This window comes from Pelobates fuscus, chromosome 8, assembly GCF_036172605.1.
Source record: "Pelobates fuscus isolate aPelFus1 chromosome 8, aPelFus1.pri, whole genome shotgun sequence".
Taxonomy (NCBI): Eukaryota; Metazoa; Chordata; class Amphibia; order Anura; family Pelobatidae; genus Pelobates; species Pelobates fuscus.
Genome location: NC_086324.1, coordinates 168,289,641 through 168,408,678, shown reverse-complemented (window position 1 = coordinate 168,408,678; position 119,038 = coordinate 168,289,641). Strand labels below are relative to the sequence as shown.

Below are 119,038 nucleotides of genomic sequence, written 5' to 3'. Positions count from 1 at the left end.
CCTCGCTATTTCGTATGGAAAACCAAGGTTCCGGCCATAGGGTCTATTCTCGGCCCGTCTAGCTGCCCAATACACTAAAGAATGTCCGATTATCCATACAAACCGCGGGGAAGAACCTACAACGAAACAACAAAACCATAACTACGCTGCGCCGCTTTCCTAAAGCAAGTGAGGGCGCACATAGAGCTGGAACCGACCCGATTGCCATCGGCCCAACCGCTTGAGAGCCTCTGATGGAAGACCCAGCATACTAGCCTGAGTAGCCTCCCCAATCCTGAAGGAGTGCGTAGTGTAACATCCGGGAGACAATCCAATGTTTAGCACGCTCGTCCGAAGCACTCTGGCGAATTGAAATCGGCTGAGCGCAGACCCATCCTGATGCCTAAACAACGACCCTGCTGCCCTCCCACGTACCTCCAAGAACTCCCGCAGCAACCTGACTGGGCAAAACAGCTGACCAGTAGCCTGAATCCGAACCGAAGCGCCAACCCCCATCTGATCCGTCTTTGACCTCCGGATGCACAACGCGAAGTCCCCCGTAGAAACCTGAATATCCGCCATTTGCAAGGCGGCTGGCGCCCTGGTACTTGGGGCCACCAACTCACCGACCCGCAGGGCAGCAAAGAAACAAATTGCAAACGCGGCCCGAAACAGGAGCACCTCATAGTGCGCAGATCTGCGGTAGCCGCTCCAATAGTTTGCACAGGATCTCATAAGAGATGGGACGCCGAGCGTCCGGCCTGCGATCTCTCTTCCATCCCTTCATGACCCGCGCCACGCAGAACGCCTTAGTAGCATCCTGCCACCCACACCACTGGAACAAAAAGGACAAGGCCGACAACGTCTTCTCGGCCGCCGCAGCCGACTTACCCTCCTCACATAGCAACTCCAACAAAGCCAGAGTAGCCGACAACCTACCTTCCTCCGAGGACACTTCCCTACCCCTGCAAACATCCGTCCATCTCCGCCACACGGCAGAGTACGATCTCCAAATGGACGCAGCCAGCGACCCCCTCACCAACCGGCTCAGATTGTGGAAACCAGGTCCCAGACGCCCACCGGGCACGAGGTTCCAGTCCGGTCCGCCTTGGGAGCCGCCTCTCGAAACCGGTCCTACTGAAACCAAGAGAGAGAGTCGGCTATAATGTTCCGCTCCCCAGGCACGTGCCGCGCAACCAACCACAAATTCCACTCTAAGCTAAGCAAGACTAGGCGCCGAAGCAGCGACAAAACCGGAGGGGATGAAGATGACGATGACGACCGGTTGCTCACATGGACAACACTCATATTGTCTGTGTGCACCACCACCTTCCAATTTGCCAGTTCCGAACCCCATAGTTCCACTGCCACGACAATTGGAAAGAGCTCCAGGAACGTTAGGTTGCCTGCCAATTTGGTCTCCAACCAGTGGCGGGACCAGGCCTCCGCGCACCATCGTCCTTTAAAGTAGGCCCCAAAGCCTACTGCCCCGGACGCGTCGGTGTACAACTCCAAATCCATGTTGGACGCCGCCGGGCACAACCAGCAAGATTGACCGTTGTACATACCCAATAATGAGCTCCAAACTTGCAGATCCTCCCGATGTCTGTGGGTGATCCGAATGAAGTGAAACTGCTGTTTGAATCCGACCGTCGCTAATGAAAGGCGCCATGAAAGGCGCCGGCTAAAAGCTCTACCCATCGGCAGCACCCGACAGGCAAAGTTCAGATGCCCTAGCAATGCCTGTAACTGCCGGAGCTGTACCTTTTTTGCACCCTTAACCAAATCCACCAGACACAGCAGGTGATTCAGTTTCTCTTCCAGCAACCGGAAAACCATACACCGCGAGTCCACCTCAATCCCCAGGTAGGAGAGAACCCCCACCGGCCCAACCGTCTTTTCCCCCCGCTATGGGCACACCAAAATCCGACGCGACAGCTCTGAGTGAATCTAAGAGCCCCACGCAGTCATCCGACTTCCGTGGGCCCACAAACAAAAAATCGTCCAAATAGTGAGTCAGCGTCGCCAACCCGGAAACCTGAGCAACCACCCATTCCAAAAAGGACGCGAACATCTCAAAATAAGAACAGGAGATAGCGCAGCCCATTGGCAAACACATATCTACGAAAAAGGAACCCTGAAACCGGCAACCCAACAGGTGAAAGCAGTCCAGGTGGACCGGGAGCAGTCGAAAAGCGGACTCGATGTCCGACTTGGCCAACTGAGCTCCTCTCCTTGCCTCCCGGACCAACTCCAGAGCCCGATCAAAGGAGGCATAGCGAACGTGCGACACCTCCCTGTCAATGTCATCGTTCACCGATCCGCCTGACGGGTAGGACAGGTGGTGAATGAGACAAAATGATCCAGGCTCCTTCTTAGGGACCAATCCCAACGGGGAAACCCGCAAATTGGGAAATGGTGGCGTATCAAATAGGCCGGCCATCCTGCCCAAATGAACTTCTTTCATCAACTTCCCCTCTAATATCCCTTCTTTACCCACAACCGAACGCAGATTGTCCGCTAATGAAGGGGAATCCGAATGAACAAACGGAATCCAAAACCCTAACGAAAACCCCTCCAGTAGGACCTCTCCTCCAGTAGGACCTCTGCGTCCTTACGCTTGGGGTACTTGGCGAGCCAAGGGCTCATCCTTAGGACGCTCACCGGAGTCCTCCCCTCTAGGGAGATCCTCCCTAGAGGCCCTCCCTCCTTGCCTACCCTTCTTGAAGCAGCGCATGGCCGGGTGGGCCCCTCCACAATGCGAGCACTCGTGTCTGAATCGACACGATCCAAACCACTTGCAATGGCTCTCAGTGTAGAGCCAACAGACGTCCCTGCGCTGCCCAGCCGCGCCGGCTGCTCCAGGAAAGGGGGACGGACGACTGGGGGTCATCAACAAGAGCCAAAGGCTCCGGTCCTGTACCCCAAAGTCCATACCCGGACACACCGCCAACTTCTGGCGAAATTGTTGGTCATAGCGGAACCAACATTGACCCCCATAAACCTTGTATGCCCCCCATATCAAATCTAAGTACCCAAACAACGCAGGTGCCTTCTCAGGGAAGGCCCGCGTCAACACGCTCGCAAATATGGAGAACCCTTGAAGCCAGTTGCCAAAAGTACGCGGCAGCTGCTTACCCTTCTCGACGTCTGCCGCCTCCCCCCGTCGCGGTCTATCCACTGACTCCCGGTCCGGAGGTACCAGGGACAGTACATCTACGTACTCACCTTTTATGATCTTCTCCTTAACCTCTAACGCCACATGCATACCTAGGGGGGACAATTCACAACCCGGCAAGTACCCCCGCACTCCCCCAGAGCGCACCCACACTTGCCGACTCGTATCCCCTGACTGGGAAGGGAGCGCGCTAGCAGCTGGACCTGGGAGCCTCTCTAAAACTGCCCTTAGCAACCCCAGCACCTCTTCCCCCCCAAACCACCTATTCCTGTCTACCGCCAGCGCATCCCAAGCGCTGGCGCAACACTCACCTATTGCTGCCTGAGGATGCTGGGATGCCTCCTCCTCCGATCAAGAACTGGACCCTGCCGAGGATGGGGGGACCCACGGTCAGCCTCCTGGCCCGACCGCCCTCTTCGGATACTTCCACTGCTGCTAGCCGGCTCCAAAACCGGCGTAATCCCCGTGGAACGCACGGTGGAACGCAAGGCCTGTGACGGCCGCGCTCTCCTGCGCGACGCCGTCACGTACGCTCAGGCGCCCTTAACGGGTCCTGCCGACTGGTAAGTCCCCTCCCTCTCCCCTTCCTTAAGAAACCCCAAGTCTTAGCAACATTTTATCTTTCTTGATCCATCCCACAATCTTGGGCAGCAGTCATGTTCCCCCTTCCTTATTATTCCAGGGGGAATCTGTACCCTAAGCAGCTCCATACATACCAAACACACATTTTGACATATTACACAAGCAACCCCCAGACACAACCCACTTTCATAGGGATCATATACAATACCACAAACTACTCATGAACGTATACTTTACAATATATACAGCTCATATATGCACAAGTACAACACTACAAAACAACTGCTGCACCCATAAATAACACAAGCAAAGTACGGCAACATACACACGTCAATTTTAAAACAGAGGATCGGCACTCCAAGAGACTTCGAAATCTTATTTTGGCACAGTACTACTGAAAGGTTGCCTACCCCTTATATAGTCAGTCAAATAGTATACAGAAAACAGATATAATCAAGAGGTCTTTTAAATCCAAATACAATTTCTCCAGGATAGTACCCCAAACTCATAAATGACTAATATGTCACTTGTAAATGTTCCACTGTACAGTAGGTAATGTCGTTCCAAAAAAAATGTGCAGATAAAAATATCCCCAAAAAAGAGAAATAAAATTACATGAAATAATAAGACTGCTGCAATGGGAAATGAGATTTATTTGTTAGATAGTGGTGATATATTTGAATGTATTATTTTGCAAACATGTGACTTTTTAAATTAATTCAATACAAGTCAATTATTACACATTGCATTTCTATACCACTTTTTTTTGTCTGTTAGTTTCTTTTTCTTTTTTTTTATAAATCTTTATTGGATTTTAATTAGTATAAATATAAACATAAAGAAAACATGCTTATATAACATGCACATTCAAAAAGACAACATATACATTATTACAAAATTACAAACATCCTTCGACAAAGGTGGGAAAAGTACAGGATTGGAGCAGGGCTTTTATCTCTTTTCTTATATTTTTTTATATCAGTGATATCTCTAGAGTGCATGAATTACTCAGACTTGTTTACAAATCCCTAGCAAATCCAAACATTTTTGTCCCAGGAGGTATTTCTTTGAATTACCTTTCCTCCAATATGAACCCATTTCGCTGCTTATTTGCAAGGTCAGCTGGTTCTTCTATTGGCCATAGCCAATTTCAATTGACTGTTTCCAGTTTCTTGCAACCAGAATCTTTAAAGCCACGAAAGAATGAGTAGTCATAAAATACTGTGTAGATGACAAATCTGGCCAGTTCAAATGTAATAGTGCAGTAACTGGGGATTGTTGAATTCTAATCTTTCCACATACACATACCATTTTAAATATCTGATTTATTTTTTTTCTGCAATTCCACCATATGTGCAAGTAACTTCCTACTCCATTCCTACATCTCCAGCACATATCTGATTCACTATTGTTTATTCTCTTTAATCTAGTTGGCACCAAGTACCATCTATTGCACACTTTATATTTTTACTTTATCATTTTTTAATTTTATGGTGCAATTGTTTAACACATATTCTGGCAATGCCCCAACAGCAGTGACAGGGATTGTACTGTACATACTTCAACAAATAGAAGGCATTTGATATGACTGCACACATTTTTTAAATGAGTAGTAAGATTACAGGTTAGTCTAGCATGTTCGAAACATGTATTAAAACATATGGCGTGGTCATTGCGGACTAACCAGACATGTGAGTGGTCATATGAAAAACTAGTGCCTGGAGAGGACAATTACCAGCCTATTGCCGTATGACTATGGTCCATGTGAGATTTTGCCAGTTAGAAACACCATTTGGACTTATTGGTGTTTTAAAAGACTGTTCTGGCCCTTTAAACGGTACTGGCACAATTCTGCAACTTCCAATAACGGTCATATATTCAAAGCCAGTGGTCCTACCCTTAAACAAAGGTTGCCCATTAATATGCAGTTGTTTAAAGACCTGTCTGATTTGCTAGATTCAGCCCCTTTTGAACGCGTCACAAATAGTGATGTCCCGAACAGTTCGCCAGGAACCGTTCGCCGGCGAACATAGACCGCGAACACGCGCAATGTTCGGTCCGCCCCCTATTCGTCATCATTGAGTAAACTTTGACCCTGTACCTCACAGTCAGCAGACACATTCCAGCCAATCAGCAGCAGACCCTCCCTCCCAGACCCTCCCACCTCCATAACTGAATAGGGGGCGGACCGAACACGCTATGTTCGCCGGCGAACGATTCCTGGCGAACTGTTCGGGACATCACTAGTCACAAACACAGTAATTAAAACTGCTATTTATCTGGTATTGTATGGATTCCTTAGACCACGGGAATTCACAGTCAGTAGCCGGCATGACTCCCAGAATTAGCTCAAAAGCTCCTATCTAGTAAAGTGACGTCCTGTCACTACCCATTACTAAAACGAGTCAAATGGGTCAGCTAGTCCAGATCCCTTACTATCCCACTGTCACGGTTCACTCCTTAGTTGATATGTCTTCGTGCTATACCCATACTCACCACTCTCACTGTTTGGCACTGTTCCTCATTTCTTTTCACTTTAGCACTTCAGCTGGTCCTTGTTAAGCACCTTTATAGTTTGGTTTCACCCTTCCCTCCAGGTCAGATCATTGTTTCCTGTGATTCTGACTCTGCACTCTTCCATCCTGTACCCTGCATCCCTTGGTCCTGTATCCATCGTTCCTTGGTCTTCTGTTCCTGCGTCCGCTGTTACTGTGTTCCCGTGTCTGCTGGTCCTGTGTTCCCGTGTCCTCTGGTGCTGTGTTCCCGTGTGTTTTCCGGTCCTGTGTTCCTGTGTGCTTTGGTTCTGTGTTCCTGTCCTCTGATCTCATCCAGTGACTCTGACCCATCCTTTGTTCGTATATCCTGCTTCTGGCCTTGCTTCCTGGTGTCATTGTATCTGTCTTGTGGCTCTGGACCTGGGTCCCGCCGATTGCTCATGGTGGCTGCACGATCCTGCCCAAGCGTATTCCTAATACCAAAGGACTGTTCTGTATACTCTGCCTGCACTATTCGTGCTAATCCTAGTTTATTGTATATATATATTTTTTGGCATTGTATATTTGTATATTGTTTTTGTTATCCTTTGTTTTTTGGTTCTCATTATAATATATATCTATATTTACTCAATTCATTGTGTCTTGGCATTTGCTCTCTGCAAATTGGGTTCCCACACTTAAAGGGATAGTGCTGTTTCAGGGCAGCAACCCTTCCTGTCCTGACACCCACGCACAATAGATGGTGCCCAGTGAAGGTTTTTGATTCATATCTCCTCACACTACCTATCCCCTCATCACGACCATTGCTGTCACTTCATGGGGCTATCCTAACAACCTCTAAGTTCATGCTATATGTTTGTTTACTGTTACTAAGACTTGGAGTGAATCCTAGTAGGTATTCGGGACACTCTTTTAGGATAGGGGCAGCTTCTACTGCATCCAGCCAGGACATTCCAGTTCAAATCACTGGGTCGATGGAAGTCATCAGCCTATTCAGTGCACATACCTCAACCTGTACAGGAAATGCGCAAGGCTTTTGTTAAAATGTCATCATAATGTGTTTACTTTGTATTATGTTCATTTCTCAATAAATGTAGAACGTCATGGTACTTCTTCCTTTTTGCTCACTTTATTTACTGGCCTACCGCAAACGTCGGTTTCGGCACACCTCAACCGACTTTTCCTATTACAGGTTACGCTATTACACAATCTTGCATTAATCATATTCGATGTTGCCCCGAACACAAATATATTTATTTACATTGCTGTTTTATCCTGTGACTATGTTTGTTATTCATCTCAAATAAATGTAACTCAAAACGTTTCTATTTTTTAAAAACGCTCCTCCAAACAAGAAAGGAAGGGTGCTATGTTATATTGGGGAATGTATATATACAAGTAGCACTGGCATTTTAAATGTTAGATTATACAAAAGAATGTAAGAGTGAATTGGAAGATGATAACGTTTGTAAAAGTTGGAGCGGGCAAGACCCTTTGTCAGAAATAATAAGATCCCTGATAAAAAAAAGCAGTAGAAATTTCATTTTTTTTTTTAAATGTGATTTTCTTAAGTGTCCTCTATCACAGAACACCAATATTTTGTGATACCCTTAACCCCTTAAGGACACATGACGTGTCTGACACGTCATGATTCCCTTTTATTCCAGAAGTTTGGTCCTTAAGGGGTTAAAAGACATAAAAGACACACAGGAGCCCTATATTATCAAGGAGAGGGCCAAGTTCAGCACATTTAGGGACAACATATTATCTAAAAGAGTTGTTAGGAGACATAGAATGGAGAGATTACTACATAGCAATATCTGATGGGGTACGGTCAGCCTGTGTCCCTGCTTTATATAGGCTATTAGTATATTTATGCTGTATTTAGTTGACTTACTTAACTTTACCTAGCCATCTGTGTTACTTTTGCATACATGTGTTTTTAGAAAATTAAATAAATAAAGTGAAATTTTTATTTTAATTTGGTGTGCATCATTTACTAATTTTTTTTTTTTTTTTTTATGACTCACAGTTGAATGATAAATAAGTGGCTTTTTAGTGGAATGTATTGATTGGACTTTAGCTAATAATAATTTTTTGTATGACTCAACCTTTCATTTTCAATTTCAAGGAACATCTGTGGACAGCAAATATGCACCCAGCTATGTGAATCTTTTTTATGGCCTATTGGAAAAATTCTTTGTTTACAGAAAGCATTGGTGAAATGCGTACCTGTTATCTTATCGATTTTATATTGATGCAATGATTATGATTTGGAAGGGACCTATCACAAGGCCTATGTTGACGTTTCCATTGTTAGAGTTATGGCCTCAGTCTCTATTATTACTATGTGCCAAGATGGAGCTGCTGTACCAGCATCATCTATAGAGCCATGTGACTCTACACATCCAGGAGCAGGAAGGGTCCATTCTTGAAAACAGGAAACACTTATAAAAGCTTTGGATTGAGACAGTTGTCTGAAAGAGATGCATGTCCCTTTAAGTAATGTAAAAAAACAAAAACAAGTGGAGTGTGACCTCTTTTGCTAAATTCCACAATTGTTTGTCTTTATTCAGTCACCATAACTGACACAGCAATGGCTGTTTTGGCAGTATTTTTCAGAGCCCTTAGGAAGTAAGGGCTCTGCTGACATTAGAGAAGTTATGAAGACCGTGCATGAGCTATGTGTAGTTATTGTTCTGTTTACTGATTTTATCCACTTGTTCTTTTCCTAGAGGCTCGATGTCCAGCCTGGAGTCCTGCAGTGGTGAGTCATTTCAGCTGAGTGGTACCACCAACTCTTCCAACAAATCTCATAGTGATTCGCTGATATCCAGATAACGAAGAATGGGGGGTATCTGACCCCTCTACACACCACCATAATACCTACAGGTGGCCTTAGCTAATTGCTAGTGGACTATAAGATCCACTGCTTCCATGAAGTGCCATCACCTAACACAACTGTCTGAAGCAGCCCAACCTGCAATACCAACTGTGGGAAAACTTATGTAATGGAAGCTTAGTGTACGGTGCTAATTTATGATTAAAAATAAATACATACATTCTTGTATGAGCTATACCAATATAAGTTTTTTCCAACCAAGAAATTTATACAATTTCAGTTTGCAGATCTCCTTCTTTACATAAGGATATTGTAAGGCTCCCTAATAATTTAGTTAAGTTACCATATTTAAAATCCATCATAATCTTCCATCAAAAGATACCCTTCTGGTAAAATAAGTAGAGTTACTGGGATTGCTGCATGAACAAGTAAGGCTAATGCAAGTGGCAAAAGACAGGATATTGCACTTACAGTTAAACAATGAAACGGGAATTCTTCTCACTATTTATTTCTGTGCAAACCGACATCAATTTCTCACTATAAATAGAGATTGAGATACGCTGCTTTCATGGAATTATATATAATGTGCTTGCCTTTCTTTCCAGATGTTGAGAGCAATGAGCAGCTTAGCATGGAATTCAGCCAGCAGCTTTACAGATCTGATCTTTTCCCAAAGTCACGCCTATCCTTGGAATTTTATATTCTACTTTGGGAGCCACTGGATAGTGTCCTATTGCCATAGCCAGCAATGCATTTACTGAAGAGTGCAATCTGACCCATGTATTTAAGGGGGGGGGGGGGGGGGGGGGGGGGGGCGGGGGGAAACAAGGACACCAGGCTACTTTTTAAAAGGATGACTTTCAGTAAAGTTCTTTCAATATGAAATTAGATGACATCGGAGAGATACAGATACAACATGAGTGAGAGACATGTGATCAGGAAATTATAAAAGCATATATGAGACTATGGAATATTAATATGAATAAATGAGAAGGGGTGAATGAACCAGGCAAGGCAACGTGTCTGTGATAGCAGCTATGCCTACAGTTGTTTAAAAGCGCCCCCTTGCGCCTCTTAACTCCTGACCACTTACACTAAGAGCGCATGTGCTTACTGCCCTAATATTGGCTGTGCTCTTCCCTACTATCATTTTTTGCATCCTCAAAAACTTGGGAAACAGCATTTTCACATGACTGGATGTTCACTTGAGCTATGATTTCTGTATTTTTTTCATTAATAAAAAGCTACTTCTATTCATTCCTTTGGTGTTACAGATTTACTTTGGCACCCAAGGATGGAAGATATTATAGTACCGCATTTGCTATACAGTGCTAAGCCCACACTATATGATCAACGGCTATTTTCCTGTTAACCTGGAAGTAAAGTGGATAAAACCACAACCTCTTGGCTTGGAAAACTATCCTGTGGCTCCCATAGGGATGTATATATATATATATATATATATGTTTATTGTTGCTACTGCATGTAGATTTAAACACAAATTTCACTAAAGATTTTTTTTATGTAAACTGAACGAGCAGATCTCTTCACCTTGCAACATCTAACAGTGGATTAAGAGAGGGAGTCTGATCCATGTGATTCATGCAGAACAGGCTCCGGTGTCGGGATTCTATCTCCTGCTGTTTCACAATGATACTTGTTTGTGTCATTAATGGACTGATCTGAAACTGAGATGGATGGGAAAGTGGGAGAGGTGTTGGGAAGCTGAAGAAACTCCCGTATTTGGGAGGAATGCCCAACAATGCAATCTGACCAAAACTGTAAAAAGTTTATAAGTGTTTATTACATACTTTTCAAAGGTTTTCCTGACTTGTTTTGATTTGTATAGTTGTTAAAAAGTGTTTGCTTGCCGGTTTAAAAAAACTATTATCAAATGATGCATGTCCCTTTAATAAGTTGATTTCTGTTTATTCAAGTACCCTATGACTAATACAGCAACATCTTGGGAATCTCCTGACACCTGATGTGCCCAGACAGGTTTCAGAAAGTGGAAATTAATTAGCAGCTTGTTAATTCAAAATACAGAAAAAAATATTTGCAATACGCATAGTGGTAGCTGTGATACCAGGCAAGAAGAATACCTTGTTTTGCCTAGTTAACCTTACAATTCATCAAGCTTTGCAATCTCACCAATCCTCTGGGGGTATTGAGGATCCTATATCTATATAATCCACTGTGTCCTTAACGGCACTACACCATTTAGGCAATGTGCAACAATACCTCAACTTTATCAGTAGCCATTTGAGATATTTTTTGCAAATCCTATAGCGAACATGCTGCTTGTTAATTCCAAGATTTTACTATTACCATGACGTAAAGTCATGATTTTATTAATGACACGGAGGCGAGTATTATACTTCTCTTTCTTTAATTTTCCCTCAGCAGCGAAGAGAAAAAATGTATGTAAAAGAGAAAAACAACCTAACATTAGCATATTCAACAGTGCTACTAATCAGTATATTCAGTATATAAGGTGTAGCACTCTCTTCCTCTTTCTGTAGCGATCCAAAGACCAGTCATTAACCGAACGATAAACTTGAACCGGAACTTTAACATCGGATAGCAGTCATACATCCCTTCCGTATGGGAAAACGGTAGAGCCGCCCTTTAAATATTCTTTATCACTCCGAAATAAGTATTCAGGCTAAAAGAGAGGAGAAATATGGTAATATCTCGATTGACATCTGGTTGTAACATACCACAGTATATATATATGTCTACCTAGGTCTGGAGAAAAACCATAGTCATAACATTATCAGACATGAAAACATATTATAAAATTAGCGTGATAATCTAGTCTTTATTCAATATCCGATAAGAAAACAGGAAAGATCCAACATGTAAGGTATGTGAATCCCACAAACTCCACCCAGGGAGGGAGGGAGGGAATAATACTCGCCTCCGTGTCATTAATAAAATCATGACTTTACGTCATGTTAATAGTAAAATCTTGGAATTTTACTAAAGACACGGAGGCTCCTATTATGCACTTTTAAAGCTGAGCTATAATCTTATCTGAAAAATGTTGGATAGGTTTAAAATAAAAATTCCGGAATGTGGATTCCGTCGACCAATCTGCAGCCTTCAAGATGTCTTCCAACCGACATCCAATTGCCGATGCCTTCGAGGCCATAGCGCCCCTGACGGAGTGGGATGAGAACACTGAGACATCAATCCCGGCCGAAGCCAATAACCATGTGACTCAACGTGCGAGCGTAGGGGTAGATACAGGAAGATGTGGTTTCTTCAGTGAGATGAACAGAGGTCCGTCATTAGATGGGCGTAGAGCAGAAGTGCGAGATTCGTATTCCTTTAGGCACAACATTGGGCATAGATTGGGTAGATCTGTGATTCTTGGGTAGAAGACCTGTTTAGTTGCTGATTTCGTTCTCCGCGAGATATCGAATGACACTCCTTCCGGAGTGAACATGCAGGCCTGCCAATCCAAAGCTCTTACGTCGGACACTTGCTTACAGGATAGAAGACAAAACAGCATAAGCAATTTTGCCGACAATTGTTTTAATGACAATTCTGAGTTAGGGGGCCATCCGTCTAGGAGCTTGAATACCACGTTGACATCCCAAAAGGATCCATATCTAGATGTAGGAGGATGCGAGAAACGAACACCCTTAAGCAGACGACAGACTAAGGGGTTCTGTCCGAGTGGGAGTCCGTCCACGTTATCATGGCCTGCCGAGATTGCAGAACGGTACAGGTTGACGGTGCGAAAGGCTTTGCCTGATTCGAACAGATGTGTCAGGAAGTCCAACCCCGATTTCACAGAGGCTGATACAGGATCCAACGATCGTTCCAAGCACCAATTGGCCCACTGTCTCCAGGCCGCAGTATAGGCATGTCGTGTTCCCGGTGCCCATGCGTTTGCCAGGAGTTGTGTAGTTGTGCTCGAAACTTCTAATTTCCCAGGGTCCCCGGAAAGGAGCCACGCCATGAGACGGAGGAGCCCTTGTTCTATCAGAGTGTGACTCTCCCCGTCTGGATTGGTTAGGAGAGATGGGTGATCTGGTAACAACCGTGGGCGATCGATCGCCATTTCCAATAGGTGGGGAAACCAAGGTTCCCTCCAACATGGGGTTATCAGGACCATCGAGCTCTTGAAGCGTCGGAGGTACGCCAGGCAACGAGCAATCAGGTTGAATGGAGGGAAGGCATATGCCCGGCCTTTGGTCCAATCTTGGAGGAATGCATCGGTTGCCATGGCTTCCAGGTCCGGTCGCCAGCTGAAGAACTGAGGCAGTTGCGTGTTCAGTCTGGACGCAAACAGGTCCACATTCAAAGGTCCCCATAAGTGAGCGATCCTGCGAAACACACTCGGTTGAAGTCTCCAATCTCCCGAGTCCCTCAGGTAACGGGAGTTCCAATCCGCTGTGTAATTGTCCAGGCCTGGAATGTGTTCCGTGGCAACTGACATATTGTTCTGTAAACAGTAATGCCAAAAGGCTTGAGCCAAGATCGCTAAGATGCGTGACTTGGTGCCTCCTAGATGGTTTATATACCGTACTGCTGAGACATTGTCCAATTTGAGTAGAATCGAGCATGAGATGCCCCTGGGTGAGAGACTGCGAATGGCGAACGAGGCCGCTAGCAGTTCCAGAGAGTTTATGTGTAGAAAGGATTCGTCCGTGGACCATCTGCCTCCTGTGGATATGGAGCCGCAGCGCGCGCCCCAGCCATGTAAGCTGGCGTCCGACTCTATCACTAGGTCCGGGGTGGAACCGAAGATCGCTCTTCCGTTCCACGCTTCCATGTGGGTCAACCACCAGTTCAGTTCTTCCCTGGATTCCACGTCCAGAGTAACGTGGGATTCGTATGAGTGGCCACTTCGTAAGCAGGTAGCTTTCAGACGCTGTAGTGCCCGGTAGTGAAGAGGTCCCGGAAAGATCGCCTGGATGGAGGCCGCCAACAGTCCAATGACCCGTGCCAGTTGTCGCAGGGAGATGTCCGGCCGGTGCATGACTCGTCTTATCTCTTTTTTGATGTTAGACATCTTTTCTGCCGGGCAGCATAGAATCTGTCGAACGGAGTCGACTCGGAATTCCAGGAATTCCATTTGTTGTGAAGGTATTAGAACCGATTTCTTCAAGTTCACCAGGAAGCCGAGGTTCTGAATGAGATGCAGGGTCCATGTTAAATGAACTAACAGTAGGGACCGTGTCCTGGAGAGCAGGAGTAAGTCGTCCAGATAAATAATAAGTCGGACCCCGTGTAGTCTGAGAAAGGTAACCACTGGTTTCAGTACCTTTGTGAAGCACCAGGGGGCGGAGGACAGACCAAAGGGAAGGCATGTGAAACGCCATTTCTTTGTCCCCCACCGGAATTGAAGCAGATCTCTGTGCTCTGCCGCTATCGGGACTGTCAGATACGCGTCCTGCAAATCTAGTTTGACCATCCAGTCTTCGGGAAGGAGTAGGTCTCTGAGGCAATGTATGCCCTCCATCTTGAAGTGTCGATATTGGACGAAGGCATTCAAGGTCCGCAGGTTTATAACTGGGCGAACGCCTCCTCCCTTTTTCGGCACTAAGAACAGGTTGCTCACAAAACCTGGAGTATCTAGAGGGATTTCCTCTATAGCCTTCTTGGCCTGTAGTTCCCTGATCTCCAAAGAGATGAGATTGTGGTGCGATTCTGACACGGGGATCACCCGTGGAGGGGTGCCCTGAACGGAAAAGGCCATCAATTCTAGGTGGTAACCCTCTATAGTCTGTAACACCCAACTGTCGGACGTGATCATAGCCCAAGCCTGAGAGAACAGGGCCAATCTGCCCCCCACATTTATATGGGTAAAAAGCGTACTCACCATAAGGGTGTTTTCCCGTGGATGCTCCTCGACCGCCGTGGGCATTCCAAAGTCTTCTTCGTGAAGGGAAGAACGGAGTGTAGGAATGTTCTTGGTTCGGTTTCTGGGGGTTGAAGGAGCCTCTGCCCGGCCTGGAAAAACCCCGGGGGTTGTGGCCGGGTAGGCTCCTACCTCTACCGGCCCCACCAAAAACCTTTTGGTTGAAGACATGTTTTATGGAAGATTGGGCTTTGACCAAGGCCGTAAAGGTCCTTACGTAGGAGCCCAGGTCCTTTATGAAGGACTCCCCGAACAATAATTTTGCGGAGGCACCCGGTTCATTGGGAGCCATGCTCGCTAGCTTTGGCTCGATCTTGAGCAGGATGGCCTTCCTGCGTTCGGTAGACATAGCCGTGTTGGCATTACCGATCATACAAACCAAGCTTTGAAACCATCCAAACGCCACATCGAAATCTAGTTGTGCCTCGCCCGACTGAGCTGCTTCAAGCAGTTCATATTACTTAGTGACCAGACCCAGAGTGTCTAGGAACTTATCCTGACTGTTTCGTAGTGAGTAATCTAGTCCCTTCTTGGGCTTCCAACCGGTCTTAGCCAAAAATTGGACAATTTGTGGGTCGACTTCAGGGTTTTTTGCCACTGCATCTGGTATGATAGGTCGGTGGCATTCCGCTCTCAGCTTATTACGAACCTCCTGGGAGAGGGATTTACGTACTCTGAGAGCTAGATATTGAGCGATGTGCTCAGAGGGCTCCCATTCAGCGGAGCGAGGGTGCCTCAGATTGTCTCGGTCGAACGCAAGAAGTGTTTCCTTTGCATCGCGGGCTGTCTCTGCCGACTGTGCCTTGGCATGAGTCGGTCTAGAAGGGAATTGTATTCCCGGGAGGTCTCGTCCCCGTAGGGATGTGAGTAATGGTCATCCGACACCCCTCATCCCCATCATCGTCTGACTCAGACAGTAAGTCATGGGCCCGCGCCCGTTTCCAATCTCTGGCCGCCGTAACCCAGCCAGTAGCTATATTGAGCGGTTGTTGCGCGCCATCACAGACATCCTGAGGCATGTCAATCAAGACAGGCTTTACCTGGGTGTGGGGGAGGTCTTGAGCATGTTTGCGCTTTTCGTCCCGTAGGTGCCCCTTCAGGGGTGGTATGCGTCTGCACAGTATCAGCCTGAGCAGGGAGGGCCTGCCTAAGGACTTGGGAAATGGACTGTGAGATGCTGGAGGACATAACCCCCATGGCTGAGGAAATGGCCTTACTAATAGAATTAGACATAGTGGCGTCCAGGAGGCTCTGAAATTCTTCTGAGTCTATGAGGTTAGGGTCACCCTGGGGGTCAAGGCCTGGGGTACCCATAGAGGGATTGGGGTGGCCAGGTAGGTCCTCTCCAGCAGACTGCATGACTACAGTAAGTGAGTGCAAGAAAGAAAATAAATAACTAAATGGAGTACAAAGTTGCTGATTTCGTTCTCCGCGAGATATCGAATGACACTCCTTCCGGAGTGAACATGCAGGCCTGCCAATCCAAAGCTCTTACGTCGGACACATAACTAAATGGAGTACAAAGGTGCAGGATTGCTTAATCCAAGTACAGGGTAGGGTTAATAAGAAGGACCTGGGTGATTATAAGGGATCAATGTCGTGTGCCGCCTCACAGACCGATTAAATCTGCAACACGAGTGAGAAAATGGCCGCCGGCACAGGGCGGCGACAGAAAACCAAAAAGATGGCCGCCGCGAGCGTCGTGCACATGCGCGGCGCTCGCGTGCAGCGAAAACAAAAGTAAAACTAACCGCCGTGCGGTCGGGAGAGGGGTCAGGGAGCAGAGTACCCACCCAGAGGGGGAAAAGACCCTGACTTGCCAGATAAGGCCGACCTGAAGAACACCACAGGACCCCGGGGACACAAACACAGTAATGCAATAAAAAACACCAGTAACACAATAAACACATATAAATAAAAGATATACTGTCTATGACTCCTCATAACAGCAAAAGCAAACTAGTGGGATTAAAACATAAGCCTCTAAGTGAATAGGGATAACATATACAGTCCCACAGTAATAATATTACAAAGCAAGAGGAGAATAATGTACTTAGCTGGTCTGAGGGAGCAGCGAAGAAAGAGGGAGAGGAAGAGAGTGCTACACCTTATATACTGAAGGGGGTGGATACTGATTAGTAGCACTGTTGAATATGCTAATGCTATGTTGTTTTTCTCTTTTACATACATTTTTTTCTCTTCGCTGCTGAGGGAAAATTAAAGAAAGAGAAGCATAATAGGAGCCTCCGTGTCTTTAATAAAATCTACTGGCTTTTTCTATATAATTACTACCATATAGATATCTGTATATTTATGTTAAGGGCAGGCACAATGGTAAGCTCCCTGTAAGAGAAAGACATAGCTTATATGCCCAAACCATTCCCCTTCTAACTGTGGTCAAAAATGTTCTTTCCTTTCTATTAAGTTGTAATCCAACCTATTGTCTTAAAGGAACACTTACTTTGTAACTTTGGAGTGCATCTTAAGGCATCATTACTTACAGTGTCCACAAATAATATGTGCTTACCTCAGATCCAGCAGGAGACCAGCTCCTTGACACAGTTCAACTTCATCCCAGGAGATCAGCACTACTGAGTTTCTACGGGGCCAATCTATCATGGTGAAGTGCCCGGCTGCATACCACCACTGTCCACCAATATAATGGTTCTCAAAGAGAAACATTAAATCCATCATTTCCCTTTAAGAATCCCTCACTGCCGCTTTATGCACTCTCTCAAAGCAAGTGAGGAGGAGAACCATCCAGCTGTCTGTTTGACATCCAAAATGTTACTATGAAGATTTATAAAAGTGCCATCATCTTTTTAAGCATGACCTCAGTATGTAGCCCTGATCTTTAGCATTTATATACTAACATTTTTCAATAGTTGTAACTGTAAATAACGACAAGGCAGGGCTGTATGCAGCTATAATTTAAGGACTGCAGTTTCCCATTATGCAAACCTTGCACTTACGTTTAGAAATAATAATAACTACTCTGCTTGAGCTCAGTTATGCTCTTATATCACACCGAGAGCTGTGATTGTAAATATCATGGCTCTTTAAACCAAGCGTGACTAATAAATACAGTTTACAGCAGTTTTACCTCCAGCTAATAAATCAACTTCAAAGGCGTTAATCAAAGGCTACAACTGAACCACATAGGAAGGAAACGTACTACACATTCATTAAGTTATTGATTGATTGATTGATTAATTAATTAATTGCCTGCATAGTGACAATTCATTAAAGTGAGAATTGCCAAGAATTTACAGTAGATGTATAACTTGCTTGTTTAAATATATATATATATTTTTTTCTTTACATTTTTTATTTTGAATTACAGACGTGTATACATAGGTTACCAATGACATATGACACGATCTAGATCAACATGAAACAAACACTGTGGTGGAATCTCGGTAAAAATAAATTTAGTAGGCCGAGATTACCACGTGGCATGTGTACGTGCATATACTGGTGTATCGGTCGGTTGGTTGCACGTGGCAAAGATACGATCAGTAGTGTACGGAGCATGTGCGAGAATACCGGATGTAGTATTCCCCTCCTCCATTGTGCTGGGCAAGCCATGCGGTCAAACAGGAAGTTAGTTCTTGTTCGTTTGATTGGGTAAGATAATATGTGGGTGGAGCTACTTATGGGTGGAGTTACATGCTTATATAAGGAGCCTACACTATTGTCCGGGGCTCAGAACTTGTTGTATTTTGGTGACATTAGTCCCTCTGAGTCCCGATCGGTGAACCGAATAAAGAATCTCTTCCTTCCTGAAGAAACCTGTGTCCATCTCTCTGTGCTTGGCTTCCGTCAGTTTCTCCGGTATCAACACGACATGTCAAAATATGCTGCACATTTTGTAAATTACAGAAAACAAGAAATATAAACAGAATGGTCATACGTGTCCTCGCAAAAGGCATAATAGACTAAGTATTCATTTAAAACACGGAGATAGTGATCATTAATATGTTTAAACATGTGAGGCACACATGAGTGGTAAGAAATACCAGAGTCAAGCCAAGCACACCTGCAGGACAATCGTTAAACAAAAGGAGAGCAAATAATAATAGACGGATTGGGGGGATTGCTCACCAAAAATATAATAGTCCCCATGCAGGTTAGGATATCATAAGGCAGGAAATGGTTGGGCCGTCTAAGTATCCCAGCAGGACCTTAAAAGACGTCTGATACTGTGTGAATAATTGACATGTGTGCAGGTAGTGGTTAATGTGTGGTGCCCATTATGATCACCAAAACGCTCCACCCACCCCGCCTTTCCCCTTTCCCAATTAAAACAAGAAACATAAATGTGGCATAAAACAGGCCACAGCTTTATTTATACAGGGAGTGCAGAATTATTAGGCAAATGAGTATTTTGACCACATCATCCTCTTTATGCATGTTGTCTTACTCCAAGCTGTATAGGCTCGAAAGCCTACTACCAATTAAGCATATTAGGTGATGTGCATCTCTGTAATGAGAAGGGGTGTGGTCTAATGACATCAACACCCTATATCAGGTGTGCATAATTATTAGGCAACTTCCTTTCCTTTGGCAAAATGGGTCAAAAGAAGGACTTGACAGGCTCAGAAAAGTCAAAAATAGTGAGATATCTTGCAGAGGGATGCAGCACTCTTAAAATTGCAAAGCTTCTGAAGCGTGATCATCGAACAATCAAGCGTTTCATTCAAAATAGTCAACAGGGTCGCAAGAAGCGTGTGGAGAAACCAAGGCGCAAAATAACTGCCCATGAACTGAGAAAAGTCAAGCGTGCCACTTGCCACCAGTTTGGCCATATTTCAGAGCTGCAACATCACTGGTGTGCGCAAAAGCACAAGGTGTGCAATACTCAGAGACATGGCCAAGGTAAGAAAGGCTGAAAGACGACCACCACTGAACAAGACACACAAGCTGAAACGTCAAGACCGGCCAAGAAATATCTCGAGACTGATTTTTCGAAGGTTTTATGGACTGATGAAATGAGAGTGAGTCTTGATGGGCCAGATGGATGGGCCCGTGGCTGGATTGGTAAAGGGCAGAGAGCTCAAGTCCGACTCAGACGCCAGCAAGGTGGAGATGGAGTACTGGTTTGGGCTGGTATCATCAAAGATGAGCTTGTGGGGCCTTTTCGGGTTGAGGATGGAGTCAAGCTCAACTCCCAGTCCTACTGCCAGTTTCTGGAAGACACCTTCTTCAAGCAGTGGTACAGGAAGAAGTCTGCATCCTTCAAGAAAAACATGATTTTCATGCAGGACAATGCTCCATCACACGCGTCCAAGTACTCCACAGCGTGGCTGGCAAGAAAGGGTATAAAAGAAGAAAATCTAATGACATGGCCTCCTTGTTCACCTGATCTGAACCCCATTGAGAACCTGTGGTCCATCATCAAATGTGAGATTTACAAGGAGGGAAAACAGTACACCTCACTGAACAGTGTCTGGGAGGCTGTGGTTGCTGCTGCACGCAATGTTGATGGTGAACAGATCAAAACACTGACAGAATCCATGGATGGCAGGCTTATGAGTGTCCTTGCAAAGAAAGGTGGCTATATTGGTCACTGATTAGTTTTTTTTATGTTTTTGAATGTCAGAAATGTATATTTGTGAATGTTGAGATGTTATATTGGTTTCACTGGTAAAAATAAATAATTGAAATGGGTATATATTTGTTTTTTGTTAAGTTGCCTAATAATTATGCACAGTAATAGTCACCTGCACACACAGATATCCCCCTAAAATAGCTATAACTAAAAACAGACTAAAAACTACTTCCAAAAATATTCACCTTTGATATTAATCTTTTGGGTTCATTGAGAACATGGTTGTTGTTCAATAATAAAATTAATCCTCAAAAATACAACTTGCCTAATAATTCTGCACTCCCTGTATATATATAACAAGTAAAACCAATTCAAATTATCTTTAATATGAGCGTATGTATTTAACTCAAAACCGTCCTTGCCAACCGGACCATAATAACCTTTTGGAGTACCTCTTTCCAGGGCACCTGCCCTCCCCCCTCGTCCAAGCTAATTGGCCTTCACCTTGGCCCTCCAATTCCCCATGCCAACCCCTGGCCGCTTTTCCTGGCACGGAGGGCACGCCCAAATACCAAACCATTGCCCGAGGTTAGGGGAGGGACCAGACCCAGCATTCCTTCGTCCAGTGTACTCCTTTTCCAACTGGTTCAGCAAGGACCATACCCGCCACTAGCGCCAGCTGCATTTAAGCCTAAATCAGCAGGCGCGACCCCCCCACCAATGCCATGGCCTGCTCCAGTGCATCCTGCAGAGCTAGGTTAAAGAAATCCAACCCCACGTAGGTCAGGTGGACCCCGTCCGGGCAAAAATAGATCGCCACGTCACGTTCAAATATTCGGTGGCGCACCGAAATGGCACCGACGCCGAGCACAAATTTTTACACCCTTTTATTAATTTTAACCCTGCATCGTTCAATAGCCCCCTGATCGCGCGCGCCCCCAATAGTTCCTGGACACTATCCCCGACCAAACTAAACAAAGCTGCGGGAACAAAACTCGCAAGCGTGCTAAATCCCGTCTAATCAGTTCACCCAAACCCCACGCAGGCAGCGCCCCCAGATTATTGCCACCCAGATGAACCACCAATACATCTGGTGCCCCTAGGAAAGTGGCCAACTGTACAACCTCCGGCAAGAGCTGGCCCCATCTCATGCCCCGGAAACCAAACCATCGGACCTCCGCCAGCTCCCGAGGAATTCCAAGGCGTGTCCCACCCAGGCGCACCCCAGCCCGCAGAGGAGCCCAGTAGATGTACGAATGCCCGATCAGCCAGATCCTACGGCCGGGCCCTGTGGAGAAAACACAAGGGGGGAACCGATTAGCTGCGTAGGCCGTACATAGGACCTAAACCTCCCAGATTCCCATCTGCCAATCCTCTGAATAGCTTGACCAGAGAAACCCAGACGAGCGGCTTCGGTTGCAGCCCCAATACGGAAGGAATGACCCCCAAAATCCTTGCTCGGGATTCCCAGCCGATCAAGGGCCAGGCGAAATACCCTGAGAAATTGAAAGCGAGATAAGTAGGCACCATTTTCATGAATTAACAGCGGGCCCGAGAAACCTGGATGCCCGGAACTGTAAGATAGGTATGCCGAGACGGGGCAAACTGCCGAATGGCACGGAGGGTAACCCACGTACCCCTGCCAAAAATGTCGGTCTTGGACCGGCGCAACAAAAATTGCACCGTATCACCCGTGACAAACACATCCTGAAATAAAAGCCCCCCAGGGGTCCCCCTGCTAGGGCTCACTAGTTCACCGACCCGAAGGGCCCCAAAAAAGGTGAAAGTAAACGCCACCAAAAACAATCTAGCCTCCGGAGCCGAAAAACAGACCTGGGGTAGGACCGAGGCGATCCCTAACAGTAGCGCGCCCGAAACCAGCCTCCGAGCATCCCGCATCCGCGGGCCTTTACGCCAACCGCGCATCGCAAGCCTAACCATGCAGTGTTTCGTCACATCGGGTACCTGGGTTAAGTTGAACCAGAAACTAAGGCCTGATAGCTTCCCTGAAACCGTAGCTGGGGAACACCCGCTAGCCTCCCAGAACCAGAGCAAGCGCAACAGACCCTGGACCCTCTCGGCAGAGGAGCCGAACCCACCGCAATCCTGTTCAAGCGCGACCCAATCCCCCCAAGCCTTACCATACCGGACCCATGTTGCCTCTGACACCGACGACTGTATCCACTCCCTTATTCGTTCAGGTCAAGGGACCAGAGTTCTGTGGGACAGGAGACACCTTCCAGATCCGCTTCCGGAGCGGCCGATCGAAATACCTGCCATTGGAAACGAAAGAGAGCGTCAGCCGTGGTATTCACAACACCTGGAATGTGCACAGCGCGGCATGACACGTTCAATGACAAGCATCGTAAAACCAGACGCCGCAAGAGCCTGACCACCGGAGGGGAGGAGAACATTAGATTATTAATGGCCTGCACCACCCCCAAGTTATCGCAATGGAAAACGACGCGCCGGTCCTTGAACTCCATCCCCCACAAATGAACTGCCACCACGATGGGGAAGAGTTCCAGGAGGGCCATATTTTTGGTAAGGCCAGCAGCAACCCAAGCCTCAGGCCAAGATTCCGCGCACCATTGCGTCCCCAAGATAGCCCCAAATCCCGATGCTCCTGCAGCATCTGTGAACAGGTGTAGCACTGAATTTGACACCTCTGGTTGTTGCCAATAGGACCTGCCATTGTACCCATCTAAGAAAACCATCCATACTGCCAAGTCCTCCTTGAGCACCTTGGTTAAGGGGATAAAATGGAATGATTTTACGATTCCTGCCGTGGCGGCCGCAAGGGCGCCGGTTAAACACTCGTCCCATAGGCATAATCCGACAGGCAAAATTCAACTTGCCAAGGAGGGATTGAAGCCGTTGTAAAGTAATCTTCCGGAGGTAGCTCGCCTCCCGTACAGCCCCCCGCAGATCCTCCAACTTATCCGCCGGGAGCCGACATTCCCCGATAACCGAATCGATCTCAATTCCGAGAAAACACAAGCACGGGGAAGGGCCCACCGTTTTGTCGGGCGCCAGAGGCACACCGAACCCACAGGCCACGTCGGCTACTGATTGCAAAATGTGCGCGCATATCGGGGAGTTCGCGGGACCCACACAAAGAAAATCATCCAAATAGTGAAGCACTGAGTCATAACCAGACTCAGCTCTCACTACCCATTCCATGAAGGAGCTAAAACATTCAAAATAAAAACAGGATATTGCACAACCCATCGGGAGGCACATATCCACGTAAAATTGCCCTTCAAAGGAACAGCCTAGCAGATGATGACACTCCGGGTGAACCGGTAGGAGGCGAAAAGCCGACTCAATGTCGGTTTTCGCCATCAGTGCACCGGGGCCCGCGGCCCTAACCATACAAACCGCTGCATCAAACGAGGCGTATGAAACCCGGCATAGCTCCGCCGCAATGTCATCATTCACAGAACTCCCCTGGGGGTGCGAGAGATGATGAATTAGCCGAAATTTCCCAGGCTCTCTCTTGGGTACGACGCCTAGTGGCGATACCCGAAGGTTAGGAAGGGGGGGTTCACGAAAAGGGCCAGCCATGCGGCCCAAAGCCACTTCCTTAGCCAGCTTGTCTTTTACCACCCCCGGGTGTTCAGCAACGGAACGCAGGTTCCGACACGACCCTGAGGCCGAACGAGCCCGATGGGGAATCCAAAAACCATATTTAAACCCTTCCAGTAGCAAGGCAGCCGCCTTTTTGTTCCTATAACGTTTTAGCCACGGTTGCATCGCGACGACGTCCACCGGCGTCTTCGCCCTTAGCGCCCATGGCACCCCTTAGAAGCGGGGTGGGACCCGCCGCAACCAGAGCATTCGTGCTTGAAGCGACAACCTGCTCCGAATTTACACTGGCCGTCGTTAAATTGCCAACAGCAACCTGTTCTACGCTGACTGGCCGACGCGGAGGGTGAGAACCCCGCTCCGCCCACCCCCCCCCAAGAAAGGACGAAAGGCCCCCCTGATGTGAAGCCGGACGGGTCATGATGGCCAACCACAAGCCGATATCCATTTGATCCCAACTCAGGGAAGGGCGCACCGCTAAGCGCTGGCGGAACTGCTCATCATACCGCCACCAGCCTAACCCGCCATAAACCCGACACGCGTTCCAGATCATATCCTGGTAGCAAAAAAGAGAAGAGCATTTGTTGGGAGTCTTTTCTCCTATAACGCTAGCCAGGATAGAAAAAGCCCTGATCCAATTCCCAAAAGTTTTTGGTATCATCCGATACCGAAACTTCTCTTTCTCCTTTTCAGACTGCTTTGCATCAGGATCAGCCCGAGGCAGGTCCTCCATAGGGAGGAGGGGAAAAAAATCAACAAATTCCCCTTTCTCTATCTTGGCCCGCAATTCTGCTGTCAAGTGGAGGCCCAGGGGGCCTGACCAACACATGTAAGCCGCCCCGTGCGCGGCGGGTGCGACCCCCAAGTCCAGGACCGCAGTGGAGTTCACTGTTGACCCCACGGGGCTCTCGAGCTCCCCTGCAGCGGGCAAAGGTTCTAGGGGGCCAGCGGGCCCCCCTGAGACGGCCAAAGTAGAAGGCAGGACACCTGACCCACCGCTAGTCGCCCAACCCGTCCTAAGTTGGTTATCTAAAGTCGAGGGGAGGGGAGCCCCGGGGGGGGCCCTTTTCCAGAGAGTGTAAAACCTGTCATAGTTTTCAGCAACGAATCCCATTCTGGGATGACTGCGCTAATAACTCCCGACCCCAAACCCTGTAAACCAATATACTCACTTGCAGGAACCGAATGCGAAGCCATCTGTGGAGCCACACCCTGGCCGCTAGACTGTGATGGCCCTGCTGGAACTGCGACCGCAGGAGGAACTGCACCAGTCGCAACGTCAGAAAAACGAACCGTGAGCCTACCAGGGGTAATCTGTGAAGACAACACAGGTGAGATGGACCCCAGCCCACCCACCCCTGTAGAAAGGAAACCGGTAGGAGAGGGCCCAGTGGGGGCAAAATGGGCCCCATCTGTAAGAGTGGCAGGGTAAATGGGGGGCAACGTGGTATGTAGGGGGCCAGGGGGGGCAAGCTGGGCACCAGCCACGAGTGGGCCAGCAGGCGAGGCAGGGAAATTAAGAGGGGCAGCTGAGGAGGAAGGGAGAAGTGGAGGGGCAGACTCAGGGGGGGGTGAGTGTAACACAGCTGCCACAGGGACAGATCCAGCAGGCACAGGGACAGGAGCAGCTCCAGGGGAGACAGAGTGGGTAGGGAGAGCAGGGGGGGGGGCTGTGAAGTGAATTAGGGGAAGCATACTCCCTGCCCCGTGCCCCAGATCCCCCCACCCCCTCTGGAGACAGCCCTGCCGAACTGCGGCCTACTTACCCGACCTGGAGAGTGGGCCACCCGCCCTTGCACCGCTGTTGATCCCGCCAAGGGCGATCGGGTGATTGGTGCCCGCTGTGCAGTGAGGTGCTGTGTTCTCGCGGCCGACCTCCGCCGAGACCGCGAGACCGGGTGGGGTGGGGGGGGGGTGGGAGCCGCGATGCGGCATGACCGGCATTCATCCGGCGTGTGGACACGTGGGAGGAGGTATTGGGAGCAGCTTCCCGCGGCCGCAGGGTACCTGGCGCGCGGGCCGGCGACAGGGCTCCTACTCCTCTCCCTCACCCGACCCTCCCGTGAGGGGCTATACCGGGCAGGGGGACGTGCGCGACGGCGCTGGTTCCCATGGCTGCCATTAGAGGGAGCAGCCACAAGAGCAGCACCCTGGTTCCCATGGCTGCCATTAGAGGGAGCAGCCACACTAGCAGCACCCTGCAGGCGTACGAGCTGTGACTGCAGGTGCCGTCCACTATCTTGAAGGGCCTCAGCCCGGAGGGCAGCGAGGATTGCATCAATATCCATACCCTTGGCCGTTTGACAAGCAGTGGTAAGCACAGGAAGATGCAGAGATGTTACCACGCCGTTAAATCTAAGATGGCTGAGGTAAGGGAGACAAAATGACTGGTATATAAATGACCACACCCAACCCCTACCCTAATTGACACACCCACTTATGACACCTACACCCACCATACCCACACATGCCTCCTATCCGGCTAGCTTTCAGCCCGCCTCCTCTGGGCCTTGTCTAGGCTGCTGCTCAATGTATGCGTTTAAACCAGAAAGGGTTGCCAATAGTGCCTAAGTAGCATCTATGAGACACACCAATTAAGTTTAATACCAATTAGGCACAGATAGCGACCCTAATAGCTTCTTATACCGCTACAGAGACTTGTGGTCGGGATTAACTTTGCAAAATTTTATTTTGTGCGAAAGCAAATTAAAATAACATGAATTAAAATCTAAACTGAGAAGCAAGCAAGGCTAGTGAAACATAGAGGATATTGACGAAGTAAATTAGGAATAACTTCCATTCCAACCTCCCATTGCTCCGGTCACCCCTGGCACCATAAGCAGAGTCCCAAGAGGCTGCAACAACATAATAATGTTGACGGCATTCCCTCAGGGGATAGGGAACGTGCCTCAGTGTTTTCCCCCTCAGGGCCCTCAGCCCAGGATAGCAGTTGCGAGCATCTGACTGCCCAGGAGGTAGACAGGCAATAGCTGGATAGGATCTCCTAGCCTGTTCCCTGAGTAGGTGGTCCCCAGTGGTGGAGGTTGAGTATATTGAAGATAATTAACTCCTGACCTGATGGTTGTTTGCGTTTGGCAACTGGTAATTCACCAGTTGTTGAGGAGAGACATTGCGCTAGTTCCTGGTTGCTTGGTGCAGCAGCTGCCGGTAGCACATAGGGAATTTCAACCAATTCAACAGCAGGTAAGAGGTGTTGTGAAAGCATTGGGAAGCCCCGTTGTCTCTCTTCGCTATGCGCTAAAGCTGTGAAGATGTCCTTCAGCCGTTGGAGGGTGTGTTGTGTCTGCGCCACTGCAAGAGGCCTAGCAATGTTTGCTGCTATTTTATTGGCCGAAAGGATCCGTTAGTGTTGCTGCCTTTGGGCTTGAGGACTTACTTGAGGGATCTGGATAACACCCACCAGTCAATGGGGGGCGTGGGGGAGAGGGCCCAGGCTCATGATGAGTCTTGTAGGATCGTCTGCTTATTTCATGTAATTTGCTGCCACCTGTAGTCACTGCTCGCTGAGTAGCCAAATATGTAATGTATCAGCAGTTATTTTGATGAAATAGATTGTATATAACAGGAGCTACAGGGATCAGCGTCCGTTCTGCTGAGCGATCAGCCCTTCCTTCCCCGCCCCCCACCTATATATATATATTTGTGTGTGTGTGTAATTTCATTCTGAGTATTTCAATATTTATATATATATATATATAAATATAGATAGATAGCAAAATACACTTAGAACTAAATTTTATATATATTTATTTATAAATTCTACCTGTATATTTCTACGTGTTATTTCTACTTAATTATGTGATTTTATCAGTTATAATTTGAGGGACCTGCCTGACAACCCAGGCAAAAAGTCCAGAGAATTTAATTTGCTAGCACTATATTTAACCCTGTAACTTTCCAAAACGCTGAACACAAGTTTGAGTGTTTCAAAATTTAAAACGTATAATGACAAGGCTATAATCAGGGAAAATTTGTGACTAAGTGGCTATTGAAAAAGACTGGTCATACCCCATTTTGAATACCCTGGGTTGTCTACTTTTGCAAATGGTATGCCAAGATGGGGGTAATTCTCATTCCTTGGCTATCATATGGTCCCAAAGGCAACACAGGCCCAGCAAACCAATCTGGCAAATTACAATGTGTAAAAACTGGAATGGGCAAGCTCTTTATTTTACCCTGTAACTTTCTAAAACACCAAGATACCTTCAGATTGGATTCATAGTTGTACTTGTGGGACATCACAGCATACAGATGTGTATTTTAATGCAGTAAAAGCTGCCTGTATTATTACATTCATAGTTAAAATGCCATGCAGAATATGAAATATAACATTTTGTTAAACATCTCTCACATTTTTTTAGATTTAATTCATATTAAATTGTGTTCTATGTATAAATATTTGATTAAATGAAAGCCCTGTTTCTCCTGAACAAAATGATAAATAATAAGTGTGGGTGCACTTAATATGAAAGAGGTAAATTATGGTTGAACAGACTTATAGTGCAAAAAAATCTAGGAGTCTTCTGCCCATTGGAGTGGTCTGGGTGCCAACTCCCATCACCCTTAACCCTGCAAGTGTAATTAATGCAGTTTTTATAAACTGCAATAGTTATCTTGCAGGGTTATGTCCTCCCTTGGTGGCTGTCTATCAGACAGCCACTAGAGTGACTTCCGTGTTCTTAGAACACAAAAAGTGTTTTAAACAACGCTGGACGTCCTCACACTAAGCATGAGGACCTCCAGCGTTGGCAAAAAAACAGTAGGAAATCATTGAATAATGCTTTCCTATAGGGAGGTCTAATGCGCACGCGCGCGCCGCCGTTGACGGACCTGCGCTTTAGGTCCTCCCCTCCGGGTGACGTCGGCGGGGAAGGAGCGTGCATGGAGCCTGAACCAGCGCCGAGGGACATCGGTGCTGGATTCAGATAAGTCATTGAAGGGGTTTTAACCCTTTCAGCAACATGGGGTGGTGGACGGGTGGGAGGGGGGCCCTGCAGTGCCAGGAAAACTAGTTTGTTTTCCTGGCACTGGAGAGTCCCTTTAAGGGGTTAATAGCTTCCGGTATCTAGAGATGTTATTGTATCCCAACCCAAGCAGTAAAACCCTTTCACAGATAAGCGAGTAACCAGACCAGTTTTGAATTTCTTAATTAATATCCTGATTATCTTCTCCCTAAAACAACATATATGTCCTGCTTGATTTGCTCTTCCTGAATCTAAATAATAGTTTGTATAAATGCTTTTGTTTGATGTGCATTAGTTTGTTTGGAGGGGCCCACAGGAAGCTGGGATATGAATTTCGTGAATAGAATTCCACATTAAGCAAAGGAAAATCACTTTCACTTTTGATTTCAGGACGACAATAGCTGTTGGATTTACGAAGACGATGAAGCTGGGTCTCTGTGTGTTTCTTTATATTCTGCTATTGCAGCAGCTGAGTGAGTAAATACATTGTATTATTTACTTGGTGAGAGGGTGGGAGATCAATGGATTGTGATTATTTAGTAGAAAATATCTGGATCATGTCTCTTACTATGGTCAAACAAGCTGGGCGGGTGGCTGTAATGTACAATAAATAGGCAATATTCCTTTGGCAGCTGCTCCAGTTTTAGAGCCATGTCCATGAAAGGGTCTTTGTAAACCCTGACACGTAACCTCTCTCCTTCCGGCTGCTTCTGTTAAACAAATTACAGAATTATACATTCCTGACCCCTCTGGCACTGGAAGGGTTAAGAGCGAAATATGCATTGTTATCTGCTGACACTGCAAAGATCAGGAGTATAATGAACACTGCTTGGTTAATATTTTACCAATCCCTTTGCACTATAAAGGTGAAGTAAACCGTCTCTGCAGCTTCCCCGCAGAAAATGAACACTCCAAGCACCATAACCACTGCAGTGGGATTATTTATGCACAGGACAACCTCAGTGTAGTGCAATGTTTTCTACCAATCAGCTTTATTTACCTTCTCCCATACCAACATTAATTGTTGGCTGAGAGTGGGGGACTCCCTGGCTAGCTAAGGATGGGGGACTCCGTGGCTGGCTGAGGGTGGGGGCTCCCTGGCTGGCTGAGAGTGGGGGACTCCCTGGCTAGCTAAGGATGGGGGACTCCATGGCTGGCTGAGGGTGGGGGCTCCCTGGCTGGCTGAGAGTGGGGGACTCCCTGGCTGGCTGAGAGTGAGGGACTCCCTGTCTGACTGAGGGTGGGGGTCTCCTTGTCTGGCTAGCAGAGTAAGAAGTTATATCCTGTCCCGACAGAGCACCTCACACAGAAAGTTACTGCAGCACTCCCTGGCTGGCTGAGAGTGGGGGCTCCCTTGCTAACTCAGGGTGGGGGACTCCCTGGCTGGCTAACAGAGTAAGAGGTTATGCAGTCTGAGATGCCTATAAATGGCAATCAGCTGCTATTGTGAACTAGTTATGGAAATCTACTGATCTGCCTAACATGCCCAATACTGCTCAGCTGTCGGGCCCCTGCCTGCCTTGAAAGTGTGCTCAGTCTGCCCCTGAACAGTTTACTATATTGTCCTTCTCTCTGTATCACATTCCACCACACCCCCACATTTCTTTTCCACTTGTTTCCATTTCCTTTATCCCTAGAGACTGTTTTCCCCAGTTTTTGTTTTTTTACCTCCTCCTCTCTCAGAACATTTACATAGATATCTGGGGTGTATGTAGTGCATTAAGGCTCATGTAATATCAGTCTCCAATGTTTGAAAGCAGGGAATATGTGGGAAAAGCTTGGAAAGTCTTCTTCAGCCTACTTTGTGGAATATACTAATCTCTATAGTGCCCCCAAATGGTAAAATTCAGGGATAATCCCCACATCTGGCATAAGATTTGTGAAAATGATACCAATGTTAAAAGGATGAAGAAAAAAAATACAATTGTGTCTAAAATGTATATTAGGACAGGGTGCCAAGCAAACGGTCGCTGCTAACCGTCACCACAGTTCATGTCTTTAGTGTGTAGATCATATTATATACCCACTAGCAGAATTAAGGGGATTGTTTTTTATATCTACTGCCAGAAACCGAGCTCAGTAATTGGTTACTAGCTGTCCTGGAGTGATATCATGTTTGGGTACTGGTAAACATCATTTTGCTGGAACCGTTTACTTTGGAGGGGCAGAGGGAAGCATGTGTTGTGCAGGGCTAGAAAGGATAGGGAGCAGAGTGTGATTGTCATATGCAGGGAATCCGGTGCTGGGGAAACATAACTGATTAAATCTCACCTTGTAACCGCTGCTGGTTCTCCTATTTACCACTATAACGTCTTAAAGCAAAGAATTTAGCAGAGCTAATTGTACAGATATCTTAGCCATAATATTATATAGTTAGCTAGAGTTCCTCTATTTAAAATATGTAAATAATTAAGAATACAATAAAAATAGGGAATGTCTTGGAAGCAATAAAGTTTTGTCTTTTCAAATATTTTAAATAAATAAAAATTATATAGAGAAAAAACGGGTCGCAAGAGTATTCTGAGAACGGACAGCAGCTGAAATAGCCTGCCCTTCGGTGGGTCCCCGCTCAGAACTCAAGCTGGTTTTAGCTCATCTTGTGCCATTACAGAGAGAACATATCTGAAGCATATCAGACTGGTCCCACCCATACGGGCAGTCCAGATCCAAAATGCCAGCAAGTTCTCTCTGCACGAGAGACACAGCAACCCCAGACGATCGTTTCAGCCTTGTTAGGCATCATCAGTGAGGCATAGCTGATATCTCTCTAGGCACCGTGAGCAAGGGGTCCACGTCTGGATTACCCTTTAAACTTATGGAGAGAAAAAACGGGTCGCAAGAGTATTCTGAGAACGGACAGCAGCTGAAATAGCCTGCCCTTCGGTGGGTCCCCGCTCAGAACTCAAGCTGGTTTTAGCTCATCTTGTGCCATTACAGAGAGAACATATCTGAAGCATATCAGACTGGTCCCACCCATACGGGCAGTCCAGATCCAAAATGCCAGCAAGTTCTCTCTGCACGAGAGACACAGCAACCCCAGACGATCGTTTCAGCCTTGTTAGGCATCATCAGTGAGGCATAGCTGATATCTCTCTAGGCACCGTGAGCAAGGGGTCCACGTCTGGATTACCCTTTAAACTTATGGAGAGAAAAAACGGGTCGCAAGAGTATTCTGAGAACGGACAGCAGCTGAAATAGCCTGCCCTTCGGTGGGTCCCCGCTCAGAACTCAAGCTGGTTTTAGCTCATCTTGTGCCATTACAGAGAGAACATATCTGAAGCATATCAGACTGGTCCCACCCATACGGGCAGTCCAGATCCAAAATGCCAGCAAGTTCTCTCTGCACGAGAGACACAGCAACCCCAGACGATCGTTTCAGCCTTGTTAGGCATCATCAGTGAGGCATAGCTGATATCTCTCTAGGCACCGTGAGCAAGGGGTCCACGTCTGGATTACCCTTTAAACTTATGGAGAGAAAAAACGGGTCGCAAGAGTATTCTGAGAACGGACAGCAGCTGAAATAGCCTGCCCTTCGGTGGGTCCCCGCTCAGAACTCAAGCTGGTTTTAGCTCATCTTGTGCCATTACAGAGAGAACATATCTGAAGCATATCAGACTGGTCCCACCCATACGGGCAGTCCAGATCCAAAATGCCAGCAAGTTCTCTCTGCACGAGAGACACAGCAACCCCAGACGATCGTTTCAGCCTTGTTAGGCATCATCAGTGAGGCATAGCTGATATCTCTCTAGGCACCGTGAGCAAGGGGTCCACGTCTGGATTACCCTTTAAACTTATGGAGAGAAAAAACGGGTCGCAAGAGTATTCTGAGAACGGACAGCAGCTGAAATAGCCTGCCCTTCGGTGGGTCCCCGCTCAGAACTCAAGCTGGTTTTAGCTCATCTTGTGCCATTACAGAGAGAACATATCTGAAGCATATCAGACTGGTCCCACCCATACGGGCAGTCCAGATCCAAAATGCCAGCAAGTTCTCTCTGCACGAGAGACACAGCAACCCCAGACGATCGTTTCAGCCTTGTTAGGCATCATCAGTGAGGCATAGCTGATATCTCTCTAGGCACCGTGAGCAAGGGGTCCACGTCTGGATTACCCTTTAAACTTATGGAGAGAAAAAACGGGTCGCAAGAGTATTCTGAGAACGGACAGCAGCTGAAATAGCCTGCCCTTCGGTGGGTCCCCGCTCAGAACTCAAGCTGGTTTTAGCTCATCTTGTGCCATTACAGAGAGAACATATCTGAAGCATATCAGACTGGTCCCACCCATACGGGCAGTCCAGATCCAAAATGCCAGCAAGTTCTCTCTGCACGAGAGACACAGCAACCCCAGACGATCGTTTCAGCCTTGTTAGGCATCATCAGTGAGGCATAGCTGATATCTCTCTAGGCACCGTGAGCAAGGGGTCCACGTCTGGATTACCCTTTAAACTTATGGAGAGAAAAAACGGGTCGCAAGAGTATTCTGAGAACGGACAGCAGCTGAAATAGCCTGCCCTTCGGTGGGTCCCCGCTCAGAACTCAAGCTGGTTTTAGCTCATCTTGTGCCATTACAGAGAGAACATATCTGAAGCATATCAGACTGGTCCCACCCATACGGGCAGTCCAGATCCAAAATGCCAGCAAGTTCTCTCTGCACGAGAGACACAGCAACCCCAGACGATCGTTTCAGCCTTGTTAGGCATCATCAGTGAGGCATAGCTGATATCTCTCTAGGCACCGTGAGCAAGGGGTCCACGTCTGGATTACCCTTTAAACTTATGGAGAGAAAAAACGGGTCGCAAGAGTATTCTGAGAACGGACAGCAGCTGAAATAGCCTGCCCTTCGGTGGGTCCCCGCTCAGAACTCAAGCTGGTTTTAGCTCATCTTGTGCCATTACAGAGAGAACATATCTGAAGCATATCAGACTGGTCCCACCCATACGGGCAGTCCAGATCCAAAATGCCAGCAAGTTCTCTCTGCACGAGAGACACAGCAACCCCAGACGATCGTTTCAGCCTTGTTAGGCATCATCAGTGAGGCATAGCTGATATCTCTCTAGGCACCGTGAGCAAGGGGTCCACGTCTGGATTACCCTTTAAACTTATGGAGAGAAAAAACGGGTCGCAAGAGTATTCTGAGAACGGACAGCAGCTGAAATAGCCTGCCCTTCGGTGGGTCCCCGCTCAGAACTCAAGCTGGTTTTAGCTCATCTTGTGCCATTACAGAGAGAACATATCTGAAGCATATCAGACTGGTCCCACCCATACGGGCAGTCCAGATCCAAAATGCCAGCAAGTTCTCTCTGCACGAGAGACACAGCAACCCCAGACGATCGTTTCAGCCTTGTTAGGCATCATCAGTGAGGCATAGCTGATATCTCTCTAGGCACCGTGAGCAAGGGGTCCACGTCTGGATTACCCTTTAAACTTATGGAGAGAAAAAACGGGTCGCAAGAGTATTCTGAGAACGGACAGCAGCTGAAATAGCCTGCCCTTCGGTGGGTCCCCGCTCAGAACTCAAGCTGGTTTTAGCTCATCTTGTGCCATTACAGAGAGAACATATCTGAAGCATATCAGACTGGTCCCACCCATACGGGCAGTCCAGATCCAAAATGCCAGCAAGTTCTCTCTGCACGAGAGACACAGCAACCCCAGACGATCGTTTCAGCCTTGTTAGGCATCATCAGTGAGGCATAGCTGATATCTCTCTAGGCACCGTGAGCAAGGGGTCCACGTCTGGATTACCCTTTAAACTTATGGAGAGAAAAAACGGGTCGCAAGAGTATTCTGAGAACGGACAGCAGCTGAAATAGCCTGCCCTTCGGTGGGTCCCCGCTCAGAACTCAAGCTGGTTTTAGCTCATCTTGTGCCATTACAGAGAGAACATATCTGAAGCATATCAGACTGGTCCCACCCATACGGGCAGTCCAGATCCAAAATGCCAGCAAGTTCTCTCTGCACGAGAGACACAGCAACCCCAGACGATCGTTTCAGCCTTGTTAGGCATCATCAGTGAGGCATAGCTGATATCTCTCTAGGCACCGTGAGCAAGGGGTCCACGTCTGGATTACCCTTTAAACTTATGGAGAGAAAAAACGGGTCGCAAGAGTATTCTGAGAACGGACAGCAGCTGAAATAGCCTGCCCTTCGGTGGGTCCCCGCTCAGAACTCAAGCTGGTTTTAGCTCATCTTGTGCCATTACAGAGAGAACATATCTGAAGCATATCAGACTGGTCCCACCCATACGGGCAGTCCAGATCCAAAATGCCAGCAAGTTCTCTCTGCACGAGAGACACAGCAACCCCAGACGATCGTTTCAGCCTTGTTAGGCATCATCAGTGAGGCATAGCTGATATCTCTCTAGGCACCGTGAGCAAGGGGTCCACGTCTGGATTACCCTTTAAACTTATGGAGAGAAAAAACGGGTCGCAAGAGTATTCTGAGAACGGACAGCAGCTGAAATAGCCTGCCCTTCGGTGGGTCCCCGCTCAGAACTCAAGCTGGTTTTAGCTCATCTTGTGCCATTACAGAGAGAACATATCTGAAGCATATCAGACTGGTCCCACCCATACGGGCAGTCCAGATCCAAAATGCCAGCAAGTTCTCTCTGCACGAGAGACACAGCAACCCCAGACGATCGTTTCAGCCTTGTTAGGCATCATCAGTGAGGCATAGCTGATATCTCTCTAGGCACCGTGAGCAAGGGGTCCACGTCTGGATTACCCTTTAAACTTATGGAGAGAAAAAACGGGTCGCAAGAGTATTCTGAGAACGGACAGCAGCTGAAATAGCCTGCCCTTCGGTGGGTCCCCGCTCAGAACTCAAGCTGGTTTTAGCTCATCTTGTGCCATTACAGAGAGAACATATCTGAAGCATATCAGACTGGTCCCACCCATACGGGCAGTCCAGATCCAAAATGCCAGCAAGTTCTCTCTGCACGAGAGACACAGCAACCCCAGACGATCGTTTCAGCCTTGTTAGGCATCATCAGTGAGGCATAGCTGATATCTCTCTAGGCACCGTGAGCAAGGGGTCCACGTCTGGATTACCCTTTAAACTTATGGAGAGAAAAAACGGGTCGCAAGAGTATTCTGAGAACGGACAGCAGCTGAAATAGCCTGCCCTTCGGTGGGTCCCCGCTCAGAACTCAAGCTGGTTTTAGCTCATCTTGTGCCATTACAGAGAGAACATATCTGAAGCATATCAGACTGGTCCCACCCATACGGGCAGTCCAGATCCAAAATGCCAGCAAGTTCTCTCTGCACGAGAGACACAGCAACCCCAGACGATCGTTTCAGCCTTGTTAGGCATCATCAGTGAGGCATAGCTGATATCTCTCTAGGCACCGTGAGCAAGGGGTCCACGTCTGGATTACCCTTTAAACTTATGGAGAGAAAAAACGGGTCGCAAGAGTATTCTGAGAACGGACAGCAGCTGAAATAGCCTGCCCTTCGGTGGGTCCCCGCTCAGAACTCAAGCTGGTTTTAGCTCATCTTGTGCCATTACAGAGAGAACATATCTGAAGGATATCAGACTGGTCCCACCCATACGGGCAGTCCAGATCCAAAATGCCAGCAAGTTCTCTCTGCACGAGAGACACAGCAACCCCAGACGATCGTTTCAGCCTTGTTAGGCATCATCAGTGAGGCATAGCTGATATCTCTCTAGGCACCGTGAGCAAGGGGTCCACGTCTGGATTACCCTTTAAACTTATGGAGAGAAAAAACGGGTCGCAAGAGTATTCTGAGAACGGACAGCAGCTGAAATAGCCTGCCCTTCGGTGGGTCCCCGCTCAGAACTCAAGCTGGTTTTAGCTCATCTTGTGCCATTACAGAGAGAACATATCTGAAGCATATCAGACTGGTCCCACCCATACGGGCAGTCCAGATCCAAAATGCCAGCAAGTTCTCTCTGCACGAGAGACACAGCAACCCCAGACGATCGTTTCAGCCTTGTTAGGCATCATCAGTGAGGCATAGCTGATATCTCTCTAGGCACCGTGAGCAAGGGGTCCACGTCTGGATTACCCTTTAAACTTATGGAGAGAAAAAACGGGTCGCAAGAGTATTCTGAGAACGGACAGCAGCTGAAATAGCCTGCCCTTCGGTGGGTCCCCGCTCAGAACTCAAGCTGGTTTTAGCTCATCTTGTGCCATTACAGAGAGAACATATCTGAAGCATATCAGACTGGTCCCACCCATACGGGCAGTCCAGATCCAAAATGCCAGCAAGTTCTCTCTGCACGAGAGACACAGCAACCCCAGACGATCGTTTCAGCCTTGTTAGGCATCATCAGTGAGGCATAGCTGATATCTCTCTAGGCACCGTGAGCAAGGGGTCCACGTCTGGATTACCCTTTAAACTTATGGAGAGAAAAAACGGGTCGCAAGAGTATTCTGAGAACGGACAGCAGCTGAAATAGCCTGCCCTTCGGTGGGTCCCCGCTCAGAACTCAAGCTGGTTTTAGCTCATCTTGTGCCATTACAGAGAGAACATATCTGAAGCATATCAGACTGGTCCCACCCATACGGGCAGTCCAGATCCAAAATGCCAGCAAGTTCTCTCTGCACGAGAGACACAGCAACCCCAGACGATCGTTTCAGCCTTGTTAGGCATCATCAGTGAGGCATAGCTGATATCTCTCTAGGCACCGTGAGCAAGGGGTCCACGTCTGGATTACCCTTTAAACTTATGGAGAGAAAAAACGGGTCGCAAGAGTATTCTGAGAACGGACAGCAGCTGAAATAGCCTGCCCTTCGGTGGGTCCCCGCTCAGAACTCAAGCTGGTTTTAGCTCATCTTGTGCCATTACAGAGAGAACATATCTGAAGCATATCAGACTGGTCCCACCCATACGGGCAGTCCAGATCCAAAATGCCAGCAAGTTCTCTCTGCACGAGAGACACAGCAACCCCAGACGATCGTTTCAGCCTTGTTAGGCATCATCAGTGAGGCATAGCTGATATCTCTCTAGGCACCGTGAGCAAGGGGTCCACGTCTGGATTACCCTTTAAACTTATGGAGAGAAAAAACGGGTCGCAAGAGTATTCTGAGAACGGACAGCAGCTGAAATAGCCTGCCCTTCGGTGGGTCCCCGCTCAGAACTCAAGCTGGTTTTAGCTCATCTTGTGCCATTACAGAGAGAACATATCTGAAGCATATCAGACTGGTCCCACCCATACGGGCAGTCCAGATCCAAAATGCCAGCAAGTTCTCTCTGCACGAGAGACACAGCAACCCCAGACGATCGTTTCAGCCTTGTTAGGCATCATCAGTGAGGCATAGCTGATATCTCTCTAGGCACCGTGAGCAAGGGGTCCACGTCTGGATTACCCTTTAAACTTATGGAGAGAAAAAAACGGGTCGCAAGAGTATTCTGAGAACGGACAGCAGCTGAAATAGCCTGCCCTTCGGTGGGTCCCCGCTCAGAACTCAAGCTGGTTTTAGCTCATCTTGTGCCATTACAGAGAGAACATATCTGAAGCATATCAGACTGGTCCCACCCATACGGGCAGTCCAGATCCAAAATGCCAGCAAGTTCTCTCTGCACGAGAGACACAGCAACCCCAGACGATCGTTTCAGCCTTGTTAGGCATCATCAGTGAGGCATAGCTGATATCTCTCTAGGCACCGTGAGCAAGGGGTCCACGTCTGGATTACCCTTTAAACTTATGGAGAGAAAAAACGGGTCGCAAGAGTATTCTGAGAACGGACAGCAGCTGAAATAGCCTGCCCTTCGGTGGGTCCCCGCTCAGAACTCAAGCTGGTTTTAGCTCATCTTGTGCCATTACAGAGAGAACATATCTGAAGCATATCAGACTGGTCCCACCCATACGGGCAGTCCAGATCCAAAATGCCAGCAAGCTCTCTCTGCACGAGAGACACAGCAACCCCAGACGATCGTTTCAGCCTTGTTAGGCATCATCAGTGAGGCATAGCTGATATCTCTCTAGGCACCGTGAGCAAGGGGTCCACGTCTGGATTACCATTTAAACTTATGGAGAGAAAAAACGGGTCGCAAGAGTATTCTGAGAACGGACAGCAGCTGAAATAGCCTGCCCTTCGGTGGGTCCCCGCTCAGAACTCAAGCTGGTTTTAGCTCATCTTGTGCCATTACAGAGAGAACATATCTGAAGCATATCAGACTGGTCCCACCCATACGGGCAGTCCAGATCCAAAATGCCAGCAAGTTCTCTCTGCACGAGAGACACAGCAACCCCAGACGATCGTTTCAGCCTTGTTAGGCATCATCAGTGAGGCATAGCTGATATCTCTCTAGGCACCGTGAGCAAGGGGTCCACGTCTGGATTACCCTTTAAACTTATGGAGAGAAAAAACGGGTCGCAAGAGTATTCTGAGAACGGACAGCAGCTGAAATAGCCTGCCCTTCGGTGGGTCCCCGCTCAGAACTCAAGCTGGTTTTAGCTCATCTTGTGCCATTACAGAGAGAACATATCTGAAGCATATCAGACTGGTCCCACCCATACGGGCAGTCCAGATCCAAAATGCCAGCAAGTTCTCTCTGCACGAGAGACACAGCAACCCCAGACGATCGTTTCAGCCTTGTTAGGCATCATCAGTGAGGCATAGCTGATATCTCTCTAGGCACCGTGAGCAAGGGGTCCACGTCTGGATTACCCTTTAAACTTATGGAGAGAAAAAACGGGTCGCAAGAGTATTCTGAGAACGGACAGCAGCTGAAATAGCCTGCCCTTCGGTGGGTCCCCGCTCAGAACTCAAGCAAAAATTATATAGACATATAAAAACTTAATAATCCATTACAATAATTTATTGCAGAGTTTATAAGATTGCAATATCAATAGAATAGAATAACATACCCTAATGAACATGTCAACCTCTCAGTCATGATAAAATGGAGTAGCGTCTCTGTCTCCAATAATCTCTTCTCTGTGCCTAATAGTAACAAGTACACATATTTATACTTTAGATTTTCAATTAGGTCATGTTAGGACCTACCTTAACTTGGCAAAGATACGAGACTATAGCTTGGTCATTTCACATTATCTATGTTCAAACTAAACCGTAAGGGTACACATGACGTGGGACATTCCCTGACTTGGGGAATTCGACTAGCCTAGGACAATATGGCGTCCTAAAGTCTGAACACCATAATATGGGTAAGAATATGGGTAATTTTATATATATATATATATATATATATATATATATATATATAAAATATTAAAGAAACATTGTATGAAAAATAAGATATTCCATTTCTAACAATGTCCGTTTTCAAAATCCCTTAAAGACAAAGTACACAGTTTAAGAAATACAACTTTTCATTCAAAAACTTGTAATATTTGGATACGCCCAAAACAACCTATACCATGGCATTTTAATATGCTGCAACATATTTTTCTGAAAGATTGCATAATCTGCGAGATTTTGTAGTTGACATTTCGCCTGCTGTAATTTTTCTGTCGAGATTGTAAACTGATACCCATTCTGAGACTGGTCGGGATGGGGCAAGTTTGCTTTAAATAAATGTGGTAGCTGTTATGAAATAAGCACAAACAGTTCAGAAAAAAAGATTGACAAGTTCAGGATTCGCTCAGTAAGAGAGTCTTGGTCAATCTTCTGAGGCCTCCAGCCCATCACTGGCCGGTAATTGAAAAATTAATAACTTTAGCAGCTGTTTAAACATCCGTGAGTTCTTATGACTGATGGTAAAAAAAATAAAAATATTGTATACTTACAGCTGTAGTGTAAAGTGTAAATAATTTCCTGACCCGAAGCCCTCAAACCTGGAGCAAAATAAGATAATCGTGTGTTAACTGTTGTGAGTCTGCCTCTTCAAAGTGAAACCAGTAATCTGGTGTGATATGTCTACACACTAGTGACACTTCAGAACATCTTCACTTTTCTCTTTTCTTCCTCTTGTGTTCTTTTGCTCACTAGTTTTTCTGAGTTGGGCTCTTTTCATGTTGTTTGTTCACATTTATTTTTTTGTGTGTTATTTATTGTTTTATATACCTGCTGCAGTGCGTTGCAGAATATGTTGTAGCTGTATAAAATGATGATAATGGACCAAGTAATGTGAAAACCTGTTTCTTCATAAAATTGTCTTGCAGGTTCTGGAGTAGAAGTGACAGTCGAGTCCCCTCAAACTGCGTTGATAGGATCTTCTATTCTTCTTCCCTGCACATTCCGCATCAATAACCCTCCTATAAACCCTAATTTCCTGGCGGTATTCTGGAAATTTAGAAACATTGAATTGATGAAATATGATAACAAGGGGATGACAGCAAACTCGAAAGTGTCAGTAAATGAGCAGGATTTCAAGAATGGAATTGTTTCTCTGTCTTTACACAACGTGACTATCTCTGATGAAGGAACTTACACGTGTTTAGTTATTTACAGCCCTGACAGACAAGAAAAAACAGTAGATTTACATGTCAAAGGTGGGTATATATTTAATTAAAAACACAAAGAGAAAGCACCGCGCTTACAGCAGCAGTAGCTTATTATCCAACAGCTTAAAATACATAGTAAAAACAAAGAGAACGTTACCTGGAATAAAACTAAAGAGCCTCCATTTTTTTTTATTTTTCATGGGGATTTAGGCCAGAGCACAGGTAACGTTCTCTTTGTTTTTACTATATATTTACTTAAGCTTGAGTGAGGACTCTTGAACTCAATGAACACATCTGGCCTTTCCTGCCTTGGGGACCAAGAATGGTTTGATTATTCTGGGAGGGCACCATGGGACAGCCGTTGTGCCATAACCACTTCAGAGGGCTTAAGTGGTTATGGTCATTGGAGTGTTTCTACTTTTCTCTTTCAAACAAAAAGTCAGGTTGATAAAAGTTGACTATAGGCAGAACTTAAAGCAAGGATCTGTTTCATTTGCCAATCAAATTTATCCCCAACCCATCACTAGCAGCAGACTGTATAGGCAAAAAAGAACAAAATAGCTGTATTTAGGTATCGAGATCTAGCAAAGAGGAAAAAAAAGTTGATAAATATAAATAAAGGCAATGGAGAGGGTATAATCATTAAATACAGGAGGCATAAGGAATGAGAAACAAAAAAAACAACAACAATATGACAGGGCCGCTTTAAGCTAAAAAACCCTGTCTTAGCTTAGTCTACACTCCAGTGAGGCTCCTTACACAGTAAAGAAAGACATTTCTCTGTTGGCACTCTCTCAGTTCTCTGGAATAACATAGACTTAATATGCAGCCAGATATATTGCACTGTACAGGAGCCTCTGCTGTACAAGGAACAAAGGAGCGTGAGAGATTTTGACTTGCTTTTCTAGGGTACAAGAGCCCTGTATGATATAGTTACTTGGTTTTAGCCAGGCAACTGTACTTATAAAATATTTCTCCATTTTTATTTATTAATTTTCTAATCCCTGCTAAACGTGTACATCTGTTCTGCAGTCGGGTATAAGACCATGCGAGGTAAAATATAACATATATTTGTCTTCCCGTGCCCCAGTGTTTTGTAATGACTGAGCAAATAAATAAAACGATGTACTGAAGTCATTCATTATATAAATACATTTAAATTGTAATATACCTGAACAGCAATCTATATATAGATGTGTTTTTTTGTCTTCTGATTTCTATCAAAAGTGTCAAATATTTATACACATTCTGCTTTTAAAGAGATTAGTGAAGGGGTAACTATTCATATAATAGAAATTACATATCCATGTTATTACCAGGCAATTATTAGCATTGATATTGATTAGAACAGGATTGTGCCAAATGCCCTAGTTAGGAAGGACAGTCCCAATTTGGACCCATGTGTATAACAGAGCCCCACAGCAATAATACTCCCAGTAATGTGTCTGAGTGTGTAACAGAGCTCCACAACAATAATACTCCCAGTAATGTGTCTGAGTGTATAACAAAGCTCCACAGCAATAATACTCCCAGTAATGTGTCTGAATGTATAACTAAGCTCCACAGCAATAATACTCCCAGTAATGTGTATAACAGAGCTCCACAGCAATAATACTCCCAGTAATGTGTCTGAGTGTATAACAGAGCTCCACAACAATAATACTCCCAGTAATGTGTCTGAGTGTATAACAAAGCTCCACAGCAATAATACTCCCAGTAATGTGTCTGAGTGTATAACTGAGCTCCACAGCAATAATACTCCCAGTAATGTGTATAACAGAGCTCCACAGCAATAATACTCCCAGTAATGTGTCTGAGTGTATAACAGAGCTCCACAACAATAATACTCCCAGTAATGTGTCTGAGTGTATAACAAAGCTCCACAGCAATAATACTCCCAGTAATGTGTCTGAGTGTATAACTGAGCTCCACAGCAATAATACTCCCAGTAATGTGTCTGAGTGTATAACAGAGCTCCACAGCAATAATACTCCCAGTAATGTGTCTGAGTGTATAACAAAGCTCCACAGCAATAATACTCCCAGTAATGTGTCTGAGTGTATAACTGAGCTCCACAGCAATAATACTCCCAGTAATGTGTCTGAGTGTATAACAGAGCTCCACAGCAATAATACTCCCAGTAATGTGTCTGAGTGTATAACATAGCTCCACAGCAATAATACTCCCAGTAATGTGTCTGAGTGTATAACAGAGCTCCACAGCAATAATACTCCCAGTAATGTGTCTGAGTGTATAACAAAGCTCCACAGCAATAATACTCCCAGTAATGTGTCTGAGTGTATAACAGAGCTCCACAACAATAATACTCCCAGTAATGTGTCTGAGTGTATAACAAAGCTCCACAGCAATAATACTCCCAGTAATGTGTCTGAGTGTATAACTGAGCTCCACAGCAATAATACTCCCAGTAATGTGTCTGAGTGTATAACAGAGCTCCACAGCAATAATACTCCCAGTAATGTGTCTGAGTGTATAACAAAGCTCCACAGCAATAATACTCCCAGTAATGTGTCTGAGTGTATAACTGAGCTCCACAGCAATAATACTCCCAGTAATGTGTCTGAGTGTATAACAGAGCTCCACAGCAATAATACTCCCAGTAATGTGTCTGAGTGTATAACATAGCTCCACAGCAATAATACTCCCAGTAATGTGTCTGAGTGTATAACAGAGCTCCACAGCAATAATACTACCAGTAATGTGTCTGAGTGTATAACAGAGCTCCACAGCAATAATACTCCCAGTAATGTGTCTGAGTGTGTAACAGAGCTCCACAACAATAATACTCCCAGTAATGTGTCTGAGTGTATAACAAAGCTCCACAGCAATAATACTCCCAGTAATGTGTCTGAATGTATAACTAAGCTCCACAGCAATAATACTCCCAGTAATGTGTATAACAGAGCTCCACAGCAATAATACTCCCAGTAATGTGTCTGAGTGTATAACAGAGCTCCACAACAATAATACTCCCAGTAATGTGTCTGAGTGTATAACAAAGCTCCACAGCAATAATACTCCCAGTAATGTGTCTGAGTGTATAACTGAGCTCCACAGCAATAATACTCCCAGTAATGTGTATAACAGAGCTCCACAGCAATAATACTCCCAGTAATGTGTCTGAGTGTATAACAGAGCTCCACAACAATAATACTCCCAGTAATGTGTCTGAGTGTATAACAAAGCTCCACAGCAATAATACTCCCAGTAATGTGTCTGAGTGTAACTGAGCTCCACAGCAATAATACTCCCAGTAATGTGTCTGAGTGTATAACAGAGCTCCACAGCAATAATACTCCCAGTAATGTGTCTGAGTGTATAACAAAGCTCCACAGCAATAATACTCCCAGTAATGTGTCTGAGTGTATAACTGAGCTCCACAGCAATAATACTCCCAGTAATGTGTCTGAGTGTATAACAGAGCTCCACAGCAATAATACTCCCAGTAATGTGTCTGAGTGTATAACATAGCTCCACAGCAATAATACTCCCAGTAATGTGTCTGAGTGTATAACAGAGCTCCACAGCAATAATACTCCCAGTAATGTGTCTGAGTGTATAACAGAGCCCCACAGCAATAATACTCCCAGTAATGTGTCTGAGTGTATAACAGAACTCCACAGCAATAATACTCCCAGTAATGTGTCTGAGTGTATAACAGAGCTCCACAGCAATAATACTCCCAGTAATGTGTCTGAGTGTATAACAGAGCTCCACAGCAATAATACTCCCAGTAATGTGTCTGAGTGTATAACAGAGCTCCACAGCAATAATACTCCCAGTAATGTGTCTGAGTGTATAACAGAGCCCCACAGCAATAATACTCCCAGTAATGTGTCTGAGTGTATAGCAGAGCCGCACAGCAATAATACTCCCAGTAATGTGTTGAGTGTATAACAGAGCCCCACAGCAATAATACTCCCAGTAATGTGTCTGAGTGCATAACAGAGCTCCACAGCAATAATACTCTCAGTAATGTGTCTGACTGTATAACAGAGCTCCACAGCAATAATACTCCCAGTAATGTGTCTGGGTGTATAACAGAGCTCCACAGCAATAATACTCCCAGTAATGTGTCTGACTGTATAACAGAGCTCCACAGCAATAATACTCCCAGTAATGTGTCTGAGTGTATCACAGAGCTCCCCTGCAATAATACTCCCAGTAATGTGACTGTGTGTATAACAGAGCTCCACAGCAATAATACTCCCAGTAATGTGTCTGAGTGTATAACAGAGCTCCACAGCAATAATACTCCCAGTAATGTGTCTGAGTGCATAACAGAGCTCCACAGCAATAATACTCTCAGTAATGTGTCTGACTGTATAACAGAGCTCCACAGCAATAATACTCCCAGTAATGTGTCTGGGTGTATAACAGAGCTCCACAGCAATAATACTCCCAGTAATGTGTCTGACTGTATAACAGAGCTCCACAGCAATAATACTCCCAGTAATGTGTCTGAGTGTATCACAGAGCTCCCCTGCAATAATACTCCCAGTAATGTGACTGTGTGTATAACAGAGCTCCACAGCAATAATACTCCCAGTAATGTGTCTGAGTGTATAACAGAGCTTCACAGCAATAATACTCCCAGTAATGTGTCTGAGTGTATAACAGAGCTCCACAGCAATAATACTCCCAGTAATGTGTCTGAGTGTATAACAGAGCTCCACAGTAATAATACTCCCAGTAATGTGTCTGAGTGTATAACAGAGCTCCACAGCAATAATACTCCCAGTAATGTGTCTGAGTGTATAACAAAGCTCCACAGCAATAATACTCCCAGTAATGTGTCTGAGTGTATAACAGAGCTCCACAGTAATAATACTCCCAGTAATGTGTCTGAGTGTATAACAGAGCCCCACAGCAATAATACTCCCAGTAATGTGTCTGAGTGTATAACAGAGCTCCATAGCAATAATACTCCCAGTAATGTGTCTGAGTGTATAACAGAGCTCCACAGCAATAATACTCCCAGTAATGTGTCTGAGTGTATAACAGAGCTCCACAGCAATAATACTCCCAGTAATGTGTCTGAGTGTATAACAGAGCTCCACAGCAATAATACTCCCAGTAATGTGTCTGAGTGTATAACAAAGCTCCACAGCAATAATACTCCCAGTAATGTGCCTGAGTGTATAACAGAGCTCCACAGCAATAATACTCCCAGTAATGTGTCTGAGTGTATAACAGAGCTCCACAGCAATAATACTCCCAGTAATGTGTCTGAGTTTATAACAGAGCTCCACAGTAATAATACTCCCAGTAATGTGCCTGAGTGTATAACAGAGCTCCACAGCAATAATACTCCCAGTAATGTGTCTGAGTGTATAACAGAGCCCCACAGCAATAATACTCCCAGTAATGTGTCTGAGTGTATAACAGAGCTCCACAGCAATAATACTCCCAGTAATGTGCCTGAGGGTATAACAGAGCTCCACAGCAATAATACTCCCAGTAATGTGTCTGAGTGTATAACAGAGCTCCACAGCAATAATACTCTCAGTAATGTGCCTGAGTGTATAACAGAGCTCCACAGCAATAATACTCCCAGTAACGTGTCTGAGTGTATAACAAAGCTCCACAGCAATATTACTCCCAGTAACGTGTCTGAGTGTATAACAGAGCTCCACAGCAATAATACTCCCAGTAATGTGTCTGAGTGTATAACAAAGCTCCACAGCAATAATACTCCCAGTAATGTGTCTGAGTGTATAACAGAGCTCCACAGTAATAATACTCCCAGTAATGTGTCTGAGTGTATAACAGAGCCCCACAGCAATAATACTCCCAGTAATGTGTCTGAGTGTATAACAGAGCTCCATAGCAATAATACTCCCAGTAATGTGTCTGAGTGTATAACAGAGCTCCACAGCAATAATACTCCCAGTAATGTGTCTGAGTGTATAACAGAGCTCCACAGCAATAATACTCCCAGTAATGTGTCTGAGTGTATAACAGAGCTCCACAGCAATAATACTCCCAGTAATGTGTCTGAGTGTATAACAAAGCTCCACAGCAATAATACTCCCAGTAATGTGCCTGAGTGTATAACAGAGCTCCACAGCAATAATACTCCCAGTAATGTGTCTGAGTGTATAACAGAGCTCCACAGCAATAATACTCCCAGTAATGTGTCTGAGTTTATAACAGAGCTCCACAGTAATAATACTCCCAGTAATGTGCCTGAGTGTATAACAGAGCTCCACAGCAATAATACTCCCAGTAATGTGTCTGAGTGTATAACAGAGCCCCACAGCAATAATACTCCCAGTAATGTGTCTGAGTGTATAACAGAGCTCCACAGCAATAATACTCCCAGTAATGTGCCTGAGGGTATAACAGAGCTCCACAGCAATAATACTCCCAGTAATGTGTCTGAGTGTATAACAGAGCTCCACAGCAATAATACTCCCAGTAATGTGTCTGAGTGTATAACAGAGCCCCACAGCAATAATACTCCCAGTAATGTGTCTGAGTGTATAACAGAGCTCCACAGCAATAATACTCCCAGTAATGTGTCTGAGTGTATAACAGAGCTCCACAGCAATAATACTCCCAGTAATGTGTCTGAGTGTATAACAAAGCTCCACAGCAATAATACTCCCAGTAATGTGCCTGAGTGTATAACAGAGCTCCACAGCAATAATACTCCCAGTAATGTGTCTGAGTGTATAACAGAGCTCCACAGCAATAATACTCCCAGTAATGTGTCTGAGTTTATAACAGAGCTCCACAGTAATAATACTCCCAGTAATGTGCCTGAGTGTATAACAGAGCTCCACAGCAATAATACTCCCAGTAATGTGTCTGAGTGTATAACAGAGCCCCACAGCAATAATACTCCCAGTAATGTGTCTGAGTGTATAACAGAGCTCCACAGCAATAATACTCCCAGTAATGTGCCTGAGGGTATAACAGAGCTCCACAGCAATAATACTCCCAGTAATGTGTCTGAGTGTATAACAGAGCTCCACAGCAATAATACTCTCAGTAATGTGCCTGAGTGTATAACAGAGCTCCACAGCAATAATACTCCCAGTAATGTGTCTGAGTGTATAACAGAGCCCCACAGCAATAATACTCCCAGTAATGTGTCTGAGTGTATAACAGAGCTCCACAGCAATAATACTCCCAGTAATGTGTCTGAGTGTATAACAAAGCTCCACAGCAATAATACTCCCAGTAATGTGTCTGAGTGTATAACAGAGCTCCACAGTAATAATACTCCCAGTAATGTGTCTGAGTGTATAACAGAGCCCCACAGCAATAATACTCCCAGTAATGTGTCTGAGTGTATAACAGAGCTCCACAGCAATAATACTCCCAGTAATGTGTCTGAGTGTATAACAGAGCTCCACAGCAATAATACTCCCAGTAATGTGTCTGAGTGTATAACAGAGCTCCACAGCAATAATACTCCCAGTAATGTGTCTGTGTATAACAAAGCTCCACAGCAATAATACTCCCAGTAATGTGCCTGAGTGTATAACAGAGCTCCACAGCAATAATACTCCCAGTAATGTGTCTGAGTGTATAACAGAGCTCCACAGCAATAATACTCCCAGTAATGTGTCTGAGTTTATAACAGAGCTCCACAGTAATAATACTCCCAGTAATGTGCCTGAGTGTATAACAGAGCTCCACAGCAATAATACTCCCAGTAATGTGTCTGAGTGTATAACAGAGCCCCACAGCAATAATACTCCCAGTAATGTGTCTGAGTGTATAACAGAGCTCCACAGCAATAATACTCCCAGTAATGTGTCTGAGTGTATAACAGAGCTCCACAGCAATAATACTCCCAGTAATGTGCCTGAGGGTATAACAGAGCTCCACAGCAATAATACTCCCAGTAATGTGTCTGAGTGTATAACAGAGCTCCACAGCAATAATACTCCCAGTAATGTGTCTGAGTGTATAACAGAGCTCCACAGCAATAATACTCCCAGTAATGTGCCTGAGGGTATAACAGAGCTCCACAGCAATAATACTCCCAGTAATGTGTCTGAGTGTATAACAGAGCTCCACAGCAATAATACTCCCAGTAATGTGACTGAGTGTATAACAGAGCCCCACTGCAATAATACTCCCAGTAATGTGTCTGAGTGTATAACAGAGCCCCACAGCAATAATACTCCCAGTAATGTGTCTGAGTGTATAACAGAGCTCCACAGCAATAATACTCCCAGTAATGTGTATGAGTGTATAACAGAGCTCCACAGCAATAATACTCCCAGTAATGTGTATGAGTGTATAACAGAGCTCCACAGCAATAATACTCCCAGTAATGTGTCTGAGTGTATAACAGAGCTCCACAGCAATAATACTCCCAGTAATGTGTCTGAGTGTATAACAAAGCTCCACAGCAATAATACTCCCAGTAACGTGTCTGAGTGTATAACAAAGCTCCACAGCAATAATACTCCCAGTAATGTGTCTGAGTGTATAGCAGAGCTCCACAGCAATAATACTCAAAGTAATGTGTCTGAGTGTATAACAGAGCTCTACAGCAATAATACTCCCAGTAATGTGTCTGAGTGTATAACAGAGCCCCACAGCAATAATACTCCCAGTAATGTGACTGAGTGTATAACAGAGCTCCACAGCAATAATACTCCCAGTAATGTGTCTGAGTGTATAACAGAGCTCCACAGCAATAATACTTCCAGTAATGTGACTGAGTGTATAACAGAGCTCCACAGCAATAATACTTCCAGTAATGTGACTGAGTGTATAACAGCTCCACAGCAATAATACTCCCAGTAATGTGACTGAGTGTATAACAGAGCTCCACAGCAATAATACTCCCAGTAACGTGTCTGAGTGTATAACAGAGCTCCACAGCAATAATACTCCCAGTAACGTGTCTGAGTGTATACAAAGCTCCACAGCAATATTACTCCCAGTAACGTGTCTGAGTGTATAACAGAGCTCCACAGCAATAATACTCCCAGTAACGTGTCTGAGTGTATAACAGAGCTCCACAGCAATAATACTCCCAGTAACGTGTCTGAGTGTATAACAAAGCTCCACAGCAATATTACTCCCAGTAACGTGTCTGAGTGTATAACAGAGCTCCACAGCAATAATACTCCCAGTAACGTGTCTGAGTGTATAACAAAGCTCCACAGCAATATTACTCCCAGTAACGTGTCTGAGTGTATAACAGAGCTCCACAGCAATAATACTCCCAGTAATGTATCTGAGTGTATAACAGAGCTCCACAGCAATAATACTCCCAGTAATGTGTCTGAGTGTATAACAGAGCTCCACAGCAATAATACTCCCAGTAACGTGTCTGAGTGTATAACAAAGCTCCACAGCAATATTACTCCCAGTAACGTGTCTGAGTGTATAACAGAGCTCCACAGCAATAATACTCCCAGTAATGTATCTGAGTGTATAACAGAGCTCCACAGCAATAATACTCCCAGTAATGTGTCTGAGTGTATAACAGAACTCCACAGCAATAATACTCCCAGTAATGTGTCTGAGTGTATAACATAGCTCCACAGTAATAATAATCCCAGTAATGTGTCTGTGTGTATAACAGAGCTCCACAGCAATAATACTCCCAGTAATGTGTCTGAGTGTATAACAGAGCTCCACAGCAATGATACTCCCAGTAATGTGTATGAGTGTATAACAGAGCTCCACAGCAATGATACTCCCAGTAATGTGTCTGAGTGTATAACAGAGCTCCACAGCAATAATACTCCCAGTAATGTGTATGAGTGTATAATCGAGCTCCACAGCAATAACACTCCCAGTAATGTGTCTGAGTGTATATCAGTGCTCCACAGCAATAATACTTCCAGTAATGTGTATGAGTGTATAACAGAGCTCCACATCAATAATACTCCCAGTAATGTGTATGAGTGTATAACAGAGCTCCACAGCAATAATACTCCCAGTAATGTGTCTGGGTGTATAACAGAGCTCCACAGTAATAATACTCCCAGTAATGTGTCTGAGTGTATAACAGAGCTCCACAGCAATAATACTCCCAGTAATGTGTCTGGGTGTATAACAGAGCTCCACAGCAATAATACTCCCAGTAATGTGTCTGAGTGTATAACAGAGCTCCACAGTAATAATACTCCCAGTAATGTGTCTTAGTGTATAACAGAGCTCCACAGCAATAATACTTCCAGTATTGTATCTTTAAACTACAATAAATGTGTTCAGAAATCAGTCTATGTAAATAAGATATATTAATCTTGTTCTAAATTACATTTAGTTGCATGAATAGTTATTAGTAAGTCACCTAAAATGTCTAAAAGTGTCCCTCTATGTCCATGTGTAATGTTGGCAATGTGACTGTCATGGAGCACAATTCTTTGTTTTCCTGATGACTGCCTGGACCCAATCAATATTATATAATGATTTGTTTTTCCTTCAGCCTCTCCAGTAGTCAGAATAACTAAGAAAGCTCTTCTACAAAATCAAAAAAGCCAGATTCAATGTTCGATCACAGACTTCTACCCAGAGAAAATTAAAGTGACCTGGTTGAGGGATGGATCTCCTCTGTCAACAGACTTGAGAGTACCCCAGAGGAATGCAGATGGGACCTATAGGGTAAACAGCTCTTTGATTTTCACCCCAACCCAAAATAGCTTGCTCATCGAGTGCGAGGTGGAGCATGAATCACTAACAACTCCTATAAAGGACAGTTACACAGTAATATATGGAGGTAAGAACAATGTTCTACCACTTGATGCATCAATATATATATATTTTTATTTATTTATATTTTTAATGAATACCGAAAGATAGTGATGTCTGGAGCTGTAGAAATTGTGTCTGCATAGGATAACATGGAAACATACTTGCACGGTACAATGTATGACATAATCACACATACACCGGTATATATATGTCCGAAATTGAAGAAAAAATTATCTATGATAATGAATTATTCAAAAGACATGTGGCCAAATGGATCAGGTATATCGATGATATACTGGTGTTGTGGACTGGCACATTGGAGTCCTTAGAGCAGTTCTTTTCCTTCTTGAATTCTTGCTCTCGGACCATCGAATTCACTATGACACATAGTTATAGTGAGCTTCCTTTTTTGGATATACTAATCACTAAAGGACCGAAGGGATTTGAGACTAATATCTTTAGGAAGCCACTTGACTATTGCATTTCAATAGTTATCATCCCCCCTTTGTATTCAAAGCTCTGCCCAAAAGCCAGCTAATGAGGGTTAAAATATTGGTATCTGATAGTGGTAAGTTGGATATATTTAATGAAAAAACATGGCTGAGAGATTCCAGAAACGGGGCTATCCTAGGGCCCTTCTTGTTGAACAATTAGATCAAGTTGTTAATAAAAGTAGAGATGAGTGTTTATGTCCAAAACAGAAAGATGATAAAGATCGAAGATTGAAATGTATCTCTAAATTTGGGAGACGTTCAACCTCTCTCAATAAAATTATTTTTAAACACTGGCATGTCCTGTCAGATTGTCATCTGGACATTCCTGAGTTTAATGTAAGACCCATGATAGCCTATAAGAGATGTCCTTCTTTAAAAGACAAATTGGTAAGAGCAGAATTACCATTACTTAAGCCAGAAATGATAAAAAAAAAAGGGAAATTTCCCATGTTTTGGCTGTGTGTCATGTCATTCCATGATACAAGGCCAATGGTTTTGTCATCCATACAGTGGTAAGAAATATCAATATCATTGGGTCTTTCTCGCGCATGCGCTCTGGTGGTGAGATATCCAGTGCGGCCACCGTAGCGGTTGCGTGACGTGGTCACGTATATCCACGTGGGTTAGGAGACCCGCGGGTTTTTTCGACATCGTTATATTTAATTGCTATCCCAGGTATTTCATATATTACTAAGTATATAATTTTGAGCTTAATGGTTTATCTATCTATAAAACCTGTGTATGTATAATGATTATTATGGTTCTTTGTAAAACCTGGACTTCCTATATTCTTTTTGACTATACTCTTTAGCCATCTATCTATTCATTCCCTACCATGTTTTTAATAAGGGCTTGGTATAATAATTTATTATATTGATTAAATGATTTTTAACATATGTTTTGATTTATTGTTTAATTGTTACATTGATTTGATTTGATGATTTGTAATTTGTGTGTGTATAAATACAATACATTTTTTACTGTGGTATATGCTTGATAAAGACCCTATATAGGTCGAAACGTTGCTAATAAATCTGCCTGGACACAATCACAATGAGTGCCTGAGATTTTTTCTTTTTATGTATATTTCATGTGTTTTTTTTTTTTTTGCTGACCTATGCCCAGAGCACCCTGGATTGGTTTCTTGTGTCTGAGTGCAACCCTATTCTTTTTTATTCCATAATCACACTAGAAAGTCACGTCTCATTAACTGTTTGAAGGCCAGGGATCGTCTTGATAAAGATCTGCCTTAATTTACAGTATGACATTATGTTATTATTGTCACGGAGTATAACCCTAACACAGAGTTTAGAATAGCAATGAACGTACAAAATAAATATAAACGTCTTACCAGGCCTTAGAGTGGCCGGACTTAACGTTAGATAGAGTGAGGAGTAGTCAAAATACAAGCCGAGGTCTGGGTAACGGAGAGACAGCAAAAATGAGAACTAGCCAGAGTCAGGTTCACGGTAATAATTAGAAGGGCAAACAAGACAGGCAAGGGTTAACGAGAAACTCAGTCAGGAAACAAAGCCAAGGTCAATACCAGAATACAATACTAATCACAAGGAACTCTCTAAAGGGTACCTGAAACAGAAACCACAAAAGGGCCAGGTAAGTTTAAACAAGTCTATGTTTAATTGATTGGTCCACTTCATGCCTGTGCCCCAATACGTGCGTGAATGAGGGCGCCAGAATGACAAGGGCCAATGGGAGACGACCGCGAGCTTAGGCTCCCATTTCCCTTTTAAGAAAGTGCTCTTGATGCAAGCAGGGTTCCTAATACTCCACGGGCCGCACGCCCGATCAGACTGTTGGCCCCTCTGTCAGCAGGGTCCTGGATCAGGTGATGCTATGATCTACATATCAGCTGGCTATTGCCGAGCACCTAAAGCGACAACATTCACAGATCATGTACAATTATTACTGTACGCAGAGTGGTACTAGGCCTCTTGGCTGCATCTGACTCCTACTCTGCAATAAGAATGTACAATAATTAGCCATTTGTTTTCATAATAAATGCAACTTTTTGAAGTTTTAACATTGAAACTAAGAACTATTTGCTTTCCTGGATCCTAAATGTCTCTCTGTTTCTTTATAGTGCCCCCCACTGTACAGATCTTCTCTTCCGAGATACCAGAACATAAGGAGCGAGTCTTTGTCTGCGAACTGAAAGGGTTTTACCCTGAGCCTGTGACAGTCAAATGGATGCAGAATGGAAAAAGGATCGAGACATCTGGAAGAAATGCAGACGGCACTTTTAATAAAGAAAGTTTTTACCGTGTTCATTTTTCATCGCAAAACAAGTCGGCAGATATCTCCTGTGAGGTGGAGCATGAGACGTTATTAAGTCCTATAATTAAAACCCAGCATATTGAATACTACAGTAAGTTCCAAATGTACCCAGTGACCTATTAACCTTCATGAATCTCATTATTTTTAGATTTAGATTAAGAAAAGAAAATATCTTGAATATCTACATTTTTCTGACCTACCTTTCCTACCAGGAGATGGACAGCCTCTGCTGAATGGGGCATTTGTGGACTACAGATTTCCATTTCTATAATTTAAGTGAGGTGTTAACTATACATTTCTGCTTATTTTATTTGTTGTTGCAGGATTAGATGTGTTTAAAGATGTTTTTTTAGAACTGAAAAATTAGCAATGTTTATATATAGATTTATGGTAATTTTATCGTGTTTTTCCAAGCATATGAATTGTTTATACAGGTCGCAACTCCAGTTCTGTACTCTGTCCCTTAAATTTACTAGAGTCACTTCTACATTACGTAATGGGTTTTGAAAGAATTAGCCCTCTAAACGTGGCATCAAAATGTCTTTACTGAAACCGAGCCTCTAAATAGTCCTAGTCATAAGGATTAGAGCTACAGATCTACCGTCTTCCGAATGCTGTGTTAACCTATTGTTATTACAAGTTCCTACATGACCACTCACCTGGAAATAAGTTAATAATTATAGACTTGTGTAAACAAACAGAAGCAACGCTTTATGGGAAGAACTTCACATACCTGGTACATGGATATTACTGAGTGCAGGCGTTAGCCACACACATATAGTTTGTATGTTGCCTAGGGAATTGCATCACAGACTCCCATATATCTGCTATCATGGGCTAATTATAGTATAGGGGGTGGAAATTAATAAATATGGCTAATAAGATCTTGCATGGTAAATCTCATCATAATATCATAATAGCTCTGCTGACCACTTGTTTTATATCTTCAGGTGACGATAACAAGTCCTCTCGTCTTGGTTTAGCAGTGGTTCTAACCATAATAGCGACTCTGGCTGTTATCTGTGCTTTATTCTGGTATTTCGTCTACAAGAAAAAATGTAAGACAGTAATTTTAGGATCTTTGTTTTGTTAGCAAAGACACTGCAAATAATGTTTTTAATGTATTAATTCACAGCAATGTCCAGGTGGCAACCATCTCAAAATATCCCTGTCGGAAAAAAATTAAACCACTTGGCTAACCTGGACATTTTCCCAACTTTTCATTTATGTTTAAAAAAAAATTTTTTCCCGAATTGGTACATTGAGATGGGTATAGCTGTTATTGATACTCCTAAAAAGACACTCTAAACAACATAACAATACAGCTCGTTGTGGTGATAATATTGTCTAGAGTGTCAAGGTGCCATTCCTCAGTTTAACATCAATTTGTTTTGTGAACAGTTCAACATAAGCTGGGGCTTTTTAATTACCTGGTAAAACTGATAATATGTTATTAATGTCATGTCAACCTAGCACTCTCATCTAATCACTGCCTTCAAGGTTGGAGAGAATTTACATATATAATGCGGAAGTGTTAATTCCACATCATCCATGGGACGATAGAAGGACACTCTCTGGGCACCATTGTGGCTATGCCTATTAAATATGGAGAGTTAGATTAACTTACTAAACATGATTACCAATAGTCTAAGATTTGACTCTAAGTTAGGTCAGGCACTGTTCCTTTGCCCAGTGTGGAATTAGGAAAAACAGTATCCCCCCAAAAAACCTTAAGTCAATAAAGTCATCAGGTTGTACTAATAGGGGGTAACCCTGATAAAGTTAATAATATAGCAGACAAAGACTAATTCTCAAACTACAGCACCCCATTAGGTGACCGAGTAGATGAAAAAGAAGTACAACCTTGTAAACGTGTACTAGTAAATCAAAAAGAAAAATTTATATAAACTTTTTTATTAAGCTAAAAACAATAGCCCACTTATTAATAGGTAATCCAGAAGGTAGGTACTCAAGCTGAGTGCTCACTATAGGTAAACTCACAGGGGTAGGTAAACAGCAATAACTTAATGCAGGTAAACGCCCTGCTCCAATTACAGTGCTAAACAGGGAGTGTACTGAGCCCTATAGTATATAAGTCAGATATAAATCACTCTATCTGGGTGACTCTCACCGCCCAGGGCACCAAAAGCCTCTATATACACTTCCCCATTAACCAAAAATACACATCTCCACCTGTCCCTGTTACCTCGGCACAGGTTTTCTTTCTTGCTCTGACTCTTCCTCAAGCCGTAACATTATCTTTTATCTTAAGTGGCACAGACTTTTCTAATTGCTTTGCTGCTTCTACACTTTGCAGCGGGGACATTTAGGAGTCCTGGCACACTATCTATGAAAAACCTATTAGGTCTGAAGGTTGTTTAGATCCTCTGTGCAGTGTAACTGAACAGATACATAATGCTGGCTTTAGAATGAAATGTCAATAATAATAAATGTGATGTAAACACTTGTCCAATACAGAGCTACAAAATATGTTAGAACTTTATATTGACATGTAACTAACTTGCAAAAAATTAACTTTTGATGACATAACAAAATGCTCCCCAGGCCTCCATAACATTGTTGACTCTTTTCCATTTCCTAAATATTTGCTGTTCACTTTTCAGTAGATTACAGTTCTATGCTTTATGAATGATCCCAACATATTCTTGTTTATCTCCCGTGTGTATCTAATTCAGTAAAACAAGATCCAACATGAACATTTTTGGATGTACCGGATATTTTGAGTCTCTTTGACAAAAGGATTATACATCGGTGTTCATGGGCTGCTTTCTATGCCATACGGTATAAATGGAATGTCGCTCACTAAAACTCTATTTAAGGTCCTGGAACTAATTATTTTTCTCCTGACTGTGAGATCTTTGTTTTTACAGATTTCAAGAGATTTGTAGTGAGTCCAATATACAGGCCTGAGATGTGGGGTGAGGATAGAAAGATCACCCTGTATTGTATGGCTTTCAACTGCCCAAAGGAGGTCCAGGTGACGTGGATTGTGGATGATCATGATGAACAGAGCAGCAAAAAGTCATATGGAGGAACCACGGATGAGGAGAAGAATTTGCTGAGCCGTGATTATACCATAAAAACTGACCATTCACAGGTCGATGGGATGCACAATGTTATCACAGCAGTAATTATGACAGCCAACCTATCAGATGAAAAGAAGAAAGACATTGTATGCATATTTAACTGCGACGGGCAGACCAAATGGCAAAAAATTGTCTGGAACCCTATGTTATGTAAGTTTGGGGTTTATTTTTTAAATTGCAAATTCATTGAGATTTATTTTATTGAGTATTACTACAAAATTGTTGTTTATGTGACAAGACAAAGATTAATGTACTAAGAAAATGAAATCAGAAAATGTAGCACTCTATAAGTAAGGAATATTTGGAGACATTTCAGATTTCTACTGATTCTATGCTTTATTTCCCAGTAAAACCCCAAATAGACCACGCAAAGCCTATTCAACTATCCCTGTGTGACTCGGGTGATGTTCTCTGTTCGGTCAATCTGATGAACTTCAGTCCTAAAGATATTCGGATAACATGGAGTAGTGGAGTTGGACATTATCAGGATCTGAAGACCTTTAAGGAGATAGTTACAAAAAATTCCCAGAACATGTTTGATGCTGAAAGTGAATGCAGGATCTCCATAAACCTATTCAATGAGCCTGGATTTAAAGCTCGTGTTACTTGGAAACATAAATCCATGGATAACTCTGAAACCAAGGAAGTATCTGCAGCAGGTAATGGGGCTCTTCCTGTCTCTTGTTTTAGATATATTATAGCAAAACAAATCAGTGAGCCTGACCATAAAATGGAGGCATTTTCCAGATCCTGGATGAGGAGTTCCAAACAAATCACTGTTGACAGGTTGACAGTGTTAGCTGTGTTCTCTGCTTTTTCTGGAAATTCTCTGCCCTCCGATATCTTATCTCTGGTACTAAAGGATAGATTCCATCTAAAGTCTCAATAATTCAGTTTTAAGCATACCCCAGACACTTGGTAGGATTTTTTTTATTTTTAATTCTTTATTTTTATTGTGCATAATGTTACATACATGCCCGTTCCGCCCCAAAAGCAGGTAACAAGCCAGATAGTTTACAAAGCATAAATACATTTTTAGGACGGTGGTATAACGTGCACATTTTTTGAAAGTTAGTATACAGGCATTAACTATTGTAAAAGTAAGTTGTGTTATCGTTGGTTCATAGCTTGGTAGTTAAATCATGGTAAATCAAACTGCAGAAACATTCTGAAGGCGAACAATCTGGTAACTATGAGTTATGCTGAGTCTCATGCTTATACTGGGAAACAACCTGACCTTTCCTGAAATGCTGTACTACAATACCGGGTCGCAGTTAGATTACAAAGAGTGAGAGTCATGAGCTAAGCAATGCATTATACATCTGTTGCCTAGTGCTCGAAGCTTAAGTGTGTGAGGACTAGTTAAGGCAGATTGTATCTACTGGCAGGTAGGCGCAACACAAGGTATGATATGTTAGTAGAAACTTAAAGTATACGTTTCCTGCTAGGTCAGATAGAATACATGTAAATTAGTTAATTATCCTGTGCTACGTATGAACACATGGCAGTATGCAAAAATAAGGCAATAAATTGAACTTTACTAGCTGTACTAACTGATAGCTTAAAATTGCATGCATTCTAAGCTAAAGCAGATGATTGGTAGCTCTGACCGAAATGCATTACTATCACACACATCTCCATTTAAGTAGCTAGGTTGCAAGCTATCCAATTATGTCTATTTATATATATAGATCAGCAGAGTCTACTTTCGGTGAGAGTCATCTAAACATATGAATGAGTAAGTGAACACAGGGTTAACAACGTAAACGACGGTGCGAGTATTGCTAAAGGCTGAAGTGGAATATGTTAGATCATAGTAAGTATAAAAATGGCCCTAGTACAGTTGCTAACATTAAAACAGCGTGAAGGTACTTAGCAGAGTTCACATGGCGTGTGTGTGAGCTATGGCTGGAAGCCAGATGATATGACAGTCCCCATGTACCTAGCTGATACCCGTTCTGGAGGCCGTGGATGCGGTTCTGGAGCTGGGTGCTAGGGAGGTGCTGGTCTGCTGTAGCCTCTTTGGTCCTTGTTGTAGGAAGAGGTGGTTGCTGGCTAGGTGCGTGTTTGGTAGCTGGGTGCCTCTTCTCTTTGGGACTATTTCAGCGGTGCTGGCTGAGCGGCGGGCGGGTGACTGTAAAGTCCCTGGAAATTACAAAGTCCCGCAGATGTGCCAGGAGCATTGGCATCTCTAGAAAAGCATAAAAAGTAAGAATTGTAGACATTGTGGTGAGGTTAATGTCTCGCCTGCGGTCTGGTTTTCATGGTGACGGTCAGTTCCCGGTTGAGGTCGATTTGTTCAGCCGATGCCGGCCCTGAGTGGTGGGTTGGAGGGCTGTGTTGCCGGGTAGGTCTGACGCCCCAACGTAGCTGTGCTTGCTTGGTGGGGTATGTGCCCCGTTGAGGTTCCCTCACCGGTGGGCCGTGAGTGGGCTGCCGTCAGCCTCGCCACGGCCTGGTCAGCGTCACAGGAGGCCTTGTGAGTGTTCGCGTGCAGGGTGGCTCTTTTCCGTTTAAGAGTTGCCGGTGTCGCAGAGTAGGCGGCTGGTTGGGTGTGCCCGCAGGCCCTGATCCAGAGGCAGGAGTCGTGAGTGCCACCTGGGGACCCTGGCGCCCTCCTCTGCCAGGATGTGCTTCGAGTTTGTTTCCGTCGGGAGGCTGCTCGGGATGTACAAGGAGGGATCACTTGCAGGTGGTGCCGGGTAGCCGGGCGGATCCATGCCATCACTGCTTTCATCGCCAGCCTGTGAGTCTGCCTTCTGGCATTGCATTTTTCCCAGAGGTAGGCATCCAGCCAGTCAACGAACTCTAGCACATGCTCGGGTGGCTTAACAAGTGTGCGCTTGGTCATAGGCCGTGACTGAGCCGCCATCTTGGCTAGGTCCCGTCTGACCCGTTTGGCTGCATGATTTGTCGCTTGTCCAGGTATGGGGGTAATCGTCCCCAGCGAGGACCGGGATGTCCCCCGCCGGTCCAGAGGGGGGGGTAGCAGGGCTGTAATGGGCTTCCGTTTGTGAGGTTGTCCCGTGCCGGGAGATCGGCCGCCTCCCCCAGGCCTCAGGCTTCGCTCTGATTTAGGCCGCGTGGCCAGTAGAGGTTTTTCAGCAGCGCACAGGTGCCGGACAAGTACCATTTGTTGAGCTTGAGATTCTGCGTTTGTTCCCGGTCACCCTGTGCCGCTAGCATGTTGATGCTGCTCGGTTTTAGCACATTCATGTCGGTTATAGCAGGAGCTCTTAGGATGTGTGCCTGGCCATCTTGGCTGTCAGGCCCCGCCCCCCACTTGGTAGGATTTTAAAGGAATTTTATTGAAGTAAGTTGCAGGAAAGGTTTGACACATTCCCTATTATGTGATTCTGGGGATATTGTCCAACCTGAATCCTTGAGTGGACTTTCAGGTCAGTCATTTTGTTCTGTTAATGAGATGTATTCAATTTCAGTTTGTGCTGTATGGATGTTTGTACCTTTTGGTGTCCCTTAGAGATGGCTATATTGAGGGAGGCTTGGCATTTTTGAGTGTCTATTTGAAATATTATTGGAGCATTATCAAAACAGCTTGCACCTACATGAGATATATGAACTATATTCAACATTATAAATGATATATTTTGTATCTATTTTAAATAGATTTCTGAATTTTTATGCTAATGAACCAGATTGAATTAAAGTATTATTCCCATCCCATAAAAGGTTAAGGTTATTTTAATTGTTTTCTGGGCAGGAATAACTGTTTCCAAAAAGTTAATGATAATAAATACAATAAAATGTCCATGCCTAATGCTACTATTTTAGAGAATGTTTTTCCAGTTTTCCTCTAAAATTCCTTCTTGTTACAGACTTGCCTTGGCGCCCTCAGATAGGAGATATAATAATACCATATTTGTTACACAGCGCTGAGGCCAAGCTGCAATGTACAATCTCTGGCTATTTCCCTGATAATCTGGATGTGAAATGGTTCAGGAGGGAACCTGGAAAGCAGGAACTGTACCTTGTGTCTCCCAGTGAGAAATACAAGCTTCCAGTAAAGGATGTAACCAGACAGGAGGATCTGACTTATACCTGTACAGCCAGTCTGATTGTCACAGTGTCTATTAGAACTGATCATGGAGCAGAGTTCATCTGCCAGGTGGGACATCCCAGTGTGGAGAGACCCTTGGAGAGCAGAACAGGGGAACTCCATGTGAGAGGTGGGTCCACTGTGGAATATTAATCTTTTGGATAGGTAGTGCTTTTTCCTAGGAATTTTATAAGCAGGCGCAGGCAATATCCTCAGTAAATTACAAATATATTAATCTTTTAGCCGTAGCTACAAAATCCCATGAATATGACAACCATGATCACACTGTAACCTCCCCCTGGCATGGAGTCTGCAGCAGTCAGAGATTCCGTTTGTAATTTTCAAACATTAAATAATACAAGAGCATGTCATGTCTCTCAGTATATCTTTACTTATGTTGGCTACGCAGTGCAGTACTTAGAGCATTGCCAATGCACTCTATCTCAGGTTCAGACTAGAAATCTCAAATGATTGTGCTTAGTTTTCCTGATGCCCATTTGCTTGTAGCTCACCTACTCGTTGGATCACTCCTATATTGCTCTACCTATATCCTGTCCAACCTTCTCCTGTACGTGGGACCACCCATTGTGCTATCACCCTGTGCAACCCATTATCCACTTGGACTAAACCTGACTGTAGTTATGCTTTGTCCCATGGGTTCTCTACAGGAGAATGGCTACATTGTGGGCTTGTTCAAGTAGTGATGACTCTTACTGCATCCATGTCAAGCTCTACAACAGTGAAGTCAGCTTCCTGACACCCGCATGGGTAAACTGAATGCTCAAAAGAAAACCATATTCATAAAATAATTAGTAAGATAATAAATAATGCATGGCTGTATAATATTAATCTAGAAAACAGAATAATAAATAAATAACAAATTGTTCGAAAATGGTTTAATACTGAATGGAAGGACAGTGCTAGGGCCAGGCCTCCAGGCACTATCACCACTTCAATGAGATGCAATGTTTATAGTGCCTACAGTGTCCCTTTAATAAGCACAATCCATATTTTTTTTATTGAGGACATTTAAATAGTTTCACTCTAAATAGAAGTAAATTAGTCAGTAACTATTTCTCCTACACAAACATAATGGCTCTTCTCTATATTGCTGTGTAGAAATATGACATCACATATGCTGCTTTAAGTAGAAGTATTTGAATTTAATACGTGTTGGATTTATACACTGATTATATAATATAAGTCCATGTATAATAACGCTGTATATTTTTTTATATAATCAGGAATCCACGTTTTTAATGTGTTCCTCGATTATACACAGTCACATGACTTGCTAACGGCGGACGTCAGAGTTTTCCCAAATCAAAATATTGAAGTAACATGGAGTCGATCTAAATCTGGAAAGCTTTATGAAACGTACCCTGATTCTGAACATATCAATAAATCTGCCGATATTGGGGGTGGAATTACCCAATTAATCAGCCAATATAAAGCAAAAAAGAGTATTCAGGATCATATAAAATATTTCAAAGTATCAGTGAAACTTAAATCAATGGAATCTCCGATTGAGAAGACAATCGTACGTATAAAAGGTATGCCATCCACAATGCATATTAGGAGAGAGCCCCTACTGGTGATATTGGACTTCACAAGCAAACCTTGAGATACATTGTATTAATCTCGATAGAATATATTTCTTGGTCTGACTGTGAGACACTCTTCAGTAATAGTTTGTGAAATCCAGTAAAACCTGCCTAGTGCTTGCTTCAGTCACAGACAGGGTTTATTTGCTGCAGCTGCTTGCATTAATTAATTAATTAATTAATAGGAAGCAAAGTCACCATTTATCCTTTAATGATAGATCCATTGGGAGATTGCATTGGTAGACATAGTAAAAACGTGACATTTAGCTATTGGGTTAATCACAGCAGCATTGACAGATTGCAACTCGTTGTTTGTTTAACCTTCGCTCCAGCTTAAAGCAAATCGTAGTGAACTTGCTGAGACGTGATGCTATAGATCCATTGGGAGATTGCATTGGTAGACATAGTAAAAACGTGACATTTAGCTATTGGGTTAATCACAGCAGCATTGACAGATTGCAACTCGTTGTTTGTTTAACCTTCGCTCCAGCTTAAAGCAAATCGTAGTGAACTTGCTGAGACGTGATGCTATAACGGAGCATCTTTAAACAGTAATATATTTATTTATTCCTATTAGATATTCCATGTGAATAATGGTCACAGTCAGGTTTACCATGTTAGTGAGAATAATTGAAATACCCAGTTATGGTGTCATTATAAAGAGTCCACCTCTCTGTGCTCAAACAGATATTGATCATTAATGTATTATTCTCATCCAGGTGACTATTCCATTATTGATGAGGCAGGTGAGAGACCATTGCCTAAATCTTCCATGATGGAATGTAATGGTCCTCCTGGGTGCTCAGATCCTCCTAAAACTACAGAGAAAGGTGAGTTTGTTATTAGTGAGATAAGACTTTCGGCGATTGATCCCAATTTTGTGAACACATTTGCTGCTAGGAAGGATGAATGTCATATTAGTTCATATTAATTATAAAAGAGTCCACCTCTCTGTGCTCATACAGATATTGATCATTAAAATGAATTCATCTCATCTAGGTGACTTGTCCATTATTGATGAGGCAGGTGAGAGGCTGTTGCGTGACTTATCCATGACGGAAAATAATGGTCTTCCTGGCTTCTCCGATCCTACTGAAACTACAGAGAAAGGTGAGTTTTTAATTTGTGTTATAAAAGACTTCCTGCGATCAATGGCAATTCTGTGAACAGGTTTGCTGCTAGGAAGGATGAATGTCATCTTAGTTAATTAAAATGAATGTGTGTGATTCTAATATGCTCACATTGTAGTTCTAACTACTACCCTGACCCAACAGGAAAATGATTTATGTGCAGCAATATGATAGGACATAGAATGTATCTTACTGTATCTATAGAGTGTATGTAACCTTCAGGTAGGTGTTATAGACTATACTTTGAAGGGGGGGGGGGAGGCAATGCACCCACAGTGCTCAACATATAACTGTTTTGCACAACCATATTTATAGTTTTTAATTTCTTTGACTAAGTAGATCAGAAACGTCTCGTGAAATAACTTTAGCACTTGCCCCACCCAAACGATTATTATTCCCTATTAATGCCTCTCTCGGGCATTACAAGTGTAATTAAATGTATGGTATACCGCGCTAATGGTCAGCTAGTTAATGTCATAAGTGGAGCTACGGTGTTTTGCTTTTATTTTGACTCTTACTTTCAAAGACGTGAAAGGTGTAATGATTTTTAAGTTATTAAACTAATCGGGTAAATGGCGAGAGTGTGTGAGACAATACACACAATTACACACACAGACTGATATGTAGAAATTATATTCTGACTGTACACTACTATAGAGAGTGTGAGCAGTGTGAGACTGCAGAGGCATGATCTATATACAAAAAAACTGCTTCATTAAGCTAAAGTTGTTTTGGTGACTATAGTGTCCCTTTAATGAATCTGGGAAACACATATTAAAGGTTAGAAAATTCTATAAACTTTCTTTCAATTGGTAGCTGATACAATGTGAACTTTACTTTCTATGTGATTGTTGCTCTCACCAGTCCATAGACCTCTAGCATAGACCTTGCTATTAGTCCAGTCCTACTGCCTCACAGCTAAGATCGCCAATCTATAGCGCTAGAAACACATCTTTGTTTTTCAAATTCGTCCTCTGACTTCACAAGCAACGTGATAGAGACAAAAAGAGATACAATCTGTGATGCTTATGGGAATGAATATAGCGTAAAATACCAAAACGTTTAACATTAGATTTATTACATGACTGTATTTTTTTATATTCTGTTTATTTAAATTAATGACACTTAAACATATATGGCAAATCCCATTGGATGCACACAATATGCAGGTCTGGAGCAAAACAAATGAACATTTTATTGATTATTCTGGAAGATTCCTACTTTAATAAGATTCAGAATACGATAACAATAGCCATAATCAAAATAAATCGTCTGAATAATTAAATAAATCTCTTTATTGACTTTAATACGTTTTTACTCTGAGGAAGAGAATAATATACTGAAAATTGAATATAGCTCTTTACTTCTTTCTTTGTTTTGCAGGGAACACTCAAATGGAACAGAAAGACGACAATGGAAAGAAACAAAAGGGAAAATTTAAAATGCCAGCAGTGTTTAGTAAAAAATCATCCTCCAAAAAGTGATGTGATAGCTGCCATAGCAAGATTGTGTCATTTTGCTATTATTGGTTGACAATGGAAGGACTCTAGGAGATCAGTTTAACTGTGAAATGAGGGCCATACCTCTCTGATGGCGACAATTTTAGTCTGTTCGTCGATCTGTACTTATTTCGCTATCAATCTCTATCTCTTCCACTTTTATTTTTATTAAATAAAATAAATAGGAAGAGTTAAAAACCTACTAATTTAAGGCTTTTAATAAACCAATGATGAGATTTGTAAAATCTTGTTTATCTTTTCCCATTATTGTAGCTTTTGACTGCTAGCTTTCAGGCATTATGTGGAATGACTGAGTATTCCATCCAACCTGCAGTTTATAGGGTTCGAACCCCTTTATTACCACTCGCATGTTTACAACATTACGGATACTTTATTTAGAATTGGATTTCACATTTACCTTTTACACACACACTATTATCACTCCTGTACAGTGCAAGGTTAATTTACTGGACGTCACTGAATAGCAGACATGTGAGGGCGTATTAGGCATGCTCTGGGTATATACGCAGCTTGCAACACACTTGAAAATAAAAATGTAATCTGTAATAAATATGTATATGTTAAAGTGATTGGATTATATCTTTTTATGTATACTTTCTTCTTTAAATGTCTCACTGTAATATCCCTCGAATATCCAAAATATGAATACGCAATCTGAAGTTTTTCTGTGACAAGTCCACAGGGCCGGACTGGGAAAAAAATCCGTCCCGGGCATTTTCAATCACAGCGGCCCCTGAGAAGGGGGCGGGGCCAGAGAGGCTGTGTTTTGTCATCACTAAGGACACACCCCCTCTCAAAGTGAGCATGTTGGTTCAATGCACAGGGCCCTGTATTTGGTCTGCGTAGCGCAAGCAAATTTAATAACATGCTTACGCTGTGTTTGCTTTTCACTTGTCTCTGGTGTCTCAGTAACTGGGATACCAGAGGACAAGGGCCAGGAAAGCGTATCGTGCTAGGGGCTGTAGAGAGTGTGTGTGTATAGGGGGCATAGTGTGTATTGGGGATGTAGCGGGTATGTACATACCGACTGTAGTGTGTGTAAGGGTTGTAGAAAGTGTGTGTTTAGAGAATGTTGCATGTGTTTGTTAACAAGGAATGTAGTGTGTGCATAGGGGATCCAGAGTTTGTATGTCAGGAATACAGTGTGTGTAGGTGGTGCAGTGTGTGTGTAGGGGATCTAGTGTGTAAAGGACACAGAGTGTCTATAGGAAATTGTGTGTGTGTGTGTGTGTAGAGGATTTAGAGTGTATATAGGGATCTACTGTGTGTATGTGTGTGTGTGTGTGTGTGTAGATTGGATGATCCAGAGTTGGGTAAGGGATCTAGCGTGTATCTGGAGTGTAATGTGTGCGGTGGTGCAGTGTGAGGGGTGCTATAGTATATATATATATATATATATATATATATATATACACACACTATATACATCCAAATATATATGTATATGTGAGGGTCACAGTGTGTTAGGTGTGCTGTGTGCAGCATGTGTGTGTGAGGGGTGAGGCGTGTTGGGTGTGCTGTGTGCAGCATATGTGTGTGAGGGGTGCAGTGTGTTGGGTGTGCTGTGTGCAGCATGTGTGTGTGTGAGGGGTGCAGTGTGTTGTGTGTGTGAAGGGTGCAGCATGTGTGTGTGAGGGGTGCAGTGTGTGTGCGAGGGTGCTGTGTGTTTGAGCGTGCTGTGTGTGCATGAGGGCGCTGTGTGGGTAAGTGTGCTGTGTGTTTGTCTAAATGTGCTGTGTGTGCGTGAAGGTGCTGTGTGGGTAAGTGTGCTGTTAGTGTGAGTGTGCTGTGTTTGAGGGTGATGTGTGTGTCTGAGGGTGCAGTGTGTGTGTGTCTGAGGGTGCTGTTAGTGTGCTGTGTATGTGTCTAAAGGTGCTGTGTGTGTCTGAGGGTTGCTGTGAGGGTGCTGTGTGTGTGGCTGAGTGTGCTGTGTGTGTGTGTCTGAGGGTGCTGTGTGTGTGTGTGTGTGAATATGTCTGGAGGGATTGTGTGTGTTGGGGGGGGCAAGGTGTAAATTTATGATTTATTTATTTTTTAAGTTATTATTATAATTAAAAATAATGTGGGATAAAATCAGATTTAAAAAATAGGGGATAAATAAAAAAATATTAAAAATAATAAACTTCATATCCCCCCTCCCTTCTTACCATTAGCTTGGGAGGGGGGGGGAGCCGTGCGTCCATGAAGGAGTCCCTGGTGGTGCTTTCCCATGCTGCAGTCCCTGGTGGTCCTAGTGGTGAGTGAACTCTACCCTGCAGTTCCTGGGGTAGAGTTCACTCTCGCGAGATCTGAGCGTTGCCGCGGTAACCGGGGCAACGCTCAGACCCAGCGAGAGAACCTGGCGGAGCTGCTGGCTAGAGCTCCGCCGGTCCTCTCCTCCCTTCCTCACTCCCCAGCCGGCATAGCAGTGTTACAGTGCCTCTGGGCCGGTGAGGGAGATCTTTGATCTCCCCACCGGCCCATGATGGCACACAGCAGGGCTGGCGCTGTGATCTCCCTGCCAGCCTCGGCCCATGGCCATCGTGGCCCACCAGGCATTTGCCCGGTATGCCCAATGGCCAGTCTGGGCCTGCATGTCCATGTAGTGGCATAATTTGTACCTTCTGCTTGCATTTTGGGAAAGTGGATTCCAACAATTACCTGCACATTCTTTATAAATACAAATGCAGGACTTTTTTAACACTTCTTTTTAATATTGCTATTCTATCTGTAGCTTTTTTTTTTTTCCTAAAATTTATATTTGTACTAATTATTATAAACCTGTTGGAATGATCGTAATATATATGATACTTTATAATCTCTTAAGTATCTACCCAAAATTCATGACGAAAACGCAGAAAAGGTTTGGTCACGCACGCATTCATCTCGAAAAAGCCTTGGTCCTTAAGGGGTCAACATACTTTTAGCTTGTTTTGCCTTTTTCCTAAAGCGTTAAATTAGATATACTTGCCATTGCTATCTCTTCAAACAATGGAACGTTGGGAACTTCTGGAGCAGTAAATTAGTAGGTTTATGATTTACCGAATCATGACAGGTCTAATTTCATAACTTCTTCTGGCCATCCCTATTATTTATGAAATAAAATAGTGATTTTGTTCATTTTCAGAAGAAATTTGAATAGATCAGTATAATTAAAACACGTTTTGTAACAATAATTATATATGGTATTTGGATTGTTGTTTGTTCAGTAAAACTGCCATAAATATATATTTTGTCTTTTTAATATGTTTTGGAAGTAATATTTTTATGTTTAATGCAAGTTTTTTGCCAAATAAAATGAAAAACAATATGTATACAAAAAATAATAAAACCTCTCTTACAGAACATGTGTGGATAATATTGTGTATACCATGATTGGATTTTGAGAAAATAATACAGAGATTAAAAATGTGCAGCTATCACCTAGTAAATCACATAAACACACATGGAACAGGAATGCACACATGTACACATCTTGCATATCAATTATTTCCAATGGATATGAAAATGAAATAAATTATTACCCCCAGCTCTCCTAGAACCACATCTACCATGAAGCTTTGCAAATCAAATGCAGCACAGCACTGGGATAAACAATTGGTGCAAACATTTAATAGCAGATCAGACCAATAAGAGGGGATGTGTTTTGTCATCACAAATTAAAAGTGACATGTATTTTGTGTCTTCATAAGTGGAATACCACAGGACAAGAGGGGAAGGGTTTGGGAGTGGTGTTTGTAAGCGTGTAGGCTGCCTGTAGTGTAATATGCTTTTGGAGTCTGCTTGTGAGGTTACATGTGTGTGGGGGGATGTTTGCTGTTTAGTGTGCAGGTAAAATGGCTGTAGTGTGTATGTGGGGAGGGTGGGAGATGTTGTGTGTATGGGGAAATAGAGACTGCAGGCTGGGTTAAGGGGCAACACGGTGCAACGTTGATCTGCCTCTGAATCTTGATCTGCCTCTGACCATCTGCATATATACCCAGAGGGTATCCCGGAACACCGTCAAGCCCTGCTAAATAAGGGATCCTGTTAGACATGAATATTGGAAGAATATTTGAATGGTCAAGAATTACTCCTGACCGTTGTGCACGTCTGATCTGCAACTACAGGAAACGTTTGGTTGAAGTTATTTCTGCCAAAGGAGGTTCAACCAGTTATTAAATCCAAGGGTTCACATACTTTTTTCACCTGCACTGTGAATGTTTACATGGTGTGTTCAATAAAAACATGGCAACATTTCATTCTTTGTGTGTTATTAGTTTAAGCAGACTGTGATTGTCTATTGTTGTGACTTAGATGATGATCAGTAAAAAAGAAAAACTCACAGGCACTCCGAATTCAAGCCGCAGGCAGTTTTATTGTAACAGAATGCAACGCAACGTTTCGACCAAAAAGGTCTTTTTCAAGCTTGAAAAAGACCTTTTTGGCCGAAACGTTGCGTTGCATTCTGTTACAATAAAACTGCCTGCGGCTTGAATTCGGAGTGCCTGTGAGTTTTTCTTTTTTACCTATTGTTCTGGGATTGCTGGTCCTGCTCTGGAGCACCCGTGGCCGCTGGGAATGAGTGCGGTTCCTACCATCTGCTTTGCTTAGATGATGATCAGATCACATTTTATGACCAATTTGTGCAGAAATCAATATCATTCCAAAGGGTTCACATACTTTTTCTTGCAACTGTATAATAGAGCAATAACTAGCTCTAGGTAAAACTGCATGCAGTGGTATAAAACCCCCACTTGCAGCATATCCCTCTGACGGTACCTTGTTTCCCCGAAAATAAGACATCCCCCGAAATTAAGTCCTAGATTATTTTCGGGGGATGCTTGTAATATAAGCCCTACACCGAAAATAAGCCCTAGTCGCTGCTAGTTTCCCCCGAGCGTAAACCTGCTTTCTAGCACATGCTACCGTTTTTCCCTGAAAATAAGCCTTGGTGGGGGGGCTGGGATTAATATAAGACCCCATCTTATTTTCGGGGAAAGACAGTAGTTTCACAGTTGGGTAATGGTGGCAGCTATAATGTTTTATTATTTTATTTTAGTATTTGAAATTTCTATTTTGGCGCAACCTGTATTTTTTCTGTCTTCTCAGTTATTTTAAGGTTAGAGGGATACCCAGGAGTGCTTCCTCCTATACTTTAATTTGATCAGTTGTTTAGCGCTGCTTCATCCCCTTTGTTTTGTTTCTCCTTTTTCGTCGGAGAACCGGGGTGCTAAACATGAATGCTGAGGCTGTTGGGCTGTTCAAGACCATTTCCTGAGTGCACACTCGACTGACATTTTTGTAAGGGGTCAGGGGTGTCATCCAATTAGTGTCTAACATGTATTAGTTTGTCTAAACAGTTGTAATGAATCCTGATGGTTCCTTGTGGTGTAATGTGTGTGTGGAGATGGCCTGTAGTTTGTGGGGGGAAAAGGGGTTGCAGTGTGTGGGGGTGGGATTTAGTTTTAGTGTGTAGATGAACAGGGGCTGTAGTCTGTGTTAAAGGAGCAGGGGCACAATATGGTTAGTGTTATTCATATAGCTGTGTCTTTTAAAGAGATAATTAATACCGGTACTGTCCCACCACACTTATTAATATAAATTAGAGGTGTTAGTAGCTACATGGATTCCATTCGTAAGATAACACGACTGTCATGTATTATTGTCAAAGCCATTTATTAACTTGTGTTCATATAATGATATAAACTTTAAAGCATGTATTGAGGGTATCAAACAGTTATTGAATAAAAGTAATAATAACTGGTATAAACGACATTTGTCCCTCTCAATTGGCTTATGGTGGTGATACAAGAAGATACTGTTTTTCATGTTTGCAGGTGGTGAGATAGCTCTTCTTAATCTTCGATGTCTATAGTCGTGCACTAAAAAGAAGGGTACAAACAAACAATTATGCAATGTAACTGACCATCTAAGGTATGATCACACACTCAGGTACTCAAGATATTTAGTATCATCTATTTTAGACACTGGACCAGGTATCACCTTAATTAAGTAAATCTGTCTCCATACTAAGTGACTCAGGACAGCTGTACTTATTATTTTGCTGTTCTCTGAATATTATATTTCAAGTATAAATCAATCTTCTATCACTTTGTGTAAGTTCTAACATTCGGCAAGGTACAGAAGATGATGGATGGGATTGGGTTAGGCATTCCAGCAGAGGTTATTCACAATCACCCCATAAAAGCAGAGTGTTAGCAATATATAATTTGTACAAAATGGGTTTGTAACGAACGCACCCTACTTCAAGAGTTTACTATTTGTCTGCACTAAACCGGGAAATTATTATTATTATTATTATATTATTTATAGAGCGCCGTCAAATTCCGCAGCGCTTTACAATGGGTGGACGAACAGACATGTAGTTGTAACCAGACATGATGGACGTACAGGAACAGAGGGGTTGAGGGCCCTGCTCAATGAGCTTACATGCTAGAGGGAGTGGGGTAAAATGACACAAAAGGTAAGGATAGTATTAGACTAGTGACAGTTGCAGAAGAGGAATCAGTTGGGAGCTATTAACAGTTTAATTGATACGCTTTTATGAAGAAGTGGGTTTTTTGAAGGAGTGGAGACTGGGTGAGCATTTAACGGAGGAGGGAAGCGAGTTCCACAGGAACGGAATCCCCCTGAACACCACCCACACTTAAGCATAATAATATAACTATTGCTATTTTAACGCTGCCACCACCAAGACAATTTATAAATGGAGTGCCTTGGTCCCCTAAATAACTTACTAATAAAAACCCACCAAATGTAACTTAGCACAATATCTATGTAATTGCAAAATACTAATTAGTCTCTTCGGGTAACGTGATTCTTTACCAGACAAAGGAAGAACTTAAGAAAGGAATATTTATTAAGTCCTAAACACTTACTCACTAAGGTTTTCAAAGTAAAACCTCTGTCCAGGAGGTCTACGGCAAGGAAGATGGTGACGTACTCAAAATTAGATTTTGGCCCCAAGCAAGTAGAATGCACACTTCAGTATCATTAGAGATATACCCTGTGGATTACCATGCCTCACCCAGAGGTGGAGTTAAGGCATATCTATAGAGACACTAGGTGACCACCCCCTTGTGTCCAGACCCACATCAATCCAAATGGAAACATTTGGTTTGAGCTTCTCTTATGTGTGTGCCACAGAAATAATAATTGCATCTACAAATTTGTTATTATTTTTCCATTCCATAGATATATCACAGGCCTTACTTGCGACCCAATATAGCGGACATCACAATCACTTCCCCTGTGGTTATGCCAAACTTTTTGAGGCTTGTTTAGAAGATGGCGCTTGTCACATTCCAAATATAACAAAAATGAGGCTTAATTATTATTCTGTGGGTAAATATTAATGTTTTTTTTTCTTTTGGATATGATACAGGAAGAAGGCTAATGGCCACTAACATATAAAAGAGATTGATTCATCAATTAAGAAGTACAGGCCATAAGGCTGAAGCCAGAAATTCAGGCTTTTCAAGTGTAGAATCTCACACCTTGCAGAGCCTTTGATTAATCACAGCATCCAGCTTTCCCTTTTCACATTCCTATGCAATTTAAATTACCTTCTGCAATCTGACCTCTGTGGGGGTCCCAGCTTCAAAGAGGAATTAAGGCAACAAACCTTCCATACAATCAAATTAACCCATTTTGACATTGACAATACCACCTCTACCAGGCAGGCACTACACAAATTACATCAAAGGACAATATTCCATAGTGCAATAATGAATTATGCATCCTTGCTGTGACAGGTTACGATTCCATTATTTGGCCATAGATTACATTATTATGTCATGCATATAAAAACTCATTCCACATCTCTCTACTGACCAATCACATTGACAAAACAGGCAAGGAAAATGCAGACTTCTGTTTCCTTCAGCCTCAAAGTTTTGTTTTAGTCTGAAGTATTGTTTGACAGATGCTCGAGTTTGCCTTTGCTGATGATATAAGTAGAATATTTTAATTTTGCAGTTAAAAAATGCACTGACACACTCTACATGTGTTTTAAAAAACAAAGAAACAATATTTAAGTTTTCAATATATTCAATAAAAGTAAAACTTAATATATAATGTTATACTAAGATTGCACTGTTTTGTTTTTTGTCTTTTTTAATTTATCATTGTGAGTAATAGTGTCTTTGTTAAGATAGATAATGTTTCCATAAGCTAAGTTATTGACTATTTTTTCATCTGTTCCTTGATCTATAATACTTCAAGTGACCAGAATAAAGACTACGTACATTATCCCATAAAAAGGAATCTTACCTATAATATTCAGTGGAACTCATTGGCATTTTGTAATATTTCTGTAATAAATATCTGGGATTTTTTCGTGGATAAATCTTTATTTTCCCATCTGTTGTTTGTAGATAATAAACACCTACAGGAAAAACATATATTGAGATTAATATTAGTACAGTAGATATCTAGCTATTGCAAGCTAATATTTTATATGACACCTAAGAAAACGTACAAAAAGATTTACATACATGTTTTCTTCGGGGGTTATTTCTACTAAATTGTCAAATCTATTTTTATTTTTATTTGTCAATGGAGTGTTTAATGCAGTATTTGTAAAACAAAAAAAACTCTGGGAAATATCTTAACCCTCATCCTTTTCTCTTGTCTTTTTTCTATACTCCATCCCACTTCTCCTTCACCTCTGACTCTCTATCCTTTCATTATTCTTATTAGCATTTATATAGTGGCAACTTATTCCGCGGTGCTTTACAATATTATAAGAGGGGATTTAACTATAAGCGAGACAATTGCAAAACGCAACGGGAACAATAGGTTGATGAGGAACATGCTCAAATGAGCTTACAGTCTGTCTGATGTGATCACAAATACAAACAGCATGTATTCAATTATTTAATATGTACATTTTGACTTTTATTTGACGAATTTAAAAAGTCCTCAAATTGTTTTCACATATTTGCAAATAATAAATTCAGATAGATCACCACTATCTAACAACTAAATCTCAAAATAATATAATACTGTGCAAATTACCTTTACGTTCTAGGTAAGTTAATTAATTTAATCAGATGGCTCTTATTGACTTGAATTTAATTTGTGGCATTTTTTCCCATTCCATATCACAGCTGACATAACATGGGTAAGCCTTTACGAGGGGTTTTCTCATTATGAGAGCTCAATCATAGCGAAACGCTGCACATATAGGCCCCAATGCATCGTGACCATTTCAAATCAATGAAGTGGCTATGGTTCTAGGAGTAACCCTTTAACAACAATGTATTTTTTGATCTTGGAGTTTGTGTTAAATAAGAGTTTTGAATTTAATGTATCTACCTTTCTCCCGTACGATGACTATCTCTCTGGGAGATTGCAGGGATTCGTGTCTTATCATAACTTTAATAATTTTTCGATAATTTTTGTGGCCCATCGGGTCGTCCAATCGGCTTATTACAAAATAAGTGCCATCAGCGTTTATGTCCCACATCTTTTTAATCATTCTGGCTGGGTAACGGATCCACCCTCTGGGTGACCATTGACACCAAGTCACCTCAACTTGTAGAGGAAAGACGTCGTCCATTTCTAACTGTAACGTTTTTTTCGTTTTGATCGTTTCGCATGTAATCCTGGGAACTGGAATTGCTGAAGATATAGATATAAATATAATCAATCAATCACAGAAAATTAAGTAAGTTTAAAAAAATCTCGTTTATCATTAACAATGTCTATATACCGTGAAAAATAAAATCCTTATCGCAATGAACATGACATCATGTTTAGAATTTATTGCCCTTGTGGTGACACATAATGAGATGGCATTTCAACAAGTGACCTTTTTTCATACATTCAATAATTTGTGTGTATATACGTACAATCAGTCTCTTTTGTATGGTGTACAAAGAAAAGTAATTGCAATGGATCCAAGCACTGGATACCTACCAATAAACCAGTAGTTTTATTGTTGGGTCCATTATGATTGGATGTGATCGGAGCATTCTATAGTATATTATAAAGAGAACGGAAGCTTTGTTTTCTAGAAAGAGTGGAAGAAATAAATGTGTTCCTATACTTTCTGTAATTATCAAAAATTCCACTTGTCTTCTGTATCACCTTACGGACGCCTAGTGACGTTTTCCTTTTGCTTCCTTTCTAATTGATTTATTTCGCTTTTAGTGATGAAAGCGGTTCACACTTATATTGACGTTAAGAGTTTTTAAAAGTTCTATTTTATCTGTTGCAAATAGGAACGAGTATCCATGCCTGATTTCTGAGGGGGAACAGGCGAGCAATGTGCTCAGGCGGTGCAATTGTCAGGGCAGGCAGCGAGAAACAAGGTCAGGAGGGTTTTAGGAGAAAGAAACCTGGAAATGAATTACCGGAGGGAAAAATACAGGAGAATGCACAGGATACCAGGAGTCCAAAGCAAGGCACTTGAAAAACTAAACACTGTTTTAGGGTGCGCTGGGATTATATAGGCCGACTAGCGGAGATACTCTAGCTGTGTACAGGAGCTCAGTTACAGGTATGCAAACTTAGATATAAAGGGGGATATCTCCCTGATGAGGATTTTTTTTAACATAAAACTCACCTGTCACGTGAATCTTCCCTGTCCTTCTCTCCTGGGGACTCTCTAGACTGGGATGTGTTACCCGGCATACATACTCTGCACAATCTTCAGTGGCTGATGTGACAAATATTATTAGACGGGCTGTACAGCTGAATGTGTGATCATTCTCTAAAGTCACGTCTATCTTTGGTTCCCGATATTTTCCTTCGGGATCCGCAGGGTAGTCTTCCAAGCCAGGAGGTGGTTTTCTCTCCCAATTCATTTTCAGGAAAGTAGGAAATAATAAGCCTCTGACTGTGCATTGAAGCGTGGCCTCAGTACCGTGTAGGAAACGTGGTACTATGATATCTTCCACTAGGGGTCCCTGACGTATGTCTGTAACACAAAGAGATTAAAGAGAAGTTGCTTGGAAATATACAAAAAAACAGAGCTAAAGTGAATGTTCAGTCATGTCAAAGTGATGTGTTTTGTGTTTTCATATGTTCATGTGTTTTCAAATGTTGACATACATAGATTGATCCTCAGACACACACACACTCAGACAAGGTTTCCTAACATGGGACCCAGTTAGATATTCAGGTCTGCTGGCTCCCGGTCGGGCTGTGGATCTCTGTGAGAGGCCAGGAGTCTAGTGGAATCCCAACGGGGCCAGAACCCATGGGATTTAATGGTCCAGAGAGAGGGATCCCCACACGAATGTCAGGAGCTTTTTATGCAAGCATGGCCCAGTTATAGCCCTAGGCCTATACTATGTTCCCCCACTGTACAACAATGCAGATAATGTTGGTGCTTTATAAAAAGTAGTAATATCCCAAATCCCTTTCATTGTGTTATAAAACTATTCTAGATTACCATACCCCCCTTTCCTTCAGCTTCGCACAACAATGGGAAAAAGAGGGAATCCCTACCTTATCGAATGAAACATGGCTTCTAGCTATAAATGCACTAAAAGGTCTTACATCTTGTTATTCCCACGTAGAGGCTCATAAAAAAGTGATTTATAGATGGTATCTTACCCCCCAAAGGCTGCACCAAATCTACCCTAGCGCAAGTCCCAATTGCTGGAGATGCTTGACCACTACAGGCACTATGCTACATATTTGGTGGGGATGTACGGGAATTACACCACTATGGGCGAGAGTCCAGCGACTACTGCACCAACTAATACGATACACAACGACCCTCACACCTGACCTGGCGCTTCTGCTCCTCTTCCCCACTCAATGGTCAAAGGCAGATAAGAAAATAGCATCTATTATAATCTTAGCGGCCCGCCATCTACTGGCTCAACATTGGAAGAGTACTGTTTGCCCCCCTAGACAGGAGCTCATAGATAGGATAAATATGTACTACAAATATGAAATGCTTTCAGAAGACTCATACTAAGAGATACCAGACTGAACAGATGTGGAGGCCATGGGTTGACCTCCTGGACAGGCATTCAACTCATAACCTGCCCATATGATCCTGATAGGTTACATAGAACAGCACCACATACGACTGGGTAAACACACCTCCATGACACAGTCATAACAAACGATCGCTAATCAGGAGAATTAAATGATGAATTATGATAATGTGGATAACAGGAACACTTACCCTGTAACTAACTGTGGAATATGTATGCGATAGAGTCGTTGCCAAATTGCCTAATTGCCTAAAAGTAACTGACCTTAGACGACCTCCCACAGACAAATGTTGATTGTGTTGCATGTTACAGGTTATATAGAAATGTTATATAGAGTACGCTATGTAGGGTACATCGTATAACAGTACGCCATATAAGGTTTATTATATAAAATACTGTAAAGCTATTGTGATTCATTGCAGATGATGTATGACCCCCTCACCATCCCCCTTTCTTTATTCTGTATCCCTACCCTTTTTATCTTCCTGAAAAATAAAAATCTTAAATTTCAAAAAAAAAAAAAAAGTAGTAATATCTGATAATAAACTACTAAAGTGTAAAAATGCATGCCTCTGTGTTTTAAGCCTCTGTTTAAGTTTGGTAGTTTTTGTGTCGCTGTATCTGATAATTGTCACTCACAATAAATGTATTACACTTTACCATTGGATTTTTCACATCCCTTGTGTCAAAACATAAGAGGATCCCGTTACCTGATTCAGACGCCTCCTTCTTTTCTAGGTCATCCGATACCTGGTGGTTTTCTGGAAAATAAAAGTGTTGCGTAAGTAGAAATCATCGAGTAGGAAAGCTAATTTTTATTTGGCTGGAATCCATCCCAGCCTGGGCCAGATACTGACTGTCACCACTATGGCCACACTTACCAAACAATCGATTTGGAGAAAATATTGCGACCTTTTACAAAAAATGTTTTAACTTAACAAACAAAACAATGTTCAGAACCTCAATGATCATCTAAAGTCATTTCACTTTACCATTTGATTTTTCACTTTCATTATGTCATTCATTATAAGAGGATCCCATTACCTGATTTTGAATCAGCGCTCTTGTCTAGATCAACCGATATCTGGCGTTTGGCTAGAAAAGAAAAGCATTAAATAAGTAAGAATCGCCAAATAAACGGGTAGGAAAGTAAGTTTTTATTTGAGAAGCAGCAGATGTTAAATTATTAAAGTGTAAGGATGCATTTCCCTTTGTTTTAAACCTCTCGTGTTTGTTATTTTCGGTGGCAATTATTTAAGTTGCTGTATCTGTAAACTGTCACTGTCACAATGAATTGTAATCAGTGCTTTCTCAGTGTAAACTGTAGAAGTGTTACAAACAAAACAATATTCAGAACCTTAATGATGGTGCTAATTTATTTCACATTACCATTCGATATTTCACATTCGTTATTTCACTTATTTTAAGGGGATCCCGTTACCTGCTTTAAACGCTGCGCTTATGTCTAGACCATCCGATATCTTTAGTTGGAAAGCAAGTTTTTATTTGACTAGGAACTATACCAACATTGAGAAGCATGAACTTAGGACAGATGGTGGACCTCCCTGGCTGCCTGATTGACAGTCTGGGTTCTGTTTCTGCCTCCAATTATAAAAGTGCCGATTTCTATGGACAGAATCCAGACACATAAAGCTCTCCAGAATGTTGAAGCGCTTTATGTGTGTGGAGTGTTCGTTTAAGGAGAATTGCCAAGAAAAAGCCAAACTGGAAAGGAGAAATTGTAAAATCAGTCTCTTACATTCTATTCTGTAGTTAGATAGAATTGCCCCGCCGATGGCACCAAATATGGCAAGGAATATCACAGCGCCAGATATGACAATAACGAAGAGAGGAGGGATCTCCACCTGACCTGTAAATAAAGCAGAGTCAGTAAATTATATAATCTGTTTTTAGTCCAGTACATTTTGGAATGTAAACCATTCGTGGAGATATGAGTTGTAAAATTGCTTCAGAGTAACCAAAACCTGTAATTGTAAACTTGACTATACGTGCTTGGTGCATTCGCTGCATATGCGTACTAAATGCATGCATGTGTTAGATATGTGTGCTGACTGTATTGTAGTTGCATGTTCTGGACCAGTACATTGGCTATGTGTCCTGTCTGTGTTGACTAATTCATTCTGGTTTCTGCTGCAGTGTGTGTAAGGTGGTCAGATATGGAAGGACTCCTATATTTCCTCTTATTCTGCACAATGAATCAGAACCCTGGCGATTTATCTCGCACAGACTGGAGATCGAAGCATTAGATGGCTCTATATTACGCACACACACAGTGCTCTGGGAAATCAGATCCCTTAAAGCTTGCTGACTGATCAGAGTAGGAATATCTTTTTTTCTGAGATTCTCCAGCTCTGTGCGAGATCATTACTGGTTTTACAGTTAAATGTTTACTATACATAATGTGATTCCAATGCCTCCCACACTCATTCAATGTTTATTTAACATATTGTTACCTTGAACATGTAAGTTAATCTTCCCTTCTTGGTGTTCTTTGCCGTAGATCACCACGCATGTGTATGTTCCTTCATCAGCAGTGGTGACATGATGCAGAGACAGAGACACGTCTCCTCTCCTGGCGGCCTGCCAGTCTAAGCTCACTCTTGGATCTGAAACCGTCTCTTTGTCATTTTCATTGTATTTCAACAGAATTTTTTCTGCAAATTTCCAAATGACCGTAAGTAAGCTGCTCTTCACGTGTTGTGTTCTGACACGGAATGCGCAGGGGAGAAGGACAGAAGATCCAACAGATGCTTGTTCTGGGTAACTGGAAACCATCACTTGCAGCCCATAACCTGCAGGTATAAGAAATACATTGAACACCATCTTTTTATACATTGAACAGTTTTTTGGTGAAGTTGTGCTTCTTGGCTACATTCTTAAAAGAGTACATCGGGCACCATAACCACTTCATTGAAGACGAACTGTTTATCTCTGTCTATTATCCTTTCTATTACCAGACAGCAAGCGTATCCATTATATCAGTTGGATCACAGTGGTTTGCATTTTAACGTTACATAACTTTATGGGTATTTGCCACATCGTCTGGTTCTCTAATTGTTTTCCAAGTAATTAGCACATTTACTCACGTTAGCATCAGTAGTAAGATTGAAATAAGGAAATATATCATTTAGACCACAGAAACACTGGTTGTCTAAGCTTAGTACATGGTATATTTTAAATGGAAACTAACTGATATAACAAATACCTACCAAAATGAATTAACAATTGTGCTAATTTGTCTTCAGGCTCCCAACAAAATTCGTAATGTCTTAGGATTTAGGTTATATCTAACAAAATACCTGTCTGATCATTCCTGATCTAACAAAGATCTACCAGACTGAATCACAATTTAAGCAAAGTTTAGGTGGGGGTTTAGGTGTCTTCAGGATCTCCCAAAAAAATTATTGGTAATAACATAGATCAGAATAAATCAAGTGTTTATTTTGTTAGCTAACGGCAATCTATTATTCTGAATATTTTTATTTTAAAGGTTTTTTTTTTATTTGAAGGGGGCAGCATCACATAGTAGTTGCATGTGTGTGACCAGTACATTGGCTATGTGTGCTGGCTGTATGTGCTGTCTGTGTTGACTAATTCATTCTGTGTTGCAGATACGTGTGCATGACCAGTACATTGGCTGGTCATGCTGGCTGTATGTGTAAGATATGTCTGCTGACTGTATTGTAGTTGCATGTGCGTGACCAGTATATTGGCTATGTGTGTTAGATATGTGTGCTGACTGTATTGTAGATTTGTGTGCGTGACCAGTACATTGGCTGTATGTGCTGTCTGTGTTGACTAATTCATTCTGGGTTCTGCTGCAGTGTGTGTAAGGTGGTCAGATATGGAAGTACTCCCATATTCCCTCTTATTCTGCACAATGAATCAGAACCCTGGCGATTTATCTCGCACTGACTGGAGATCGAAGCATTAGATGGCTCTATATTACGCAAACACACAGTGCTCTGGGAAATCAGTTCCGTGGTGCTCTCTTAAAGCTTGCTGACTGATCAGAATAGGAATATATATATATTTTTTTATTCTTTATTTTTGCATTGACAAAGACTGTTATACATTAACAATATGTAGCCAATGTACAAACCGCTTAGTTAAACATGGAGCGTTGCATATGTGATACGTAAGGACAGCAAAAAATATTTTAAAACATGTAATGCATAAAATATAAGTGGCTGGCTAGCTCAGTCTGTCAAGGTTTTACAATGGCATTATAATAAACGAAGCAAACCATCCAGTGTTCTAGGTGTCTAGTGTCTAGGTGCTATGTATTATAACCTGCATGACTGACTTACTGTGGTGGACCATCAGTACAGGCTGCATCCCAGGTGTGTGAATCCTTATAGGTGGATGCCTCGCCTAAGTAGTAGGCACCATTCTCTAGTTTGAGTCAATTGTTTGCCTATGTATGCGAATGTCGCTGATGTTTGGCTTATGCATTAAAAGGTTCTATATAAGAGATAGGACAGGAAGAAGAAAGGATAGAGAAAGAAAGAGAGAGAGTGAGTCGCACCCAGGAGGGGATGAGGATGAGGGGGAGCAGAGGGGGGGCATGAGCGGCCGAAGCCCCAGGTACATGGCACGGGGGCACATGCATCCCCCCGGCCCCTCTCCATTCCTAATCACAGACCCCATACTTCAAATTTCCGATTGGAACCCCACACCCTGGCAGTCAGATCGTCCATTAAGTGATTGTCCTTTATCTTCCCAATTACCGCGTCCATTTTTAACCCGTTTTGAGCCACTGCTCTCCGGGCCGCTAATGTGATTTTATTTAATAGCTTTTGTAATTTTTTTGCCCATCCCTCTATATATCTATTTAGTAAGTATATCCATGGGTCAAGATCTGGTGGCCTATGAAATACCTGTCTCACTACGCCCCTCACCTCCTCCCAGAAAGCCTTAATTTTGGTGCAGTTCCCCTCTGAGGCCACAGTTCCTCCAGCACAAGTCAGTCTGCATTTTGTGCATGCGGTGTAGTTTAACCGGGGTGGTGTTCCACCTAAACAATGTTTTGAAGGACTTCTTGCATGGACACACATATGGAGGAGGCTGCACAGGCCTCCCAAATTTCCTGCCACTCTATGCCTTCCAGTACTTCGCCTAGATCCCGTTCCCACTGGTCTGCGTAAGTCAGTTTGCCCAAGTCTTTAGTTTCTGCACATAGTTGGGCGTATAGTAGGGTGATCAGTCCCTTAAGAAATATTTTCTCAAAGAAGGTCATGGTTGCGTGTGCTGCTTTCCTAATGTGTGGTGATTTGGCAAAATCAGCAATCTGCATGTACCTAAAGAAGTCAGCAGGGGTGAGGTGTTGTCTTTGTTTGAGGGCATCGAAAGGGATGATGGTCCCGTATATGGCATATTCTCTGTAACCCTGCCTGTTCTATATGTTTGAAGTCTCATGCAATCATTTCTGGCGTAAAGGCTCTGTTACTTAGGTATGGCATGAGTGGCGATGGGCATCATATTTCTGGGCGGAGGTATCCCACTGTCGCAGGGAGTTAAGGATGGTCGGGCAACCCGTCCATGTCAAGGGCCTGAACTCCTTTGGTACCCATATGGCATATTGCGGGAGGTCTGCGCCCATGAGGAGTGACTCAAGGTCGACCCATTTTCTCAACTCTAGTGGGATGTGCCACATGGCTACTTGGGCAAGTTGCGCTGCCAACTAGTAGTGGTATAGGTTGGGTAAGCCTAAGCCACCCATTCTTTTTGGACAGTATAGTATGTTGCATAACACCCTGTGTCTTTTATTTTGCCATATGAATGTATCTATCGCCTTTTGAAGGTGTGCTAGGCTTGCTTTTGTTACTGTTATTGGTAGGGTTTGGAACAGGAAGAGTATTCTCGGGAGTATGTTCATTTTGATGGAGTGGATTCTCCCCATCCATGAGATAGGCTTATCCATCCAATGTTCCATGTCCCTGATGAGTGTTATAGTTAGAGGGGGGTAATTACAGTCATATAGTTTAGAGGGGTCTGCCGTCAGTTGTATACTCAAATACGTGATTGATCGTTGTGTTTGAGTGCCGTTTCCTCCGTGGACATTCCTATCAGGAGGGCGCTAGACTTGTTCATATTTGTTTTGTAGCCCGATAACTGGCCGAATTGTGTGAGGACCTCTCTTACCGCCCCATGGAGGCGACGGGTGTTGGTAGGGTTAGCAAAACATCATCTGCGTATGCTGAGACTAGGAATTCGTGACCCCCCCCACCTCCACACCCCTGACCCCGGGATGTCTACGTAATGCTTGCAGCAGGAGCTCTAAGACAAATACAAACTAAAGGGGAGAAAGTGGGCACCCTTGCTTGGTGCCATTGGTGAACTGGAAGGGCAGGGGGGTGCTCTAGAGATGCGTACTTGTGCTGTACCGTTATGGTACATAGCTTTGATCGAGGTGACATAAGTGTCCAGGAAGCCTAAAAAGGTGAAGAGTGTAAAAAGATAGGGCCACGTGACACTATCAAATGCCTTTTCAGCATCCAAGGAAACTACCAGAGCAGGGGTGTTGGTGGCGTGCTGACGCAAGATAATGTCATAGTTCCTGCGTGTATTTTCGAAAGAGTTGTCTGCCCGGGACGAAACCAACTTTGTCCGCATCTATTAATGTACCTAAAATGGGGTTCAGCCTCTCTGCTAGGATCTCTGCGAATGTTTTAGCGTCATGATTGATGAGCGTGATGGGTCTATAGCTTTCAGGTCATAACGGGTCCTTGTCGGTCTTTGGCACCAACACTATGTTGGCCAATGACATGTCTCTGTCCAGGACGCCTCCTGTCCGAAAGTCTTTGAAAAGGGTCGCTAACTGTAGTAGTAGTTCCTCCTGGAAGGTTTTATAAAAACTGCTGTCAAATTCATCAGGGACCGGGGCTTTATTCCCCTTAAGGCTTGAAATAGCTCTGTCCAATTCATCTACCGTGATGTGCGAGTTAAGGAGTCCTGTCTCTTCCGGGAACAGCCTGTGCAGTCAGTGGTTCTCTAGGAAGGCTTTGGTTACGTCCTTTTTGTAGGGTTGTACCTGTGAGGGAGTGGTTATATAAGGACTTATAAAAGTCAGTGAAAAGCGAGGCTATGTCTACTGAGAGGAATATCTTTTTTTCTGAGATTCTCCAGCTCTGTGCGAGATCATTACTGGTTTTACAGTTAAATGTTTACTATACATAATGTGATTCCAATGGCTCCCACACTCATTCGATGTTTATTTAACATATTGTTACCTTGAACATGTAAGTTAATCTTCCCTTCTTGGTGGTTTTTGCCGTAGATCACCATGCATGTGTATGTTCCTTCATCAGCAGTGGTGACATGATGCAGAGACAGAGACACTTCTCCTCTCCTAACGGCCTGCCAGTCTAAGCTCACTCTTGGATCTGAAACCGTCTCTTTGTCATTTTCATTGTATTTCAACAGAATTTTTTCTGCAAATTTCCAGATGACCGTAAGCAAGCTGCTCTTCACGTGTTGTGTTCTGACACGGAATGCGCAGGGGAGAAGGACAGAAGATCCAACAGATGCTTGTTCTGGGTAACTGGAAACCATCACTTGCAGCCCATAACCTGCAGATATAAGATATACATTGAACACCATCTTTTTATACATTGAACAGTTTTTTGGTGAAGTTGTGCTTCTTTGCTACATTCTTAAAAGAGTACATCGGGCAGCACTAATAGGATTTGAGTGTCAGCTCATGCTCTCAGCCTGACCACCCTTTACAAGTTAAGGGTGGTCACCTTGTAAAGGTGCCTCCCATTGGCCATAGTTGCCTGTTCGCTAGTTATTTTAATGTCCCCTCACAGCTGCTAGGCAGTTGGAGGGGACTGGAGACAGATCTCTTGTTCAAAATATATTTGTATCCTATCCCACTGCTGGCATGTAGGGTGGGGTAATTAAAAAGGATACAATCCTTCTAATAGTTCTATTAACCAGTCAGAGGCCGGAGTAGCGGAAGTATAGAATCACGTCTTTATTGGAATCGATAGAGAAGCATTCCAAACTGATTTTGAAAGACAAAAAGGTGTAAATCTTGCATATATACACGTTATTAGTTACAAATAAATGAATGTTTAGTTACCATTCCTTTCAACAAATTCTCACAATATAATACACATAACGTTTGTTAGCTCTTATCTGGCAGGGTGGGGAAGCAGTAGCCTCTGTCGGCCTTAAAATTCTTACTTACTAACAGTGATGTTTTTTTTTTACAAAATAATTCTACAATTACGCAAGCAATTTAGACTGCTGAGCGTTTTGTCTATTATCCTTTCTATTACCAGACAGCAAACGTATTCAATATACCAGTTGGATTACAGTGGTTTGCATTTTAACGTTACATAACTTTATGGATAATACAGATATTATAGGTGGCGCTTTAAGGAAATATAAGGCGCAGCTAAATTACCAAAGTATATTGTCACCACATATACTTAAAACCGGAAATATATTGTAGAAATCAAAGGTAAAAGCGCACACAAAATACCAGAAGAGTGTTACCTGTATTATATACAATTATGGTAACCAATGGTAGATATTCCTGGTAAAAAGTTCAAAAAAGAGAGGTCTCAATAAAAAATATAACCTAAAAAAAGGGGTAATAAAATATTTTTAATTATTATTATTAATATTATTAATAATATTTTATAAATTTTTCGTTTTTATATCTATTTTATTATCCCTTTTTTTAGGTTATATTTTTTATTGAGACCTCTCTTTTTTGAACTTTTTATATGATCTGGTTTTGACATGTTTGCTTTTCTTTTAGATGTTTTCTAGTGGGGCATTTCATTTATTGTGACTATAGACACTTTTTTTCTTTTTCTCCTTTTAATTGTATATCTTTTACATATATATATATATATATCTTTTATATCCATACATTTGACCTAAAATTTATTGGAATGTTTTTCATGTGGAGATAATTATACTTACCCTTGTTTCTTTTTATACATTTTTACGTATTATTACTACTTAATATGGGACTTGGTTTACCACGTTTAAAAATTGCAACTTTGCCTCCACCGGAGTATAAACACTATAACACATGGACTACTACAAGTACGGAAGGAGGAAAGATACATCCTTTAATGATCCGGCGAAACCGGAAGTGACGCAACGAACGGATCAATACGTCACCGGAAGTGACGTTACGGACTGAATGTGATCTTTTATATGTACCCTTCGAACAGCATAGACACCAACAGGCTATTTATCTTGTTGCTGTTGTCTTTGCTAAGAAGGTATCTTATATATTTATGGGCATCTATACTTATAATTGCCTCTTCTCTCTTTGGATTGTTTATATTTTTGGGATACCAAGATGGCACCCAAACTGTGTCCAAAACCGGATGTGCGGCCATATTGGAGGTGGCGATACACATCCGGTTATGACCAAATAAGGATATGGGTGTTCCCCCTTTTTTCACATGTGCAAGTAATTGTATTATTAATGTTGTACCCTATATAAATTGTTTTTATGTTCACTTCGATGTTGACCAGCACCTGAGGAAGACCACACATTAGTGGTCGAAACGCGTTGTGCATATCTTTATTTTATTTATGTAAAGAAATAAACCTTTTTTAAAAATATATTTCCTACTTCTGGTTCCTGAACTTTATATCTCATTATATGAGATTGGACAACAACCAGAGAATTTATCCAAGGGATGAATTTTCCTCTACTCCAAATCCCTGGTTCCTGAATGTCCAGAGAGTCCATCCAAAGGAAAATTGAATCTATGTCCATGGATGAGACATGCATGCTGTAGAAGTTTTGAGCCAACTTTCAATCGGCTCAACAAATTGTGAGTGGTTTCAGCTCTTAAATATTCACCTTTATTATATTTTATACAGATTACACTATGTTTTTGCTGTTTGATTATATCTTTGTATAGGTAACATATACCATCAAGTATGCCTTTTACAAGTATATACCAGGAATATCTACCATTGGTTACCATATTTGTATACATTACAGGTAACACTCTTCTGGTATTTTGTGCGCGCGTTTACCTTTGATTTCTACACTATATAACTTTATGGATGTTTGCCACATCGTCTGGTTCTTTAATTGTTTTCCAAGTAATTAGCACATTTACTCACGTTAGCATCAGTAGTAAGATTGAAATAAGGAAATATATCATTTAAAACACAGAAACACTGGATACAAATGGATACTAACTGATATAACAAATACCTACCAAAATGAATTAACAATTGTGCTAATTTGTCTTCAGGCTCCCAACAAAATTCGTAATGTCTTAGGATTTAGGTTATATCTAACAAAATACCTGTCTGATCATTCCTGATCTAACAAAGATCTACCAGACTGAATCACAATTTAAGCAAAGTTTAGGTGGGGGTTTAGGTGTCTTCAGGATCTCCCAAAAAAATTATTGGTAATAACATAGATCAGAATAAATCAAGTGTTTATTTTGTTAGCTAACGGCAATCTATTATTCTGAATATTTTTATTTTAAAGGTTTTTTTTTTATTTGAAGGGGGCAGCATCACATAGTAGTTGCATGTGTGTGACCAGTACATTGGCTATGTGTGCTGGCTGTATGTGCTGTCTGTGTTGACTAATTCATTCTGTGTTGCAGATACGTGTGCATGACCAGTACATTGGCTGGTCATGCTGGCTGTATGTGTAAGATATGTCTGCTGACTGTATTGTAGTTGCATGTGCGTGACCAGTATATTGGCTATGTGTGTTAGATATGTGTGCTGACTGTATTGTAGATTTGTGTGCGTGACCAGTACATTGGCTGTATGTGCTGTCTGTGTTGACTAATTCATTCTGGGTTCTGCTGCAGTGTGTGTAAGGTGGTCAGATATGGAAGTACTCCCATATTCCCTCTTATTCTGCACAATGAATCAGAACCCTGGCGATTTATCTCGCACTGACTGGAGATCGAAGCATTAGATGGCTCTATATTACGCAAACACACAGTGCTCTGGGAAATCAGTTCCGTGGTGCTCTCTTAAAGCTTGCTGACTGATCAGAATAGGAATATATATATATTTTTTTATTCTTTATTTTTGCATTGACAAAGACTGTTATACATTAACAATATGTAGCCAATGTACAAACCGCTTAGTTAAACATGGAGCGTTGCATATGTGATACGTAAGGACAGCAAAAAATATTTTAAAACATGTAATGCATAAAATATAAGTGGCTGGCTAGCTCAGTCTGTCAAGGTTTTACAATGGCATTATAATAAACGAAGCAAACCATCCAGTGTTCTAGGTGTCTAGTGTCTAGGTGCTATGTATTATAACCTGCATGACTGACTTACTGTGGTGGACCATCAGTACAGGCTGCATCCCAGGTGTGTGAATCCTTATAGGTGGATGCCTCGCCTAAGTAGTAGGCACCATTCTCTAGTTTGAGTCAATTGTTTGCCTATGTATGCGAATGTCGCTGATGTTTGGCTTATGCATTAAAAGGTTCTATATAAGAGATAGGACAGGAAGAAGAAAGGATAGAGAAAGAAAGAGAGAGAGTGAGTCGCACCCAGGAGGGGATGAGGATGAGGGGGAGCAGAGGGGGGGCATGAGCGGCCGAAGCCCCAGGTACATGGCACGGGGGCACATGCATCCCCCCGGCCCCTCTCCATTCCTAATCACAGACCCCATACTTCAAATTTCCGATTGGAACCCCACACCCTGGCAGTCAGATCGTCCATTAAGTGATTGTCCTTTATCTTCCCAATTACCGCGTCCATTTTTAACCCGTTTTGAGCCACTGCTCTCCGGGCCGCTAATGTGATTTTATTTAATAGCTTTTGTAATTTTTTTGCCCATCCCTCTATATATCTATTTAGTAAGTATATCCATGGGTCAAGATCTGGTGGCCTATGAAATACCTGTCTCACTACGCCCCTCACCTCCTCCCAGAAAGCCTTAATTTTGGTGCAGTTCCCCTCTGAGGCCACAGTTCCTCCAGCACAAGTCAGTCTGCATTTTGTGCATGCGGTGTAGTTTAACCGGGGTGGTGTTCCACCTAAACAATGTTTTGAAGGACTTCTTGCATGGACACACATATGGAGGAGGCTGCACAGGCCTCCCAAATTTCCTGCCACTCTATGCCTTCCAGTACTTCGCCTAGATCCCGTTCCCACTGGTCTGCGTAAGTCAGTTTGCCCAAGTCTTTAGTTTCTGCACATAGTTGGGCGTATAGTAGGGTGATCAGTCCCTTAAGAAATATTTTCTCAAAGAAGGTCATGGTTGCGTGTGCTGCTTTCCTAATGTGTGGTGATTTGGCAAAATCAGCAATCTGCATGTACCTAAAGAAGTCAGCAGGGGTGAGGTGTTGTCTTTGTTTGAGGGCATCGAAAGGGATGATGGTCCCGTATATGGCATATTCTCTGTAACCCTGCCTGTTCTATATGTTTGAAGTCTCATGCAATCATTTCTGGCGTAAAGGCTCTGTTACTTAGGTATGGCATGAGTGGCGATGGGCATCATATTTCTGGGCGGAGGTATCCCACTGTCGCAGGGAGTTAAGGATGGTCGGGCAACCCGTCCATGTCAAGGGCCTGAACTCCTTTGGTACCCATATGGCATATTGCGGGAGGTCTGCGCCCATGAGGAGTGACTCAAGGTCGACCCATTTTCTCAACTCTAGTGGGATGTGCCACATGGCTACTTGGGCAAGTTGCGCTGCCAACTAGTAGTGGTATAGGTTGGGTAAGCCTAAGCCACCCATTCTTTTTGGACAGTATAGTATGTTGCATAACACCCTGTGTCTTTTATTTTGCCATATGAATGTATCTATCGCCTTTTGAAGGTGTGCTAGGCTTGCTTTTGTTACTGTTATTGGTAGGGTTTGGAACAGGAAGAGTATTCTCGGGAGTATGTTCATTTTGATGGAGTGGATTCTCCCCATCCATGAGATAGGCTTATCCATCCAATGTTCCATGTCCCTGATGAGTGTTATAGTTAGAGGGGGGTAATTACAGTCATATAGTTTAGAGGGGTCTGCCGTCAGTTGTATACTCAAATACGTGATTGATCGTTGTGTTTGAGTGCCGTTTCCTCCGTGGACATTCCTATCAGGAGGGCGCTAGACTTGTTCATATTTGTTTTGTAGCCCGATAACTGGCCGAATTGTGTGAGGACCTCTCTTACCGCCCCATGGAGGCGACGGGTGTTGGTAGGGTTAGCAAAACATCATCTGCGTATGCTGAGACTAGGAATTCGTGACCCCCCCCACCTCCACACCCCTGACCCCGGGATGTCTACGTAATGCTTGCAGCAGGAGCTCTAAGACAAATACAAACTAAAGGGGAGAAAGTGGGCACCCTTGCTTGGTGCCATTGGTGAACTGGAAGGGCAGGGGGGTGCTCTAGAGATGCGTACTTGTGCTGTACCGTTATGGTACATAGCTTTGATCGAGGTGACATAAGTGTCCAGGAAGCCTAAAAAGGTGAAGAGTGTAAAAAGATAGGGCCACGTGACACTATCAAATGCCTTTTCAGCATCCAAGGAAACTACCAGAGCAGGGGTGTTGGTGGCGTGCTGACGCAAGATAATGTCATAGTTCCTGCGTGTATTTTCGAAAGAGTTGTCTGCCCGGGACGAAACCAACTTTGTCCGCATCTATTAATGTACCTAAAATGGGGTTCAGCCTCTCTGCTAGGATCTCTGCGAATGTTTTAGCGTCATGATTGATGAGCGTGATGGGTCTATAGCTTTCAGGTCATAACGGGTCCTTGTCGGTCTTTGGCACCAACACTATGTTGGCCAATGACATGTCTCTGTCCAGGACGCCTCCTGTCCGAAAGTCTTTGAAAAGGGTCGCTAACTGTAGTAGTAGTTCCTCCTGGAAGGTTTTATAAAAACTGCTGTCAAATTCATCAGGGACCGGGGCTTTATTCCCCTTAAGGCTTGAAATAGCTCTGTCCAATTCATCTACCGTGATGTGCGAGTTAAGGAGTCCTGTCTCTTCCGGGAACAGCCTGTGCAGTCAGTGGTTCTCTAGGAAGGCTTTGGTTACGTCCTTTTTGTAGGGTTGTACCTGTGAGGGAGTGGTTATATAAGGACTTATAAAAGTCAGTGAAAAGCGAGGCTATGTCTACTGAGAGGAATATCTTTTTTTCTGAGATTCTCCAGCTCTGTGCGAGATCATTACTGGTTTTACAGTTAAATGTTTACTATACATAATGTGATTCCAATGGCTCCCACACTCATTCGATGTTTATTTAACATATTGTTACCTTGAACATGTAAGTTAATCTTCCCTTCTTGGTGGTTTTTGCCGTAGATCACCATGCATGTGTATGTTCCTTCATCAGCAGTGGTGACATGATGCAGAGACAGAGACACTTCTCCTCTCCTAACGGCCTGCCAGTCTAAGCTCACTCTTGGATCTGAAACCGTCTCTTTGTCATTTTCATTGTATTTCAACAGAATTTTTTCTGCAAATTTCCAGATGACCGTAAGCAAGCTGCTCTTCACGTGTTGTGTTCTGACACGGAATGCGCAGGGGAGAAGGACAGAAGATCCAACAGATGCTTGTTCTGGGTAACTGGAAACCATCACTTGCAGCCCATAACCTGCAGATATAAGATATACATTGAACACCATCTTTTTATACATTGAACAGTTTTTTGGTGAAGTTGTGCTTCTTTGCTACATTCTTAAAAGAGTACATCGGGCAGCACTAATAGGATTTGAGTGTCAGCTCATGCTCTCAGCCTGACCACCCTTTACAAGTTAAGGGTGGTCACCTTGTAAAGGTGCCTCCCATTGGCCATAGTTGCCTGTTCGCTAGTTATTTTAATGTCCCCTCACAGCTGCTAGGCAGTTGGAGGGGACTGGAGACAGATCTCTTGTTCAAAATATATTTGTATCCTATCCCACTGCTGGCATGTAGGGTGGGGTAATTAAAAAGGATACAATCCTTCTAATAGTTCTATTAACCAGTCAGAGGCCGGAGTAGCGGAAGTATAGAATCACGTCTTTATTGGAATCGATAGAGAAGCATTCCAAACTGATTTTGAAAGACAAAAAGGTGTAAATCTTGCATATATACACGTTATTAGTTACAAATAAATGAATGTTTAGTTACCATTCCTTTCAACAAATTCTCACAATATAATACACATAACGTTTGTTAGCTCTTATCTGGCAGGGTGGGGAAGCAGTAGCCTCTGTCGGCCTTAAAATTCTTACTTACTAACAGTGATGTTTTTTTTTTACAAAATAATTCTACAATTACGCAAGCAATTTAGACTGCTGAGCGTTTTGTCTATTATCCTTTCTATTACCAGACAGCAAACGTATTCAATATACCAGTTGGATTACAGTGGTTTGCATTTTAACGTTACATAACTTTATGGATAATACAGATATTATAGGTGGCGCTTTAAGGAAATATAAGGCGCAGCTAAATTACCAAAGTATATTGTCACCACATATACTTAAAACCGGAAATATATTGTAGAAATCAAAGGTAAAAGCGCACACAAAATACCAGAAGAGTGTTACCTGTATTATATACAATTATGGTAACCAATGGTAGATATTCCTGGTAAAAAGTTCAAAAAAGAGAGGTCTCAATAAAAAATATAACCTAAAAAAAGGGGTAATAAAATATTTTTAATTATTATTATTAATATTATTAATAATATTTTATAAATTTTTCGTTTTTATATCTATTTTATTATCCCTTTTTTTAGGTTATATTTTTTATTGAGACCTCTCTTTTTTGAACTTTTTATATGATCTGGTTTTGACATGTTTGCTTTTCTTTTAGATGTTTTCTAGTGGGGCATTTCATTTATTGTGACTATAGACACTTTTTTTCTTTTTCTCCTTTTAATTGTATATCTTTTACATATATATATATATATATCTTTTATATCCATACATTTGACCTAAAATTTATTGGAATGTTTTTCATGTGGAGATAATTATACTTACCCTTGTTTCTTTTTATACATTTTTACGTATTATTACTACTTAATATGGGACTTGGTTTACCACGTTTAAAAATTGCAACTTTGCCTCCACCGGAGTATAAACACTATAACACATGGACTACTACAAGTACGGAAGGAGGAAAGATACATCCTTTAATGATCCGGCGAAACCGGAAGTGACGCAACGGACGGATCAATACGTCACCGGAAGTGACGTTACGGACTGAATGTGATCTTTTATATGTACCCTTCGAACAGCATAGACACCAACAGGCTATTTATCTTGTTGCTGTTGTCTTTGCTAAGAAGGTATCTTATATATTTATGGGCATCTATACTTATATTTGCCTCTTCTCTCTTTGGATTGTTTATATTTTTGGGATACCAAGATGGCACCCAAACTGTGTCCAAAACCGGATGTGCGGCCATATTGGAGGTGGCGATACACATCCGGTTATGACCAAATAAGGATATGGGTGTTCCCCCTTTTTTCACATGTGCAAGTAATTGTATTATTAATGTTGTACCCTATATAAATTGTTTTTATGTTCACTTCGATGTTGACCAGCACCTGAGGAAGACCACACATTAGTGGTCGAAACGCGTTGTGCATATCTTTATTTTATTTATGTAAAGAAATAAACCTTTTTTAAAAATATATTTCCTACTTCTGGTTCCTGAACTTTATATCTCATTATATGAGATTGGACAACAACCAGAGAATTTATCCAAGGGATGAATTTTCCTCTACTCCAAATCCCTGGTTCCTGAATGTCCAGAGAGTCCATCCAAAGGAAAATTGAATCTATGTCCATGGATGAGACATGCATGCTGTAGAAGTTTTGAGCCAACTTTCAATCGGCTCAACAAATTGTGAGTGGTTTCAGCTCTTCAATATTCACCTTTATTATATTTTATACAGATTACACTATGTTTTTGCTGTTTGATTATATCTTTGTATAGGTAACATATACCATCAAGTATGCCTTTTACAAGTATATACCAGGAATATCTACCATTGGTTACCATATTTGTATACATTACAGGTAACACTCTTCTGGTATTTTGTGCGCGCGTTTACCTTTGATTTCTACACTATATAACTTTATGGATATTTGCCACATCGTCTGGTTCTTTAATTGTTTTCCAAGTAATTAGCACATTTACTCACGTTAGCATCAGTAGTAAGATTGAAATAAGGAAATATATCATTTAAAACACAGAAACACTGGATACAAATGGATACTAACTGATATAACAAATACCTACCAAAATGAATTAACAATTGTGCTAATTTGTCTTCAGGCTCCCAACAAAATTCGTAATGTCTTAGGATTTAGGTTATATCTAACAAAATACCTGTCTGATCATTCCTGATCTAACAAAGATCTACCAGACTGAATCACAATTTAAGCAAAGTTTAGGTGGGGGTTTAGGTGTCTTCAGGATCTCCCCCCAAAAATGATTGGTGATTACATATCTCACAAAATAAACACTTGATCTATTCTGATCTAACGGCAATCTATAATTCTGAATGTTTTAATTTTAAAGGTATTTTTTTTTTATTTGAAGAGATCAGCATCACTCATAATATAGTTAAGATTTCAGGAACTGAGTTACATCTAATGAAAAGACTAACAAATATATAACAATAAAAATATCAGCAAATTGTAGTGGGGGAGAAGGTGGGGGTAATCAATCATCTTGGAAGATTGTTGGCTGTTTTTGTTATTTGAGGAGACCAGCCCCCCCATCCCCTCCCCCGTATAAAAAAATAAGTAATATCTTGAGAATTGGATCAGAGCTTAGGAAAAGACTAACGGATAGGAGCTAATCTATTGAATGACTAACAAACTGAATTAAAAAAAATATTTTTGAGGAGGGCTGATGGCCGTTTAGCCCACTCTCAATATAATTGCTAATATCTCTCATTACATGCTAGGTCTATGGAAAAAACAGCTGGCCATACCTGATCTAACATCTAACCACATAGATGATGTTTTTTACTTAATATTTAAATTAGGGGGGATGTTCTATCTAAGGTCACATTTTCCCCATTTTCTATAACTCCAGTTAAGCAGTATTCACTATTGATGACCCGATTAGGAGATGCCAGCAATGGGATTTATAGAGACATGTCTCCTGACTTAACTGATAACAAGTTCAACTGGTCACTAAGCATACTAGGAATTGTATTCCTCAGCAGCTGGAAGGACGGAGTGAGGAAGAGACAGACAGAAAGAGAGAGAGGAAATAAGAAAACTGAGGACAGAGAGATGGAGTACAAAAGAAAAGATAAAATGATGTTAAATGATTATTTTTTTATTTTGTTTTTGTACATTATTCCAACTATCCAAGTAATTTGGATATTTACTCACCTGTTAGCGCCAGTAACAGGATAAGCATTAAAACACGGAAATCCATCGTCATTTACTGCGCAGAAACGCTGGTTGTTAAGTTTGGATTCCGGTTAGTACACGCTATCCTTTAAATGGATGCTAAATGCGACAGTATTCCAGAGCAGCGGATCCGTCACACACCGTACGACACTTTATTCGAGCTGATCATATACAAGTAGCTACTACATGTGTCACTGAGATCTGTGGCTCAGTTTCACCTTGTCAGACAGAAATATCATCATTTGTTGTGATGTCACAGACCCACAGACAGGGCATCGGTGACATCATCAGTACACATTTCCCATGATGCCTTGTGTATGTTAAAGGGCTACTTTTGCCTAAACTAATTCCCAATGGCTTTCTCTCACTCAGAATTGTGTGCAAAAGCGTGAAAGCTTACACCCACATGACCAACAAAACAATTCACTAATATGACAATTATTGGAAATTTTAGACCAAAAAGCCAAACTGTAAACATAACTCACTTGGAGAAGTTTTCCAGTTTATTTCTGCCTTAAATTTGAAATTCAGTTAGAATTCTCAACATTTTTCACTGAATAATTCTGTAAGGTATTTGGGGTATTTTTGTTACTGAATCAGGCAAGTTTGGCATTTTTTTTTTCACAACATATTTATTTAATAATTTCTCAACCAATGGACCAAGGGGTATAATATGTCACCTAAAGGGCTATCCTTTATTTCCTATATTTATATAAAAAATGTAATACCAAATGCCCCAATGTATTTAAAGTAAACGACTATTGAAACCCTCCTGGAAACTCCATTCACAACTAGTGGGGTAAATATACCAGAGGTAGGGAAATAATAATCTAAATATTGCATTTCAAAGCATTTTCGCAGCTCGGCATCACTTGAAGGGTTAAACACATCTTGGGGAATACATGCTAACACTCTGAATGTGCAGCTTCTCCATCCCCCAGTAGGCGGAGACATTTCTCAATAAATGGGCGTGCATTGACTGCCAATCTAATACGTCTGGGTGGCCCATTCACTGTCTATTGTATTTTTTTTTTCTTTGGCTCCTGATATAATGTCTTTTTTACTGCTGGTGTTCCCGATGCTGATGACATTTGCGTGTGAGTATGAATGTGACACTGGAGGCACGTTCCCGTGGGTGAATACTCAATTAAAAACAGAAGGGACAGTTGTGACCACTGCTAAATGAAGGGCAGCAGATTCTGTGTTTTCATTTACATATTGACTGAGGAATTTGCATGAGATTCATTTTGGGCAGAGAATTTGTGTGGAAGGTTACACACGCATAGTGCATCCTGCTGTTACAATGTATCTGCATGCATCATCTGCATCTCCGTGCCTGAAGCATTGCAGGGCTTTTTGTATCTTGATCCTTAGCAGCGTGTGTCGTTTATTGAAATCAAACGGTGGCGTCTGTCTGCAGCTGTGTGCGTGGTGTGCTTGACGTGGCGAGGTCTGCCTTTTAATATCATGATTGTGTGAATGAAGTGAAAAACATCACACATGAGGCTGTTTGTTGAGCATCACTCACATTCTGCAGTGGCTACTACGAGCCATCTGATGCTGTAGCTCCATTGCAGGGTGTAGCACTCTGCAGTTTCATGTTATGTCAGTGGTCTGGGTGGACGCTGTCTGGCTGCAGAGAACATAATGATCTTTGGCCCTTGCCTGCAGCATTAGCTAATGCGGGCTGCCACACTCATCACCAACAGCCAGCAACGGACAGAGGATGTGTAGTTTGAAAACTGGTTCCAAGGAGCGTGATGCTGTGATTGTGTTTTCATTGGTACTCTACAGGTTCTAATCTACTGTTTTATGTTTTACATAACCGTTCCTGTGTCTCAGGTGCCCAGCTGCAGGTGACTACTTCTCCTATACCTGTTGTGACCCAAATTGGCTCCAATGTCGTCTTGCACTGTAATTTTACTTTGGGAGTGCCTCCTGTGGACCCAGCACAAGTGCACGTGGTGTGGAAGAATGAGGGAAAGAAAGTTTTGACCTATGTGGGACAAGTCACAGCATTCAGACCTGGGGCGCAGCTTTCTGAGGAGCTCCTGGCACAGGGAGATGCTTCACTCACTCTACCGAACGTCAGCAATTTGGACGGGGGCAGATATTCCTGCAGTATCCGTTTGGCCTCAGAACAAGAGACACAAAGCATCACTTTGATTGTTAAGGGTCAGTGAGTTTTAATGGCAGTAATTTGTGACAGTCCAGGTACAATCCGACACCAACATGTACACCGATCCACTAAAATCAGGTCCAATTTATACCCCATCAGGCTTTCATAAAATGGTCTTTTTCCTATTCTTCTCAGAGTTTAAAGTAATGTCTTCAACAGTGTGCGTGCCCTGTGGAAATAAAGTAACATTAGATTATACTTATAAAGTATTTAAAATAGCGCAGTATTTTTTTAGAAAGAAAGCTTTATACTGGTCTCTTTATAACCTTTTCCTGGATCCTAATCTACAGTAAAGATGACATTTAAATCGGATTAGTCAATAAGCAGTTTATATCCCACCCAAAATTAGGAGGTATGATCTCGGGATGGGAGAGGGCTGACGCGGGAGAGTGGTGCGGTAGCAAGGCTTTGGAAAAGTGCGCACACAGTTGACAGACATGTCTATAACACAGGCAACACTGGCTGCCCACTTGCCGCACAACAGTATTTAATGCTACCCGTGTTGTGTATACTTTGGGGATAATTCTCTGTCATTCCCAAAAAAAACGAGAGAAGTAAAGGTGGCCAATTAGATTTGGGACATTTGAGAGGCTTAAGTATCCTGCAATCTGATTGGTTCAATCTGCAGGGATTGTACAGGTGTTAAAGTAGACCTCCAGGTATGAAACTATAAACCCGCAACATGTTATATCTTAGAATGTATTTAGTTTGAGAGGCAACAACTTAAAGTGAGACTTGATTGAACATGTGAATTAATCATATATGCCTGCATTAAGACCAAGCTTATCTTAACATTAAAATGTCACGGTCTGCATTTTTCCATTACCGGCATAGCATATATATATATATACATATATAACTTTTAGTTATACCATCCTCAGTCTCACCATCAAGAGGATGAACTCAGACGATGACAAGTAAACTTTCATTTGTTCAGTGTGAAGATCAAATCTTTTCCACAGCAGAGCGGTCATTCTAGAATCTTTATACCACTTTCACTCCTGAGTCTATACATTAATTCCATTGCAAGCTCAAGGTCTTCTTCACTGTTTTTTGCTTTGGTGAAAAGATGGTTTTGATAAAAGACCGGACCCTTGGTGCTCCAAAACAGCACTGTTTAATCAGTGGGCGAAATTAACGTTGTTGTTGTTTTTTTGTAATTTTTTTTATTCAAGACAATACGCGCAAACAGTCTGCCAACATCATAAACACATGGTAATATCCACTTTCCATAGTTCAACCCTGAGATAAATGCTGAACTTTTAATATGGTATTAAATAATATTGTCATGGTATGTTGCAGGGAGGTTCCCTGTCTTCCTGTATCAATGTGCTCTCAGCTGCCAATTTGCAGTTATCACCACCCCGTTGTTATCAGCACATTTCTACAGGGAGACAGCTATACTTCCTCCTCTGCCAATCCAAGTACTTTATAGTTTGTGCACAGGGCCGAACTTCCCATTAAACAGAGTAGGCACCTGCTTACAGGCGCACATCCTCTAGGGGGCACCTGTTTTGGCACATATTACGTGCCTTCTCAAGCTTAAGTGTGGAGAGATAACTACCAGGAGCCTTGGCCAGTGTCCCCTTCAGTCGAGTCGGCCTCCTATGTTTGATAGCAGAGCTGAAGAAACAGTTATAAAGGATGTAAAACTCAGCTCCTGCAGTGTCTGTGTATGGGGCTGGACAGTGAGTGGAAGGGATCACTTCCCATCTGCCCACTAACAGCCTCTCACACAGGAAATGCCTTGCAGGAGGAGCAGCGGATGGTTTGTCATTTTACTTTGAGTTATGCACAATCTATAACCACTGCTGTTGCTCCAATATCATGAGAGGCTGACTGGACTACAGAAGACGTAGTACTTTGCAAATAACTCTCCACACTACACATGCCGTTAACCCTAAATGTATCCCCCCCAAAACCTAAACTAACATTTTCTTAGTCCCAAATTTAAGTACTCAAAGCCTAAACCTGACAATAAACCCTTTACATTAATCCTTGGTTTAACTTCTCTTAGAACCTAAACACCCCATGTACCCAATTCTAACCCTAAACCCAGTCATTCTATTTGAACCCCTCAGTTTGTAGTCTTCTTAACACTAAACAGTTAGCGAACCCCCCCCCCTTTACATTAACCACTTCAAACGTTGGCCCTGATTTAATATTTTTGGATAAACATTTAACATGTATTAATATTTTGAAAAAAATAAATAAATCATTAAAAAAGCTTGACCAAAAATATTATATTGAGGCCATTATCTTTAACCCTATATGCACTTACACAGCTGCATATACTCACAGGTTCAAACACATTACACTAAGACGAAGTATGCTCATACACACATATTGGTTAGTTTTATATCAAATAGATATATGAATATATGTTTTAGTTGTTTTTATGCCTGCAATGTCCAATTAACAAATACATTATACTCTACCTTATTTTTGGGTTGAGAACCATGGGGTCACCTTAGAATTGTGTGCTTACAGGCACCTTGTATTTACGTGCATGCTATACAAGTCTGAACAAGCCTGATCACAGCTTCACAAGAACTGTGAAAGGAACTGTCAGTAAGCTGATAGCGTTTAAGAGTCATGCAGTTGCTATCAGGTTTGGTAGCAGCTCTATTTATCTGGTTTGATAAATGTAGTTGCTGTTCAGTATTGTGATACTACTACCAGGAACCAATCCTGGGCAAAAAAATACTGGGTCCTCAGGATTAGTTGAGTCACTTTGAGGAGAGCTCACTGAAAAGCCCAGGGAATTCAAGGTTAGTGTCTTAATTTGTTTCTAAATTCTTAAAAATTACAATTATTTTGCATATTTATTATACATTATCTGTATGCTGCTTTATAAAATGGAGTGACCTTTTAATACCCACCATTTCACATCAAAACCATATTTTATATAATGTTATCATGATACGTGTTCCTTTGATGACTAAAATGACAACTCTTTCTCATAACGACCACCGTGTCTTCACTCCAGACCACCGCCAGATATGGGTGGAAGGAACAACAGTTATTGTAAACAAGTCTAACGAGTTGCACTGCTGGGCAAGCAACCTCTCATCTACAAATGTGACGTTCGAATGGATGAGAAATGGCCATGTTCTTAGTACATCTGCACCTCATGTTCTGGAAAATGTTCCGGGAAATGTCAGCGGACAGGAAGTAACAGTCAAAAGTTCATTTTGCTTCACACCCACTGTGAAAGATGAAGACGCACAGTATTCTTGCCAGGTTCTACAGAAAAATTCTCCATATCCTCTGAAAAAATCATTCCACCTTAAATTTGGAGGTAAGTTGGTAACTTTTCTCTAAAAACTTCTTCTGAACTCAGAATTAATGTGTTGCACTACATCAATGAATATTAGACAATAATATGGGAAGGGCTGAAGGACCTGGTTTGAAAGTGATTGTGGTTAGACACTATAGTTACTTATCTAGGTGTTATCATTATTATGCTAGGAATGTAAACAATGGTAATAAAACATTTTTGGTATAATAATTTCAGTGTGGGGATGGAAAGGCTGTAGAAGGCTGCAGGGATTATTGTTGAGAAAAGCTTAAATTGGTTATTGGTCCTACAAGATCATAGTGCTTGAATAAATGGAACTGAGTTCTCCTTGACTGCATCCAGCTCAAGACTTGAGCTCAGGAGATGTCTTGTAAATTAAGTTAAACTTGAAAAACACATTTAAGGTTTTGAGTTTTTCCCAATATTGGCCTTACTCCCAATTTGAAGAATGTCATAAGATGAAAATTATCATGTTTTCATCTTGCAGTTTTGTGGGTGCAATAGTACTCTTACATTGAGAATTGTTTTACAAAATACAACATATTGTGGAAAAGGCTAATTACAGTCATGTTTTGAAGTTCGGCCCGACATCGTCATGTTCCTGGCTGGAAAAGGACAAAAGAATTCCTCCCTTGTTTGTTTGGTATCTGGATTCTATCCTGAGGATCTGAACTTGACCATGAGAAGAGATGGACATCCCCTGTCAGAAACCTCGAAGAAATGGTTGAACCCAAATGGCACTTTCTCATTGATCGCTGTGTACCTGGTTGATGTGACACCCAGTGATGATAACATAGATTACACTTGCACTGTCCACCACTCCACTCTGCCGGAAGAGGCCACAGAGCGATTACGGTTCTTAGGTAAGAGTAGAGTGAGTGTCAATGATAAATGTTGCATGATTGTTTTGACGGGAAAGAGATCTCTCCTCCCCTCAAAAAAAGCAGCACAGCACTGTGTCCTCCCATTGGGTTCAGCACATAGTGATTGTTTTTTTGTAAAGAGCTAAAGAGATACATATTGGAAATCAATAAAACCAGAGAACATCTGAGAACTAATCAGTAGAGCTTGCAATCTAATATTATTACATCTTTTAACACTTTTTTTTAAATAGAGATTGTGATGTATTATTGTCATATGACACAGTGACTGGCTAATAATCTGGGGAGTTGCAGTCCTAGTTAAAGAAATGAAGGGCCATCATGGACTACCACTGTTCTAGGTCCAAATCAGATAAAGCACTCTCAGTGTTTGGCTCAATATCTATTTCTTTCATATATTATAAAACGTGTAGGTAAATATCTGTAGCGTGTGTATTCATATTTGCTCTCTTTCTAGTTGATCCGTACGTACCCAAAATATTTTGGATGATAGTGGCTACAGTTCTCATCTTGTCGGTTGGAATCCCCTCCATGTGCAAGCATGGTAAGAAAAATGGGGAAAAAAGTAGAAAAACAACATTTTGATTTGTTTATTATTTGCAGTTAGTATAGGACAGACAAGCTACATCCTAAGAGACCTCTTTTTTTAATTATAATTTTTAAATATAGTATATTTATTGGCGAACAACTTCAGGCTGGAGTGATGCTTTAATGTTACCCCACCAGCATCCAGATAGGCCTGTCATTAAGCTAGCCAGTATCAGAACCACTATAACAATAGCACTCAATAAATTAAAAACAAAATCTGGTCTCGTCTAATTTTTAGACCTAGTTTACTAGTGGGCTAGGGCAGCAGCTTTCAAATCAGTATTCATGTACACCCAAAAATCTAGATATTACACAGAACTGCTCCAGAGAGCTCAAATAGTTTACCAATATGTCATTTGCTGTCCTCATTTGAAAAGCAAAATAAATTTCCAGTGACCTTTGCCTTTTGTATATTCTTGAGTGCTTTTTGTGGTGTTTCCCTGCAGTGACTGATATAACTGTGTGCAAGGACTGGACGGATGGCTGTACAGCTGTGCTAAAATGTACTATCTCTGGACGGTACCCTAAAGCCATAACTGCGGTGTGGATTGTCAGGCGAGGAGACAAAGAGCTTGAGATAAAGGAAAGAGGCTCCTTCCAACCTCTTGGGGATTACAGAGAGTTACAGGAACAAGATTCTTACACTTGCTGGAACAGCATAAAGAGCATGTCAGTTTGCGGATTGCGTCATTCCCTATCCTCTGTCCTCTGCTTCCAGGTGCGCAAAGAGCAGCATGATCAAGCTGAGTTTATCTGCCGCTTCATGAAGGCAGACAAGATCTTGGATGAGAAAAATTTCTTCGGAAGTGTCCTAGGTAAGTGTGTTTTCAAAATCAAGCTTAACTCTCAATCACAACCGTAAGGCTAAGTCAGAAGAAAAAGGTGGTCCAGGCACTCGATCAATTCAAGCAGCTTTATTGGACATGAACAGAAATTGCAACATTTCAGCCCACAACGGGGCCTTTGTCAAGCTTGACAACGGCCCCGTCGTGAGTTTGACAATGCCCCCATTGTGGGCTTGAATTGATCAAGTGCCTGGATCTCCTTTTTCTTCTGACTATATGACACTGAGGGATTGCCAGTCCTTGTTTAAGAGCACCCTGTTACTGTTTATATGAGTACAGCTTCCATTTCTATTGTCAACCTCAAGTCTAATCCACCTTCCCAGGCCTAAATCCTGATAATAGTCCTAAACATAACCTCAAACACCGTCTTAGGTAATAAACCTAACTTAAAATCCCCACTAACCCTTATTCCTTTTATTTCTCTTTTTTTTGTTTCTATAAATCTATCTGTGCCAGGTTTTCTTACATGTTTTTTTTTTTTTTTCTCCCATAGATAATTATGGGTTTTTCTCAGTGTCAGATATCTGCATTCCAGAGATATGCAATGAAGGGGAAAAAGTGACCCTGAGTTGCGTCATGCGTGGAAATGTCCCACGGGAGATCAGAGTGACATGGGAGAGATTCGTGGATGAGGAACGGACGCTCATTGCAAAAGACTATGATCCCAACTATCAAGTCACTGAGAATAAATCAGGAGGACAGATCTGCTCGTTCCTCACATTCTGCATCTGTAGTGCAGATTCTGGGGCCATTTTTACCTGCTCCTTCACGGAGAACGAAGGTCGTATACTTGCTGAGCGTGTCTCCAAGCCTCTAAAAGTTGCAGGTGAGCTCACACTCATTTGTAATTTAACAGCAAAGCAGGGTATAAAGTTGATCATGCTGGCCAGCTCAGCCTGCAACAGAGATACAGCAACCCCAGACAATCATTTCAACCTTGATGGACCTCATCAGTGAGGGGTGACTGATAACCCTTTAGGCACAGTGGGGAGGGGTCAACATCTGGATTACCCTTTTAAATATTGTCGCTATATTAAAATGTCTCCCGTACATTTTAACTGCCTTTTACATCCATTCTATGTTTAACCATAATTTTACTATAGGAACTAAATATAAAAATATGGCTTTTATGGGGATCGTAAGGCTTAGAGTACATGCAAAAGGACTGGAATGGCAGAACATGCGAGGCACCAGGTAGCTTGGGAATGGGAACAGTAAGACCCGTCATTAACATATTCCGTCCATTCTCACCCCTTTCTTTTCAGAACCAATCAAGAATAGCTGGTCACGGACATACCAAGACTGGGGATTCCGTGCGTTTGATGAGCCTGGCACCACAGAGATATGACACTACACTCTTACTCTACATCTATGGGTTCATCTGATTTATAACTGGACCAAACTACCTTCCCAAATACTTTTTGTCTCTACTTCCTCTGCTGAATCTGTCTGCAGATTCTACAGGGACCCCAACGGAAAGACCCAACTTGATTGGCGTTTCGGAGATGCCAATGAATATTGCTTTCAATGTAGATGGAAATTGAACTGTGTTTTACGATAAACCCACAAAGATCTTAATTCAAGCACCGTGTTTGTATGGCATGATTATGTAGTAACACTCAACATTCCTCATTGTGTCACAAACTCGACGTGTGTATATAAACAATGTATCGTCCACAGTGGGTATGCTCCATTTACCCTTTTAAACTAGACCTGTCTGTCACCTAACAAAAACTTTACAATATTCTGAGAGAGCAAAACAATTGTTTGTATGTTGTATTGGGTCATTTTAAAATTGTTCAACCGCTTATTGTCCTAATAAATGGCTTACTTCAAGAGTCACGCTATTGGCACCTATGCCAAATTTTGAATTGGCCTATTGTGAGCGGTAAAAAAACAAAAAGATAGTTTAAAAAAATATGCAACGAGATCTGGTGCATGATGTGTGATACAGGAAATATGGTGGAATTGGAAACGTGATAAGAAGATGAGTAAGTGAATGTTTCATTTAAAATGATCTAATCTAAAATGTTAACCCAACATTTGACTTTGTCATATCTTCCTTGTGGACCCAGTGGGACAGTCCTAAAACTTGTATTGTGCTTTCTGGGGGTTTCTGTGATGTCCCTCATTCCTATGAATATCACCAACAAAGAAGGTTGGGAAGTATCACCCAGGGAATAATGTAAAGTTTGTTGGATGACAGAACTGCATTAAATCTCAGAGGGACGAATTGCAAAATCTTAAACAGAAGTTAAATTGGACAGGTAGAGGAATGTCTAAAACAAGAAAGGGCAAAAGGAAGACAGCCAGCTTCTCCAGGACTCCAACTCCCATAATGTTTTGTCAGCCATCTGACCCTCCAAACATAATGAGATTTGTAGTTTTGCATCAGCTGGGAATCGTTTGGCACACCCCCGGTCTAAAAAATCAGTCACAAAAGACAGTTTGTGCTTGTATGAGAGGAAGGTGGGTTATTATTGTGATGCTCGATACTCTACAGTGCAGTGCAAGTTATATATTAATTCTTAATTAACCTATATATATGAAATAATATATTACAATACAGTATATAATGCTAGATGGGAAGACACAAGGATTTTCCAAGGTTCAGACCATAAGAAAATTGTTGAGTTAACTTCTTTTTTTTGCTTCTTGGAACACGCAATGAAAACATAAAACATCACGTTCTACGATACTTAATGTTTTTACTGTAACTGTTATTTCACTATCCTGTGAATATGTAAGATGGGGAACAAACTGATTTTTAAATGTTTTTTAAAACTACTACCGACAGTGTTTTACTTGAAATGCTTAAGACATTGCTCACTGGAAACAACCAAAATATTACACGTTACTCTTTGTCCTGTTCACTAAACCCCAAGTTTTATTTACCATGGGACACAGGACTTTGGCCATCTCACCCATTATTAACGATACAGAGCTCGCAGAACACACCAATGAAAGCCCATTTGAAATATCTTCTTTTGACTTTTTTTTTTTGTCCTGGGACCACGCGTTTCTCCACTGTCCGTTTTTGAATTATTTGATATCTGTAATTATTTTTAAAGAAAGAAACTGGGCTCCTAAATTAGCTATATTTGGCACTAACAACTCTGCAAACTCACTTGTGCTTCCACAACAACTTTGCCAGAATGTCTGCTGCGGATTAGACAAAGTTCACTTGAAACCTGCAACTCATCATAGATTTGAGTAAAGTATTATAAGTAAGACTTAAGCTAAAGGTCACGAGTTCTATCAATATGTGTACCTCTCACAAACGGCAAATAAACCCTTTTAGTGTAAACACAAAGGGGAATCAATGCTTAGAAATGGTTCACAAACTATTTTAAAACCTAAGCTAGGATTATAGCGGAGTTGAAGAATTCGCCTAAATGTTTTGTTTTTAATTATTTGTATTAATAAATAATAATAGTTGGTTTTGATCATTGATTTGCAATTCATGCCAGGTCATTTAGGAGATTCTTGGTGGATGAGATTTGTCAGTGCATTATACATTTATGTTCCTTTGAAATAAACATATTTCTTCATTTTATTTGTGTTCATTTTTTGCATTTTATATTTAGGAACAATTATCGCAAGAATCCTAATTTACCACGTATGCCATAGATGTCTATCAATGAACAGCAAAGCAAAATCGCAGTAGGCATGGCTATCCCCTTAGAATTGAATGGCAGAGCAGGCAATGCCGGGATCCTGGGTGCGGGCTGCTGAGTCAGGTCTTATGGTTTTAACAGAGCCCCTTTTCTACCACAGATATTAAACCCCCTCCTGCAGAGGCTCTCAGCCAGGGTAAAATCATCCAAGTAGGGTTGTCATCGGACTTTGTTCGTATATATGTCAAGTTTGTCATGTCAGTTTTACGTCTTGTTTACCCGTCATGCAGCGTACAGAATATGTTTGTGCTTTGCTATTAATAGTAATAATAATATTGTAGCTGGAGACATGCTTGTTTTATGGCTACCCCAGTCGCTGCCCTGGCTGCTATCCATTCCGTGTGCAATACCCTGCACTGACACTAGGTGTCTCTTTATCTCTGCCGTACCAGTGAATCCGATAAATCCCATAAAACCAAGGTTACTAAATTAGAGGCAGTGCTGGATATGTTGCATAACTGAACCACATGGACATGGGTTACAGGATGACAGTGATAGTAATTAGAAAAGAACAATGAATTGTGCAGACGGCAATGATTTAACGAGATTATTACCTACAATACATAGAGCAGTCATCCCAATCATACATGCAGTGATTAACATGTCAAGTCCTACGTCACAAGTTACTGGGGCTGGATTTCTACTCTCTGTGGATAAAAGTTCACTTCACAGTGGCTCGCAGCAAATGGAAATTATGGGAACTGATTACATGTACTTTAAAGGACCACTATAGGCACTCAGACCACTTCAGCTCAATGAAGTGGTCTGGGTGCCAGGTACATCTAGGATTAACCCTTTCTGCTGTAAACAGCAGTTTCACAGAAACTGCTATGTTTACCTATGGGTTAATCCAGCCTCTAGTGGCTGTCTCATTGACAGGCGCTTCCGCGCTTCTCACTGTGCTTTTCACAGTGAGAAGACGCCAGCGTCCATAGGAAAGCATTGAGAATGCTTTCCTATGGACTGGCTGAATACGCGCGTGACGTCAGAAGAGGGAGGAGAGTCCCCACCGCCGAGGGAGCCCGGCACTGGAAAAATGTAAGGGATTAACCCCTTCCTCCCCCTTCAGCACCACGGGAGTGGGACCCTGAGGGTGGGGGCACCCTCAGGGCACTATAGTGCCAGGAAAACCAGTATGTTTTCCTGGCACTATAGTAGTCCTTTAACCCAACATTTAACTCACACAATAGCAGGTGTACAATAGCAGGTACAGTAAGTGCAGTAGGTATACAGTGTATGTATATTATATTTATATAGCGCTAACAGGTGTACTCAGCACTTTACAGGTTACATTACAGTAGAGGGAGGTACAGTAAGTGCAGTAGGTATACAGTGTATGTATATTTTATTGATATAGCGCTAACAGGTGTACTCAGTACTTTACAGGTTATATTACAGTAGGGGGAGGTACAGTAAGTGCAGTAGGTATGCAGTGTATGTATATTATATTTATATAACGCTAACAGGTGTACTCAGCACGTTACAGGTTACATTACAGTAGAGGGAGGTACAGTAAGTGCAGTAGGTATACAGTGTATGTATATTTTATTTATATAGCCCTAGCAGGTGTACTCAGCACTTTACAGGTTATATTACAGTAGAGGGAGGTACAGTATGTGCAGTAGATATACAGTATATGTATATTTTATTTATATAGCACTAACAGGTGTACTCAGCACTTTACAGGTTAGATTACAGTAGAGGGAGGTACAGTAAGTGCAGTAGGTATACAGTGTATGTATATTATATTTATATAGCTTTTTACAGGTTACATTACAGTAGAGGGAGGTACAGTAAGTGCAGTAGGTATGCAGTGTATGTATATTATATTTATATAGCGCTAACAGGTGTACTCGGCTCTTTACCGGTTACATTACAGTAGAGGGAGGTACAGTAAGTGCAGTAGGTATACAGTGTATGTATATTTTATTTATATAGAGCTAACACGTGTACTCAGCACTTTACAGGTTACATTACAGTAGAGGGAGGTACAGTAAGTGCAGCAGGTATACAGTGTATGTATATTATATTTATATAGCTTTTTACAGGTTACATTACAGTAGAGGGAGGTACAGTAAGTGCAGTAGGTATGCAGTGTATGTATATTATATTTATATAGCGCTAACAGGTGTACTCGGCTCTTTACCGGTTACATTACAGTAGAGGGAGGTACAGTAAGTGCAGTAGGTATACAGTGTATGTATATTTTATTTATATAGAGCTAACACGTGTACTCAGCACTTTACAGGTTACATTACAGTAGAGGGAGGTACAGTAAGTGCAGCAGGTATACAGTGTATGTATATTATATTTATATAGCTTTTTACAGGTTACATTACAGTAGAGGGAGGTACAGTAAGTGCAGTAGTTATGCAGTGTATGTATATTATATTTATATAGCGCTAACAGGTGTACTCGGCTCTTTACCGGTTACATTACAGTAGAGGGAGGTACAGTAAGTGCAGTAGGTATACAGTGTATGTATATTTTATTTATATAGCGCTAACAGGTGTACTCGGCACTTTACAGGTTACATTACAGTAGAGGGAGGTACAATAAGTACGGTAGGTATACAGTGTATGTATATTATATTTATATAGAGCTAACAGGTGTACTCAGCACTTTACAGGTTACATTACAGTAGAGGGAGGTACAATAAGTACGGTAGGTATACAGTGTATGTATATTATATTTATATAGCGCTAACAGGTGTACTCAGCACTTTACCGGTTACATTATAGTAGAGGGAGGTACAGTAAGTTTAGTAATTATGTATATATTTTAATTACCATTTATATAATGTTTACACAGTGGTGTCGAGCTTAAAAAGCATGAGAAACATGATGTCATTTTGTAAGAGATGGTTCCCGTACTTGCAGTGTTATTATAAATGCAGAGCACTTTTGCGAGTGATTAGAAGCAGGCAGGAGCCTTCATTCAGTCACACGAGTGAGTCTTATTCATTGTGTTCATAACTGGGAAGCATTAAGAGTATCTATTGGCTATTGTGAACCCTGGATACTGTATCTCTGCAGTTACATTCCAGATTCTGCAGAACCTATAGATCTTCATCACATTCGGTTGCTGTATTTACCTTATATTCTTTAAGTTAATTTTTAAATGTATAAAAACAAACAAGATAAAAATCCACCCTTTAAATGCCGCAATTCGATGTACGCAAGAGCACACATCACGGCAAATTATAAATGCGAGAGATCGTTAGCCAATATTGGTTAAAATAGTCCAACTTTGACTATAGATACGATGGAGAACAAGTCTGTTTGCCTGACAGAATTCCCTTAAATTGTCTTTCATTGACCAAAGATGCTCAAATTTCAGGCCAAAAGAGCCAGGCCGCAAAAGAAATAGCTGACTTGGGGAATTTTTCCACTTTTACTATTTTGTCTTTTAAAACCTGAGATTCCCTTGTAAATTCCCTGCACAGTGAGGAATTCAGCCAAGGTACATGTTAAAGAAGACACCTGTGTGCACTTAGTTTCCTCCCTGAGTTTAGTGGGTGAATGTACATATCTTTATTCTCGGATAGTGATACCTCCCTCCCCTCTTCCCTCCCTGAGATGTTTGTTTTTTTTGTGCTGTAACTAGGGAACTAAATAGTAAGCTGAGTAGCTTCTGCCTGGTATGTAGATAGTCTTCCTGCACATACATGAAAAATGATTTTCCAATGGCCGCTCCTGCTGGTGTCTTCACCGTGCACCTACTACTATTTTAGAATGAGAGAGCCCTGTACCATCTCCCTTCCCGGTCCCATTAAATAATTGCTAAAGCAAAATGATTCCATGTAGTATAATGAGGCGTGACTAACACTCGCTGTATTCCGAGCAGGGAATCCCAGCCTGGAACAGATATATCACTTTAACCTTGAGTGTATCACTCAATCCCTCGGGACACATGTCACTTGCCAAATATATCTGCTCTGTGCAAACCTATATATGCCAGCCCTGAGATTTAATACAGGCAGCCAGTCTTCTGTCGTAGGTACACAAGGGGCGGTTTTAGGAGGGGTCCCAGGAGGCAGCAAGGGGTGTCTAGGGGATGTTTGCAATGCCCAGTTCTTACTTCCGATACTTTATAGGCTCGGGTAATTTTTTTATTAAAAAAATTTTTTTATGTCAATGTCAATAAACACACTTTAAATGACCATAGACCTGAAAATCTTTTTTTTTTTTTTATTGTTATTTTGGGACATTATAGGTTCTCTTCTGTTCACCTCCCTTCACCCTGTATAAATGAAGTAAGATAACGGTTACTCACCTTGCTTCCAGTGCTGGGACTCCTCCGCTGCAGCCTCCCGCTCCGCCTCCGGTGATGCCAGCCAGAACGCTGACATCACCTGCGATTTCGTGCAATCCAATAATTCTCTTGGAGAAACATTGGATTTGAGAGCGCATGCACGGTAAAACAGCACTCCTCCAATCAAATGCTGCTATCGTCCTGGAGTGTCAGGAAGACAGCCACTGGAGGTGGATTTAACTTTAACACGAATAGAGTTGTTTCATGAGTTTGCCGAACACAGTTTACTCCAACGTTGGATTTAGGAGATTGCTTTTTTACCCCACTCAGTCCTCATGGCAGGTGCAGATCTCTCCCACTTTGCTAGGCAAGAGATAGGGCAAGACAAGTAGGTTTCTTTATATCTGCGTCTGGGGTAGATGTAAGTTGTCCTTTGTTATGCTGGGCCCTGCGGAAATGTAACCCTGTATGCAAACCTGTAGTAATGTGTTACGTGTAACCCAGTAATTCGGGTGGGTCTATGGGCTCTTAAAATGAAAACGTGACCCCAGTGTTTTCTGAGAGTAGCTGGTTTAGTGTATCTCTACCACCTGCATTTCAACCATTTGCTCGATCAGAGAGATTAGGAGAGTGCACAAACACGTGTAACAAGGAACATAGATGTGGAGTCATCTGGCATGCTTTATTTCAATAGCAAGAACATTTGAACATCTAGGGCAGCTATGGTGAACAATTGGCAAGCAGCGGCCTCTCTGCTGGCATGCAAGGCAGGGGTTCGCACGTCACAGATTTTCTGGGGAACAGTGCTATCATAGAGCGCAACAGGCACCGGCCTTAGGGCACTCCGGCAGCAGGGGGCGCAGTGTCCATGGATATACCGGTATATTGTATATTGCAAGTGTCAAAAGCAATATATTAAGCAATATACAGTCAATATATAAAAATAAATATATAACATTTTTTAAAAAATGATTCCCTGGTGGACAGAAGGTGAAGCGGATGGTCTGCACTACTCCATAGTGCAGACCATATTAATAGCTCCCTTGCACTTTCAGCATTTAGAGAGGGAATCAGCACAGTGGTGTGGATTCCCACCCTGTGCTTTGAATTTGTCACTGACCAGAAAGAGCTATTGATATGGTCTGCTACAGACAGAGGTACAGACCATGCACTCCACCACTGGATCATCAGGAAAACATTATTAACACCACCAAGGATTTATTATTGACACCAGTGACAACAAGGAAATAAATAATCCCCAGTAGACCACCAGGTATTTATTATTAACCCCAAGTGGAGTTTATTGCATAAACTCTTTATAGAACTAACAAAAAATGAAACAAAAAAGTACTTTATTTCACCAGTACACAAATCAACATGACAATTCATAGACTGATTATATATGCAGAAATAATACATATAATCCCCCTTGAGCCCCGTGTGGGTGTTCAGTCCGCTGAAAACAAAGCACATACAACGCCGTTTCTCAAATGAAGCATCCGGACCTGATCAGGTAAGTGAGAGCGACGGAACAACTGAAATAGCACAAAAATATACGCTTGACAGTTTCAATGGGATGGAATAACGTTCACCGGTTTTACTGCATCGAGTCCAGGTGCTTGTCTTGCATTTGGAGCCCGGCAATGTGGCTACTTGATGTTCACTAAACCTTAACTACACTAGGGAACCTTCCCGTCATGGTTACAACACAGGGTCATTTAATAAAGAGTACATTTTTAGGAATTCAATGTGATTTACAAAATTGTAGCCAATATCGACAGTATTAGAGCAAATCTCAAAATCAGCTGTTCTCAATTGGCTTAAATGTGTAAATTCTGAATTCTCTACAATTCACGGTTTATTGGATAATCCTGATGGTAAGAAAATTCTCAGCTCCTCGTGGGTGTGATGTACAGGAGGGGAGGAACAAGGCTGCACGTTTTTTGTGGGTTTTTTTTATTTATGCAGATTATTTTGTGCATTCATTTTGTGGCAGGATAACGTCTACTATTATGAAACTAAATCTGCATCAGAGAGTCCATAGCTTCTTTTTCTTTGCTAACAATATAAATAGTAATTTATTCACATCTGTGTTTTTCATTTTAAATGTCTTTAGTTTAGTTTAACCATTATAATGTCATATTGAACTTAGCTGTTTTTTACTTTCAAAAATGGTTTAAAAATTAAACAAAAGTTCACCGTGAATTCATGGAAACTAGAGGAATTTCGGTATATTATTTGATAAATGAGGACCTTTGAGCACTATAACCACTACAGTTATCAGACCATTTTGGAGCAGTCTGAGAAAAATTGGAACCTGTCCAACATTTTGGAAGATCACTGCCCCCCATGGGCGGGATCAGTCTCATACGTTGATGTTATCATTGCTCTCTGCAAAAAAATGATGAGGGTAAAAATAAAATATTTTGCATTAATCTTTATTTAAGCAACAGGTGAAAAAAAACCACAAGACTTGTATCCAATAGACTTACACCAAGGGTGGTAAAAACGTGAAGTACACTGCACTAACCCCTTCTTCTGTATGATCGGAGAGATATTTAGATTTAGGGACATCCCTTATTATATGCTGAGGATAGTCCTAATGTAAATATACACAAAAAATCCCAGATAGAAACCCTATATGCAAACGTGATACATTCAGTAGATTAATGGAGTCCTGTTAACAAGGGGCTTATAAAATAACAACAGAATACACCTGACTGTGTGAGGACAGTAAAAAGTCGTTAAATAATAGATGTCACTGAGGGTTGGCAGAAATCAGGCAAATATCAGGAGGCTAAATACAGGCAGAATGGATCTATAGCCACCAACTTTTGGATTGTGTAAAACAAATACGTGAAATACATATACAAAGGGGATTATAATTAGATATACTAGTATTACAGTCAGCTCGGATCTGGGTCTGTATCAAGGTAATCTACCCTGCATTGTAGTATACTGGCTGCAAACTAAAAGGATATGAAACACATGAATGAACTCCTATAGAATAGGGGATACAATAATCCAAAAATATGTTTGCCGATTTAGAGTAAAATCAAGGAGGTCCAGATAAAGGTTGCATTGTCCAAAATGTCTTGGTAAGACCGTATGCTGAAGCATTAAGATGTCTCTACACTGAGAGTAAGGGGCAGAGCCAACCTCTGAAAAACAGCCCCATACCATTATCCCTCCTCCACTAAGCTTTACAGTTGGTACGATGCAGGCAGGTAACGTTCTCCAAAAGAAAACACTGACATTAGGTGATTACTACGTACTTAAATTACATTTTGAAGAGTTAATGTTAGAGTTCTATTAACTCCCATATACCTAAACACATATTATTGTTTCAGAAATTTTGGAAGATCGACATAAACCCTTCACAACGCTGCTATGGACTATACACTGTATTGGTTCTTTTAGGGAGCCAAGATAGCTCCTAGTACTAAATGGAAATCACTATAAATAGTCTGTTGGAACGTCACTTATTCAAAAGGAGACATCCTCTCCATAAATTGATAGGGTTAGAAAACGCAAGGCACTGCAACATAATTGTTAATAATATAAATAAAAAAGGTGAAAATGTGTGAAAAAAATTCATTGCTGCAAACTAGGTGTGAATAATACACAGATAAAGAAATTACTATAATCCCAGTTAGGTCATAATAAATAGCTTAAGGGCTGGTGGGTACACTTCTCAAAGGGCAGCACTCTACTCTCTCCTCCAGCTCTGCTTCACTCCCCCTTGATTTATGTGATTGCTATCTCCTGTCCTATTGTGTTTTTTACCCCACCTCCTATATACTGCAAGCTCATTTGAGCAGGGTCCTCGTCAACGTATCGTTCCTGTACGTTTTTTGTAATTGTCCTATTTATAGTTAAATCTCCCACTTTTATAATATTGTAAAGCGCTCTGGACTATGCTGGCACTATATAAATGCCAATAATAATAATAATAATCCTATTGTATAAAGGGAGTGTAGGAGAACCCCTAAATTAAACCACTTGGGTTTAAAGTTTTCTATCTATAAATTCAAAAGGATTATCTACGTCTTAAGGGTAGGTCCCAATCATCTTTTATTGGAGGTTCGGGGACATGCTGAATTTCACTCGCTGAGTGACCATGGTGGTCCTTAAGGTGTGGAGATATTAGAGTATCCAGATTCATTTACATATTCTCTGATGCAAAGATTAAACTGTCTAAAGGTCCTAACCACAGGAGACCACGTGAACATTTTAAAAGATAAATACCTCTGAGTTGTTGTTTATAAAATGTTTTGATGATGGTGAAACATATCTACATGCTGAGCATTGGCCACATTGGAAAAAAATTGGTTTTCTCAGCCATGTTTTGCAGACATTCAGAACAGGTGACAAATGGATGGGTAATATGAGATCTCTAAGATTTCGGGCCCTTCTCACTATGACTGTTTGGATAGATACTAAGATACTAGGTTCTGACCTCAACCATACATCAGAGGTCAGAATATCTTAAGCATGTGTTGCATACTGGTCCACTCGGTGTGAAATGTGGCTATACATCTAATTTGTTGGGACACAAAAATAATTTCAGAATCGGAGAGCAAATCACCACAATTATCGTTTGAGACAACGGTTGTGGTAAACCTTTTGACGGGAAGCCAGGCAAAGATTTTGGGCCTTCATTTGTAAATTCACCTATTGAGAACAAATGCCAAAGTCATAAATATAGCCCAATGGGAACTATTCTAATTAAGCAGGTTATTGGAGGTGGATGTTTTCCTGAAAAGTGAAGTTATGATTTTGTTTTCTTTTATGGTCTTGAAAATTCAACATATTAGCACCTACTTCGCTTGTAAAGTGTAGGTTAAAAGCTTGTCATAAAGTACAGATATGAATTCACAGAAACATTGAGCAGTATTTAGCCAGATCACCAGGACATTGTCAATCTAGTGACACCACAAGAATATGTCCTTAGTAAACTGACCATATCAGGGGCTGCCATGGCACGTTCCTCCCACAATCCCAAATAAAGGCTTGCATATGAGGCTTGCACCTAGCAGTCTCCCTAATCTGTTGTTAAAAATTGCCATTAGGGGGCGGAGCTTGAACTCGGAGCTGAGCGGACGTGCGCTACATGAGCTCACGCTCGAGGGACTAGCCTTTTGGGGAATAACCCCGTGAATTTCCAAGCGACTGACGCCACACTAGGCTAAAATTAACCGGGGACACTACGACGCCACGGCAGATACCTTTCCCGAAGGCCCACGGCACCGAAAACCGCGGCTACACGTTGGGGCCTGCAGACGGCTAGGAGGGGGAGGGGCGGACGACTTCTCTGCCGACCAGCACGTCCAGCATACCCACACTGTTCCTGCCCCCCCTTGGACCGGTGGGGTCATCCCGGTCCCCGCTGGCCGGAAACCCGGAGCCTATCTGGGAACTAAAACACGCACCCAAGATGGCGGCCCAGCAACAACCCACAGCAACAGGCACAAGCAACAAGCAAGCACCAGGGCCCCTGGAGGCTTTTGATCAGCAGTGCCAGAGCTTCTGGACGATACTCTGCACCCTGGGCCTAACCCGAAGACAAGCGGTGAAAACGGTGGCCCCATGGATTCGCCCGGTAACCCGGCGTTGCTGCTATGGGCCCCTACCTCGAATCCCCAAAAATGCCGCCCAGCACAACAGGCACCAGCAACCACCGAGGCGGGCGGGGGAACCGCATGGCATGGGTGCCGACACTCGATACCAAACACACAGGAGATGGAGCGTCAAGCAAACCCAACAAACATATACACCGTATGGCTCCAGAACATGGGACCAGCAAGGCGTACCTCCAAACTCTGCAGCTTCTACAACTAACAGAAGCATGACATGGAGGTCCACCTCACGGATTAGCGATGGAGGGACATTCAGGCAGCGGAACACCCTGGAAGAGGTGCAACTTGCAGCCCCGAAAAAACATCGGCTCAATGACCCAGCGTGGAACTTCCCCACAATGGGAATTGGCTAAGGGACCCACGAACTTCCGCAGCAACACAACAGAACCAATAGCATACAAAAATCAAAATGACTTTCGTTCTGTTTCCATGATTACTAACATGTTTTTATACCACTCTCCCATACATTATGTTGCTGCGACCACCCTGACAACCCACACTACCCTCTGCCAACACTCTTTCTACACACCCAGTGGCTATAACAACCTGACATAGGCACAGCTCTGACCCCAAAACCTCACTCATAACATACCTGACAAAACAGTGCTAACACCTAATGTCCACAGTGTAATATTCCTGATAACATGACACAACCACATAAGCCTGTATAAACCAGAAACTCACTTTTAATACTGGCAGTTACTATGTGTAATTCTGCTTGCTTGCATGCAAATTTTACTATTCCTGCTAACGCTTTACTGATCCAAGCCTGACCACATTATAAAATTGTGCTTCTTAGCCCATGAAACTCAGATACTAGCATATATCGCATATTTAAGCTTAGATTGATCTATTCAGCATGTTTAGCCAGATACAGCTAATCACTAGCATGTCTATTACATAGTAACATCAGCTTGAACAACTAGCCTGCAATGTTCTCTATTACCATTATAACCTGTATTACGCTAATTCAGTTTTTTACTTTTATTAACAGTCAGCCTAGATATAACTCGATGTTAAGCGCTAAAAAAT

At 42.4% G+C, this 119,038-nt stretch overlaps 2 protein-coding genes across 2 annotated transcripts; both read left to right on the top strand.

Moving 5' to 3' along the window:
• The first annotated feature begins 29,095 nt into the window (after nucleotides 1–29,095).
• On the top strand, nucleotides 29,096–67,018 carry LOC134571996 (uncharacterized). Its single transcript, XM_063430742.1, has 13 exons — nucleotides 29,096–29,232; nucleotides 29,466–29,548; nucleotides 41,162–41,491; nucleotides 51,873–52,163; nucleotides 54,734–55,018; nucleotides 55,878–55,985; nucleotides 57,819–58,184; nucleotides 58,382–58,693; nucleotides 61,871–62,221; nucleotides 63,336–63,644; nucleotides 64,415–64,525; nucleotides 64,695–64,805; nucleotides 66,209–67,018. The coding sequence occupies exons 1-13, from the start codon at nucleotides 29,183–29,185 to the stop codon at nucleotides 66,307–66,309; spliced, it is 2,808 nt and encodes a 935-aa protein (XP_063286812.1). The 5' UTR covers nucleotides 29,096–29,182; the 3' UTR covers nucleotides 66,310–67,018.
• Nucleotides 67,019–97,555: 30,537 nt separating this feature from the next.
• On the top strand, nucleotides 97,556–107,935 carry LOC134571995 (uncharacterized). Its single transcript, XM_063430741.1, has 8 exons — nucleotides 97,556–97,739; nucleotides 98,485–98,817; nucleotides 101,811–102,122; nucleotides 102,701–102,985; nucleotides 103,461–103,547; nucleotides 104,038–104,406; nucleotides 104,930–105,262; nucleotides 105,702–107,935. Exons 1-8 carry the CDS (start codon nucleotides 97,694–97,696, stop codon nucleotides 105,782–105,784), a joined length of 1,848 nt encoding a protein of 615 aa, XP_063286811.1. The 5' UTR covers nucleotides 97,556–97,693; the 3' UTR covers nucleotides 105,785–107,935.
• Nucleotides 107,936–119,038: the final 11,103 nt, after the last annotated feature.

Bases quoted from the DNA above. Each gene is read 5' to 3' on its own strand.
- LOC134571996 (XM_063430742.1), top strand. From the start codon at position 29,183: ATGTTATTGTATCCCAACCCAAGCAGTAAAACCCTTTCACAGATAAGC. The intron at 29,233-29,465 runs GTAACCAGACCA...TTTTGATTTCAG, and splicing joins ACCCTTTCACAGATAAGCGA to GACGACAATAGCTGTTGGAT. The intron at 29,549-41,161 runs GTGAGTAAATAC...ATTGTCTTGCAG, and splicing joins TCTGCTATTGCAGCAGCTGA to GTTCTGGAGTAGAAGTGACA.
- LOC134571995 (XM_063430741.1), top strand. From the start codon at position 97,694: ATGTCTTTTTTACTGCTGGTGTTCCCGATGCTGATGACATTTGCGT. The intron at 103,548-104,037 runs GTAAGAAAAATG...GTTTCCCTGCAG, and splicing joins CCCCTCCATGTGCAAGCATG to TGACTGATATAACTGTGTGC. The intron at 104,407-104,929 runs GTAAGTGTGTTT...TTTCTCCCATAG, and splicing joins TTTCTTCGGAAGTGTCCTAG to ATAATTATGGGTTTTTCTCA.